This window comes from Mustela erminea, chromosome 7, assembly GCF_009829155.1.
Source record: "Mustela erminea isolate mMusErm1 chromosome 7, mMusErm1.Pri, whole genome shotgun sequence".
Lineage (NCBI taxonomy): Eukaryota > Metazoa > Chordata > Mammalia > Carnivora > Mustelidae > Mustela > Mustela erminea.
Genome location: NC_045620.1, coordinates 96,024,254 through 96,168,432, shown reverse-complemented (window position 1 = coordinate 96,168,432; position 144,179 = coordinate 96,024,254).

Here is a 144,179-nt window from a genome sequence, read left to right as displayed (position 1 = left end):
TCTCTGCCTTCCCCCACCTCACTTTCCCCAATTATTAACTTTTACATTAATATGGTACATCTGTTATAATTGATGAGTTACCATTGATACATTATTATTAACTAGCCTCATTATTTTTAATGACTATATACAACCAATCTTCAAATGCTTTTTTGAAATAACATTACCATCTTACAGATACCCTCACTTATGAGCTAAGTAATTTTTATATTGGTATGCTATGCTTCTTAAATATCACTCTTTGAAATAGGAAACTGAATTTTTGATAGATAATATAGATTACTGAAGGTTACACAGCTGGTAGGTAAGAAATAAGCAGGAGAAATCAAAGGGCAAAAGGATGAAAGTGAGTCTGGCTCTAGAGAAGAATTGGTAAAGAAAGTGCTTCTCTCATGGCATGGAGCTCCTTAAACATAAGCACCAGTTTGCCTCTGTTTGCCTTCCTGTTCCTTAAAGGAGTGAGTGTTGGAGCTTATTCAGAGGATGGTGTCCAAGTCTCTTGCCCAGGGTAATATGTCTAATTGTACTAGCTGTGCCATTAATGACCATGCCTTAATAAAAACTCCAATGTCTATATGTGTGTGTGTTTTTTTTCAAAAGATTTTATTTATTTATTTTAGAGAAAGAGGTGGGTGGATGGGCAGAGGGACAAGGAGCGAAGAGAATCTCAAGCAGACTCCCTGCTGAGTGTGGAGCCCAGCTTGGGGCTCTATCTCCGGATCCTGAGATCATGACCTGAGCTGAAATCAAAAGTCAGTTGCTTAACTGACTGAGCCACCCAGGTACCCCTAAAGTTCTTGTATATATTTGTTATTTGGTCAGTATAACCTGTTCAATATGAATGCATACTTCATACATACTGTATAGGTCCAGGGAACAATAAGATTCATCCATTGTGACTTCAGGCATATAAATTCTGGGAATCAACATGCTAGCAAAGCCTCACATCATGGATTTATTTATAATTCAGTAAGCAATTTAATCATGGCTTTGGCACCAAAATCAAAGGCAATAGGTCTTATTTAGTCCTCACAACATGTTAAAGAAGGCAGAGAGCAGGTCTTCTGTTCCTATTTATGGAGAAAGGCACTGAAGCTGAGAGCGTAAGTGGCTAGTCCAAAGTCAAATATTTGATCTGTCAATGATGTCCTTTTTTCCTTCTCTCCTTCTTTTATTACTATTACTATTATTATTATTATTTGGGCAATTTGATGCCTTGGTCAGGGCACACTTCACAACAATGTATCTGGTAGGTAGAAATCAATATACATCCACACATGCAACATCCAGTTCCTGTCCAAAAGGAGTTTTCATTCGTGGAGATAAGACCCACATTTATGAAACAATTTATAGTGGAAATCGTGAAAATGGTGTTTAACAAGAGTAATGTATAAGCTGAAGGGACAGGGGCATCAGACAGGGCTGGAGTATTCAGAGAAGTCTTCATTCTGACAATGGAGCTCAAACTGAACTTGAAAGACAGACAGCATTCAGATAGAGGAAAGAGAATAGAGAATTCTAGGAAACAAATTCTCAGTGTATCTTTAGAAGTGTCCCAATAAACTCTTTGAACCGCTTGCTAATTGAGGCCACTACTGAACACTTAGCACTTCTGTCAGGGCGTTTTACAACCTTTTCTTATATTGTTTTAATTAATTAATTATTTAAATTTTATTTTATTTTATTTTTTCTGTGTTCCAAGATTCATCGTTTATGCACTACACCCAGTTCTCCATGCGGTATGGGCTCTCCTTAATACCCACCACCAGGCTCACCCATCTGCCACTCCCTCCCCTCCAAAACCCTCAGTTTGTTCCTCAGAGTTCACAGTTTCTAATGCTTCTAGGACCTGATGGATTCCCTGGGGGAATTCTACCAAACATTCAAAGAAGAAATAATACCTATTCCCCTGAAGCTGCTTCAAAAAATAGAAACAGAAGGAAAACTTCCAGACTCTTTCTATGAAGCCAGTATTACCTTGATCCCCAAACCAGGCAAAGACCCATCAAAAAGGAAAACTTCAGTCCAATATCCTTGATGAATATGGATATCAAGATTCTCAACAAGATCCTAGCTAATGGGATCCAAGAGTACATTAAAAAATTATCCACCATGACCAGGTGGAATTTATCCGTGGGATGCAAGTGTGGTTCAACACTTGCAAATCAATCAATGTGATAGAACAAATCAATAAGAAAAGAGAGAAGAGCCACATGGTCCCCTCAATTGATGCAGAAAAAGCATTTGACAAAATACAGCATCTGTTACTGATTAAAACGCTTCAAAGTATAGGGATAGAGGAAACATTCCTCAACTTCATAAAAATCTATCTATGAAAAACCCACAGCAAATGCCATTCTTATATTGTTTTAACTGTTTTAATCAACTATAGAAAAGCTCCAAAGTTTTGAAGAAGAAATTGTAGTTCCCTTTTATTCCCTTATTTATAATCTAACAAAGGCTTTGCTTCCAATTGTGGTGATCTTTTTATTCACAGTATTCAGGACTGAGATGACAAGTACCCTCTTTAGCATGAAATGCAAATGATTTATCTTATTTAGAAGTTTAGTACCAAGCTTTATTCTAATTTTCCCCAAACAACAAACTACAGTTGAAAATATTTTTCAAACTACTAGTTAATATCCCTCAAGTTCTCTTCCAGATTCTCATGCTGTCCAACATAGTGTTTTATGTTTGTTTGTTTGTTAATAATTGTGAGTATAAAGATCATGGAATATTTACAGTGTAAGCTTTGTAGTGATGGAAAGAAAATATGTGTAGAGAAATGTGATTTTGGCCACAGGGTTCCATATTGGGGCATCATCAAAGGCTCCTATTAGAACTAGTTTACCAGTATTCCATGAGATCATCAAGAGTGTGTTGTCTTAGAAATATGGGGAGACAATCCCATAAGCATTCATATTTTAGGGGTAAACTAGTTCAGTTTTTTAGGTTATTTGTGAATGAAGTGCTGAGGTGAGGTGAAGAGGAAGAGAACTGCTTAAAAATTTCCCTGGGCATGAAGTATGGGATTTTCCCTATTCTGTAAACTTCTCTTCATTTCTTACTTCTATAAACCTGTGCTCTCACAGGACTATGAAACATATCCTTAACTATTTTTTTTTTTTTTTGGAAACATATCCTCAACTATTAATCCAGGTGGTTGCTGACAAGGGTTAATCCCCTCCAGAATTAAGTGAATTTTATGTTACCTTGAAGTACACAAAACCCATGTTTTGAATGAATGATTATATAATGATTGAAATTACATGTGGTGGGGTTGACATTTTGGAATATGGGGTTTTGTCAGTACCCTCATCAAATCAAATGATTTACATTTTGTTTGGATGGACACATAACTTGCTGATATCTATAGTCAATCATACTGCAGCAATGTTAACATGTTAAAGTCACAACAAATAGTAACCTTATGTTTGGAAAAGATTAAAGTAAAGCTTTAGAGTGAGATTTTGAAATAGCTTAGACTTTAGATTTGAAAAAAGATGCAAAATCACTGCTTAGGAAAGGAAATCCTATCTTGGAAACTTCCTCCTCTATTGGTAAAAAATCAAACAAACAAACAAATAAATAAATAAATAGAGGAAAGGCAAAAAGAGGGAGACCAGGAGATACATATCCTTGCTCTTAATGTGAAGGAAAATGACTAAGAAACTGGAGCACAGGGAATGTCAGTGTGTAGAAGATAGTGTCTTAATGAAATAGGAAGTAGTCCTGGGAAGAGTCCTAAAAGAATTCAGGAGAGTTGTTTATTGAAGTGCCTCATTAATAGCTGCCTGTAGCTTTTAGTGATTTACTTGCAATATTTATCTAATTTCAGTGATGAGACACTTATAATTCTTGCAGATAAAACAAGATTGAGGTTTGAGAACATTTACGAAAGACAGGCAAGCAAATCTTAGTTCAAGATGTATTTCCAAGGAGTCGTAAATGTAACTCCCCAATTATAATAGTGAAAGATCATATTTCCTTGAAGATCTGGAGATTTTGCCTACAAAAGGGAAGAATGGATAGACTTATAAAGTTATTGTTGGTGAGGACCTTATTTGATTCTCCACAGGAAACAGAAACACTTTTAACATAGTTCTTCTAGATACTAGGCTTATGTTCAAATATAACAGAATCACAAGACAATCTCCTGAGAAGGATTTCTTCAATAAGGAGCCAACCAACTTCTTCTTTCCTAAATAGTATTCCTTAAGATGCTAATTAAGTTTAAATGACATAAGGATGAAAATTTCCAGATACTATGGAACATACCAAAAGTATGTTCCTGAACATGTTAATTAGGTGTTTAATGAAATAAGCATCTCATGGTCAAATCAGTTTTGCAAAGTGAGGATTGAAACTAAGTTGCATGACTTATCTAATGTTGTGTAACAAACTTCCCCCAAATTTAGTGGCATTAAACAACAGATTTATATTTGCTCACAATACAAATGAGCCAATAGTTAGGGCTGGGCCAGCCAAACAGTTCTTCTACTGGTCTTGTCTATTATCACTAATGTGGTATAGTCATCTGTAGCCTGACTGAGACTGGATGATTTCATTCACATGTTTGGTGCTTGGTGCTGGCTAGCAGCTGAGACTCTCTCCACACCATCTCTTACCCTTAAGGGGACCCCAGCTTCTGTGGCAAGAGGGCCTAAGAGGGAAAGCTAAAGATCTTGTGGGTTCTGGCTCAAATGTTGCACAAAATCATTTATTTCTACTGTATCTTATTAGCAAAAGCAAGTTATAAGATCTGCCAAGACTCCGGGTCCTGCTCTTGATGAAACCATCTGTAGAGAATTTGTGACCATTTTTAGGCAACTATATATTTAAAACAATTTTCTGTACTACATAATTCCACAGAATTATAAAAACTCATTATATCCATGGGGAATATAGCATATACTGCTGTGAGTGTGTATATGTGCATGTGAAAACTCACTGACACAATAATACACTTGGGGAAACTCTACTTTGGTCCATTAGTCTTCCTTTTTTGATCCTCTGGCCCACTTTTCATATTTCTTAAGTATAAGACATTTTTGAGGTTCATTTTCAATTCTGCTACCAGTTCCTAGAAGCTGGGTCCCGTTAATAGTCATGATTATAGTATTAGATTGTAACTCAAGAATGGAAGAAAACTAGTCAATTGACTTCAGTTTTGTTATATGCTGAATGGAAGATTGAGAGAAGGAATAATCTTTCAAGAATATCTCTAAAGACAGCAAACCAAATGTTTTAACCATATTAGCTGTTTTCCTAAATTTTACTTAATTAAAATTTAGTTGTATTCATTGTCAATTTTATGGGCTCTCAAAAGACATAGGCCTGAGTGCAAATATTGGCTCTGATACTTTTGAGCTGAAAGATTTAAGACAAATTAACAGTTTTTTACCACAGGTTTCCTTGTGTGTAAAACGTAATTAATAAAATCTATTCTGAAGTGTTATGTTTCAGTGATATATGCTCAAAGAACTACTGGACTAAAGTAACCACTCATAAATGGAAGCTACTATTATTACAAATAATGCTCATTTAATGCTGTAAGTGTGACCCTAATCTTTAACTTCCATTTCATGCCATTCTTCTGGAGTAGGTGACCCATACCCACTTCCTCCAATCCCCTTAGCATTCAACAACTCTTCTTAGCTCACTTTTTGTGTTCTCAACCTTGTTTTGAAAATTGCTTCAAGTTCACAATATGTCAAAGATCCAAGCCATAATGCTAAACTCAGGGTATAGAGGAAAAATGTAAATTTCAGAATTTCAAGTCATGTATACTGTAACCTTAATGGAAGAGTATAGGAGAGATTCTCAGAGCCAGACAGAGAAGCCAGGTTAGGGAGTAGGAATAATCCAATGACAGCAGACAGAATTGATTAATTCTGGGTCAGAGAACCCCTCACTTGTGATGACAGTCTCCAAGATCAAGACCAAAATACCCAAAACATGAGGCTGGGAGTTAGTGTAGAAAGAAAAAAGATGGAGCAGAGTGATGGTGGATCAAAATAGGTTCATGATAAACGGTATCCTAAATACTACATTTTGTAAACAAAGCTCTTCACACACAGCTTGGCAAATTCTTATTAGACTGGGAACATATCTTTAAGGCAGAAAAACTGAGATGGGCACAGCCCTTTATTTGACTCTTCTGCTGGTTAAGGCAATGCTATAGCTTTTTGATTTATCTTAGAGGAGAGCTGTGTCTTAGTCTGGGATGAGCCTGGTTTATGCCTTAGACCCAGAATCTTCCTATCTCATGATGGGCTGAGTTGAGAAATGTCTGTTCTGCTCTTGTTATTATTTTGGAGGGAGGTACCATGTGGAGGGTGAGATCATGACAGGTTACATGTAGGATAGACAAGTGAAATATTGTGTGTATGTGTGTTGGAGCATAGGGGAATGTGCATATAGTATGTACATATATGTATGTGAAGTTGTGTGTAGTAGAAGAAAAATGACCAGAGAAGATCAATGAGTTCGTATCTTAGTTTTTGGGATTAACCAAAAACCTACCCTCTAGAATGTGTTAGTAGGTAGCCTTATTTTGCCACCTACCGGAACCATCTCCCACAAGGATGTCACTTATAATTCCTGGCTATAAAATGGTATCAAATTAAAATAATCATGTAGCTTTTTAATGAAAAATTTGAGCACTTACAGTACAGTACAGAATTGTTTTTCAAAGTTGGCATTTTATCTCTAGTAATATAATTTCCTTATATAGGGCAATGTTTCCAATGTGGCTATACATCAGGGTTTCTATTAGTTTTACCCTCTTGACTATCCTCTTGAGGCTGAAGACTGCTACAGGATAAATAGATGGGTGCAGCATTGAACTGAAGACACTGACTAGTCTAAGTGCAGGATATATGAGATCGTACAATTCAAGAGAAGGTCCTGGAAATAAACAGAGGCTTTGCAGATCAGAGTAGCTACCCAGCTGAAACTATGGTGGTAAGGGGAAGTCAGAGAAATGGAACGTGAGGCTGGTGAAGTATAAACAACAAGGGGAAGTGTACTGAGGTATGGGTAGAGTACAGATTCTAGAGAAAGCATTCAGGCACTAAGTTATGACAATGAGTGTCTCCTCTTTCTGGAATGTCAGAAAGAAAGGCTGGTATGTGACATTTCCTCCAGGCTGAGGATTTTCCCTCAATCATATCTTTTCTGCAACATTAACGCGAAGATTTCACAGGAATATAACAGATTTAAAATAAATGAGAACATGATCAAGGTTATTATGCAATGGACCAACACCTTTACTTCATTGTCAGCATGGTTTAGTGAGTAACCAGCACCTGGTATTGTTGATATCCAGCTGCTCTAGAGACTATGTGGTATAGGATTCCTTTGAGGAAAGTATATGACTAGCATGGTAGAAAAGCTATAAAGACCCAAGAATTTACATCTTTCTAGAATAAGGCAATCCACAGCTATTTAGCCTTTTTTCTCATCCCCATGTCCTGAGTGTGGGGTTGGTTTTTAGACATTGGAAATTGTACTTTTGAGTCATGATGAGTTGCTCATACTTTGTGTATTATGGTCTGACATGGGTGCTTTGTTTTAACAAAGTAAGTTGGCTTGGGTCATAGCCTTTTGTCTTGTGAGTTTGAGTGTTATTCTGTACTCCAAGCCACTGTTGCTGTTCAAACGGAGAGTTTCAGATGGCATGATTCTTTTCGACTAGAAATTGGTAACTAAAGACTTTGGACTTTGTGCAGTATCAATGACCTTGCAATGCCCTTGTCAGTTCTAGTCTGCATTCATCTTGATATATACAGCATTTTGATCTTTACTGCCATTCTTCCTTTGGTCTCTCTTCTCCTTAAATTCTATGACTTTGTCCTTGATCTTATTTTGCAAAGATGATACCAACTGTGATGAGTATGCTTCCTCTTTTAACTGTAAGTATTTTCTGAGGTGTAATCTTCTGTTCCTGTCTTTCTACCTACTGGCCCCCTCAGGCAGGTGACCCACCCATGATGCTTATATTAGTTTTTTAGTGCTGTGTAAGAAATTACCACAAACTAAGCAGCTTAAAACAACCCACATTTATTATCATGTTTCCCTAAGTCAAGATTCTGGGCACAGCACAGATGGGTCACCTGCCTAGGGTCTCACAAAGTTAAGATCAAATTGTCAGTGAGGGCTGTGTTCTCATCTGACACATGGCATTCTCTTCCAGGTTCCATTCTGTCTTGGGTTGTTGACAGATTTCCTTTTCTTGGGGATACAGGACTCATGGTAATTTGGAGCCAGAAGGAAATCTTCTAAGATTAGAGAGTCTCTAATCCATAGGCTTTTAAAAGGGGGCTCAACTGATTAAGGCAAGCCCACCTAGGATAATCAAGGGGATTATCTTAGAATTCTGTGTACCACAATACTGAAAGTACTCTCTCTCTCTCTCTTTCTCTCTCTCCCTGCTGATTATTCCAAAATTGTCATCTCTACCGAGGTAGAGGACATTTTCTAACACTAGATCCTAGTTGATTCTCTCAATTTTCTGTAGATGTCTAGATGCATAAAATCTGTATTTTTTTTAAAAGCTAACAATAACATATCCCAAACCTTAAAGTCATAGGAATGAAAGAATTCAAGAACTTCCTGCAAGTTCAAGGCTGTTAAAATTGGTTTGCTGAATATAAATAATAATATTCACTTGATTTTGGGGGACAGAAAAAGAGTATACTTGATGGCCTGGAAAAAGGTAGAAAAGACTTTGATCATCCCCCTCTCCATATATCCATGTCTTGACTATGGATCCAAAATTATGACAAAGTACTTGATGACTATCCTTAAACATCTGAATTATGCTTTAAATGTTGCCAACACACATTGCGGCCCTTTGTCTAAATTTATTCAGAAAAACAGAACAAGAGACTTTTAATGACACATTATATCCTGAAAGCAATGGTGCATAAATAGAATTCTTTAGAAAGAGGATGTAAAAGCAAGAATCCCCGTAGCAGTGCAGATTGGCAGTGGTGGCTCTGATTTAGTACTAGCAAACCAGGAATGTGGTAGAAGAAGATCCCGTCTTAAGCTGGCAAGATAAATGCATGCTGGATATTGGGAAATGGGACTAAATAATGTCTATAGCCCTGTCTTAATGTTGTAGATCTTGGAAGAGGGTCTACATAGCCAAAGTCTAGCATTGTATTTCTCCTTAAATTTGAGGAGGAAAGGGACAACCCTATATCACAGGCGTTATAACAGATCCATCATCCTAGAGACTTTAATAAACAATTTTCTTAGAAAACACTGTTGCATAGGAACCATAATATTTAGAAGATTGTTTGGCTTCATCACATGGAAGTGAGAAGACATGTTATATGTATATATATATATAAACATATATATGTATACATATATATATGAGATATACATAATGTATATATGATGACTTTGGAAGCTATATAAATTTACATTACTGTTTCAATATCCTTTAACCACTGAGTATCTCATTCAGCTTCCTTTTCTTTTTTCTTTGCTTTTAAGATTTTATTTATTTATTTATTTATTTGACAGAGAGAGCAAGTGAGCACAAGCAGGGAGAGCAGTGGTAGGAGAGGGAGAAGCAGGCTCCCCACTGAGCTGAGGGCCCTCATGTGGGGTTCCACACCAGGACCCTGAGATTATGACCTGAGCTGAAGGCAGACACTTAACCCACTGAGCCACCTAGGTCCCCCTTAGCAACCTTGTCATCACTCCTATTTTTGCTTTTTATCTAGAAGTCATTTTGTTTTCGTTCATTCTCTTTTTATAGTCATCTTTATCAACAGAACAACAAAGTCAACAACCTAGAGTTTATGAAATTCTCCACTTGCATAGTTTTCAAAGTATACTTTTAAAAATACATACATGTTTTTATTTCCCCCAGGGTGTTGTACCAGTACCCTAAATGCAGTATGTATAAAATAAAATGACCTTTATCGCTCAAATCATCTCAGCACACCAATTTCTCTATCATTGTAAAGAGTACCACTCTTTTCCCAGTCTCTTTAAAACTCACAAGATTAGAATCTCAGAATCTTCTTTGATTAACTCTTATATCACCCACTTGACTTCTTTCCTAATTATTATTAAGTCATTACAAAAATAATTATTTCTATGCCCATATTTTTTGGATACTTCATGGATAACTACTTGTGTCTTTCATACTCTTTGTGATATCGCATCATTATAATAATCATAGGTCTATGTAAAATTCTCTTTTTTGAAATTTACTTTTCTTTTCATTTCCACACCATACTCTTGTTTTCCTACTCTACCTACTCCAAATGGCTTGATATATGTTTTTTAATATGCACGTATCCTTATAAAATATACAGTGCTATATATATACGGTTTTCTTTTTTGATTCAATACTATTTTTAAGACTTATGGATGGACAGGAATGATAGTTTTTTGCTTCTTATTGCAGTAAAAATAATATAGATCTACCTTATCATCCTTATTCCCTTACAATAGGCACTAATACTTCTTCCACCACCTGAAAGTAAACAAATATCTTTTCAAAAATCTCTATACAGACCTAGTTCATTATAAGGAGTCACATACACACACAGCACCATGCAGTGCGGATATACTATGAAGTTCATTTGGCAACACTCACAAGTGTAGAACTAGAAAGTAGACAATCCCTTGGGCTCTCAATGCCCCACATCTTAGGTCTTGCTCAGGTAGTCTTTATGTAACATGGCCACTGTTCCAGAGAGAGGCCCACCTCTGTAATATTCTATGTATTTAGGGAGTAGAGGGTAAGCAACATCTATGAGTAGTGTCTAGTGAGTAGTGATGAGTAACATCTACGAGATTGAGCATATATTCAAATCTTGCTAGCTAGGTAGAATTCTCCATCTATGAACTTCTTGTTTGAGTTCCCAGCTTCTTACTGATTTGCAGGAGTTTTTGGTATATTCTAGATTAGCCTGTTCAACAGAATTTCTGTGATAATGGAAATGTTCTATTTTTGCACTGTTGAATACAGTAGCTACTAGCCTCATGTGGCTAGGAAGCACTTAAGATGTGTTTAGTGCAACTAAGGGAATATAATGCTATTTAACTGATTTAGATTCAAAATTTTAAATAGCCATATGTGGTTAGTAACTATGTATTAGACAGTATAGTTATAGATAACACATTTTTGTCAGCTTTAGAAACTGGAAATATCTTCTTCCAGTCTGCATATTTCTATTAATTTTGTCTATAGTTGTGATGTTAGTAGAAACATAAAATTTTACCTTCCAGTTTTGTTCTTGTTATGAAGACATTTCTCACTCTTATATCCAATATTTTTTCTGTTAATTTCATAATTTCACTTTTATATTTAGATATTTTTACATATGTTCTGTCAGGCAGTTAAAAAACCTATCTACTAAATAATCTGCCTATTATCTATGGATTTGTGATGTCAACATTACCATATCCCATTTCTCTTCTATTGTTCTTTTTTGGATTTTTTATCTCTTCTATTGTTCTTTTTGTCTGTTCTTAGATAAATAGCACTTGGTTTCTGTTATTATAACTTTATAATATGTCTTAAAATGTATCAGCATTGGTTTTCTTTTGCTATTTTTAGACCTTATATTTTTCCATATGAGTTTTAGAATAATAATTTCAAATTTCACACACTATCCAGGTAGAATATTAATTACAATTCCATTTGAGTTATAATTTGATTGAGGAGTAGACTGAGAACTTTAAAAGATTGTCATCTCATCATTTAACATGGTATAGTACTCCATTTATTCATATCTTCTTTTTATATTTCTTACCAGCTTTTTGTTGTAATGATCTCATGCATTAAGTTAATTACTATTTATATATATTTTTTCTATGATAGCTATTGCAGCAGAGAACACTATGTTTATGAGTTAAGTCTGTATTGACAAACTTGGAGAACAATTATGCTATGTCTGATGGTATGTCTAATTCTTCTCTGCAAATAATTATATCATTTTGTCTCTTTCCTATACTCAAATTTCTCTTGTTGTCTTTGTCTTTCCTTCTTTGTTTTTTGTTTTATGATATTTTGTTTTTAAAGATATATTTAATTTTATTTTAAAGAGAGAGAAAGAAAGTACAAGCTAAGGGAGGGAGAAAGAGAGAAACTTGAGTGGACACAGGGTCTGCTGACTGTGGAGCCCAACACAGGGTCAGTCTCACGACCATGAGGTCATGACCTCAGTCAAAACCAAGAGCTAGATGCTCAATCAACTGAATCATCCAAGTGTCCCTGGTTTAATGATCCCAACTTTTTGTACTATGATAAATGCTAGCAATGATAGTCCACATAGTGAGAATCATTACCTTTTTCCTGATTTTAAGGGATGTGCATTATTTCTCTTCTAAATGTGATGTTTGCTCTAGATTTTATATATAATTATCTACCAAGTTAAGGAATTAGCATTTTCTAGAAATCTCAAAAATAAAAAAAACATAAATGGGTATTGAACTTCATAAAATTATTTTCTTGAGATAATCATGTGATTTTTCTTTTTTATTCATTAATGTGGTAAGTTTGATAAATGTGCTGATGTCAAACCATCCTTATATTTCTGGAAGACACCCTACATGATTAATATTGTCAGCCTGATCCTCTAAAATGTAAAAAGTGAGCAAATATTAAAGGGCTAACAATTTATTTAGAAGATGTCAGTTCAGGACTGTGGGTGGTGTTGGTGAAAAGGAAACTGAGGTCAGGGGAGACACAGTGCATTAAATTGTGAAGCATTATAGCACTGGCTACTGCCTTGTGATGAACTCTGAGTAAGAAAGACTAGTAGGGTTCTCAGTTGGCCTTTTAATTTAACATATATATCTTCTTTGGCAGTGCTACAAAGAGAAATCCCATCTCTGAGAGGTCCCATTAGAGAAAAAAGAGGAAGAATTTACCTGCTCAGCTCCTTCTGATTTCCCATTTCTCATTGGTTAAGTTTTACTCCATGGAGTTCTAATGTCCTGACACTTTTTGGTACCATCTGGGCTTTAGCGTCTGCTTGAGAAGGTAGATCTTGTAACCCAGAGTGTGGGGTTTACATCCATATCTGAAAGTGGAATAGTGTCCCATCCTTTACCTTAGAACAATAGCATAGGATGATGTGAGACCATGAAACCTCTAAAAATTTCCCTGAGAAGGCAGTACTCTGAGTATTTCTGTTTTTCTCCTACTCCCTGAGACACATGTGTCTTGTAGGAAACCTAACATACATATCAGTTACTACTCACTTGGTTCATAATTGCATTGCATCATCAGTATAGTAAACCCAGAAATGTTCTTTGGAATATCAAAGCAATCAAGGTCCCTAAGAACTATATTACGACTGAGGTCAGATAAGTTAATGTAACTCTGAGGCAAAAAGGAGAGATTTAAAGAGGCAGATTTAATGGGTGTGTGATACGAACCATCAGACCCACATCTTTTAAATTTTTTACAAAGACACTAAACTCTGTAATTCCTCCAGGAAGAAGCAGAATGTAGAAAAAGCATGTTTTATGGTAAGTGGTTCATAGAACTGTAGCTGCTATTGGGAGTCAAGGTAATTGTTAGGAAAAGGCAGAGAGACAAATCACAGCTCACCCATATCCTATTGTGACAATTTTTCAATGTCGCAGGCTGCTTGTTTCCCAAATCATCTATACAATTACAGCAAGTGCAGCTCAGCTTCACTCCTGCCTGCCTCTTTTCCCTTATCCTTATTTCCATTACATATCACAGAGAATTATAAAGTATATCTTTCTATAGTTAATTTGGATTAACGGCAGGGATTTAGAGTCAAGAGAAATTCAAGTTGAAGCATTCTGGTTCTTCAGTTAGCTCGTGAGGCATTGCATATGCACTCATCCATCTATTTATTCATTTATTGATCCATTTGTTCCACAAATTCTTGTTGAATAAGAACATGTGGCATTCTGGACCTAAATCTCAAGAGAGATAAGGGAATGAGAAGTAGATACTTCAGCGTCAATTGCATAGAATAAACCAGGAAGACTGGAGGGTGCCCTGCAATAAAGAGGGAAAATAAAAAGATACAAAGTATGAGTCCTAGGGAATGCTCAGACTTAGGAGGAAAAGTAAAAAAAAAAAAAAATTATGATTGAAACGGAACTCATGTGGTTGATAAGGGATAGTACTTGTGAAAGATACACGTTGAAGAGCTGAGAACATTTCATCTCTTCAGAGAACATTGATAGTCTCAAAATGTGATCACTAGGCCAGCATTACAATGTCTCATCCTAGCCTTTGGAATTAGAAATCTGGAGGGAAGGTCCAGAAATATGTTTCTTAACAAGCTCTCCAGGTGATTCTGATGCACAAGGTTGAGGATTGCTTCTACAACCAACCATTTCCCTTGGCCTATAGGATCATCTGTGGGAATTCTTATTTCCTCAGGGAGACTAACTTGCTGATAAGGGATGAGATATATATATATATATATTTTTTTACCCAACTTAGTGGTTTGTTGTGAATGTACACTTTCCTTGCTAATTAAGGGGAAAACTATCAACCCAAAGTCAGAATTCACCCAGGCAGAAATTAGGTATAATATTTATTATTGTTCTTACCAATTATTGCACCATCAAAGCCTTAAGACATAAGAAGAATTCCTTAAATACCTGCTGAATTAGTTCAAATAAGAACAAATCCATTTTGAGGTTTTAACTAGAAAAGTAAAATTCAATAATTTTGTATTAGATTGGAAGATATTCAAACTTAATCTTCTGTATCCGTGATCTCCTTTTCCAGTGCATAACAATGAAAAATGAAGCCCAAATGAATGTCCCTAGAGTCTTGTGAGAAAACTCAATGATAAAAAACAAATTAGCTATACACTGAACCTACTAAAGCAGAAAAACACCTCAGATATTTTATTACATTATACAACAAAACAAAAAAATAAAGAAACACAACAAATTCTTATCTGGTTAAACCAGGAATTTGTGCATATATACAACAGTTCTAGAAAACAGAAAACAAATAAATAGTATAAGGGCATGTTGTAAATATGAAGCATAATAACTCTAGTTAAGTTAATGACTGTGATTAGGTGACCATGGCTATAGTAGGTACTATATGCTAGGCTTTGTTTTAAGACTATTACTGATGTTATCGCACTGAGACATGTTATGTAGGTGCTCCCCATTTTTACACATAGGAGATTTGATAATTAGGGAGAATAAGGGCTTACTCAAAGCCATCAGGTGGTAAGGAGTATACAGTCAAATATCCACCTAATCATACCTTAAATCGAAGCCAGTGTAATTTACTGCTGGAGCAAACTACCAAAGATCTGGAGACTTCAGAACTCCCAGTTTCTAATATTTTTATCTTTGGTATGTATACATGATATGAAATTTATGTACGAAAAGAGCAAACCCCTGACTCTATCTTATCAGACCTCTTATAAAAACACATTTCTAAGTCCTCCAGATAGCTGTGTTTGAACCCTTCCAGAAGTTACAGAATTTTCTCTCCTGATACCACTTTATTATTATTAATCACATTATTGGAGATTGATTATGGACTCTTCTCTGAACGCACTGAGAGTCTTATTAATAGGGTACCTCTGGAATGTATATTTATAGAAGCATGAAAATGCATAGATCTGAATTTTTGTAGGATGTTAAGTCATCACTGGAAAATATCTCCTTTTCTGCATGTTATCTCTGGTATTTCATGTGTAAAAGTTAATATTATATCTGCAAAGGCAGGCCTTGTAAAAGAAGACAGAGAAAGGTACACAGGGCCATAACATTCTGGTGGCCTTGGTCACCACTCTGTAATTTGGGAATTGCTTATAGTACCTGTCTTAAAGTACCTGACTTAAATAGGTTACAATGAAATAAACAGAGTGACAGTTTGTTGGGGAATAAAAACTTGGACAGTGCTGTAACACCCTTAGAACTATGTTTATCACAGAAGTAAGGGTCAATAAATGTTATTGACCATTGTCGTCATGTTCATCATGAAGATTTCTGCGAAAACACACACAGCCTTCACACAGGCCCACAGTAACCCTCACTCATTCACAGTGGCCAGTTTGATTTTATTGAAATAAGTGATAGTGTCTATCTGGACTGGGGTTTAATCCTAAGCACTTGTAAACAAAGCCCAAGGGTCTTGTTTGGCCTCTGTGTTAGACATTTGACAGACTGTGTAAGTGGCCAGTCTTTCACCAACAGGACAGGATATGTGTGCTAGGGGGTGTTACTGTGCTTTAGAAAGTGATGTCCTATGGGGTCAAAAGGGTATTAGCAATACCCTTTTATTAGTATAAGTAAAAGTGTATTGGTAAGAGTGAGGTAAGAGAACTGATATACCAATCTGTGCTTTTGCAAAGATGGTGTATTTAATCTTGGTGTGATGTATGAACTCTATCCCCATCAGGTTTATTTTCCTAAACAAATGCCATCTCAAGATATTTTTCAAAGGGCTCATTCCTTTTTCACCCTTTTATGTGGTATATTTTGATTGTTAAGTTTCTGCCACCTGGTCATCATTCAATCAATGGACATTATCTATTTTATCACTGAAATAAACTTGCTTTTTGTGTGTGTATGAGGGAAATAAAACCCTTAATTGATAAATAGGTTACAGTGAAATAAACAGAGTGACAGTTTGTTGGGGAATAAAAACTCGGGCAAGATCTCCTTGTGTCCACCCAACTCTAGCTTACAGCCTCCACCTTCCTACAGAAGGTGGACAATGAGGCCTTGGTGGGCATGCCTGGCCTCCTTGGCCCCTTGGGGGCCTCTGTCTTCCTGGCCAGGGGTTAAGGCACTATCTTAGACCCACCACAACAAGGAGGAGCAAAAGCCTTGTCTTTGGGCCCCTCCTTGGCCACATGGGCAACCTCTTTAGGGACATGGCTTTCCTTCATTTTGCCTGGAGAAGCAGCACCATTCTTGCCCTTAGAAACCAAGGATTTTGCACTCCAACTCCCAGCTTTTGTTTTCCTGTGGGCCTTGCCACCTTGGCTCCTCCTTCTGCCTTTGACCTTTGACTTCCTACTGAGCCTGGTAGCACCTGGGTGGTTCAGTGGGTTAAGCATCTGCCTTAGCTCAGGTCATGACCTCAGAGTCCTGGGGTAGAGCCCTGCTATCGGCTGCCTGCTCAGCTAACAGGTTGCTTTTCCTTCTCCCTCTGCCTCTCCCCCTGCTTGTGCTCTTTCTCTTTCCCTGTCAGATAAATAAATAAAATCTTAAAAAAACCTCTAAGAGTTTACTTTTAGAAGGGTATCTTCATTTTATACCCCTGATGCAGAATACAAGGTAACCAGCTGTGTTGCCAGGAGTAGTTCCTATGCCAAAGTTTCCTTTGAAGACAGTGCTTGCCAGAGAGAAATGAAAACAAAAACAAAAACAAACATGTCTGGACTCTGGCCCTGAGTGCAGGTATCATGCATAGAAAGGTTTATATCTTCACCTGAACTCCCCATTGATGAGTGAATGTGATTGCTCAACTCCCATGTTAATCATGAGTGCAAGGCTGTGTGCCCGTGTCCAAACACCACAATGGAGAGTGGCACTAGAATAATAGGATTTCTGTCAGCAGTTGAACTAAATGACACAGGCCAGTGGTTCCTCTTTGTTAGAACTGAGGCCAGGAGGAGCTGAATGACCCTAATCAGGGAAGGTGGTGCCAGAGAGTCTAGGCAGTCCTGCAGGACTGGACAGAAACCAGAGAACTAAAGGGAAAAAGCATGACATGGGAGGTGATCCTGCAGGGAGCAGGGCTTTTGGGTCATTTAAACCTATTTCTAATATAAAAAACCAATCCTATGACTGGGTGCTAGGACAGAGATTAGGCATAGGCTGAGTTCCAGCAGCAAAGGAAAACCACAAGGTGTGTCCATGCTCTTGGTCATCACTTCTAGCTCACCGAGATTGTTCTATGTGCCAATGCTTTACATAAACTACCAAACTGAATCCATTTAATACCACCCAGAGGTAATATTTATTATCATCCCCATTCTATAGATGAGGAAATTGAGGTTTAGAGGAATTGAATATTTCATAAAAAGTTACCCCACAAATAAAAGGCAAATTAAGGATTTGAAGCCAAGTCTTTTTGCTATCATAAGTGATATTCTCAAGAACTCAGGTGAGGAGAACCTGGGTGGCACAGTCGTTAAGCCTCTGCCTTTGGCTCAGGATATGATCCTAGGGTCTTGGGATCGAGCCCCGCATCGGGCTCTTTTCTTGGTGGGAAACCTGCTTCTCCCTCTCCCACTCCCTCTGCTTGTGTTCCTGATCTCTCTATTTCTCTCTCTGTAAAATAAATAAATAAAATCTTAAAACAACAACAACGAAACAACCACCCAAAAAACTCCAGGTGAGCCTCCAAGTACTCTCAGGTCAGGGCAGGATGGCAGAGCTCTGTGAATGGCCAGAAGAAGAACCCTCCCAAGCTGGAGGCAATAATATTCACATAGCTGTTGGCCTCAGTGACTTAGAAAATAGTGAAAAAGTTTGCAACAACTCTTATGTGGGGCTGGTGTCAGGTCATCATAAGAAGCAAGGACTGCTAAGTTGCACTGGGGAGTCCTTGAGGCATAGTCTCATGCCCCACTGCCTCCTGTAAGATAGGGACACAACCTCACTCATCATCCTTCCTTAGAGCATTCTGGGTCATATTGTGAAGAAGCAGCACAACTAGGATCACTAAACTTGAGCCAGAGACTCACTAGCAGCTTACAGATCTCCATCACATCACAGTGTCTTCAAAAGCAAATAAAAATATCTCAATATAATGTGGAGATGCTTATACAATTGGGCAACAAAACAAACATTTGTCTTGGTGGTTTATGGGGAGACAACAAAGGATAGTGCTCATGTGCTGGAATCAGATTGTTGGGGACTGAAATCCTGGCTCTACTACTCTACAACCCTTGGCAAGTCATTACTCAAAGACTAAGTTTCCTCATCTGTGAAACAGATATTAATAGTACCCACTTCATTGGTCTCTTAAATATCTTTAGAGTTGAATGAAAAAATCCACTGCAAAAATTCACCAACTGTTAGCAGAGAGGATAATCGTGATACTTGGTAGAGATTTTTATAGCACCTGGAGAAAGGCAACCAAGCCAGAAGAAGGGGAGAGCAATGGTGTGTCCTTAAATGGGGATCAGGGCCCTACTTTTTCCTGGTTTTTGCTTTTCTATGTCCCTCTCCCACTATTTTAGTCACTGGTTTCCTGTCTGGACCCTCCTTAGGGACTTAAAAATTTTTTTTTTCTATTGATGAATTAATCAGTTAATTCATTCATACATTCTTCATTTAGTCATTTAACAAAGTTGTTGAACATTAATCCTCTTGGAGGATGCAAGGTTAGTAGCATGATAGGTTCACTTCTAAAGACGCAAGTACAACTTGTGCACTAACATCTATAGTTTTGGAAGATCTGTCATATACCTTGTCAAGTTTGGATGCCATAAGAATCTGGGAAGGTCTCATTCCTATGTGCATATAAGAAAATTAAGGCTAGTTACCACATAACTATTAACAAGAATTTCTTGGGCAGGGACTTACCCTTACTCCACTGAACAATGTCCAAGTGTTTTTCAAGTAGCAGCCATATTAAGCTATGTGTGGCATGTTCTATAAGAAAACTGTAGCAATAGCATAAAAGGAGCTAGAGAGTAAAATGCTAAGTAAAATGTGTCAGGTAGAGACAGACAAATACCATATGATTTCACTCATAAGTGGAATTTAAGAAGCTAAACAAATGAGCAAAGGGGGAAAAAAAAGAGTGAGAGAGAGGCAAACCAAGGAATTAATTCATTAACTCATTAATTCATTCATAGAGTGCAAGTGGAGAGGGGCAAAGGGAGAGAGAGAGAATCTTTTTTTTTTTAAGATTTTATTTATTTATTTGATAGAGAGAGATCACAGATAGGCAGAAGGGAAGGCAGAGAGAGAGGGAGAATCAGACCCTCCTCCAAGCAGAGAGTCCAATGTGGGGCTCGATCACAGGACCCTGAGATCATGACCCGAGCCGAAGGCAGAGGCTTAACCCACTGAGCCATCCAGGTGCCCCGAGAGAGAGAATCTTAAGCAGGTTCCATGTCGTGTGGAATACAACATGGGGGCTCAATTTCATGATCCTGAGATCACAACCAGAGCTGAAATCAAGGGTTGGATGCTTAACCCATGAGCCGCCTAGGTGCCCAAGAAATTCTTAACTATAGAGAAAAAAACTGATGGTTACCAGAGGGGAGGTGGGTGGCAGGATGGGTGAAATAGATGAGGATAAAGGAAGGCACCTGTCATGATGAGTACTGGGTGATGTATGGAAGTGCTGAATCGCCATATGATGGTGATGATGTTACTAATCTAACACTGTACCCTAACTATGCTAGAATTAAAATAAAAAAAAAAAAACTTGGTATTGAGCTTAAGGTAGAAAAAAAATTCTCATCAGGATGAAATAATCCCTGAAAGCTTAATTGAGAAGGTGGGACTGAACCCATAATTTGAAGGAAGAGAAGGAAAATTTTTTTTCTCTGATCTGAAAAACATAAACTTATGAGTCTGGTACCTGAACCAAATTTAAATGACATATATAAAAACTGATGATTGTTCATTGTGCCAGAGAGATTATGTGTCCCATTCCTGATAAATAGATGAAAGTCAATATAATTATCAGCCAGCCTCTGTTTAGTTGCTTGCTTATTGCTATTTAAGCAATCAAGTTTTAAATAAAACATGGAAAGAGAAATGCCAAGTACTACCAAAAGAAATAAATCAAATTTAATTAGTTTCCAGGTACACACTTCTTATTTAGGCCCCCAGCTGGCTTTCTCTCTTGCCCCTGTCAATGTTAAGGATGGGGAATGACCAAGTTAACACTGATACTCTGAGGGCAAAGACAAACAGGTGTACTTCCCAGAGTTGTGAGAAAAAAAAAAAGTTTTGCTGATGGTTTATAAAATTAGACTTTTATGCATTTTAAGGGAGTGGGTGCAGTTTCCTATAATGCTTATTCTGAAGTAATCAGGAAAATAATTAGCTACTTTACATAATTATTATCAGTTGATGATATAATTGTGCAGTAATAGAAAGAATGACATTGATTATTACCCCAGGAATGAAAAACACATTTTTCTCTAAATTAGTTTCATTCAAAGCAGAAGAAAACACAAAACACATAGCTGAAATGGGACATAATGTTAGAAACATTTTAATTCATGTCACTCTTTGATGTTTAAAAATTTCAAACCAGCTCATTCACATTGTGTAAGTTACGATGACAGACCAAGAGCATCTTCCTCACTTTGTGTGTGCAAGATACATAAAAATATGGGAGAAAACAAATCTTCTATTGAATAAATTTACCCTTACTTCTTTATAAAACTGAAGATGACAAGAATTCACCTTCAACAAAATATATACTTACTGGGCATAAATATGTTTTTAATTCATAAAATGGGCAAAAGTCTCTTTTATCTTGTTTGTTTTTGAACATTGCTTAGTGCTGCATATTTTCCCCCAGGTTTTTTATCTGCGAAATGCAGTGGCTCATTTGCATATTTCTAGTCTCATGAAAATTTAAGGTTACAGGACCTAAGTGAGTAATATTCTATTTAACTTGACATTCAGGCTGCAAACAGTCCCTGGATCTAACAAATTTTTGGTTTATTTTCCTATCTTTTTTAGATATATGAGGGACTAAAATTTTATATTCAATTGGAAAGCTTTGTAGCAAGTCAGATAATTAAGATAAATAAGGTAGACCATAATGGTGATTTTTTAAAACAAAATATGCACTTTTGTTTATATTGTTTTGGTATTAATATGTTCTCTCAAATTGTTCTTTAAAATAGAACAATTTTAAGACACTTCTACCTATGTAATAACCTGGGGAATTTCCAAGTAAAAGTTTATTCATTTAATTCTGGGTTTCCCATGTATTTGTGCAGTGCATAACTGCAAACTATAAACAAGGTAAAATGTGGTGGTGTCCAGCCCAGCTGGAGCCAAGGCAGATTAATTATGATTAAGCAGAGCTGAATTTTTATTTTGTAGGAAACAATATTCTAATGATGAAACCCAGAAACAGGATAGTTGATGAGGTACTTATAAGTTCATGATTAGAGGTGAGGGGAGGACAGCAAAGGAAAGAGGGGAGAGGAAGAAAAAAAAAGAGGAGCCACGTTCTAGGATCCAAATGTGAGTTGGTGAGATCAGGAAATGAAGTGGTTGTCATTGCATCTTTGCAAATAGACCAGAGCCCAACAATGAGGGATGGGAGGACAGGGCTAGAAGTACCTGAGATGAAGACGCCGGACACCACCGTGCCATGAGGTTTTATACACGGTTCCACTGACATGACTGCAAGAGATGCAGTGTAAAACTCTATAACTGGGTTTGTATTTGAAACCTTGTTTTGTATTCATCCTTTTTTAAGAACTGCAAAAAATTTCAAAAAGTGATACATGCAGATAGTCAATAATGTTATCAAGTATTTCTAGTTCTATACCTTCTGAGTAAGCTCTGGATTCCTTAGGTGAGGTCACATAACTAGTCCTGACCAATAACTCATACACAGAAGAGTCCTGTATACATTCTAGGCTGGGCCATTAATTGCTGGTTCAAGACCTTGTGGAAGTCTCCCCTCCCTCTGCAACAGTGACCTGCTCTATTAACCTTGGTTCCTGAGATAGCAAGGTCACCAGTCTCCCTCCAATATGCAGCAGATATGTGATGTGACTTATAAATAAATCTTTGCTATTTTAAGCTACTGAAATCTTGGGGTTTGTTCTTAGCAGCATAACCTAGGTTATTTCCAACAGAAATATGCCCCTAATTATGTTTTTGGATTTTCCAGTTTCTAGGTTACTTCTGATTAAGTTAGAACATTATTTTGATAGCCTTATTCTCCCCTCTAAAAGAGTAAAATATTAAGTCCTGTTTCAAGTTGCAAAATCTGATGGCTTATTATCGCCTAAAATGTCCATTCCATGTGGCTCTCTGGTTACAGTAGGTTCTTATGCTCTCTCCCTCTCTCATACCTGGTTTTGGCTACTTCTACAGGTTTTCCTGTCATTAGTTCTCAAAGGTTATTCTACCAGTCTGGCTCTTTTCCAAGACCAGAACCTACCTGAAAAGTCTACTTTAATATCTAGAACTCTGCCCCTCTTGTCAGCCCAGGTTTTTAAAGTTCTGCTTTATTTGGACAGTTTCCAAACTTATTACTAGCAGTCAGTCTGATTCCTGGCTGAATGATATGCCTAGCAGAAAGCATCAGAGCCAACCAGTGCTAAAACAGGGACTGTAAGTTCAGTGCTCTCTTCAGCTTGGTGCTTTGCCCATGTAGCTGTGACCTGCATGCTTTAAAGCTAGATCCATTTTCCAAATGTTGACTTTACCATGGTGCTCAGTTCTGGCTAGATCCTGGTTGTTTTTTCTTTCATGCTGGATCCACATGGTAAATGTGACCCCTGATGACTTAGAAGCAAGTTCAGAATGGGGAAGATAATTACTGACGAGTCAACCTGGAGGTAGAGAGCTTATTAAATAGCCCAACAAAGAATGCTAATAGCAAGGTCAGGAGAGAGAAAAAGAGAAAGAAGTTCAGATTCTGAATGCTCAGAATCAAGAGGTAGGCTGGCCAAAGCCGAGGCTCAGAGGCCAGCAAGTTGATACGAGACAGGTAGAGCAACTTGGGACACTGGGCCAGGAACTTAGAAAAGATCTTAGCTCTCCAGATCTCAAGGGAACTTGGGGAGAGAGATCTGCAAAATAAAAAGCACAGTGAATTATTATGAAAGGAAAAGTAGAACAGTGATGATCAATAAGGGAGCATGTGATAGTATAGCAACTGCATTTTTGGCTCTAGCATCTTCTTTAGACCAATATTTCTTAAAGTGATGACCTTATATCAGTTACCTCACTGGGGGAAAGGGGCTGACAAAATGAATAAATGGATCTACTAAATAATTATACCTAGGTAATTCAGATGAACACAAGAAGATTCTATTTCCCACTAAGAAGGACATGACACCTTTGTCCAGGAGTCTAAAACTGAATTGGGCAGAGAGAAGTACAATAAATTATTAAATAAGTACATATATGAAATAGAGTTTAAAATATAGGCAAAGAAAAAAATAATTTCTGGAAGCATTCTTTATCTTGAAGCTTTTAGGTTTCAACATGCCAGGAGAGGAAAAAGGTCAAATGTGACAAAAAGATAAATAAGGCAATTTTTGATTAAAAAAAAAGAAAAAAAAGATTGTGGCCATTGCTGTTATGAACATTGGATAAAGAGGATACGGTTCATATATACAATGGAATAGTATGCCTCCATCAGAAAGGATGAATATCCAACTTTTGTATCAACATGGATGGGACTGGATGAGATTATGCTGAGTGACATAAGTCAACCAGAGAAAGTCATTTATCATATGGTTTCACTTAACTTGTGAAGCATAAGGAATACCATGGAGGCCATTAGGAGAAGGAGAGGAAAAGTGAATTGGGAGAAATTAGAGGGGGAGACGAAGCACGAGAGGTTCTGAACTCTGAGAAACCGAGGGTTTTGGAAAGGGGGAGGGAATGGGTGAGCCTGGTGGTGGGTATTATGGAGGGCACATATTGCATGGAGCACTGGGTGTGGTGCATAAATAATGAGTCTTGGAACACTGAAAAAATAAAATTAAAAAGAAGAAAACTTAAAAAAGAAGAGAGAATTTTATGTGAACACAAAGGAAGGGATACTTATTTCAAATTAAGAGACTAGGTGCACCTGGGTGGCTTAGTGGGTTCAAGTCTCTGCCTTTGGCTCAGGTCATGATCCCAGGGTCCTGGGATCAAGCTCCGAGCTGGGCTCTCTGCTCAACAGGGAGCTTGCTTCCTCTTTTCTCTCTCTGTCTGCCTTGCTGCCTCCTTGTGATCTGTGTCTGTCAAATAAATAAATAAAATCTTAAAAAACAAAACAAAACAAAACAAAACCAGGGGTGCCTGGGTGGCTCAGTGTGCTAAAGCCTCTGCTTTCAGCTCAGGTCATGATCCCAGGGTCCTTGGATCGAGGCCCACATCGGGCTCTCTGCTCAGCAGTGTGCCTACTTCCCCTCCTCTCTCTCTTCCTGCCTCTCTGCCTACTTATGATCTCTGTCTGTCAAATAAATAAATAAACTCTTTAAAAAAAAACAAAATAAGAGGCTATATTAAATTTTATTTAAAAGGATCTTTAAGGTGAGCTTTTTAGAAGAGGATACTGTGGGAAGGAAAGGTATTCTGAGGGGGGAAAGAATATAATTAAAGGCACAAAAGTGGTAAAAAGTTACACAGAGTAACCTCCTAAGCCTTTGGCTTCCAAATGTTTCACAGTTATGCCGTGCTTGCTATTAACAGGTAGCTTATGTTAAAAGTTTCCTGGATCCCAGACGTGAGGATTTTGGATTAATGGTTAAAGTTGGTCCCAGGGAATTATACTTTTGAAAACTCATCATATCCATCAGGAATCTTTGTTGCAAGGGATAGAATCTACTCCAGAGGCATTAAGAAGAAATTTATTTGAGAAAAACCTCTGTAAATAAACATTATTCATAGCAGCCTGAAAGCGAAAACAATCCAAATGTCCAACAACTGTTAGATGAATAAACAGAAAGCCATGCAATGGAATACCACTTACTGAAAAGACCCAGAGTAGTGATACATGATACAACATGGATAACTTCAAACATTAGTGAGCAAACATTAGTGGAAAAGAGCCAGATGCCAACAACCACATATTACATGATTGCATTTACAAAAATGTAAATCTATATAATCCAGAAAGAAAGGAAATTAATAGTTGTCTATGGCTGAGTGTTAGAATCAGGATTCACTACAAACAGACATAAGGGATTTGGAGGGAAATACTCAAAAATTGGATTATGGTGACTGATGCACACACATCTCTGTTAAACTTACCTCCAAATCACTGAACTGTATACTGAAAATAGCAAATATTATGACATGCATATTTTACCTCAAAAAACTGTTTTAAAACTACCCTGATACTCATAGCACTGCAGCTCAGAGGGAGCCTGCCCAAGCCCCCCAAACTATATAGCACAGAAATGCCACCAGTACCATGTTGCCCTAGACATTCTAACTGACTAGCACCAGGCCTCTCACCAATACCTGGGGTGTTCCAGACAGGCCTCTCCGAAACCCTAATGCAGAGCTGAGGGTGGGTGTGGCACTCAGCAGCACCAAGGTGGCCGCGGGGGAGCCTGGGAACATGAGTGTCTGATATTGGCTACTTCCGTACAGGAAAGGAGCATCTATATCCCAGCAAAGCTCATCTGCAGAAAATCTGTAATCATAGCAAGGATCCTTGGAAGTGAGGCAACCGAACTCCTCATGAGATTCTGATAGACAGCCAGCTTTAGGGATCAATATACCATACGGTAAGTTCCTCTGGGGCTGTATTTTCTGATTTTTTTTTTTTTACCCAAGGAGCCGATGTGGCTGGAACATAGCTAGAAGAGGAGGGCATTAGGGAAAAGGTAGAATGCCTGTAGGGGCAACTCCAAAGTGAGAGGGCAAGCTTCATAAGTGGCGAAGTTTTCAACAAGTAGGATGCCTCTGGTGTCTCTTCATAGTACCTTCTTAACATGTATGAAAGAATAGCACATTCTTCCAGAGGACACACTCCCCAAACCCAACACACTAGAGGCTCAAGTTCTCGGAACACGTCCATCATTGAAGACTATAAGTCAGAAAGATTGAAATGTGACAAATTTCAGAAAGGAAAATGACAAAATCACAGCAAAACAAAAAAAAAAACAAAACAAAAAAACCAAAAAACAAAAACCACATTGTAAATAGGTAACAGAAATTCCATACATGTGCAAATAAATGGTATTTTATATAACCATCCATACCTTTATGTAATGAACAGTTAACCATGAGTACCCAAGACTCAAGAAATGTGATCATCTTTGTAGGTTTAGCACCGTCATTCTTTTTAATAACAATGGCTTTCTCTTGTGACTTCTATGTGACACTGAACCACATTTATGACAGAAAACTATATTCACATCAACTATTTTGGTCTTCTTTTTAAAAGGTAATGAGATTAGACATCATGGAGATGGGGACTTGAGTTCTGCTGGACTTGAGACTGGGTAGAATTTTGATGAGGAAAAGTGGAGAAGAAAGGAATCTGAACAATGGAGTTCATTCACGTAAATGCACTAGGAGGGTGCAGAGCAAGTGAAGAAATAGCAAATAGCCTTGCAGTCACATCTTCTCTCCCTTTTAAAGTTATCAAAGTCATTTTTTTTAAAGATGTCTTGAGTATCTAACACCCTAAGTGCCTCTGAATGCACCATTGTTTATATTTATTCCACTTATTGTATATCAGAGCTACTCCGACACCTACATTTCTTATAATCTTTATTTCAAAGCATTTGACATCCTAGTTGGTATTGAATACTTGAAATAACATGCATTATTCTAGAATGCAGTGAAAGAGAGAGAGAAGAAATATGCATCCGAATTACCAGAGAAAGTATATAATATGCTTTCCTCGTACAGCCTGGAAATGAAAACCAAATTTTCCTGACTATGAATGTGAAAGTCCTAGAAGATTCAGTAGTTACTTTTAAGACTGAGAAAAGAGATGTTTAAGCTGGAAATGATGAAAGGCTTTTTAATTAAAGCTGCATGAAAGATGGCTCTGCAATTTACTCTATTTTCATCATACACTCCTTCCTAACTTCAGTAAATCCTGGGGAGGTTGCGAAGCCAAGTGCTCCACTCCTTGTGCCAATCTTGGTTGCTAAATGTTTCCCATTCATTGTAATGCATCATCTGTAAGAGTCGTCCAAGTTCTCTATGTCCTTTCTACTCTTTGGACTGCAATGATTGTGAATGGGCCTGAATAATAGTGCCTAGTTTCACTCTCCCTCTCTGTCCTACTTTCAAAGATAACAGTTGCTTGTTACCATCATAAACAAGGATGGCATGCAAACACAAGAGAGCTTTTCGATATGCCATTTATTTCACCCAGAAGGGCAGAAACCCTCCGTGCACCCCATTGCAGCAAAACACTGATGGTATTGGATTGACAAGAAATTGCTTTTGAAGTCACACAGAATTCAGGAGATGGTTCCCGACCCCAGATTGGGTATGATGCTGTTATGGCTGCAGAAATACAGTTAGTTATGCTGCATATTAAAGTCTATGGCAGCACTTATGGCTTGGTATCAAAACAGCAGAGGGAATGGATATGTTAATTATCTTGATCTCAGTAATCATTCCATAATGTGTGTGTATAAAAAATATATATACATATACATAAACATATATATTTCAAATCATCACATTGTATATTTAAATAAATAAAACCATATTTGTTAATTATTCCTTAACAAGGTGAAAAAAAAAGATAGCAGGGGGCAAATAGCTCAGGAATGTTTCTTTTTGTAATCATTTGTTTATGTACCATGTTATGTGATGGAAAATTAGGAAGTAAAAATATACTCCTACACACATGTCTTATTGCCTTCCATCTCTTACACCAAACCCCCCTTAGAACATGCATATTCTGGTTTCTGAATAGAAGTTCATGCTCCGTCCTTCTCATCCTTTATCCCTACAATAATTCTCCCTACATTTAAATTCTATTCATTCTTTAAGGTCCATCCTAAAACCCAACCTCTCCAGTCAATTTTGTTCCTTACTTCCACAGATCTTATAGAGTGTACAGATACCATCAATTTGGCATTGCATGTGCTTTATCTTAGCTATATCATTATCTAACGATTTTAGATGAATTATCCTTATCTCCTAAGCATTAATGAATATGCGGTTCAGGAAGGAACTCTGTCTTCTACTGCTTTTATTCCCATAGCTAGACTTACCAAAGGAGATTCACAGTATTTGTTGATACTCTGGTATCTCACTTTTCAAAAGAGAAAAACTCATCATATTAGAGTTAGGAAGTTAAGTGCAATTTCTCATTTAATGTGTTATTTTTCTTTTCATCTCTATGACATCTGAGACAGGTGGTCCCTCCAGACTCTGCTTGAACATTTCCAATGAAAAGAAGTTTATTAAATTTCAAGACAGTTCATTTCATTTTTGGACAGCTTTAAATGCTATAAGATTCTTTCTAATTGTGGCCCAAGGTCCTCTTTAGTAACTTTTATTCATTGGCCTAATTCTGCTTTGAGAAATGAATGTAAGTTCCATCGTCCTTTTCATAACATTCTTACATAGTTGAAAGCAAACAAGCATGCATCACTAGGAGTTTAATCAAAAAGAAACCACCAGCACAAGAAGAAGCAATTCTCTCTGCTACTGGCAACTCGAACTCATCACTTCCACTAAAGGGAAACATCAGCTCAAACCTAAAGATGCTTGCCGAGCAGCTTATTATGACCTAGAGGGCTTCAAACCCTGGATGGTCCCCTGTTTAGAGACACAGAAAAGCCACATACTTACTGGAGCCTCAAAACATAAAGGAACCTTAGTATTTTTCAACTGAAGTTTGAACTTCTTTTACAGAGTGTCTCTGATGTAGTTTTTTTTTTTCTGCTTGACTTAGAAATCTTTACATAAGCATAAGCAGCAACAGTGTTGATTTAACAATCAGGTAATGCAACGAAGTCATGGTATTAAATGGTTAAATGCAGCCCAGGTTCATGTGATCAACTGAATCAAATCTATGAAGAAGCAAAGACATCAATAAAGACTGTAAAAATTAAAATAAGACTTATATCAGAGGTAAAATGTTTGTATTCACCCATTCCAGCTTCTTCCATTAGTAATTGAAGAAACTGAAATCCATGTACCTAATCATGGGTTATATAAACTAATAAGCAAAACTAAGCCAACAGACCAAATCTCCCAGATGTCATGCCAGTGTTCTTTCAACACATCTCAACATGTCCTTAGTCAATGAAAACATTTAGGCTGTGTGAAACTCAAACTTACCCTGTTGGTGAGCACTCTTTTGAGTTCTATGTCTTTGGGTTTCTTGGAAAAGTTCTTCAACATCCTCCTGAAAAGAAATAAAGCAAAATATCAATCCTTTATTTCATTGATAATATCAATTTGTCCTTGAAAAATTCTACAAAAGCCAAATAAAATCATTTATCATGATCAACTATCTCCCATGCTTGTATTTCCCAAATTCTAGAATTTTAAATTCTTGTAATTTCCCAAATTACTAGTGTCCCCCAATTTGGCCTGATACCTGTGCCAGCCTCTGTATGGTGTATTTGATATAATCTGAATTCACAGGGGTTTTAGAGACTGAACTCCCTTATCTTATAGTTCAGGTATACTGAGTTCTAGTTCAGACTCTTCTACTATCTCATCACTCAATGATGCAATTTATACAACAGAGTGAATTCTTTCATAATATTAAAAACTACCTTCTAATTTACCTGTTTTATATACTAGATAATTCTTACTGTGGATAACCAACTCCACATCTCTGAAGCCATGTCTAATTGCAATTATCCAAGTGTGATAAGCCTTTAAAATCTTGCTTTTCCTATAGTTGCTTGCTTAATTGAAGGGAAGGAAAAATAAAAACCCCGATGGAAGGGTAATCAAAGCTTGAAATATGCATTTAAACTGCTTAGGGTAACTGAATTCACAAACTAATTACTGGTTCATCATCTGGCCTGTGCTGTATGATTCCGGATTGGAAGGAGCTGCCACATATGATTGTATCTCTTTGTGCCCAAGTTGGTGTGACAGGCAAATGTGTGCCAAGACCATAGCATTTTCCGTTTTCATAAAGTAGAAGAGGCACAGGCATACAGGGCAGAGTAATGCTTCTGCCTTCAGGGTAATAATGGTGAAACCTCTTGTCCCTGAACAACCTGAGACAACTTGCTCGTTTTCAGTCATGACAAACAGAAATGAACATAAATTTCTCAGCCTTACTGCAATTTTATTCTCTGCAATACCCGTTTCTCTAAACGAGATTCTCAGGCACAAGTGCCTAGGAGGGACTTTATAATGGTCTCACTCTATATCATTTTACAACAAAATTTCTGTCCAGTTCTGAGATTATGAGAAGTTGTTTAGTAATTTCCCTGTGGAAAGAACAAAGTGATGTAATAAAATTGTAGCAGTACGTATTATCAACAACATTAACGGAACTGTACCAATTGTGAAAATAAAGGACACTCAGGTGCCAGGGGATCTATGAAACTGGAGATTCTGAGGACCAGTATAGATAAATTATGGGGCTGAGCTCATGTTTTCTTTGGATGCTGAGTTGGGAATGGGATTGAAGAAAGCTATCTGCTTCCTTTCTCAGATCCATCTTTTTCCTCCTTCCCTGCCTTTTCTCATCTTCAGTCTCCAGAAATATAAGAGGCAAAAAGGCAAAAAGTTAAAAAAAAAAAAAAAAAGATTGAAATCTAGGATGACGAATCCTGTGACAGGACAAACACTTTCTGTAAATCAAACACTTGAGTATTTCTATATGTGTGATTCAGCCATTCCACTGCAAGGTGTTAGCTCAAGCAAATTATTTATAGAAGTATCTTAATCACAATGGTATTATTTAATTCAATTCAACAAATATGTTAGGAAAACCCACTCTATGTCTGTTAGTAACTGGTTAGGTATTGAAATTTCTTTTAAGTCAGCTAAGTAGACGTAGGTATATAGAAACCAGGAATAGGTATTTACACAGTCTTATGGGTTATAAAAGAGGCCCTTTTGGTGCTATGGGTACTTAGAGAGTGGGCACCTCGCAAAAACCAAGGGGATGAGTGTATAGTAGATTTAGTGATACTGTGATTTATAATGAGAAATACATATTTAGTCTTCATTCCCTTTTCTGTTTCAGTGCTCTTATAATCTCTGGAATTTCCTAAGTGATGAGAGCCATAAAAATACCTTTTGCTATGTTAATGAGGTAACTTTTGGAAAGCACCTCAGGATGAAAGAGTGTTGCCAGAGGATCCAATCTAGCAGATATAAAGAAGTTCTGAGGAGCTGTACAAAATGAAAGACTTTTAACGGCAGAAGGGAGTGGTGTTACAAAACAAAATTCAACTGAGTAAATTTAAAGATCTAATTGGCTTTCTTCAATGATTCATGAATTAGGCAGCATCTAATCTAGCAAATAAAAGGGAGCCCTGAGAAGCTGTATAAAATGGAAGATTTTTAAAGGCTGCAAGTGGGTAACACAAGAAAGTCATAAGATTTTTTCAGGCAAGGTGACCTCCCTTTGGGGGAAGGGTGGAGGTCTATCATACAGATTACTTCACTGGTGTTGATCAGATAATTCCAGAAGGACTGATTAAAGGTCATAGTCTACCTGGGAGTAGGCAAAACTGTCATTCAGTCTTTTTTTGCTGTCTTTTGGGCCTGTTCTGTTCTAACTGTGGGAATAAGGAGGTTATACTAGGCAAAAAAGGGGGTTCGGTTATTGCAAAGTTACTTCCTTTTAGGGGATGGCAGCAGTTCACCAGGCAGACACCTAACTAGTGCTTATTGGGAGATTCCTGATTGACTGGTTTAAGATTTCACTTCTGAGAGCATCAAAACTGTAATAAGTTAAGGCTGGTGACATGGGGCTTAGCATAAGTGATTCTATTTTGAGCAGTTGTCATGTTTTGTTTATTTTTTAAACAATCCTTTTATAAGTTGATGATTTAGATAGCAAAATGTTTCTCTAAGTTCTATGAGCTGCTCTAGCAAATTAATAAAACTGGAGGAAGGTTGTTGGAATCTCATATCTATAGCAGAGGTCAGAAGCACAAGTGAAGACCTAGACTTGTAACTGCTGTCTGAATCGGGGGCTGGGCAGATATGGGAGACTGAACCCTTAACTTCTGGGATCCTGGTAGATAATGTTGGAAATGAGGTGAATTATAGGACACCCAGCTAGTGTGGGAGAACTGCTGGTATGGAATTGCCCCCATATGCATGGACACATTGAAATTGGGTCCAGAAATCTTAGCCTTCCTGAAAATTTCCAGATATGTTTTAACTCAAATAACTAACTAGTAGATAGTTATATGTTCATATAACAGAATATTACGCACCCATGATTCATGTAGTCATCTGTTAATTCCCATGGAGACATAATATATTGTTATGTGAGAAAAAACAAACAAACAAACAAACAAACAAAAAACAAGCCAGTATAAGGCATATGCAGTGGGATCCATTTTTGTACAACATAGAACATATTCATATATAGTTAAATAGTTATATAGGCAAAAATTCCTGGTTAACAACAGCCATCTTGGCACTCATTTTTCACTTTTTGCCTATCTGTACTTAAATAAATGTAAAACTAATCTGTATTACTTCTGTAATTAAAAGGAAAGAAAAGGATGCTTATGAATGAGACAGCTAGCATAGTAAATCAAGTGGAACAGATGCTGGGACATTGAGACATGTGGCATCTGGTCATCCCAAATACTCTGCTGCAGTGGGCAATGATGCTTCATCAGCTCCACAATGCAAGTCAAAGTCAGTATTAGAATTGAATCCAGGTATGCCTGACTCTAAAGCTTGAGCTTTACCTGAGCTATGCTTGAGTCTTTCTAAAAATGATACTATGCTGTTATCTACAGCTGTCCTGATTGCTGATTCAGATGAGAATGAAATAGTAAAGAGAATTCAAAATGAGTCCCAGCAGCAAACAATTTACAAGCTATGAAAACTGCAGGGAATATGCATGTTGGATGGTCCAAAAATGAGTAACTCTATTATGCTGGGAATCGTCACCTCATTATAAATGTCTCCATTCTAATCGCCATCCCTCGTTCCCTCTTAATAATTCAAGCATTAAAAATTTTTATTGGATTGCAAATTGGCACACAGGTCATGAGTCTGACTTCACAACTGTTATATTCAGAATTGGAATGGAAATAATCTTTTTCTGCTCCTAGTCAAGACACTCATTTGTACTACCCAAATATGCCTAATGGGAAGGAGAGACGTACTTGATGGGAGGAAAAAAAAAAATCTTATGAAGTTAACATTTGTAGTGCAATCAAATTAAATTTCCATTGGATTTCAGTTTAAAATGGCGCTTGGCTAGTTGCCACTGATGCATCATCTCCCATATTTCTACTAAAATAACAATGAAGACATAGAAAAAGACAGAAATATACATCGTCTCCAGAAACTAAAACTTAAAAAGAGCTTATTGCCAGAATCAGATGTAAACCAAAAATGAAAGACCAAAGAAGCATGATGGGGAAACATTAGTCTAACGATGCTTATACCTAGGAAATTGAGTAAACCCCTCCCCCTAGATAGAAATATGGAAATACTTTATTCCTTCTTACACCGTCAATCTGTAAATCAGAGTGTTCCAGTTTATAACAAAGTAAAAATGCAGCCACCCTTTTATTGTATGCATGTGCTTATTTTTATAGCAGTCGAAATACTGAATCAGTGCCTCTTTGCACTCCTTCTATATTCCTTCAGAAATGTTAATTCCAGAAAACAAGAGGGCCAGAAACAGGAAAATATATGCAGTTCTATGCATTGGGTCTCCACACAAGATTTTATTTGAATAAGTAGTCTTCCCACCATGTCTGTTGCTGCTGTTGCTCCTGGTAATGATTATCAATAACCAGGGATCTGACAAGTGGAGAAAGCAGCGCAACCTATTGTAAGCATTAGATAGTCCCCATTGAAGTCTGCAAAATAAGATGAAGAACACGACTGAATAAGATAAACTCTGAGGGTCTGTTTTGCTTTTAGATTCAGCCAGAAGACATTCCTAACAGCTTGCTGTGGCTGGTTGCTTCTGAGGATGCTCATTCTGGACTTCAAGGGCACACTTGTGCTGGCACTGAGCTTTAATCTGTGTGGCCTCAGGGAAGCTATTCAACTTCTCTGAGTCTCAGCTTCCCCATCTGTAAGATGGAGAGTATTGTACTCTTTCAGCAGGTTAGTATAAGAATTAAATACGATAATAGCTGTGATCGGACTCTATAAAGCAAATTTAAGAGCTTGCTATTATTATGTGCCTTCTTTTCTTCTATGCACATAGTTTGCTTTGCAGAACAGCCGTGCATTGATGATTGTTCCCTCCTTTTGTTGCCCTTCTGAAGCCCACCGCCCAGTGCTTACTGAGTCTTGAGACATGCAAACTGAGGTTAACAGTTGCCAGGTATGTTCTGGTATGTTTGGTAAGTTCTATGATTTTGGTATTCTCCTTCTACAGATGGGGCATGTTTTTCCTTTTCAGGTGTGAATCACCTGTTTTAATAGCATTCTACATGTTTCAGTAGGAATATTTACCATGATGTGTAAGGTCTTTGACTGCTTTAAAGATGTTTTATTTATTTATTTAAGTTTGTGCTTTGCACAGATCCAAATGCAGAAGTAGGCCTAATAAATAAATCTGATAAAAATTTCTCCGATGACAAAGGTGCAGTCCTTAGGCAGAGGTACCATAAAAGTCTCAAGCCCATATTTGGTTTTGATATGTGATAGATAAAAAGGAAAACGTAAGTACTCTATAATGAAGTATTTGCTATTCTAATTCAAAGTGCTAACCATTATAACAATTTATTGCAAAACATTTTCATATTGCTATATATTTTGCCAAGGATTACACTATCGTTTTTATTCATGTTATTATATTTTATTAGGTTCCTATACTGTGCTGCTGTCCATTTACAAGGAACTACATTTCCCTGTTATATAAACTGAGGAGTCATTTGTCTTTGAAGAATCTGTGTAAGTGGGAAGTGCACGTTAAAGTTCTAGCTTCCTCTCTTTTCTCCTCAAATGTCCTTCAGTAAGATGGCACACCTTCTATGGGCCTCTGCCAATTTAGCAGTCAGCTGTCTCATAGACTTCGGCGAGAATCAACACCACACAATATATCCCTTTATTTGGGGTGAAATAACTGTTTTGTTGTTCTCTGGTGTTTTGCTTTTGAGCCTCTTCATGTTCTAAGGTGGTTGTGATTGATAAAATTGAATCTAAAATGTGGTTCCCTCTTCACCACTTCCTTTTTCCTTACCTTTCTTATAATTTTCTATCATTAGTCTTGATTCCTTTTCCCTAACTCAGAATTCTTGTCATCACTTAACCATAGAAAAGACGGAATTGGGTGCCCAAATCTCTAAATTGTTCTGAGTGATGGAGGTTTGGTTATATTGTACCCATGGTATGTGACTGCCTCAGGCACAGAGAGAAACGGACACATTTCCTGCAGACCATTCAAAGGGGCTTCATTTTTGTAATTACTGGAGGCTAATACGTGTAGGTTTCTCTAATATTATCAGGGACAATTTTTGTCAATTATTTAATTACTTCCTTACTGGGCAGTGGCACTGAGGAGTAGAAATAGCACTCTAGAGGGACTTCTTGGCTCTCATCAGCTGGGGCAGAATGCTATTTTGTCCAGATGTGGGTTCTCACTAGTTCTCACTCGCTTCCAGTTACCTCCACCGGACACCATAATTTGGGAAAATAAAAGCTGCCCAGTACATGGTTCTTATTCCTGCCCCTGCCAGATCCCACCCACATAGAACCCGATGCAATTGTCCAGACATGGGCCAGGCATCAGTGGTTTTAAAAGCTTTCCTTGTGATTCAAAGGATAGAGAACATCTGATTTAGAATTTTCAGAAACCATCAACAAATTCTGCTTTCCTTCCTCTTTTTAATTTTTTCCTCTTCTAGACCTACTTGGCAGGTTATGCCAGGGACTAAATATATATAACACCTATACGTGTCATCTGGCCCACCCTCCTCATGCCTCAGCATCAGAGTCACCTGGGAATGCCGGAGAGAGGCACAGATTTCTGGGCCTCATCCCAGACTACAGAATCAGAATAATCAGAGGTGTTACAGGGTGACCAGCTGTCCCAGTTTAACCAGGACTGAGGAGAAATTATTCTAGGAACATCAGTGTTAAAACAGGGAAGTCTTGGGCAAACTGGGGAATAGGTTACTCCAAGAAGACCTGGTATTTTTATTCATGTTCCTCATGTGATGATTAGGCACATATAGTTGAAGAGTACTATCCTCATCCTTTTTAGAGTAACTCATATTCTCAATGCAGAAATTTGTCTCCAGCAATGATATCAAGTAGGAGCTTCTCCTGTCTTCTAGGGAAGGAGACTGGCTGGCCCTATCCTTGGTGTCACGTTTTGTGAGAACGAGTCTCTTGCCCTTTGGTCCTGGCTTCTGTATCTCATCCCGACTTTCCATATGTAGGTTCCATGCTGTGGACCTTTTCCCTTTGTCCACTGCTGCCAATGGCTTCTGCCTCCTTACACCTTCCCACTCAAGTTTTGTCCCTATGGTGCCTGTGCCTGTTCATTGCCATCTGTTCCTCACTTTCTCCTGCCTGGAGAAGTTCCATGATACGTGGTTTCTGAGAGAAGTTCTCCTTCCGTGGACTCTTTCATTCCAGAGCCACCGTGTGAAACCCCCACAGGCCTTTCACCAGTATTTTCTGTAGCCCGGCTCCCTCCCCTCCTCTCCAGCCTTGCCAAAATGATGCAAGAACACATTCTGCTCTCGGGCCCCTAGTGGGAGTGTGGATTTTCCAAATAGGCAGAGTGGCAGGGAAGCTTCTCTGAGTGGCAAGGGCAGGGCACAGAAAAGCTGATCAGCTTGGAGCATGACCTGGGCCCTGCTGAGCCCTGAATGAGCCATTTATCCAGTGTAACATCTGGAGCAATGGAGTTGGAGGCACTCAGGGAAGTGCTTATTTATTTAGGGAGGAGATAAAGCTGTGACTGCAGCCTTCCCTCCAGTCACTCAAAAGGGAGGAGGAAAAGGCGAGGGTTAGCATCTGGACTCTGTAAATTATAAAACCATGGCTCTATTTTTGAAGGTGCTGAGAGAAAGCTTCCCAACGTTTCATAAATGAGACTATAACCTAGAGGTTCAAGAGTCTGCAAAACCCTGAAATTATGCAGTGTTTTGTTGGTTTGTGTATATATAAATTTTCTTAAATCTGTAATTTTAATTATAATATTAGTGGGTTCTGTGACTCAAAAGGGGGGAAAAAAAAGAAAAGAAAAAGAAAGGTTAAGAACATTGCTTTAAAAAAGAATATAGAGTTTTGGAATCCTGAGTATTAAATTTGAATTCATGTCATTTTTATTTCCATTTCTCCTTGGTCTCATAAGCCTTAGTGCAGAGCCTGGGGCATAGAAAATACTCACAAAGTACTTGTCAAGCGACTTTCTATCACTACCACGTAGATACCAGAAACAGAAAATGCAAAGGGACAATATGTGGAGATTCACGCAGGAATTCTGGCTGGAAATTCAAAAGATTTAGGATCTGGTCATTGCTCTACTGTTTATTTCCTCTGTGACTTGGAGCAAAGACTTCATTCCTCTGGGCTTTGAATTCTCCTTGAGGTTTGGATTATATAATCTCTGAACAACTGTTCCTTTTTGAAAGTCAAGTAGTCTTTCCTTGAACAGAGCAGAGTTGGAATTATTCTACAATTTTAGCAACCCCCCCCCCAAAAAAAAACAAGACAGCCTAATTCTTTCTTTCTTTTTGGGTGGAGAATTTGGACTTTCAGGATTACAAGAAGAAAAAAAAAATCTTTGTTTTCCCTAACCCTGAAGTCAAAATCCTGTTCTCCTTCACATTAGATAAGGTATCGATCCAACTGCATGACAATAAAATTAAGCATCTCCTCTGTGTGAGGAATTGGGCTAAGCAATAGTAAAACACAAGGATCTTTTTCTTAAGTATCTTACAACCTTATAGATAAGATTCAGACATATTAACTGAGGTGAAGACAATTAATCGCTAAACTACAAGGTAGCCATTATAATTGTAATAACACTGAAGACTGAAGTGATTCCAGACGCTTCGTCGGGGAGGTAGGACTTCGGTTGTGTCTTGAATGTTGGGCAGCATTTAAATAAGTGGCAAAGGGAAAGCCCTCCTCTCATTTCTCCGAATGAGAAAATATAAGCAAAGAATGGAGGTGGGGATTAGACAGTATTAGAAGAAAAGTAGATCCGCCTTGCTGACAAAACAGAGGTTATTTTGGGGGAGATGTGAGCATATTTCAGTTTGGCAAACCTTGAAGGTCTGAACAGAAGTTTAGGGCATTATACCTCTGTGGAGAGGCTACTTTGAATTGTTGAACAGGTGAGTGGTCACTGCCAAGAGTGGCCGTGGAGGAACATTAGTGTACCCAGCAGGCCAGAGACTGGGGTGCTGCTGAAGTATGTGGGTGTGCCTTGATGAAAGCCGATAGCAGAAGTGGAGGACAGGGCGCCCGAGTGGCTCAGTCAGTTTGGCTCAGGTCATGATCTTGGATTCCCTGAGATTGAGTCCTACATCCTTGAGCAGGAAGTCTGCTTCTCCCTCTGCCCCTTGCCCTGGTCTCATGCTCTCTTTCTCTCAAATAAATAAATAAAAACTTAAAAAAAAAAAAAAAAGAAAGTGGAGGAGAGAGAAGAATGCATTGTGGAATCTGCAGTAGCAGCAGCAGCAGCAGACGGTGCTCAAGGACTGTAGGGAAAGCTCAGAGTGTGTTGCTGAGGAATCATGAAGGGAACACACCGTTCTTGGCTGATAATCTGATTTGAGGTTGGAATCCTTGTTCTCCCCCTGGAAAATCCTGAATTTAAAACTCCTTGTGGTTCCTGACTTTTATCCATTAACAGGGCTTATGCTATCGACCAGAGGAATGTCTGATGGAGACTGAGCCATATTCTTCCTTCTCAACTCTCTTATCCGAATAAATAAGTACTTAACAAGGTGCCCCAGTGGTTGGGGAGAATTCTGTGGCTGGGTTAGGGGTCAGCCTGGGTCTGTTACTGGCTGGCCATTCTCTGTGTTTAAACTTTAATAGGTAGGGTTAGAGGTCGTTCTTAACTAAGATCAGGGAAGACTCTGGCAGGAAAAGATTTTCCTTTTCAAGTGCAGCATCACCCAGCCCTTCTAGGGAAAAATCAAAATCAAAAACAAAACTGAAATATTTTGCCCTTAGATAATGAGAACCCTATCTAAAAATGTTCTAACTTGCTTATATCCTGTGACATGAGTGACTGGATATAAATCCTTTCTCATTGTTGCTGCTATTAATGCTCGATGGTGAATTTTTTTCTATGTTAACTACTCTACCTTAAGTGCCCAGCAGAGCCACATTCTATTTCAGGGTGGAGGGAAAAGTCTAGAATTTAATTCTTGGCAGCTTTGTGTATAAGCTGCCTCGCTGTCCAATAAGCCTGTGGAGTGAAGGAGATGTCTAAGGTATCTTCTCCTTTCCAAGTTCAAGGGGACTGTAGAGGTATAGAAAAAGAACCAGCATATCTACAAGAATATGGAGCCCATTCCAAAAGAGTAAATCAGCAAATGTGAAAAGGAGAGGAAACCCTGACAGTTTCCAGCTATGGAGATGCTAAGAGGTGTGATGCTGGGATGATGTCCTGGACCGGATGAGATGATACTGCCTAGAGGCTTTGTTGCAGAAGGGAATTCTGAGTAGTGTGGGAGGACCATAAAACTTACTGTAGAAAAGTGTGAAGAAATAGAATTCCAGGATTAGAAAAAAACAGCTCTGAGCAGAAAGTAAGAGAAAAACACTAGGACAGATAAATGGAGGTGCTAGCTGCTCTAGGCAAAGGCCATAGAAAGATATGCCAAAAGGAGTCTTTCATTAAATATAGAAAGTATGCTTCTTAGATTTGTATTAATTCTTTCTCTCGACTTAAAACAAAGTGAATGATGAAGAGTACTAGCTTCATCAATCAAAATACACAGGAAGTGAAGTTATGTGGACCAGATTTTGTCTGTCTTAGTCAAACCCTATAGGGGGTACCTTCATGGCTTAGTCTCTTAAGTGTCTGACTCAGGATCCTGGGATCAAGGCCTGCATTGGGTACTGTGTTCAATGGGGCATCTGCTTGTCTCCCTCTCTCTCTGCTTTCTCTGTCTCTCTCTCTCTCTCAAATAAATAAATAAATCTTTTTTTTTTAAATTCTATAATTAATAGCCATTTTCATCCCTTATTGAGCATGTACTCTCTGTCAGGATTATTGCATTTTGTCTTCATCATAACTCTGTAAGGTAAACACTAGTATTTTCCCCAGAACTTAGGAACTACTCTGTAGTTTCTAGTACAGAACTACTTTGAAGATGGTAAGTTATAATAATAGTATAATTGAGGTAATTCATGTAAGTGGCTGAACCTCTTTTTTAATATTGCCCCATCGCCCATAACTTTCAGTTGCTAGAGTGTATGCCAGCTTAGTCTTTCTTTGTCCTTAAGGCTCAACTCTCTCTTACCTAGATTAGGGGAACAGTGTTCATGAGTTTACTCTGTTTTCCTTTGCCTTTTCTGGTAGATTCTCAACAAAGCAGTTAGGAAAGTCAGATCCTGGCAATCTTCCACCAGAGTTCTGCAGTGGTCTAAAAAGCCTCACACAATCTCCTCCCCAATTAGCTTTCAAGGTCATCTCCCATAGTTCTACCCCTTGCTTACTTGGCCCTGGCCACATAGACTTTCCCTGCAGACTCTTGACAATGGGACACATTGTCACTGTAGGGCCATTGCACTTGCTCTGTCCTTGCCAGGAATGCTTTCTCTCTATTTGCTTATTCTTTTCTCTCACTTCCTTTAAGTCCTTTGGCTTAAATGTCTCAGAGACCTTCCCAGACCATCCTTATTTATTTATTTTATATACTTTGCTTTTTGTAAAAATTGAAGGACAAATTTGGTCACAATCAGAGATTAGCAGGCCTCATGTAGATGGTTAAAACCATCTTTCTCTTTCTTGGTTAACCATCTCCTCATTGCAAGTAATGTCCATGAGTTCTTTAGAACCATTTCAATTGGCTTTGAGGAGCTCTGTCATGCCACTATGTAACAGGCATGACCACACGCACTGCTGGGTGGTGTCTCACTGGATATCATCATCATCAAACAGATCTTCAAAATCATTTAAAAACTCTGCACGAACTGAACTGCCTTCTCGTTGACTGCCAAGTCCATCAGGAGCCCCGTGTGCCTGCTGCCTCACCCAGGTCCATGTAGAGAGCCCAGAGCTCTCAGGGAACATCTTGTCCACCTGCTTCATGTTACCTGTGATTCGTCCAGAGTCCCCAGCTCACTTTGGCCACCCTGACATCACTTCCCCAGATCATCCTTTGAAACCTGTATTTCCTGCTTGACCAACATTCCTCATCCCTCTTCTCATAGCGTCTATATCTAATGTATGAAATATTTTATACAAGCTGGAAAATAGCTGCTGTTTATCTTCCCTTTCTGGAATACCAAGACAGAATAACCCAGCACATATTTGATGCCCCCAAGTTGTGTGTAATATTGAATGAACCGTTTTTTTAACAGCTTTGATCTCTAATGTCTCTCCCATGACACCAAAATCTTGTCTCTGTACTCAGGGATGGAATATTGCTTTCAGTTTTACTTCTGAAACCCTCTACAAATTAGACAAACCAGAGTCATCTGGTCTGTGACCAAAATGAACAAGGGTTACAAACCCTTCTCCTGCTTCCATCTTTTTCATCCCCTTGTCATTCTCTGGGTGCTGGCAGAGAAAAGCCCAACAAAAGGGCATAATTAGAAAAAGACAACCCACACCAAACAGGCCTCACAAACACAGGAATGTAGGTCATTGTTCCTAATATAAGGAAGAAGATCTCTGTTTCTAGCTAGGTTATGTTCTACTTGCATGAAAACACTGTGATTAATTGAATTAACGTAATTCTGAATATTTAGGGAAAATGTGTGCCTTTTAGGCTTTTAGTAATCTGCCATTTTTTTTTTCCTGTGGATGGAATATCTTGTGCCTACTCAGCTAACTATCTGTTTGATGACATGTTTGAGTGATGTCCTTACTCAGCCCTACATGCAACACATACTTCTGACTACCTACTAAATATGAGCTAAATATGCCCTTGGCTTCAGGAAGATTACAAGACTTCTATTGAGAGCACAGACTACGTTCTAAGCTTTGATTAAAGCTACTGAATATATAACAGAAGTTTCCTCTTCCACCTAGTGCTATGGCTGAACTGAATATTAACCCTCACTGTGTAACCTTGGAAAAACCTTTTGAATGTGCAGCAATCATAATCCATCATAGTTGCCAGTGACCCGGGACAAATCAAGGTGTGAATTACAGTGGCCATTACTGAAAAATTTCAGAGGACCCAGAACACATTACTGCCTTGAGCTCTCTTGGTAGGAGAGAGAGGGTTGAAAGCAAAACAGTTGTGACTGAAAGAACCACAAAAGGAGGCATCTTATTTTGCTCATCTCCTCTCCAATCACCAAAAGAACTGGGATCATCTTCTCACTTTCTGAGCTCTTATTTGCAGATTGCAAACATTTACTCAAATATTTTACACATACCAAGAAATGTTGCATTATAAATCTTACACAAGATTCAAGATGCTGGGATGGTTCAGTAGAGCAAGGCTAAAACAATGTACTTTGGAAACAAGCAAACAAATACAAAATTTAAATGAAAGTTAAGAAATAGTTTCTGTCTACTCCTCTTCTACCTAAACTATTGCCATTCACCCCATTTTTTCAAATAGTTTAATTATTAGTTTATATGTGAAATCAACTTTTGACATAAAACTGAGGTTAATGGAAGATAGAGCTACAAAATCTCAGAGGTTTAGCTGAGCTTCAATGATGTGAAGGATCTTTGAAATCTTGAAACTTTTGCCTCTAGATTTTGTTCTACCTAAAGCAGCGGAGAATTCTGCACACTCTCTCCAAAAGACAATCCAAATTCCCACCAAGGTACTGAGTTTGTTTAATGCTTTGCTTCTACAAAGGCTGAAGAAAATATTTCACTCGAAGAGCTTCCTAAACTAGCAGGCTAGTTAGCAAAAGATAAATTGTTTATTTTATACTAGTAGGTTTTTCACAAACTCTATAAATTACACAGTGGTAGATCTCCTGCATACAAGACTGGTCCTAGTCATGACAGACTTGTCATGAACTTAAAGACTTGTCAGAACTTAAAGCAAATGTAAGTTACTGTTCATCAAAATACATAAGTCATTCCATAAATGTAAGGGAACAAAATTATGAACCATCACAAATACTTGTTGTGGTGATGGTTCTGTCTTGCTAGAGGATGAGTTGGGCTGTTCCTATTTACTCTCCTTTATTAACAATCAACTTAGCTCATCTGCCAACTCTGAAAACTGCTTGCCGGTAGTTTCTGCTCCCCCCGCCACCCCCAAGACCTTACACTGTGAAAGACTTTAATATCCATGATTTGCTGTGTCAGAATGATGCCCCATGCATGTTCAAGTTACCTTCAGATTGAATGCTTTCTCTACGGCTGAAAGTCACATTAGGAAGTGAAGCTCTGATCTGAGACCTTCACCAGCCAGGAGTCAGCTATTTTCAATGACTTTCTCAGTAACATTCAATCCTTTTGACCTGCCTCTCTGCGTTTCATTTGCATTCTAGCCTGGCCCAAGGAGAATGATTGCCTGTCCTGGATTGCTTCTTGCACGGTGTTGATTTAGTGGTAACACTGTACTGTATAATTCATCTGCTCTTCGGTCCCATAATGACTTGGCTTATACAGTGCACACACTGAATATCTATCTAGGAACCTTGGCCCTAGGGCATAAAGGGCAGCAAAGGAGAGTCCTTCCTCCAGAGATGGTCCCTAACCTATGGTAAACAGGGAATCTTCAGTGATGGCTGGTTATAAACAAGGTAAAAAGGTTCAGTTTTTCATATGGCATGATCTTGTGTGCGTTGGGGGAGGGGAGTAGGGGATTAAATTAAACGTAATGAATACCTACAATTTGATAGATACTGGGACAAGTATTTTACACATGTTCATTTATTTCTCAAACCAACTGATGAGGAAACTGAGGCTCAGAGGGTTTAAGTAACATTCCTAAGATCACACAGCTAGAAATTGATAGAAAGGTTAAAATTTAAATCTGTCTGATGCCAAATACTGTATTATTTTCTTATTTGACCTTAACTATTCCTCCTGTTTTTCCTTGACACACATTTTTTTTTCTGCTCACATTTCAAGGCCGTGCCTAAGGACCTGTGAAATGTAAACTTACCATGTACTTAGAAAAACAATTGGGAATATTTGATAAACACTGGTGATTACTATAGCTCCTCCGAGTCATGAAAATCTCACTGAGATTCTAAATAAGTCTAGAATGCCACAGATGAATTCACCTGCTGCCAGTTGCAATTCCCTGTTCCACTTTTACTAACATTTGACGACATTAGATTTATCAAAAATGGTTAGATAGTACCTAGTATTAAAAACCGTAACTATGGTTTCCAGTATTTGTGGGTACATTTGGGAGGAGATGTTGGATAAGTGAAAGTGTTTGCCAGGACTAAACCAAGGGTTCTAGCAAGGGAAAGAACGCTGGTCTGGCTGGACCACAGATGGCCTGGTATTGTCACTGCTTAGTATGAGAGGCTTGAGCAAACTCAAAATGTGACATATGTTAACCACCACGCTGTCATTCTATAAGCATTTTTTTTTAAATTATTCTTAAAGATTTTTTGGCTAGCCAGGGAACCCTTTGAGTATGACCAACTAACTTCTTTCCTAACTCCATGTAACATGATCACTAATAGACAAAAGCAGGATGTAGTCATCCTACAAAAGCCTGGAAAGACGATGAAAGGGATCAAAGAACCATAATCCATGTATCCATCTACATTCCCCATTCCTGTCTCTGATATTATCACCTTGTTCTCTGTCTAACAAGAGACCTCCAACTGGACTTCATTCTGATAAAATGTCACTTCTCTATCCAATTAGATTTATCCTTAAATTAAGGATACTTTTAACTATATATTCTTTTTGTTTGCTTGTGTAAATCTTCAACATGTGTATGTATCATCTATTAAAAACAGCCAATTAAGCAAATAAAACTTAGAGGGAAATATTTCTTAAAATGTCAAGGTACTCATTCTGCTATATATCTCAACATAAGAACAAGGAACAAGAGAAGCTATTTTTAAAAAAATTTTAATTAATTAAATTTTATTTTTTAGCAAGATCATCCCAAGGAAGGTGTAGTATCTATGTTGTTCCCTCTTCTCTGGAAAAGTAAAAAGGATCTTGTGGTTTCCTCAGGTCTGCATATACCCATGGCTGTGCATTATTTTCAGTTATATTTAATGCCTTTCTCTGAGATTGATAACACATATTCTGATAGCTAAACATTTATACCCTTATATAGCATCTTTTTTTAAAAAATATATATTTTATTTATTTATCTGACAGACAGAGGTCACAAGTAGGCAGAGAGGCAGGCAGAGAGAGAGGAAGGGAAGCAGGCTCCCTGCCGAGCAGAGAGCCCGACGTGGGGCTCGATCCCAGGACCCTGGGATATGACCCGAGCCGAAGGCAGAGGCTCTAACCCACTGAGACACCCAGGCGCCCCCTATATAGCATCCTTTGATCTTCAAAGCTTGACATTTACTCTCCTTATTTTCAAAGCAACTTTGGGAAGAAGGTGGGCCTTATGATCATATGACTTGTGGGTCTACTGATAACTAACCAAGGAAAGATATTGCTTAGGGTCAGACAGCTGGTCAGAATCAGGAATAGTTTTAGGTGTATACGTTTATTTTCCCTATACAGTTCCCTTTGAGTTTTTATATATTCATTTAAAAATATGTACCCATACTGTTAATTAGTACTATAATTGAACAGGTCCTAATAGTTTACTCCCTTATTAATAACTTCTATTTACTAGTAATTTTTTCTCTTACGCTGGGGAGTTTCTTTTTTTCCCCTCTTAGCTGCTCAACAAACTACCATGATCATTAAAATTAAGTCCTCTTTCTCTCTCTGGCACTCAAGCTTCCTCATACTTTAATCTCATCTCATGTTCTTGGTTTTCCCTGTTACTAGTGCTCTTCAGGCGTGACACTCTCACCTAAGGATTGACTGTTACCAGAATGTGCTCCATGATTTGGTGCCTCTGAGCATCTGGCTGTGTTTTTCTCTCAACCAGAAACACTCTGCTTCTACATTACTATCTGTTGAAATTATCATCCTTGAAAACACACCCCTTGAGCTATCTCTTCCATTAATCTGTTACAGACTAGAAACACATATGGCCTTTTCCTTTAATGAACACTTCACACCAAAGCTAGCAGGATGGAACCTTTTGTTCTGAGGGCAAAGAAAGCTCTTGGCAGTGTGCCCCTAGTTATAATAGCAGCTTAATAATATTTGTTCAGCTAGAACTACTATAATAATATTTGTTCAATATTACAACAATATTGTTTCTCAAAAGCATTGGTTCCAAGGTCCTTAATACTCTTAAACATTTTTGAGGAGCCCAAAGAACTTTTGTTTATGTAGACTGTATCTGTTAATATTGGATAGATTAGACATTAAACTGAAAAAAATTTACATCACAACATCACAAGAGTATTCAAGCACACATTCATTACCCATCAGAATGATGATATCAAAATATGTTATTCAGACACTGGATAAGTTCATTATATGCTTGGGAAAGGGGAATGTAAAAGGAAAATAATTCCTTAATAGAAGTATGAAAATATTTTCACCAAGGAAGTTTAGAGGATACACAAAGGTCCTTGTACCACTCTTGGGTACCACTAAACTATAACTACAGAAAGAAACTTGAGCTAAGAGTCAAGAGTTCTGGGTTTAAGTTCTCTTCTTCCACAAACATATATTTATCTGGGCTTGAGCCACCTTCTGAAAATGAGGGAATAGAGGGTAGGTGAAGGTGAAACCTCTCCTACTTCTACATTCCGTCTCCTAATCCTATACAGATGAATATTATGATGCTCTCAGGTAATGTCTCATAAAGGGATTCTTCTTTAAGTTAACATTAACCTTTTTGCTAACCATCAAGTTGGTTGGCTATAAATGTTGTTGCCATGCCTAGAAAATCAAGAGATATGTTTATGGCATGATAATATGTGGGTGCCAGGAAGGCAGGCAGCAGAAGGAATCTCAGCAGCACTTAGAAACAAGGTTTCTCTTACCAGAGGTGTCATGCTGAGGCCCTGTGGTAAATTCTAACAGAACTGGGTCATGTGACATATGAAGATAGCTGGGGAGGATTAAGACTTCAAAAAATCATAAAGTCCATGGAAGTTCATTAGAATAAAATTCTAGACTGTTTAGTTTTCCCACAGATGTCATAACATCCTCTCTTTGAAACTTCATACTTGGCCTTCTGTGTAAGCCCCTGCCTCAATCCACATGAGGCTTCTCTTTGTTAACCCCCTTTCCTCTGCATCAAAAATTACCTGTTTTATGTCCTCAGGCCATATTCAAAAGCTGAAAGTTAACCAGTTCAGGAAAATAAATGGTCAGGTATTATTGGGCTTTAATAATTTATCATATTATATCTCATAGGTATAACCATGGTCCTTAGTAGACATCAAGTTGTATTTATAAAATGGACTCGCCTGAATCTGTCACACTGGAAGCTCAGTGGGAAAGGCAGTTTGGGTCATGGGGCTTTCAGCAATAGAGATCACACTAACCAGAAGTCTCTGAGTAATAGAATAGAAAGCATATGGAAAACTTGGGCTCTGTTCCTAACTCTGTCAATAAATAGCTGATTGACCTTGAATAAACTGTTTAAGCATTCTGAGCTTCTGTTTACTCATCTGTAAAATGAAGTTATTTATAGCTATAAACCTAGGATATTTAGCCTTAAATTTGCTGCTGCTTTGATTTCAGGAAAAGAATACTTTGGTCATTGGTCTTCAAAGCTTTCTGTTTAGCTGTTCTACCAACCTTATGTGGCATGTCTTCCTTTGGCCTTTTATTATTCTTTTAAGAGAAAATTTTCAGCAAAGTGCTTATTTCTTTCCAGATACAAAGAAACAGCTTTTTGAAATAATGTCTTACTCAAGGTTGGAATATTTGATATAGAATCAATAATCTCAGAGATTTTCCTTTAATAAGAAGAAAAGTATCTTTTGTCCTCATCAACTTTAGTTCTATCTCTCTCTGAGTAGTAGGACTCCAAGATAATGAGACCCAATGGAAGGGTAAATAATAAGAGGGTCTTAAACTGACATCAAGAGAAAGGTTAGGATCCATGATTGCAGGAAAGAAAAAATCATATCTGGGCAGGCAATTCTAAGAGGTTTCAAATCTTCTTTTTCCCTTTTAAGGGATATTTTTGCTGGGTTATACAATTCCAATTTTATAGTGCTTATTTTTTTCCAGCTTCCATTATTCAGAAATTAGCTGTCAATCTTATTGTTCATTTGAAGACACTGTATATTTTTGTTCGGGTTTTCCCCACCCGCCACCCCTGCCAGCAGCTACTGAGAGTATACTGACAAATAAATCTGTAAGATATTTGAAGCATACATTATACTTTATTTAGTATTTATGTTACATTATAAAAGTATTTCCCTTTTCTAATTACTTTTCACATCCATCACCTCATAAATTTACATATTTGCCTTTTTTCCCTGAGAACACTGAAATTCTATTCTATTAGCAAATTTCAATTACACAATGCAGTGTTATCAACTATAGTTACCATGTTATGCATTAGATCCTCAGACCTTATTTATCTTATAGCCGAAAGTATCTATCTTCTTACCAATCTATTTCTATTTGGGATTTAATAATCCTTATCCCCTGGCAACCACTTTTCTATTCTCTGTTTCTATGTATTTCACTTTTTAAAAAGTATTATTATTCCACATATAAGTATACCATATGTATTTGTTTTACTCTGTTTGGCTTATTTGACTTAGGTCCATCAATGTTGTCACAAATGGCAGGTGTACCTTCTTTCTCATGCTAATATTATCCTATTTTATCTACATAACATCTTCTTTACCCATTCATCCACTGATGAACACTAAGGGGTTCCCACATTTTGACTATTGTGAATAATGCTGCAATGAACATGGAAGTGCAGTTATCTTTTTATACCTGGTTGCTTTCAATATTGTACTTTTGTCTTTAGTATTTAGCTGCTTTGATACGATGTGGCCAGGCATAATTTTTTTTTTTTAATTTTTATCTTGCTTAGGGTATGTAAGAATTTTTGAATCTTCAGCTTGATGTTTTACAATTTGAGAGAAATTCTTAGTCATTACCTCCTCACTTATAGCTCTTGTGCATTGTCTCTCTTTTTACTCTGGGGCTCTAATCACATTTATGTTAGACTGCTTCACTTTGTTCCATGTGTCTTTACGTTCATTTCCACTTTTTCCATAGTTTTTCTCTCTAATTCAGCCTCGGGATTTTCTACTGTCCTATCTTCCAACTCACTAAATGTATTTTCAGCTGTGCTCAACTGCTTTTATATGGATCTACTGAGTTCTTAGTTTCAGTTATTGTATTCTTCAGTTATAGAATTTCTATTTGATTCTTTTAAAATAGTGTCTACCTTGTCATCTAACTTCTCGAACATTTAATCACAGTTATGTTCAAATCTCTGACATCTTTTATCTAGGACTCCCATGTGTCAGTTCTATTGCTGGTTTTTAACTTCTGGTCTCATTTATTGGTGTGCTTGCTAATTTTTTATTGTCTGCTAGTCCTCTGTAGGAAGTAGTTCTCTTCATAGTGCTATCTTCTTATAAAAGGGATTCACATTTTCCTCTATTAGACAAGTACAATAGAGCCTGTTCAACTTAGTCAAGAAATTGGAAGAAAAGGTAGAAGCTTTCTGACTGCACAAATGCCCATTTTGTCATAGTTTACCCAGATTTTGGTGCTTTCCTGATTCATGCCAAGTTTGTCTAATCTTCTTCCTCTGACTTTCAAGACCTATTACTGACTACTATACTCAATCTACAGAATTTTAATTATTCTTCAGCTTATACATAACTTTTGTCTTTAACCAGCTTATATTCTTTTTCACAATCAGAATAGTTTGTTTCTTACCTCCAGCACATTGCACAATGTTTTTCAAAGTTTAGAGTAAATCAGAATCACCTGAGGGAATTCACTGGTCCTAATCCCAGAGATTCTGAATCAAATCATGGGTTGAAACCGAGGAAGGTGCCTTTTAACAAACACCACAGATGTTTGAAACCCACGGAACTACAGAACTTCATGAAATACTTCTCAATACTGTTAATATAAGAGATGTCTAATAAATACTTAAGAGAATAATGACTTTACACTCACTTTTGAAATGTTCTTCCTAATCTCATTCCCCATTGATGATGCAATGCCTTATGTATTACTTATACTTCACCCTTGCCTGCATTCCACCCACTGTGCAATCAGAATATGCAAAGTAGGTTATACCATCAATATGCATGATATATTAAAAACGTGGACAAGATGAGTCAGTTACAAGGTATTTCCATTTTGCATATCATAACTTTTATCTTAATATTGCACTGACATTCAGTAGATCTTTGATGAGTAATTTGACTCTGGAATTACATTTTTTGCTGTTGATCTACTAAAAGAGCTAATAAGCCATACATCATGAGTAGTGGTAGGGGTATGGTCAGTGACTGCCTTATATTTAACCATGACCAAAGTAAGGAGAGACTGAAGTAGGGTAAGACATCAAGAAGGGCAGAGATTCTCTTATAATAGACCTAGTATAAGACCTGTGTGATCTGGAGAAGATAGGGGCAAATGGAAAGAATTATCAGAGTAATTCATGCTAAAGTATTTTTGCCTCAGTTATTTATCTCAATATTTAAATGAAAGTATTGGTCTGAAATTCTCCTTTTAGGAAGGGCCTTTGCCTGGTTTGGGGATCAGGGTAATGCTGGCTTCATAGAAAGAGTCTGGAAGTTTTCCTTCTGCTTCAATCTTTTGAAACAGCTTCAGGAGAATAGGTGTTATTTCTTCTTTGAAAGTTTGGTAGAATTCCCCAGGGAATCCATCAGCTCCTGGGCTCTTGTTTTTTGGGAGGTTTTTGATCACTGCTTCAATCTTGTTACTAGATATCAGTCTATTCAGGTTGTTGATTTCTTCCTGGTTCAATTTTGGGAGTTTATAGTTTTCCAGGAATGCATCCATTTCATCAAGATTGCTAAGCTTATACTTTGGGAGCCTCTGTAATGCATGTAACTAACTTCATGCCCCAATACCTTTAGGTGGAATCACAGACACATAGTTATGGGTTTCAGCTCAGGCCATGGTATTTGAAATGCTGAGAGAATTGGTGAGAGAACTGCATGACTCAAGCTCCCCTGCATTGTTGTCTTTAGATCTAGGTAGCTCCCTGAATATCCCTGGATCTAGTGGATAACTCTTCCTTCTCTGTAAGATTAGATGTAAGAGAGTTCTGTGATGGATTCTACCCTGTTATTTTGCTCTGTGTGAAGTATAGAGCCAGGTGCTAAAATCAGGTAACTGTGATCTCAAAGCAACATAGCCACTCCATACTCTGAGCCATTGACCAGATTATTCACCCATTCTCAGATTCAGTTCCTTCATTTGAAAAATGGATCAATACCTACTATATAGAATGACAATGAAGAATACATGAGATATTTCACTTAGCATAATACCATCTAGGTCATGAGAATAAAAGGCACAGCATAGGATATAAACAATGCTATTGTAATGCAGTGTATGGGGACAGATGGTAGCTACATCTGTGGTGAGCACAGCACAATGTATAGATTTACCAAATCACTGTCTATGTTGTACACCTGAAACTAATGTAACATTGTGTGTCAATAATACTGAAATAAAAAGAAAGAAAATAAAAGCAAAAAGAAAGCAACATCTTTTTTTTTTTTTTTTTTTTTAAAAGAGTAAATGAGGGTCGCCTGGGTGGCTTAGTGAGTTGAGCCTCTGCCTTCAACTCAGGTCATGATCTCAGGGTCCTGGGATCATGTCCTGCATAGGGCTCTCTGCTCAGAGGGGAGTCTATTTCCCTCTCTCTCTCTGCCTGCCTCTCTGCTTACTTGTGATTTCTGTCTGTCAAATAAATAAATAAAATCTTTTTTTTAAAAAAGAATAAATGAGATAATACAGTAAAGCAATAAGTTTTAAAAATGAAGCACTCATTAATAGAATATCTATCTTTATGAGTCCAAAGTGAGTAGTTTTGCATTTTTGTTCATTGGTTCTACCAATGGATTTCATGCCCTGTTGCCTTGTGATATTTTATCCCTTCTGAAAGTATCTTGACTAACATAACATAATAATAATAATAAAAAGTAACTTGAGTATATCCTGAGCCAGCCATGCTTTCCTCCTTACCTTTTTTTCCTGATCTATACACACAAGTCCTTAAAGTGACCATTTTTCTATGCCTGGATCCTAGCTTAAATGGGCGGTGGCAAGTACCCTATCCAAAATGATGGCCCCATCAAACAGGTGGTTGTCATTATGAACAGGATACTTGCACACCTTCTCATAACAGATATTTACATGCATTAAACTCACTAGCTTATTTAATCCTCACCTAAAATATACATAAGCTATCTATATATCTATACAACTGCATATATACATAGCTAGATAGCTGAGAAACTCTCAGGTCACACAACTTCATGAAACACATATAGTTTACAAGAGACTGAGCAAATATCTAGCCTGGTTCCATCTATCAAATAGAACATTGATTTTTGCCTTTTCTTTTTTTTTCTTTTTTTTTTTTTTAACATTAAGCTCAGTCAAGCTTAATCTAGAAAGGTTGAATTCTGAACCAGGTTTTAAATAAGAACTGATGGGAAGACTAAGAGGAAAAGCTTTCCTGGGTAGAAGCATTCTGGGAGTATTTAGAGTTAACCCATAACAACCACATTCAGTAGGATCCTATGGTGTTTCATTATTGCTTCAATGTGCTTTTGTATAATTTAAGATGTATTGTGCCAAACTTTTCTAGAGGGGGAAAAATCATAAAAGTCAAGCTGAGACTTCACAGTTATTTAGAGATTGTAATATCCCTGAATTTAAGGCATGTGAAGGGAAAATGCCAACTGTTGGAGCAATAATTGCCACTAGGAAAAAAATCCATTTATCTTACATGAGCATCAAATGATTCTTGCACTGAAATAAAAAATAAATCCCAGAAACATTATTCCCTTGCCTTCTGACCTTTGTGCCAGCCACTGGAGATAATAAGTGTAGCGACATCTGGGAGGCCCTAGTCAAAGAGCTATGCACATTGGGTTCTTTTGGCATTTTTCTAGACAAGGACTTCCCCTTTAGGGCAATGTACCTGTTGAAAAATAAGTGGGAGGCAGCTGAGTTTTGCAAGTAGCATCCCAGGACTGGCTTCTTGCAATAAGAAATGAAGAAAGGGAATGAGAGGCAAGATGGCAGAGGAGTAGCAGACTGAAATGACATCAGATCCCAGGACTTCAGGTAGGTAGGTATCAAACCATTCCAAACACCTACAAACTCAAAAGGAGAAAGAAGAGAAGAAGAGTAGCAATTCTAGGAACAGAAAATCTACCACATTATGAAAAGAAGATAGACTGTGGGGGAAGGGGCCAGCTCCCAGAAAGTGGCGGAATAGTGGAGCACAAAATCAGAATCTTTAGAAGTCTGCTCCACTGAGGGACATTGCTCCAGAGCCATTGTAGGTCTCAGGTCCCATGGGGGTCACAGAAAGATTAGGAATGTCTGAGTGTGGCAGAGCTGCCAGGTATCAGAGCGGGGAAGCTGACTACAGAGATAGAGCTGAAGAGTGAGCTTTCAGATTAGGGTCACCTTAAATAGTAATCTAAGGCATGGTCAGACCACTGCTCTTCGAGCAGGGACCCCACAAGTGGCAGAGCCGTGGAGACTCACCTTTCTCCTCCAGGTGGAGCAGTATGGCAGGAATCTGCTGGGTTTGGAGACTCCAAATGGAGCCATGCACCAGAGATAGATGCTTGGTCACAGGCCAGGTGAGCTCAGAGTGTGGCCAGAGACCAGGGAGACAGGAGTGATTGACTGCTTATCTCTGAGGGCACACTGAGGAGTGGGTCCCCAAACTCATGGCTACTCCAGGTCAGAGATTGGGAGCCTGCTATTTTCATTCCCATCCTCCAGAGCCCTGTGGAAAACACTCAGGGAGCAAAAGCTACAAGACCAAACCTGAGCAGATTACTTAGCCTAGTCCCTGGCAAGGGTGGTGCAATTCTGCCTCGGGAAAAGATATTTGAGAATCACTACAATAAGCCCCTCCTGCAGAAGATCAGCAAGAACATCCAGCCAAGACCAAGCTCATTGATCAAGGATAACAGTGGAACTCCTGAGCTAGAGGAAAGCAATGCATAGAATTCAAGGGTTTTTCTGCATGATCCTTTAGTCTTGCAAAGTTAGATTATTTTTAATTTTATTTTTCTATTTTCTATTTTTTAACTTTTCCTCTTTTAACGTTTTTAAACTAGTTTATCTTAATAATACTTTTCTTAAAAAAATCTTTTTATTTATTTATTTTTTTTTTCTTGTAAATTTATTTTTTTATTTTTTTATTTTTTTTTTATTTCCAGCATAACAGTATTCATTATTTTTGCACCACACCCCGTGCTCCATGCAATCCGTGCCCTCTATAATACCCACCACCTGGTACCCCAACCTCCCACCCCCCGTCCCTTCAAAACCCTCAGATTGTTTTTCAGAGTCCATAGTCTCTCATGGTTCACCTCCCCTTCCAATTTCCCCCAACTCCCTTCTCCACTCTAAGTCCCCATGTCCTCCATGCTATTTGTTATGCTCCACAAATAAGTGAATTCGAGTCAAAAAAATCTTTTTAAACCTTCATCGTTATAGTCATATTTTATCCCTTCCTTGTATTTAACCTTATTTTTTGCATATATATAGGATTTTTTTTTTTCTAAAAAATTTTGGGATACAATTTCTTCTAATAGATCAAGATATACCCATATTCCCTAATCTAACACATGGTTTTGTTCTAGTCTCTAGCCTTAGCACATTCCCTCTTCTTTTTCTTCTTTCTTTTTCCAACCAACATATCAATTCCTTTTTAAGAATTTTTAAAAATTTTCATCTTTACAGTCATATTCCATCCCTTCATTATGTTTACCCTTATGTGTGTGTGTGTGTGTGCGTGCACACACACACATATGTAAGTTTTTCTTTCTTTAAAATTTTGGGAGGTAGTTTCTTCTAAGAGAACAAAATACACCCAAAATCAAGTGGATGGCTCTGTTCTATTCACCAGTTTAATGTGTGTATGTGGGTCAGTTGGTCAGTCTGTGTGTGTTTGTGTGTGTGTGTGTGTGTGTGTGTGTGTGTATATAATTTTTAATTTTTTAATTTTTATTTCTTTTTCCCCCATTCTTCTCACTCCAGTTTTGGATCTCTTTTGATTTGGTTAATGTACATTTTTCTGGGGGTCTTTCCCACCATTTTAGTATTTTAATCTCTCGTTCATATATTCTTATCTGGATAAAATGACAAGGCAGAAAAACTCATATCAAAAAAAAGAACAAGAGGCAGTACTAATGTCTAGGGACCTAATCAATATGGACATTGGTAATATGTCATAACTAGAGTTCAGAATGACAATTCTCAAGGTGCAGGTTGGGCTCAAAAAACGCATGGAAGATATTAGAGAAACCCTTTCTGGAGAAATAAAATCCCTTTCTGGAGATAAAAAAGAACTAAAATCTAACCAAGTTGAAATTAAAAAAGCTATTAATGAGATGTAAAAAAAAATGGAGGCTCTTACTGCTAGGATAAATGAGGCAGAAGAAAATTAGTGATATAGAAGACCAAATGATGGAGAATAAAGAATCTGAGTGAAAGAGAGACAAATAACTACTGGACCATGAGGGGAGAATTCGAGAGATAAGTGACACCATAAAATGAAACAATTAGAATAATTGGGATTCAAGAAGAAAAAGAAAGAGAGAGAGGAGGCAGAAGGTATATTGGAGAGAATTATAGTAGAGAATTTCTCTAATATGGCAAAGGGAACAAGCATCAAAATCCAGGAGGCACATGGAAACCCCCTCAAAATCAATAAAAATAGGTCCACACCCCATCATCTAATAGTAAAACTTACAAGTATTAGTGACAAAGAGAAAATCCTGAAAGCAGCTTGGGACAAGAAGTCTGTAAAGTACAATGGTAGAAATATTAGATTGGCAGCAGACCACAGAGACCTGACATGCCAGAAAGAACTGGCATGATATACTCAGAGCACTAAATGAGAAAAATATGTAGCCAAGAATACTATATCCAGCTAGGCTATCATTGAAAATAGAAGGAGCAATAACAAGCTTCCAGGACAAACAAAAATTAAAAGAATTTGTAAACACCAAACCAGCCCTACAGGAAATATTGAAAGGGGTCCTCAAAGCACAGAGAGAGCCTAAAAGTAGTAGATCAGAAAGGAATATACAGTATACAGTATACAATATACAGTAACAGTCACCTTACAGGCAATACAATGGCACTAAATTGACATCTTTCAGTAGTTACCCTGAATGTAAATGGGCTAAATAACCCCAATCAAAAGACACAGAGTATCAGAATGGATAAAAGCCAAACCCATCAATATGCTATCTATAAGAAACTCATTTTAGACTGAAAGACACCTGCAGATTTTAAAAAGAGGGGGTGGAAAACAATTTACCATGCTTATGGTCTTCAAAAGAAAGCTGGGGTGGTGACCCTTATACCAGATAAATTAGATTTTAAGACAAAGACTATAATAACAGATGAGGAAGGACACTATATCATACTTAAAGAATCTGTCCAACAAGAAGATCTAACAATTTTAAATATCTATGTCCCTATATCTATGCAGCCAAATATATAAACCAATTCATAACAAAATCAAAGAAATACATCGACAGTAGTACAATAATAGTAGGGGACTTTAGCAACCCCCTCACTGAAGTAGATAATTCAAGCTAATATCAACAAGGAAATAAAGGCCTTAAATGACACACTGGAGCAGATGGACATCACAGATATATTTAGAACATTCTATTCCAAAGCAACAGAATACACATTCTTCTCTAGTGCACATGGAACATTCTCCAGAATAGATCACATCCTGGGTCACAAATCAGGTCTTAACTGGTACCCAAGGATTGGGATCATTCTCTTCATATTTTCAGATGACAATGCTCTGAAGCCAGAACTCAATCACAAGAGGAAAGTTGGAAAGAACACAAATGCATGGAGGCTAAAAAGTATCTTGCTAAAGAATGAATGGGTCAACCAGGAAATTAAAGAAGAATTTAAAAAATTCATGGAAACAAATGAAAATGAAAGCACGACTGTTCATAATCTGTGGGACACAAAAAGACAGTCCTGAGAGGAAAGTATATAATGATACAAGTCTTTCTATTTCCTTTACAAGAAATAAGAAAGATCTCAAGTACACAACCTAACCCTACACCTAAAGGAGCTGGAGAAAGAACAGCAAAGAATGCCTGAACCCAGCAGGAGAGAAATCAAAGATCACAGGATAAATCAATAAAACAGAAACAAAATGAACAGTAGAGCAAATCAACAAAACTAGCAGCTGGTTCTTTGAGAGAAATTATAACATTGATCAACCTGTGGCCAGGATTCTCAAAAGAGAAGTGAAATGATCCTAATTAATAAAATCATGAATGAAAGAGGAGAGATCACAACCAACACCAAAGAAGTACAAACAGTTATAAGAACACACTATGTGCAAATATATGCCAGCAAATTTGACAATCTGGAAGAAATGAATGCATTCTTAGAGATGTATAAACTACCAAAATTGAACCAGGAAGAAATAGAAAACCTGAACAGATCCATAACCAGTAAGGAGATTGAAGCAGTCATCAAAAATCTCCCAACAAACAAGAGCCCAGGGCCAGATGGCTTCCCAAGGGAATTCTACCAAACATTTAAAGAAGAATTAATACCTATTCTCCTGAAACTGTTCCAAAAAATAGAAATGGAAGGGAAACTTCCAAACTTATTTTTTGAAGCCAGCATTACCTTGATCCCAAAACCACACAAAGACCCCACCAAAACGGAGAATTACAGACTAATAACCTGGATGAACACAGATGTGAAAATTCTCACCAAAATACTTGCCAATAGGATCCAACAGTACATTAAAAGGATTACTCACCACGACCAAGTGGGATTTATTCCTAGGCTGCAAGGTTGGTTCAACATCCACAAATCAATCAATGTGATGCAATACATTAATGAAAGAAAGAAAAAGAACCATATGATACTCTCAACAGGTCCTGAAAAAGCATTTGACAGAGTATAGCATCCTTTCTTGATCAAAACTCTTCAAAGTGTAGGGATGGAGAGTACATACCTCAATATCATCAACACCATCTATGAAAAACCCACAGTAAATATCATTCTCAATGGGGAAAAGTTGAGATCTTTTCTGCTAAGGACAGGAACACAGCAGGGATATCCACTATCCCACTGTTATTCAACATAGTACTAGAAGTCCTAGCTTCAGCAATCAGACAACAAAAAGAAATAAAAGGCATCAGAATCAGCAAAGGAGAAGTCAAACTCTCACTCTTTGCAGATGACATGATACCTTATGTGGAAAGCCCAAAAGACTCCACTCCAAAACTGCTAGAACTCGTACAGGAATTCAGTAAAGTGTTAGAATATAAAATCAATGAACAGAAATCAGTTTCATTTCTTTTTTTTTAAGATTTTATTTATTTATTTGACACACAGAGAGAGAAATCACAGTAGGCAGAGAGGCAGGAAGAAAGAGTTGGGGAGCAGCAGAGAGCTTGATGCAGGACTTGCTCTCAGGATGCTGAGATCATGACCTGAGCCAAGGGCACAGGCTTAACCCACTGAGCTACCCAGGCACCCCAATTAGTTGCATTTCTATACACCAACAACAAGACAGGAGAAAGAGAAATTAAGGAGTCAATCCCATTTACAATTGTACCCCAAACTATAAAATACCTAGGAATAAACCTAACCAAAGAAGCAAAGAATCTGTACTCAGAAAACTATAATGTACCCATGAAAGTATCTGAGGAAGACAAAAAGAAATGGAAAAATATTCCATGCATGGATTGGAAGAAAAAATATTGTGATAATGTCTATGCTACCTAAAGCAATCTATACATTTAATTCAATCCCTATCAAAATACCATCAACTTTTTTCAAAGAAATGGAACAAATAATCCTAAAATTTATATGGAACCAGAACAGACCCAGAATAGCCAGAGGAATGTTTAAAAAGAAGGTCAACATTGGTGGCATCATAATTCCAGACTTCAAGCTCTATTACAAATTCATTATCATCAAGACAGTATGGTACTGGTACAAAAACAGACACATAGATCAATGGAACAGCATAGAGACCCCAAAAATGGACCCTCTTTGGTCAACTCATCTTTGACAAAGCAGGAAAGAATGTCCAGTGGAAAAAAGACAGCCTCTTCAACAAATGGTGCTGGGAAATTGGACAGCCACATGCAGAAGCATGAAACTGGACCATTTCCTTAAACCACACACAAAAATAGACTCAAAATGGATGAAAAACCTCAGTGTAAGACAGGAATCCATCAAAATCCTTGAGGAGAAAACAGGCAGCATCCTCTTCAACCTCAGCCGTAGCAACTTCTTCCTAAAACCTCGTCAAAAGCAAGGGAAGCAAGGGCAAAAATGAACTATTGGGACTTTAACAAGATCAAAAGCTTTTGCACATCAAAGGAAACTGTCAACAAAACCAAAAGTCAACTGACAGAATGGGAGAAGATACTTGCAAATGACATATCAGATAAAGGGCTAGTATCCAAAATCTATAAATAACTTCTCAAACTCAACATCCAAAGAAAAAAGAATCCAATCAAGAAATGGGCAGAGGACATGAACAGACATTTCGGCAAGAAAGACATCCAGATGGCCAACACACACCTGAAAATGTGCTCCACATCACTCACCATCAGGGAAATACAAATCAAAACCACAATGAGCTATCAGCTCACACCAGTCGGAATGGCTAAAATTAACAAGTCAGGAAATGACAAATGTTGGAGAGGATACGGAGAAAGGGGAACCTTACTCCAGTATTGGTGGGAATGCAAGCTGGTGCAGCCGCTCTAAAAAATAGCATGGAGGTTCTTCAAAAAGTTGAAAATAGAGCTACCCTATGACCCAGCAATCACACTACTGGGTATTTACCCTAAAGATACAAATGTAGTGATCTGAAGGGGCACATGCATATGAATGTTTATAGCAGCAATGTCCACAATAGCCAAACTATGGAAAGAACCTAGATGCCCATCAACATATGAATGGATAAAGAAGAACTGTTATGTGTATACATACACACATACACACACACACACACACACACACACACACAGTGAATACTATGCAGCCATCAAAAGAAATGAAATCTTGCCATTTGCAATAACATGGATGGAACTAGAGGGTATTATGCTGAGTGAAAAAAGTCAATCAGAGAAAGACAATTATCACATGACCTACCTGATATGAGGAATTTGAGAGGCAGAGTTGGGGGTCTGGGGGTATGGAAGAAAAAATGAAACAAGATGGGATCAGGAGGGAGATGAAGCATAAGAGACTCTTAATCTTACAAAACAAACGGAGGGTTGCTGGGGGAGGGGTTTGTGGAGAGGGTGGTTGGGTTATGGATATTGAGGAGGGTATATGATGTGGTGAGTACTTTGAAGTGTGTAAGCCTAATGATTCACATACCTGTACCCCTGGGGCAAATAATACATTTTATGCTAATAAAAATTATTAATAAAAATAATTCAAAAAGATGTAGAAAGGGTTCATAGAACCACAGGCAAGGAAGGTCACAGACTATGGAGTGCCCAGGAATCTTATTGGTCTTGGATCTAAGATCCAATCACATAAGCAGCACATTTTTTTTTTTTGATTTTTTTTTTTAAAGATTTTATTTATTTATTTGACAGACAGAGATTACAAGTAAGCAGAGAGGCAGGCAGAGAGAGAGGAGGAAGCAGGCTCCCTGCTGAGCAGAGAGCCCGATGTGGGGCTCGATCCCAGGACGCTGGGATCATGACCTGAGCTGAAGGCAGAGGCTTTAACCCACTGAGCCACCCAGGCGCCCCAGCACATTTTTTTTTAAACATGAATTTATTAATTTATGACTCTTGGGTTGTAAGACACAGAAGTCAACTCTGGTTTACTTTAACAAAAACACTCACCAGAAGGTCAAATGGTAGGTCAAGAATAAAGAAGAGCTTCAGAAAAGTAAGGTCGGAATAACAACAGGGTTTTTGGTAGCAAAAAATAATGGTTTATCCATTTAGGCCACTGCTATAGGGGTTAGGTCAATATTAATACTTTTAATTCTTGTTTCCATAATCCAAATCCTAAATAGAGTGTCCACCTGGCCTAGACTGGGTATGGTGACTGTTACCTGGACCAGGAAGAAATGGACACCTTGATTAATAGCCCTATCAAGACTACCCATAGTAGGAAATTTGTATCTGAGATGGAAATTGATAGGTTATTTCTATAAGTTGTAAGAATACAGAACACATGAAACAATCCACTTTGAATTGTATACTTCTTTTCCTGAGGGCAGAACTTAGTTTCTAGAGCCCAGTCCAGCCCACAAGGTTTCTCTGCACACTGGAAACTTTGCACACTTGAAACAAAATAGTTTACTATCTCTCCCTATGTAAATCATACTCACAGGCATTTTACACTTTTATACTTAAATTTTTTTTCTTCTTAGCAATTATGACCCTATATACCTGATTTTTCTCCATTAATCTTTCATTTAAAAATTTCCTATCATTTCCTCCTCTCTCTCTCTCTCTCTTTCTCTCTCTGCCTGCTTCTCTGCCTACTTATGATCTCTGTCTGTCAAATGAATAAATAAAATATTTTTAAAGGGGGGGGGCACCTGGGTGGCTCAGTGGGTTAAAGCCTCTGCCTTCGGCTCAGGTCATGATCTCAGGGTCCTGGGATCAAGCGCTGCATTGAGCTCTCTGCTCAGCGGGGAGCCTGCTTCCTCCTCTCTCTCTCTGTCTCTCTCTCTCTGCCTGCTTCTCTGCCTACTTATGATCTCTGTCTGTCAAATGATTAAATATTTTTTTAAATTTCCTATCATTAATTTTATTCAAATACCTAATTTTAATGATTGCTATGCCATTATGGGTTATCATAATTTATCCTACATTCATTTGCAAGAAATTTAAATTTTTAAAGAAATTTAAGCACACTATAATGAAAAACCTTGTACATAAATCTATGTGCACATTTGCAATTATTTTTCCAGGATAAATTCCTAGAATTACCAGGTCTAAATAAGTGAACACTGTTAGGATACATATTGCCAAATTTCCCTCCATAAGGGCATTTACCTCTACAGAAGAAAAAACCTGGCAGGTGTGCTTAAAATGAAGACAGAGGCAGGGGGCAAGTGCCCTGGAGAATATTTATGGACCATTGCCTGGCTTGGCACAGTGGAAACATTTGGTCTGGTTAACATACCTATCCCTAGGCACAGGGTGAATACTCAACTCCTAAGGTAGAGTGGATATATATTTTCAAGTTAATTTCTGTCCCAGGAATACCCAACATGAGATGCTCTGTGATTAGAGATGTATTTGCAATTGTTGGCACCAGAACGACTATAAATGAATCTTAATAAAGTACCCACAGCATGTCTAATTGTAAGTACTACAGCATCCTGATAAAATCTTCAAGATAACTAATTGCAAATGTACCCTTAGGTAATTAAATGAGGTGACTAAATCATTATATTTCTTTTTCCAGGATTATTTGCATTTGATGTCTTCCTTCACAGATGAAAAGTTGTGATATAGAATCAAATCAAGAAGTGGAAGAGACATAAAATAACTTGTTACAGGAGGGACATAAAATAAGTTTTCCCAGGAGGCAAATATGCAGAATGTGTACTAACTTTCTCCCATTCAAAATCCATAGAAGAAGGCACTAGTCTATCAGGTAATCTTTCCTTCTCAGCCTAAATGCAGCTTTAGAATCTTTCTCATCCCAGCCATCCAGGCAGACAACAGTGGTCAGCTGGAGGTGGAAGTTTACTGGAAATCTATTTCAATCTGATATCAAGGAAATCCAGTCTATAGAACTGGCAAAAATCTGAGTTTACCTCACTTATCTTAACACTTTCTGTCTCAGTCTGGCAATCCCATGTAGGTATTAACTAATGTTGATGTAATATGCCCTACATTGCATAATGAGCTATACACAGGCCACTCCATTTAATCTTTATGATATTGGGATACTTATTATCCCCCATTTTATGGCTGAAAAGACTGAAACTTAGAGAGGTTAAATCACTTGCCCTAAGTTTCCTGCTATTGAGTATTAACTATGTGAAGAGTCTGAGAATGTATTCTACTGGGGATGTTGTATTCAATAAATGTTTCTGATCCCTTTTATGTGGGACAGTGTTTCTAGTACATATAAGGTATTTGAAGACAGAGATTAGTTGCTGTCTTTTTTAGTGCAGAGGACTCATCTCTACAGCACACACAAACTCTGAAAAGCTATTTGAAAAAGACAATGAAAATAATGACACTCCTATTTTTACATGGATTCTCAGTATTTCTGTACATAGAGTTTATAGCTTCTCTCTTTGCTTTTTGGCAGCTTGAATTTGAATGATTATTGCATGGGAACACATCTTTAAAATCATTTGAAAAGGCAGTCCCATAGCCTATAAGATCTAAGCTTTAGGAAGCTTTGGGGGAATCATCCTTGATTTTTTCTCCATTAAAACATGTATTCCTGTTTCTCATAGTTCAATGCCCCTCTTTTTTAATGTAATATCTCTCCTAAGTTTCTGCACCTCAGGGAGATCTTAGGAGGTTTTGGATTTATCTCTTATCTTAGTCTTCCAATAAAAATGAGACCATCCTTTGTGTTTCGGAAGATAGCTTTGAAAAGCAGCTTCAGAGAGCCGGGGATTTTAGACTTATTGAAGGGTGGTGGATTTATGTAGCTTCATTTTACCAGCAGCGTCAGTCCCTGCTGAGCCTGGACCTATTTTTTTGGCTATCGGCATCTTGAGCTCAGGTTGTATCTTCATTCTTGGCAGTGTTAAGTATGGCTTCTCCTTGCACTGCCTCCTGCCAGGCTCTGTGGTGGGCAGAAAGGATAAATTCTGGATATCAACTGTTCAAGATTTTTCCTTGAAAATTTTGCCATAGGTGTGTGTGTATGTTGAGTGCCTCTGTGCATATGCTTGTCCTGTGGGCCCTTGACCATCAGGGAATCTCCTGGGGGTGGTCATGGCTCCTAAAGGTAGAGAAACAAAATGTCAAGAGGTGTCTTGGGAAGCCTGTCTAAGGACGAGTGGCAAAAGGTGGCAGTTGCTGTTCCTTTTGCTTGACCAAGTATAATGTAGTTTATTTTTTATTTTTGTTGTTTTGATCTAGTTTTGAGGCACTTCTGGAGGTTGATCAGTTCTTCTTTTTGGCCAGGTGATTAGGTCCATATCTAAACCCCTTCTCTTCTCAGGTTCTCACACTTTAGAGTCTCTATATACCTAATGCCTAATTAACCCTAGGACCAGGTAGCAAACAACTAGCAACTGTCCCTATGCCTAGAGTCAGAGAAATTATTTGAATTACCCAGTCCAGAGGGAACTGCAGTTAATCTCACCTCAATTATTATAAGCTGTACCCGACAACTCCAACTTACTGCTACCCTATTCCTGGAGTGCAATCCCCCATGTGACTCTGCCTTCTCACATTCATAACTATAAGCAACGAAAAGCTCTGCCTTCCACTCATTCAAGTGTTATTATACCATGTGCCATTACTGAAAGAATCTTTAAATCTTATAGAATAGCAACACGCTGTTTAAGATGCCCTTATTGTCAGGGATTGAGAGCATGGACTGAACGGGCTTAAACTACAAGAAAATCTTCTGACTTACATAAAAAGAAATTCAAAATAGGGTCAGGTACAAACTAATAAAGGTTTGGACTCTTATATAACTCTGCAAACTCTTCCTTTTAAAAAAAATATTGAGATATAATTGACATATTACATTCTAATTGGTTTGAGGAGTATAACATAATGATTCAATATTTGTATATATTGTGAAATGATCACCATAGTATATCTCGTTAACATCCACCACTAAAGTTACAAAAATATCTTTCTTATGATGAGAACTATCAAGATTAACTTTCTTAGCAACTTTAATTATGGGATACACAATGGTTAACTATAGTTACCATGCTGTATATTACATCCCCATGGCTTACTTATTTTATAACTGGAAGTTTGTACACTTTGACCACTTTCACTCATTTTATGTCTCTGTCCCCCTTCCAGGCTCTAGTAACCACCAATCTGTTCTCTGTATCTGTGAGGGTTTTTTTTTTTTTTTTAAAGATTCTATCCATTTACTTGACAGAGAGAAACCACAAGTACACTGAGAGGCAGGCAGAGAGAGAGAGAGAGGGAAGCAGGCTCCCTGCTGAGCAGAGAGCCCAATGCAGGACTCGATCCCAGGACCCTGAGATCATGACCTGAGCCGAAGGCAGCGGCTCAACCCACTGAGCCACCTAGGCGCCCCTTTTTTGTTTTGTTTTGTTTTGTTTTGTAAGATTCCACATTTAAGTGAGATCATATGATCTGTCCTTCTCCGGTTGATTTATTTCATGCAGCATAATGCCCTGAAGGTCCATTCATGTTGCTGCAAATGGTAAGATTTTCTTTTTTATGGCTGAATATTTTGTGTGAGTGTCTGTACACTAAATTTTCTTTATCCATTCATTCACCCATAGGCATCTAGATTTTGTCTTGCCTATTCTAAATAACGCTGCAGTGAACATGAGGTGCATATATCATTTCAAGTTAATGTTATCATTTCTTTCAGAAAAATACCCAGAAGTGGAATTTCTGGATTATATTGTGGTTTTATTTCAAAAATTTTGAGGAACATCCATATTTTGGCTGTGCCAATTTACATTCCCATTGAGTGCACAAATATTCCCTTTCCGCATGTCTTCACCAACACTTGTTTTTATCTTCCTCATGGTTACCATTCTAATAGGTATATGTATTTTTATGCCAGTACCATACTCTCTTGATTACTACAGCTTTGCAGTATAGTTTGAAATGAGGAAGTGTGATATCTCCAGCTTTGTTTTTCTTTCTCAGAATTACTTTGGCTAGTTGGGACTTCTGTGACACCATATAGATTTTAAGACTGTCTTTTCCTATTTCTATGAAAAATGCCATTGGAATTTTTACAGGGATTCCATTGAATGATGGACAATTTTGTACAGGATTGACATATTAGATAAAAGAGGCTTCAAACCAAAAACAGTAAAAAGAGACAAAGAAAAAGCATTTGACAAAATATAGTATCCTGTCATATTTAAGACCCTCAACAAATTGGGTATAGAAGGAATAGACCTCAACATATTAAAGGCCATATATGACAAACCCACAGCTAACATCATACTTAATGGTGAAAAATTGAAAGCTTTTCTTTTAAGTTCAGGAACAAGACAAGGGTACTCATTTTCAACGTTCTTATTTAACATAGTACTAGAAGTCCTAGCCAGAGCGATTAAACAAGATGACGAAATAAAAGATGTCTAAATTGGAAAGGAAGAGATAAAATCGTTGTGATTTGCAGAAGATGTGATTTTACAGAACGAATCCTAAATAATCAACTGAAAACTGTTGGAGCTGACCAACAAATTCAGTACAGATGAAGGATATACAATATACATAAATCAGTTATATTCCTTGTTTTACACCATGGGAGAAATCATGGCCAAAAAGATCTCTTTTGTTTATAAACTCCAACATCTTAGAAGAAGGTTAATAAGCTTAATAAACTGCTCTTCTTACCCTCTCCACTATGTCCAAACTTATACTGTTTTGCTCTAGTAGTACACTGAAACATCTCTGGAAATCTGGGCTTCCATAAAGCTGTCTTGTCCATGGATGATTGTCTAAAACACAGCTTTTCAGGGGTTCCCTGACCTTGACTGAGAGGGACTGGGGCCCGTTCATAGGCCACTGCAGGTGCCATTGCCCAAACTGAGGTCTGTATGTCTATTACCGAATGCATGGGTCTGAGACTCATCCTGAGTGACTTGGTGTATAATGCTGGATCCCACAGTTCCTACAAAGGCAATTTTGTCCATGGATAGATGCTAAACTATGGTTGTTGAGGGGAAGACAAAAATGAGGAACATCACATTTTACCATATGCTGATGTCACTCCTCCTTTTCATTGTCTTGAGTAACAATTATTAGCTTTTGTTAGGATGGCTGACTAATTTCCTTACCAAAGAGTCTTTGGCCACATCCTTAGTGATTTCTTCTTGCCACACTTTGTCATTTTTTTTCTCTTTTTCACACTATGGGTATGATGAGAATTTTCCAGATCTTTAAGTTCTGCTTCCTTGTTGATTAACAATCTATCATTAATCCAATCCATTAATTTCTCTTCTCAAATTTTACTATATTATACATTTTACTATAAGCAGTCAGGAGAAGCCAAACCACACCTTTAACAATTGGCTTAGAAATAAATTAGGTAATATTTGATCTCATCACTTGTTTTCAAAAACACTAGAATGCCAACAAAATTCAGGCAAGTTCTTTGCCACTTTATAACCAAGATGGCCTTTCCTTCATTGTTCAATGATGTGTTCCTTATTTTTATCTGAGACCTCATCTGAATGGCCTCCATGACTGTATTTTTACCAACATTCTATTCACAGTTGCTTAGGTATTCTCTAAGAAGACTTGAGGTTTTCTCTACGCTTTTTTCTTTTCTCCCTGAGCCCTTAGCAGAATTACCCTAAACAGCTCATTCACAGCAATTTAGACTTTTACTAGCATGTAACTCAAAAGTCTTCTATCCTCTGCTTATTACCCAGTTCCAAAGTTGCTTCCACATTTTTATATATTTCTGATAGCAGCACTTCCAATTCTCAGTGCCAATTTCCATCTTTAAGGACATGAAGAAAAACTCTAAGAAACTCTACTTCCCTTTCCCTAGGAGATTTCTCCCAAAATCATTAGATACAATGGTATTAAATACTCAATCGTAAATCAATCACTAAAAAAGGAGACCATTATTAGATTAAATTAAACAGGATTCAGAATAAGCCATCCTCCCTTGAAACTCATGGTGAAATAGAAGAGATTACATGCCTAAAAATTAAACTGTGGATCTGTTTTTTTATTTTATTTTATTTTATTTTTAAGAGGAAAGGGAGAATCAGAGAACCAGCAGTATTTGCTGTGCTTAGGAATACATCTTTATTTATTTCATCCTCTAAGCTCACCTTATTAATTACTAGCGTTATAACCTTGGGAAAGTTCCTTAGATTCTTTAAACATGAGTTTCCTCATCTATGATATGACTTTAGGAAAAAATATTCACGCAAACTCCTCACCATTAACATATAGGACAAAACAGTACGACTGATGGCTGATATTTCCTTGATCTTTAGATAACGTCTTTTCTTCCTAAATGAGAAGTTGGCTTTAGAACACAAAAAATTTTACAAAGGGTAGTGAGTAACTTACTATCCTACTGAAGGGTGGCAGATGCTGATCGCTGTCCTGTGTCCAGGACTGAGTAGAGGGAGATATGGAACAAATTTGTGGGAGGGGCACAACTAAATTCTGTCTATCTTTTACATTACTAATCTTTTTCCTTTTCATGGTAAAATATCCCAAAGTCTGTGAAGAAAGATGTTAAGGCAAAGAACATGTATTTGCAGGGAAGTAACCAGCCATGAAAACTTGAAAACTTCTCTTCCTAAACACAAGAGTAATGGCTTTCTAGTGAAGGAAAACTACAGGGAAACAGATGAGTAGAGATTGATGAGGTAGAAAGAACATTTGACCAGGAGACAGAAACCAAATTCAAGTCTACCTTTACCATTTTCATTCAATTTTATTTTGAGAAAATTCTGAGCCTATTCTAGATACAGTCTTTCCATCTGTCAAATGGCAGTAAATATGTCTGCCTTGTGAACCTCTCAAGGGGTCATAAGAATTGAATCAATCAGTGGAAATGAAAATGTTTTAGAAAATACTGCTCTTCATAGATGTGGACAAGAATGTGTTCTGTCCCTGTAAAGATATCCTGAGTTTCAACACCTACATTCTCTCTTTACTAGTCAGATCAACAACCAAGTATAAAATCTGAAAAAAAAAAATATGTGGACTGAGGGGATTTTCTAATATTAGATTTTTAGAAAACCAAAAATACAAAATCTAATACACTCTCCCATAAGTAACTGATATGAGATACATATAGGAAAAATTTTCTGCCAAATGATCCTTTTCCTAATAACAGATACATACATATATATGAAGATGGAACGTCACTGTTAAATATAGAAAAGTAACATAAAGTCAATTCAGGGTCTCAATGAAACAATGGCAAGACAGTAAAATTAACATGACAGTATCCCATAGACCATCAACTCCTTGGAGACCATTCATTCAGTGCTTGGAAACTTCCCTAGCAGATTCTTCTAGACCCTTCTTCACAATTATCTTTGTTCCTTTGAAGCCTTTTCTTTTAAGAGAGTAGTCAGGCTTGAGGATCATTTCCAGGATAGCTTCTGCCTCTAAAACAACTTTATTGAGGTTGTGATTTATTAATTGTCCCTAATTATTTTCTGTGATCAGATTTGCCCTTTCATCTCCAAATGATGCTATCACTGTAATTTTTATAAATGAAAAGACTAAAGGCACAGACTTCAAATGCTAAGTAGTGCTACAGTTGGGGATAATATGTCTGTTGGGATGTTATCTACATATGTCAAAGCCCTGTGGCTAGTTAAGAGTCTAGGACTAAAATGTGGGACTTCCTATGCAGCTACTGGTTTCAGACCTGCATGTACATAGATGTATGCTTGTGTGTGTTCAGTGTGTGTACCAGCAGAGTGGTGGGAAATACTAGATAAGGTCCAAAAACCTACATCTTATCTCTGCCCTCTGACCACATTATCTTACAAGGGTACCCAGCAGTTGCTGTCCCTTCCTGACCCTGGGCTTTTTATCTGTAACATTAAGATCATAAGACTTGCTTTTCTTACTTCACAGCGCTTTCATAAGAATTATTGTTATTATTTTTAAAGATTTTATTTATTTATTTGACAGAGATCACAGGTAGGCAGAGAGGCAGGCAGAGAGAGGGAGGAAGTAGGTTCCCTGCTGAGCAGAGAGCCCAATGCGGGGCTCGATCCCAGGACCCTGGGATCATGACCCGAGCCAAAGGTAGAGACTTAACCCACTGAGCCACCCAGGCGCCCCTCATAAGAATTATTTATAAAATAAATCATTAGAAGCGTTGTACAGACAAGTTCCCTATCAAGGACACTCATCAGGCACTCAGCCAACAGAAACCCTAGTCAACTCTCACAGAGTAGCTTATGTCATTCTTTCTTCATAAAACATTTCGAACCTTCTTGAGTGAATACATTTCTATTTTTTCCTCAACATATATGGTACCAATAATTCTCCATAACTCAGCCCTGAATAAGTCTCATATTAATTTTTTGTTTCAATGGATATACTCTAACATTCTTATAACGGAGGCCAATGCCTTACATGACATGTCATAGACTAGGTAAAGTTAGTGTTTTGGAGTCAACAAACATTAATACAGATCTTAGTTTTCCTAGGAAGTTGCTTTCCTAGAAAGTTGATCTCTTTAAACCTCAGTTATTTCTCCTGAAAAATGGGGGTAGTAATAACTAACTCAAAACTTTGGTGTGGTGATAAAATAAGACAAAATATCTAAAGACTTTAGCATAGCTTCTAGCAAATAATAAGTACTGAAAAAAAGTTACTTAATAATAATAGCTAAAACATTATAATATTATTTATAATTATGACCTTGAGGCACTCTTAAGAGTCTAGAGTGCTAATGAATTGTTACGCTGAAAATAAATTTAAAAAATTAAATTTTTTTTTAAATTTAAAAGAAAAACAAGAGTCTAGAGTGCTTTCAGAATCAGTGAAGAAAAGTTAGATTCAAATTTAACACAGTTAGTCTTTATTTTGATAGAATTTTGACTTTTTAACTATTATTACTTGCCTAGACTTAAAAAAATATATATTTATTTACTTGAGAGTGAGAGAGTGTGCACAAGCTGGGGGTGGGGAGCAGAAGGAGAGGGGTCTAAGCAGACCCCTCGCTGAGCAGGGAACCCTACACGGAGCTCAATTCCAGGACCTCTGGATCATGACCTAAGCCAAAGGCAGATGCTTAACCAACTGAGCCACCCAGGCACCTCTTGCATAGACTTTTGATACTTCACTGTCTTTATTTTTCCCAGAGAATAAAATTGATATTTGGACTGTGAACAAGCATTTCCATGTTGTTTCCTTTTCCTTCCTTCCTTCCTTCCTTCCTTCCTTCCTTCCTTCCTTCTTCCTTTTATTTTCTTTTTCTTTTCTCTCTCTTTCTTTCTTTTTTAGAATGGTGCTTTTAATCTAAAAAATGAAAACATAAGTCTGACTTTCCTTTTTGCAACAAGATTCTGGTTAGTGCTTACATACCCTCTTTGCAAAGCCTGCAGCCATCTCATATGCAGCTTGGTCTACAGGTCTTTCCAGTGGATCCCAGCATCTACAAGGCTACCTTCTACTTTGGGTGCAAGAGATTGTCAGAGCCAAAGTGGCAGGCAGAGCCTTACTTTCTGTCTGCCAGGTACTGATTCCTTTCAAGTATGGGTTTACATCATGGAAAACTATAATTTTTTTTTGCATCAAATACTTTTTATACTATGCTACAATTTTTTATAGCATCAAATACTTGGAAGAAGCTATATTGTGTTCTGTGCCTAGGACTTGGTTAGAGGTACAATAGACTCCACATCTCTATATATGCCTTCCATGAACCTGGAGACCATTTGGCACCTAGGATGAATCACTTGGAAAGGTAACACACACCATAGGGGGAACCCATCTGTCTCAAGTCCTCCAGTTTCTGAGACTGCCCTTTTCTTAAGGATTCAGGTAAAACAATTTGAAAACTAAAACTAAAGGTATATCACTAAGAAAAGTCTGATTCGTCTTCCCCAAAGATTCCTGAGTAGACTAGGAGAACTTTTCATGTTTCCTGTGCCAGGCCTTGATTGAAGCTGCCTGCCTCCCTGCTGTTTTCATCTCCTGACTATGGCCTTCATTCCTGAGGTTGACTTGTCTTGTGTCATACTAGGCAACTTTTTCTTTTTTGATTTCCTCAAAATACCAATCACAAAAATATTTATGTGCTAAGTATTCACAGAAGAATATGAGGACAGTGGAAAGTAATGCCAGTGTAGGGAAGAAAACCACATCAAGATCAATGTCAAATAACAGTTCCTTGAAATTCCCTGACACATGGAATTCCTACAAGCTGAGGCTCTTCACGCCCCCTTTCTGGTCATCTAGCCTCTGTGGCCTCTCTTCTTTGCCTTCATTTCATGTCTCTCTGCTTCTGGTTTTTCCTAGGAGTCTCCTCTCCTGTGTCTCATGAAATAAAGCGAATAACTCTCAATTCCATGCTACTTTTGTAGGTCGAACAATTTTAGTATTCTTGTGTTCAATTCTTCCCAGAAATTTCTGGGAAGAATTCAGAGGATGATGGATATTTATTATCTTCAGAGAAGTATCAAAGTGTTTATCTGAAACATGAAAAAAAATCTCATTTATTGGTAATTTATTTTACTTTCCTACTAATTACAGTCAGTTTTTTTTTTTTTTTTTTTTAGAACTCACCTTAAGTTTACAATAAATAAGAGGAGGGGAAGTGGATAAGGATAATCAGAGAACATTTAAAGGGTGGGGGAGAATGTGGCCTTAACCTGACTCCTGAGGTCTTTAGAATGGAACTGAAAAGAGAAGGAAAGAGATGTGATGATACAGCAGAGTTCTAGAATTCAATTTCTAGATCCCTGGCAGTCAGGTGTGGCCTCTGGATTGAGTTGTGGCCAACAATGTGTGAGCAGACATAATGTGCACTATTCTTAGGTATATATTTATATTCTTTTCCCTTCTGCCATTTGAATGAGTAGGATGCTGAAGGCCTGGGGGAAACAAAGCTACAGGTGGAAGAAGCCTCAGTCTCTGAAAGTTTATATGGAACAGAGCTCCTCTGCCAACATACAATAGAGTATGAATAGATCCATATTAATTTTCTCTTGATCCAGAGAAGAAATGAGAAGTATAATGGCTAAACCCCATGCCAATACTTTTACCTGGGTCTTTTTCTCTACTTGGAGGATTCCTTGTCTTTATTAAACAATGCCCTGTCCTTATCTTCAGTACTGGCCTCAGAAGTCATTTTCTCCAGAAAAATCTTTCCTGGATTTTTCAGTGACTGTTACCTCTGTGTTTTATTGGTTCAGTTTACATTAGGATTGTTCTCATATTGTATCAGGTATACTTGTTTAGTGACTTCTGCTAGACCAAGCTTGAGGTTCAAATGGACAGTCCGGGATCTTCTTTCATTCAGATAGATACCAAGAAGTAGTAGAGTTCTCTGAGAAGGGACTGGTGAACTTGTTCTGTAAAGGGCCAGATGGTAAATGTTTTAGGCTTTGCAGGCCATATAGTTCTTCATGGCTACTCCATCCTATTGTTGTAGCAGAAAAACAACTATAAACAATAAAATGAGTAGGTGTGACTTTATTCCAATAAATTTGTATTTATAAAAACAGGCAGCAGAACATCTGTGGCCTTTTGACCATAATTTGATAAATCCTGCTCTCAAGGATTCCTTAGGTTTTCATACTCTTTATCGGGTGTACATCTTCCAGTCAATAGAGGACATCTTAGTACCCATAAAAATGATACATGGATTCTTTTTATATGAGTGAGCACAGCCTAATGTAGGGAAATCAACAGGATTAATCAATGTTCCTTAATTAAAATTGAACTGAGACCTGGTAAACTTTGAAAAAGTGAGGTAGTTGCCACCTCAATGGAAGAAAAAGTCAATTCACATTGAAAACAAACTCTTAAAACATATAATTTTCTTTTTTTGCCCTACCTAAAATTATACTGTTTCCACCTTATTGACCAGATTGCATTTGAATGATAGCTCCAGGAAGAACACCGATAAAGAAAATAATGAAACCATCACTTCTAAGTGAGGGACTAATAGCCTCTACCTAACATTTATCTTTTAATTTTTTAAGCATAATAGGTATTCAATAAGTATTTTTGAATGAATAAGTAGAACCTTTTAATATGATACCCTTTATCATGCTGTACAATTTCCACTTATTATGTGAAAATTTTTTAAATTACCAAATTTATATTGATTAACATTTGTTTATTCCAATGCTTTTTCATTTGTTTTTGAATATTCTTAGGATTAATATATTAAGAAAAAATCATAGTAAAGCTCAAAATAAATGGCAAATTTTAAGTTGTTTTTTTTTTAATTAATCTTGCCTAGAATTTGAATCAAGGCAAAAGAAATGATCAACTAGCTCTATTTCCAATAAAACTTGTGAAAATACATATATACAAAGTTTCAAAAACTTTGCAATGAGAAGCCATGTAGAATTTGGGATAATAAGAGAGAGAAAGAAACCATTTCCTGAGGATTTGGTAGAAACTTATAATGGAAGGGGCCCAGTGTGCAGCCAAATCAATTCAGTTCATCACACCTTTATTGAATTACTGGTTTGTGAGTCTTTGGGTTTGATTCTGCCCATAAGTACTTATATTCTTTTAGGAGAAGAGTCTATGTAAAAAATCAAATAACCCAATTCAATCTATAAGGCTGGTTTTACCCTGGTACCAAAATCAGACACAGACATCACAAGAAAGCAAAACTACAGATCAATATATCTTATGAATATAAATGTGAAAATTCTCAGCAAAATACTAGCAAACTGAATCCAACAACACATAAAAGGAATTATATAACATGACCAAATGAGATTTATCCCAGAAATAAAACTACTTCTATTTGCAGATAATATGATCTTCTATATAGAAAATCCTAGGGGTGCCTGGGTGGCTCAGTGGGGTAAGCCTCTGCCTTTGACTCAGGTCATGATCTCAGGATCCTGGGATCAAGCCCTGCATCAGGCTTTCTGCTCAGCAGGGAGCCTGCTTCCCCCTCTCTCTGTGCCTGCCTCTCTGCCTACTTGTGATCTCTGTCTGTCAAACAAATAAATAAAATCCTTAAAAAAAAAAAAAAAGAAAATCCTAAAAAATGCACAAGAAAATTATCAGAATTAATAAATCCATCAAGTATGCAGGATACAAGATCAAAGGACAAACATTAGTTGTATTTCTACAAACTAGTAATAAAAAAATCCACAATAAAATTAAGAAAACAATTCCACTTAAAATAGCATCAAAAACAATGCTTAGGAATTACTTTAACAAAAGAAATACAAAGCTTGTATTCTGAAAACTATAAAACATTATTGAAAGAAATTAAAGAAGACTTAAATAACTGAAAAGATTGACTGTGTTTATGGATTAGAAGACCTAATATTATTAACATGGCAATTTTACTCAAACTGATCTACAGATTTAACATAATCCCAGGTTTCATTATAGTAGAAATTGATAGGAAAGTTCTAAAATTCATATAAAAATTCAAAAGAATTTTAAATGGCTAAAGTAGTCTTAAAAAGAAAGAAACTTCCCAGTTTCAAAATTTACTATGAAGACACCGTGGTATTGGCATAAGGATAGATATAGATTATTGGAATAAAAGTGGGACCCCAGAAATGAACTATTACATTTATGGTCAGCTTATTTTTGGCAAAGGGGCCAAGCCAATTCACTAGGAGAAAAACAGTCTTTTCAACAAAATGGTGCTGAGACACTTGATATTGATACACACAGGAATAAATCTGGATCCCTTCCTTACACTGAACACAATATTAACTCAAAATGGATTGTAAATAGACCTAAATGTAAAAGCTAATAGTATAAATCTCTTGTAATAAAACTTGAGGGTAAATCTTTGTGACTCTGAGTTAGGCAGAACTTTCTTAGATACAATATCAAATGCATATGTGACAAAAGAAAAAAGAGATAAACTGGACTTCATCAAAATTAATATCTTCTATATTTGAAACAATACCAAGAAAATGAAGAGAGGTGGTATAGACTTGCCTACACAGATGAGCTGGGAGCAGTGGGCGGTGCGTGTCTGGAAGAGGAGGCCAGCGCTCTGCGGCTGGAGGAGGACAGCGAGCACCCTCCTATGATTCTTTGGACGGACTGAACTTGACCTGTGAACTCTGACCCCCGAAGCAGAGAACACTGGCTTGACCGAGGACTTTGTTATGCTGCTATGAACTTTGACCTGAGTTGGGGAGCAGATGGCAGAGACTTAAAAAAAAGAAAGAAAGAAAAAAAAAAAAAGATCGTAGCTGTAGTCTCATTCCATACTGTTGAGAAATACATCGTTTTCACTGGCAAAGATGTAAAGAAATTGGTATCTTCGTTAATTGTTGGTAGGAATGTGAAATGACAAAGTCACTCTGGAGAACAGTTTGGTAGTTCTTCAAAGGGTTGAAGAGGGCGTTACCATATGACCCACACTATCCACTCCTAGGTATATGCTCAAGACAAATTAAAAAAAATGCATCCATACAAAAACTTGTACACACATATTTACAGCAGCATTATACATAATAGCCCAAAAGTAGAAAGAACTCAAAAGTCCATCAGATGACGAATAAGGCAAATGTGGTGTTATCTACACAATGGAATATTACTAGGTCATAAAAGTAAATGAATGGTATAGGTTATAATATGTATGACTCTTAAAAACACAATGCTAAGTGAAATGTCAGTGACAAAAGACCACAGATTGTAAAATTGTAAGATTCCACTTACATGAAATGTCCAAAATAAACAAATTCATAGAGCCGCAAAGTAGACTAATGTTTGCTTATGGCTGGTTGGATTGAGGAGAAATAGAGAGTGACAGCTACTGGGTACAGGATTCCATTTTGGAATGGTGAAAATGTCCTAATGTTGATATAGTGGAGGTTGCACAATTCTGTAACAATAATAAAACCACTATATCATAGACTTTAAATGGATAAATTACATGATATGTGGATTATACCACAAAAAGCTATTAAACTTTTGGGCGCCTGGGTCGCTCAGTGGGTTAAGCCTCTGCCTCTGGCTCAGGTCATGATCTCAGGGTCCTGGGATCGAGTTCCGCATAGGGCTCTCTGCTTGGCGGGGAGCCTGCTTTCTCTTCTCTCTCTCTGCCTGCCCATCTGCCTACTTGTGATCTCTCTCTGTCAAATAAATAAATAAAATTTAAAAAAAAAAGCTATTAAACTTTTATTAAAAAGTCAAGAAATAAAAGGCAGATTATAAGAATAGTAGGTCATACAGTGTTACATTAATTTCAGGTATACAATATAGTGATTTCACAAGCGTATACATTATGCTATGCTCACCACTAGTGTAGCTACCATCATACGACACTATTATGCTATTATTATAATAGTGTTCCTTTTATCCTATGCTGTTTCTTTTATCCCCATGACTTATTCATTCCATAGGTGGAAGCCTGTATCTCCTACTCTCTTTCAGACATTTTGCCCATCCACCCAACCCCTTTCCTCTGGTAACCATCACTTTATTCTCTGTATTTATGCGTCTGTTTCTACTTTGTTCATCTATTCATTCGCTTATTTATTTATTTTTAGATTCCACATATAAGTGAAATCATATGAAATTTGTATTTCCTTGTCTGACTTAATTCACTTAGCAAAATACCTTCTAGGTCCATCCATGTTGTCAAAAATGGCAGAATCTCATCCACACTGAAGTTCAGAGAAGAAAGAGAGTGGGAGGTAGAGAGAAAACAAGAAGGAGAGAAAACACTGGAGTGATAGGGTACACCTATCACTTCAGAACAGTCATGTATTAAAGGGATCCTTACTATTTTTCTGTTTCTGTTATTCATTAATGAGGCTAAAACAACAGGCCCTCATTTGTTTCCATTTACCAAAATTTGCCTTTGAGCTTAATGTGACCCTCACCTATTCAAGAACTAGTGCAAAACAGGGATTTGTCCATGAGTGATTGCTTCATAGTATGTCAAGCAGTGTTCATGCGCTTAGGTACTAGCAAGTTATCTGAAGCATCTGAGGGATACACAGTAGACCCTTGGAACTGGATCACATTTGTAGAATGTGGTATGGGCATCCCCCAGGAAAGCAACACACAAGATGAACTGATTATGCCAAGTAAAAATGGGGCCCTTGGGAAAAATTCCTATTTGGGGACAAATGCTAACCTAGAGTAGTAGAAGATACAGACTAAAAGAAGGATTTTAGTCCATGTTCCTGAGAGAAAGAACCACAGAAATTATCCTCCACCTGGAGTCATTCAGTGGGATCTCACTTCTTTGAGCCTTGCTACTATCAAATCTTTGATAAAATTCTGTATTGCACACCCCCCCAGGAGAGTTCCTTTACTTGTACAATATCAAAATTGTGAAACCACAGACTGGAGGGGTCAGTTCAAAATGTAACACCAATCCCTTAGCTCAGAAGTAATTATACATACACGTGGAGCCTGTCCAGTTTTAACCCAACTACATAACACAGAAGGGAGTTAAGGATATAAAATATAATGGCTGTTGAAGTGCTTGAGGATGGTTTATAAAAAATTAAAGTCATTGAAGTCATTTTTTCTCTAGATATCAGAATTTTGGTCCTTTAGTTCTTTGAGTGAGGTAAAAATGTGGCTAATGCTGTAAGCTAATTAACTGCTCTGTGCACAAACATTAATTACAGAGAGATAAGGTTTAATACTAGCTGTACATGGGGTGTTAAGCAGCCAGCTAGGTTTTGAGAAGAAAAGAAGAAAAAGCTCATTTCTTGAAAAGGAGAATAAAGAAATGAGAGTTATTGGATTTCAGCTAGGAAAATCCATCAGGATAAAACATACCCTTGTTTCTTTACCTTTTTGATGAGATGCCGCATGATTCATGCATCTCACTTTTGCAGGGATATTAGAACTATGACAAACACCCAGCCAAATTTCTGCATGGAGTGAAGGTCAAGAATGAGATTTAAACTGAGTGTGGAGCATCTATTTTGTCACAGGCTTTATCTACAATTCTGGACTTCAGCCTTCACTCTGGACTCCCCTTCAAATATGGACCTTTGAAACTTGCGTAAGAAATGATTTCCTTACTTTAACTGTGATTTGGCTTTTCTTTAATGCACAGTTTAACTCCCAATAGATAGCATCATTTTTGATGCACAAAGTACTCATTACATCCTTGTTAAATGAATGAATGAATGAATGAATCTTATCAACTGTTCCTGTCTCAGTCTACACCTGCTTGACTGTTGGGGGAAAACAAAGCATATATTATAAAAAAGGTCAAAAGGTAGAGTTCATGTAAGAATGAAAGCTTACACAACTTACTTCATAAGTGAGCAAAACGGAATTGACTGTGTGATATCCTTTGAAAATTCTCCAGAAGAGTGGATGGCCAAGTATATATCTCTTTCTGTTTATGAAGTTGTACATTTTGACTAAAACCTTATATCTGGTTAAAATAACACTGGCTTGGGAGATAATGTATGCATATATTATAAGTGTAAATACTTCCATGGGAAAAGGCTTACCAGTTTCATTCCCCAAGCCAAGGGTCTGAAGATTGCTTCTGCAAATAAGATAGCTGATAGACCAGGTTTGCCAGAGGAAGGGCGATGCAACACCTCTAGCAGAATTTGAGGAATGAAGATGTGAGGGTCCGCAGCAGCTGTAGGACAGCATGAGGACACCACAATCCTGAAGATGGGAGAAATAGAATGGACTGAATTGGAGTTTGGAATGTGGGAGGCAGTTGCTGATATCGTAATTACTAAGAGGCAGTTGGAACAGACTTGGTCTTCAGAGTACAGTGAGACTGAATCTTGTGTCACTGTTTCACCATCTGACTATGACTGAGAGATGATTATAAAGCATCAGCACCAAACAAGTCTTTAGAAATTATCTGAACGAATCACTTCATTTTATAGACCCAATTACGTTATTTGAACTAAGTCATACATAAGTGGTTGATGACTACAGCCCCCTGCTGCAATGCTTTTCCAGTTAGTCAACAGATGTAATTTATACTTCTTCTGCCTGCTTTATTCCCCAAATTTCACAGGAATGAAAACAGAGGCTTTCCAACAGAGGTGAAAGCTGCCTAAAGCAGAGCCATCTTGTGACTCAGTCTCAGCACTGATGGTCACTCTAAAGAAACACACAAATCTAACAAGGAAATGATGCACATTTAAGATTTTGCAGTTATTCAGAAAAAGACAATTTGTAACATTCAGCTAATCTTCCTTAAAATACTTTCTCAGGGTGCCTGGATGGTGCAGTATGTTGAACGACAGACTCTTGATTTTGACTCAGGTCATGATCTTCGGGTCATGAGCTCAAACCCCATGTCAGGCTCTATGTCTCACAGGGAGTCTTCTTCTCTTTCTTTCTCCCTTTCTCTCAGTTCCTTCCCTCTCTTTCTTTCTTTTTTTTTTTAAGATTTTATTTATTTATTTGAGAGAGAGACAGTGAGAGAGAGCATGAGCGAGGAGAAGGTCAGAGGGAGAAGCAGACTCCCCATGGAGCTGGGAGCCCGATACAGGACTTGATCCCAGGACTCCAGGATCATGACCTGAGCTGAAGGCAGTTGTCCAACCAATTGAGCCACCCAGGCACCCCTCTCCCGTCTCTTTCTCACACACATGTGCCCACACTCTCACTGTCTCAAATAAACAAATTAAAAGAAAAAAAAAGAAAGAAAAAATTTCCCAAAGTCTCATTCATCACAGTATAGCTGCCCTCAGTCTCTCTTCCACTTTCTCTAATTTCCTTCAAGCTCTTTTTTTTTTTTTTTTTTAAGATTTTATTTATTTATTTGACAGACAGAGATCATAAGTATGCAGAGAGGCAGACAGAGGGAGAGAAGGGGAAGCAGGCTCCCTGCTGAGCAGAGAGCCCGATGCGGGGCCTGATCCCAGGACCCTGGGCTCATGACCTGAGCCGAAGGCAGAGGCTTAACCCACTGAGCCACCCAGGCGCCCCCTTCAAACTCTTTTTGAACTTAAACTATGCTGGCTTTGACCAACTTGATTTCTATCTTTCTTGGTTTATTTGTCTCTTCAGAGGAACGGAAAGGTAATTCTCTCACAAAATTCCTTATATTATCCATGCTTTTTAAAATTACTCTTCTCATTCCTTATTTCCTACATGGACAACGTGACCCACTAACCACATGGGCAAGGAAAATATTTCCTTAGTAGCCTATGGATAATCTTATGTTATATTATAACTAGAATTTATGGCAGAAAGGCAAGGATAGTTTAAATACATGTAGAAAAAGCATATGATATAATTCAACATTTATTTGTGATTTTAAAATAAGAGCTCTTGGAAAACCTTGCAAGTGAATTTTCTAACCCTAAAAGGTATTTACCAAAACCTATATAACAAACATCAAGGTATCCTAGAGACATTTCCTCAAGGCTAGGAAGAAGACACCCATTTTTATCACAATTGTTAGTATAACGTTGGGCGTTTGACCAACACAGTAGGAACCTCAAAAAGTAACAAGTAGTATTCAAAAGAGAAAAACTGTTGTGATCTACATATATATAATGATTCTTTATATAAAAACCCAAGAAAACCAACAAACTATTAGATATGTTAGATAAAAGACCAACACATACAAATCAGTATTTTTCATAGTGAAGTTACGGATTAGAAAATATAGCTGAGAAAAAAGATAGTATGCACAATAATCAGTGTAGAGCACATAGGAATCAACCAATAAAAATGCACAAATTTTGTGAATAAAATTATAAAATATTATTAAAAAACACACAAAAGCTGAAATAGTGGAGAAATACACCATATCTGTGGAAATCAGGATTTTCTATTGTAAAGATGTCAACTTCCCTTAAAGTAACCCCAAAATATAATGCAACTCTGGTTGAAATCTGAGAAGATGAGGAGGTGAAATTGAACAATCTGGTTATAAAATACACATGGGAAAAGTAAAGATTATAAAAAAAAGAAAACTTCTCAAAAAGAATCAATGCCACGATATACAAAAAGTATGCAAAAGCCAAGGAAATTAAAACAATGCAGAAATGAGTCAGAGAAAAACAAAAACACCAAAAGAACAGTCTGGAAAGTCCAGAAATACACTCATCAATATAAAGTTCCCTGTTTGATAATGGTGACAACATGAAGCAGTAGGGAGAGATTGCTTGACAAATGGTGTGGAGAAGTTGTTTTCAATATGAAGAAAAACAAAACTGGATTATATTCCAAAGAGTAAAAAAAAAATAATTTCCTGAGAGATTTAAGATGAAAACATTAAGAGGAAAAACTAGAAAAGCATTTGAAAAAATACAGAATGAAAAAAAGATTTTCTTAAATAAGACACCAAAGCAAAAACCTTAAAAAAATTTTAATGGATTTGACTATATCAAAATTAGATTGCAAATAGTTATACTATGAGAGAATAAGTATTCATATATATATAATTAATAAAGGATTTATATTATTTAATATATAACTAATAAAGGATTAGCACATAAGCAAAAGAAAGTCATCTCAGTAGGAAAGTAGGCAAAACATAAATAGGCAATCCAAAAAGCCAACACCAAGAGTTGATAACGTGCATGTAAAGAGATGCCCAGTTTCATTAGTTGTCAGAGAAATGCAAATTAAACCAACAATGATACAATACTCTATACCCATCTGATTGGCAAAAAACTAAAGTCTGATAAAATCATGTTCTGGTGAGGATGTGAAAACAGGAATTATAAATAAGTAGAGCTATTCTGAAGTGATTTGAAAATATTTAATAAAATTAAATTTGTACATATCTAATATTGAATATGGAATCTAGATAAGTTCCTTACAAATGCATACAAATATAAATGAATGGGCAAGATTATTCATCACAGAATTGTTTACAGTAGACCAAACCTTAAAATAGCCCATGTGGCCATCAAAAATGTATTATCTGGAAAGTATGAAGAGTTATGCATAAGCTAAAAGAATCTTTAAGATTTTTAACTAGCTATTGACTGGTTTATATAGATAGATGGATAGATGGGTAGAAACATGGATAGATCTCAGAAAAATGTTCATGGTGAAATATTAGAATCATAACAGAACAATACCAATAATATAAATTAAATACTTAAGAGTGGGTACATACAGTAACTAAGACTGATAAAAAGAGAGAAAAATATAATATGCACAGACCAATTAAGATAGTTATAAAAATGGTTACTATCTAATCCACATCAGTACACCTCAATTTACATACATACATAAATACATGTGTAGGTATTTTTTTCTATGTCACATAAGAATATGTTAATTTTTTTCAATTAAATACATTTTAGTTTTTGTTTCAAAATTACTTCATATTTTCTTCCCTTAATGCTCTGACAATATGAATTGCACCATTTCATGCTTGCCCACACAGAGACTCCTTGGTTACTAGTGTGCTCTGCTCTCCCAGAGTTAGTATAATACCCAGCTGTAGTCTTCCCTTGTTTGCATGGTTTGTCATACTCAATAGTTTTGGATTTCTCTGGACTTCTCTGGAGATCTCACTGAGTGTTTTATTCCATATTTCAATTATATGGATATCAGATAAAACTGGTTGTTATTCATCAAAACCCATCAGTTAGCAACTCATTTCTAGCTGCTCATTTCCTGAACAATTCATGAACTCTGGTGCCACCTTAAGAGTCTGTATTTATCTTGTTTACTTATCTTCCCTGTGGCCTAAAGCTCTGACAACTTCTAACTCCGGTTAACTCAAAGCTTCTTCCTAATTTGGTTTTGCTCAATCTTTGGTGTTTATAACCACAGCAGACATTTACTGACTTCTTAAAACAGATTTTTTTTTTTTTTTTTTTTTTACTTCTTACAAGAGTGACATCTATTGAAAAAGAACAATTTGGAAGGAAGATCTTTTCCCTTTTCTATACGATGTGTTTAATCCTTTGGTTTATGAATCCACGATCAAGGCATATTCAGCTCCCTAGGATAGTTTATTTGTATCTTCCTAAATTCTCCAGGAAGTCAGGCTTCTTTCACTTAAATTTTCTTCAAATTTTCTCTTATTTGTATGCTTCCTGACTTCTCCAGGAAGCAGTAGTCGGTCACACTTTGGCAAAGCCTTGGAAATTCACTTCCTTAAAATAAGTTAAAATGCAGAAATTGCATTGAAATTTACTTTTTTTTTTTTTTTCTGTGATTCAGTCAAATTTAGAGGAACCAGATCTATTCTGGGATTGGTGTACCAATTTCCACATTCCTTCTCTGGACTAACATCTTTTGTGAATAAATGAAGTGGCCTGGGGAGCAAGGGGAAGCTAGAGAGATTGTCCAAGAGGGTCTGTGTGACAACATTGGTGGTTTCCTACGCTATATCTTGTCCACAAAGTCTTATACCACAAGACCCAATCCTGGAGTAGAACTTCTAATCTCTGTTACACCATGGTGGGTCAAAGAGCCAGAGTTGAGGATGAGACAAGGTTGATTTTCCAAACTGACTTTCAAACTCTGTACTTGGGCTATAAAATGAGAATAACAATAATAATAATTCTCATCTTACATGGCCAAAAAACAGTATGACATAGTTTCTATGACTTTAGGCACAGATTCATTTGGCCCTGGAGTGAATTCAAAGACCTGCTTTATTAATTATGTTTTCCTGAATGAGTTGATTAACTTCTCTTTATGTTTTATTCCTATTTGCAAAACAAGGATAATTTAAAAGTAACTATATTATATGTGGTTGTGAGGGTGAAATTAAGTAGCTCAAGTAAACCTGTTAACAGAGGGCCTGACACATAATTAGAGCTTACTAAATGCTGGCAAAGTTATTATTCTGGTTGTTGTGAAAATTGAAATAATAGCTATTTATGCAAGTCACTGAGCTTTATGCTTAGTGATGAATAGACAATTAATATTAGTTCCCTTTTTAGCAACAACAAAAAAAATGCAGATCTAATTTGCATTGGACTTGAAAGGGTGCTATCTCAAAAGAACATAACAAAACAAAACAACTCTCTGGTCCTAAGGAATTACATAGTCACATTTGTTAGAAGATTTTTTAGACAGCCCTCTCATCAACATACCTCAACATTCACTGAAAAGACAGCTAATATTTCCTAACAAGAGAAAGATGGTCCAAACTCTCCAAAGAAGGAACTAAAGGAATGAGATAGACACATCAGAAGCATCCTTTACCTCTCCCACATTCCTTGCAGATACTCTTCGGTCAAGCAACAGAGGAAAAAGGAGTCTGATATTTTGTTTTGTGAGTGAACAGAGCCAGTCTGGTTTGACCTTAAATACTGAGAAGAGTAAACAGCTCTATTAGGGAAAGGGGAGATGCTGTTGGCCAGCAATGCCCATGAGAAAATGAATAGGAGCAACCTGAGCCAGGGATGGAAAGCACAGTGGAATGAGAAATATGAGAGGGAGGTATTATCACAATAACTCTCTCAGATGTGGGTTAGGGTTTGATCTCATTAGGTCTTTTCAAATAAATCCCCTGTGTGTGGCAAAGCTTCTTATTTAATGAAAAAGTCCAGATCTTACTACTCTGACTCCCAAGGGAGCTAACTGAAGGTTGACCCAAGTTGTCCCCTGCTGGGACAGCTTCACAGGAATTACATTGACTATACTCAAGGCAGAACTGGGGAGATGAGCAGTGACCAGTGGAAAAATGTTGTCTATGTCAAAATATGAGCAGAGAGAAAAATAAACTTTAGATATTGCAATGGAGTTCAAAGATATTAGCAGGGAAAACAAGAACATGCAGCATTTGATCCTTATCAGGGTTCCTGTAGTCCATTCAAGGTTCTCCTGCCTCAGACTGTGGCTTGGGTCAACTATAATCATAGCTGGACACCATATTGGTGTCCTCACTGAGAGAGATAAGGACTTCAACCATAAGAGCTCTACACAGTGACCAGTCAGGAGTCAGCTCAGTCTTGAACATGTATTCTTTCATTCATAAATAGCATCTACAAGTTGTACTATGTACCAATTTCTTTGTCAGGAGTGGTAGACTTAATGATGAATGAGTTTCTGCCTTTATGAATCTTAAAATCTAGTGTAGAAGAAAGATGTGGAAAGAGATAATCCTATAAGATATACAAAACTGGAGATATGCACAATCCAGAACAGGGGATTCAACATAGTTGAGAGGGAAGAGGAAGAAGAGTAAGTAATTTCAGGGAAGATATGTTAGAATATGTAATATTTCGGCTACTATTGAAGTCAACAGAAGTTGATTAGGGGACACAGAATGACATTTTAGAAAGAAGGAAGAATAAAGTAGTCACAGAAGTCAGGAAAACTATTGCACAGGAATTGGTGTTGCCAAAGAGCTAAGTGTAAGGCAAGAAGAAGCTGAAGATGAATCTGAGAGGCAAGAAGAGTCAGATGATGAGGGACCTGAACTTAATGCCAGAGGAATGAGGAATTATTAAATCATTTTAGCAGAAGAAAGACACGGCAAGTTTTCTATGTGAGAAAAATCTTTTTAGAAACAACAAAGAACATTGATTGGCAGAGGGTATGGCTGACGGCAGAGAAATGATGAGGGCCTAAACTAGTTGCAGTTAGGAGAATTTAAAAGAAGTTATGGATCTAATTAAATTTAATAAATTTAGGAGGGAAAATCTTCAGGTTTGGTGTGATCAGTTAGAAGGAGTTTGTGATGGTACATCAACTGAGGTAGACAATATAGAAAGAATTCTTCCTATCATAACCTGATGTGGTTTTCATTCACAAACCAGTGTTCTCACAGTAAATGAATTCTACATCGTCCTCCCCCATTGGAGAAAGGAGAAAGGGATGAAATTTCCTGGATGGAGTTCCCTAGCTCCTGGATGGGTCTATGATCTATTATTAAAAATACATATTTTTAGTCAGTCAGAGAGAAAAATATCATATGATTTCACTCATTCATAGAATTTAAGAAACAAAGAGAAGAAAAAAACGAGACAAATATTAAAAAAAAAAAAGACCCCCAGACTCTTAAATATAGAGAACACACTGATGGTTGCCAGAGCTCTTATGGTTGAAGTCCTTACCTCACTCAGTGAGGACACCCACATATAGGTAGGGTGAAATAGGCGAAGGGAATTAGGATTACACTTATTGTGATGAGCACTGAATAATGTATTGAATTCTTGCATCAGTATATTGTACACCTAAAACTAATATAACCTTTTATATCAATTATACTGAAATTTTTAAAAAGCTACAAGATTCAAAAGGAAAAAAAACCACATTTTCACATCCATGCGATGGAATATTATTCAGCAACAAAAAGGAATGCACTATCAAGCTGTGAGAATTCTTGGAGAAAATTTAAGTGAAAGAAGCCAATCTTCAAAAGCCACATACTATGTAACTACAACTCTGTGGCATTCTGGAAAAGGCAAAACTATGAATACAGTGAAAAAAATCAGTGGTTGCCAGAGGTTGGGAAGAGTGAGGAAGGACTGAACAGGTGTAACAGGGGAATACTTATATGGTATAACTATTCTGTATGATACTGTAATGGTAGGAACATGCCATTATGCATTTGTCAAAACCCCAAGACTCCACAACACTGAGTCAACCTTAATATAAACTGTGGTCTTTAGCTCATAATAGTGTATAAATATCAGATCATCAGTTATAATAAATATATCACTAATATAAGAAAGATATTAATAGTGATAGTAACTGTGTGGGGGGGGGCAGGAGGTGAGAAAGCATATAATAACTCTCTGTAATTTCTGCTCAATTTTTCTGTAAGCTTAAACTTCCTCTAAAAAATCAATTAATAAAAATACATATTTCCCCTCACATCTGCTCTTTTTAATTAAAAAATTTCTTAAGAGATTTTATTTATTTGTCAGAGAGAGAGAGAGAGATCATAAGTGGGGGTCAGGGGGGCAGCAGGCAAAGGGAGAAGTAGGCTCGCTGCAGAGTAAGGAGCCCAAAGTGGGACTTGATCCCAGGACACTGGAATCACGACTTAAGCTGAAGGCACACGCTTGACCAACCAAGCTACCCAGACGTCCCCCCTACACATCTCCTTCTTAATTTATGGAAAACTCTTAGCGTAGGGTAGCTTCAGTTCAACCCCAATATGACTTAGTTCCCTAGGGTCTCCCTGGAATGTATTTATTGAGTATGAAGAAAACACAAATCATCTGTAATTTTGTTTCAGTTCTAGAAAACTTCTTCAAGATTTAAGAGCCAATAAAAACCTCAATTTGTTTGATTATTTATTATTACATCAGAAGTGTACCTTATATTGCTATTAATATGTCCATATGACCCTAGAATTCAGTTATTACTTCTTCCTTACTTATCTCATATTTGCTGCTTTGTGCATTATGATCCTCCAGATGAAAAGCAGGGGCATTTATTTAGTTTGGGATTTCTAATTTCTCCCATCACTGGTTTGGCAGTGGGCTCTGAAACAGAGCAACCTCTTAGAATCCAGAAAGGAGAATTAATCTATAAAAATTCAATTAACCTGTACAATGCTCATTGAGTCCTCTCAAAACTTAATCAGAGTTTTCTTAACTTATTAGCCGCTTCGCCTATTTTGCATCTTGTAGCCTGTGACGATGGCACTAAACAATCAGAATAATGCTGACAGGCTAAACAAACTAATAAGGTACATCCAAGGATTGAATCCTTCCTCACTTGCTAAAGACGTCCAAATAAATCTCACCTGTGAGTTGCAGCAGCAAGACTCTGAGAGCCAGTGGGCTATGAGGATAAGCCATCACACCCTGCCTGATAACACCCTGATTCACAAAGCAGCTGTGTTGCCCACTTTGCTCCTGACTCACTGTGTCCATTCAGGGAAAGCACCACCTCTTGGAATCCAGCCTAGGGCCCCATATAATAGAGCTAATCTCAAGAAAGATAAGTATTCTCAACAAAGCTACTGAAGAAGCAGTTAAAGAAGGAGATAATGAAGGACTATGGATTTTTCTAAGCTCTTAAAATGAAGATCTCTGTTGAGACATCTGTATAGAATCAGGAGCTGTTGTGTTGGATAAGTGATTCCAAGTTCAATGTCCTCTCTACTCATTCAAAACATGTTTTTAACTACCAGCTACACATCAGGCAGACTTTTGGAGAGCATATCTGTAGGAAGAATGGGTAGATTCATTCAGGAAGTGCAGAGCTTGAGATGCCTACAGTATATCTCAGTGGAGATGCCCAGCAGGCAGATGGTACTGAAGCTCTTGAGAGAGTTTGACCTGAAGATAAGTTTTGGGAACATCAGCATCTAAGGAGGATCTGGACCTTTGGATATGACAGAAGGATCTATATATATATATATATATATATAGAGAGAGAGAGAGAGAGAGAGAGAGAGAACAACGGCCTGAGGAGGGAACTGGGGGAACACTTATGTTGGGAAAATAATCAAAGAAAGAGCAGGAAGAAGACTCCTGAGGAGAAGTTGAGATGGAGCAGTCCATGTTGGGGGCAGGAATAGATATATGAATGATGTCAATTAAACCAGATTCGGGGAGGAGTAAAGAGTTTGAAGGTTGTAGTAGTATCAAGAATGATGATGACAGATTGGTTTGGGGATAATGAGGACATGAGTGACCTTTGGAGAAGGAGTTGCATGAAGTGATAGGAGCTGAAAATAGATTATAGAGATTTGGAGCTTAAGCGGGAGATAGATGAGTAACTATTTCCAGTTACTTATTTGTTTCCAGGAAGTGTGGACAATTTGTCTGAAAATTTGACTTTAAGGGGGGGAAAATGCAAAGAAAAGGGAAGATTGAAAATCAGAGAAAGAGAAATAAAGTAATGAGAAGGTGAAAGATAGATGATGACAGCAGATGATAAATAGATGGGCAGATACACAGGTAGGTAGATAGATTAAAGATAGATAGATTTTGGTAGAGGACAAATTTGTAGTGTCTCCAGTCTTCACGACTGTATGAATTTCCTCAGTAGCCTGGAAATAGGTGTAGAGAAACTGAGGGATTATACTAACTCAAGACTTGTTTGCAGGATAGGTGGAAAAGGGTTTTAAGTGTAAAGGAGAGAAAATAATAAAATAAACCATGAGGTCGAGCTGAGGATAGGAGAAAGTAAATCCAGGTGGGGAATTAAAATAATCTGGACATCATAGGTCTTGATAGGGTCAGAGGATTGGCTTTTTAGGAATTTCTTTCAGAATTCTTCTTTAAATGTAAAAGAATAGAGGGACACTAATAGCACCAATTTATGACTAAAGAAATTAATGTACTTGTAAGTTTCTGTAAGCACAGAATTGTTTGGTCCTGTGGTTTTGGAAAGAACCTCAGAATAAAGTACAGCAAAGATAGCATTGCTTTCCTTGGTGGGGTAAGCCCTGGAGAGGAATAGTCTCTTTTCTATATAGGTGTTTCCTGTTTATCATTCAACTGTCAGATGCTATAAGTCTATGAATAGAGTGTCCTTGTTTGTCTGTCTTATTGGGGTATTCTCAGGGCCTAGCACAAGGCCTGGTCCATTGTAGACACTCAGGTACACAATAAATGCATTGAATACATGCATGGACAAATGACAGTTGCAATGAGAAAAGTAAGCATGCTTAACAAGCAAAAGTCACAGTTCATATTGAACTTCTATCCCAGCAGAAAAGTTCTTTCATGACTTTTAAGTCTTTGTTTCTTGACCCATTATGTTGACGGAAGAGCTTTAAATGTTTGAAAAGGTAATAGTGCTATATAATTTAAAAGAGATCAGAGGAGAGAGCACTGTGTTTCAAGAAGTCAGATAATTCAGCATTCTCTATTCTATAACTAGATATAGACAATATGATTACTTATGTCTGCCATAGGGAATGCTCCTTAAAGTTGTGTATGTTTATATCTTTAACCCACTGTTAGATTTTATGTAATCTGAGGCTAGAATTATTTAGGTCAAAATCTTCCCCATTATCTCCTCACTATTTCCAGAAATCTATTAGTAAGTGTTTATAATTCTACTATGTTACTGTTTTTAAGTGTAGTACAAGGAAGGGCAGAAAAAAAGAGAAGTCAAAATTCCTGCCTTTGTAAACTTATGATTCTATTGGGGGAAATGAGATTCATATCCTTGAAGCATTTGGCAGAGTGTGTGATTAAACACTCAGTTAATCCAGGTAATACCTTAGGAATCTAACGGAGGATGAAAGAGATCTAAAGAAGATGTCATAAAGAATGGGTAGAATTTGGATACACAGAGAGGTGGGGATGAGGGTAGGTTCCCTTTAACATTCTCAAAGTCTATCATTTGTAGTTTCATTCCATTCCTCTGCTATTAACTAGCTACCCACATCATCATTTGCCAGTTAAAGAACTTTTTAAGAAGTCACTTTAGACAATGCACGTGCAGGGTCAGAAATATATGGGCAGTTACGGGGGAAGAAAGAGAGGGGTGTGTGTGTGTGTGTGTGTGTGTGTGTGTGTGTGTGTGTTTGTGTGTGTGTGTGTGTGTGTAGGTTGGAATCAAAAAAACAAGGAAGCCAGCCAAGTGGAGAAAAGCACCTTTTCCATTGATTGGAAGGAAGAATTTGCACTGCTTCTTTTATTGTGGCCTTTTACTTCTGGCCTAGAGCTCGCATTTAATTTGAGTTTTATTAACACATGAAATCTAATTCTTCCAATTCAGGGTGTTTAATTTTTTTAAAAAGCTTGCAAGTTGATTAAGTGGCTTTGCAGAATACGACAGGGTTTCTTCTCAGCAAGGTGTAAGTGTCAAACCCACTAGCATTTGAACTAGATTAGCTCTCTTGGCTCTTGGGCCTTGGACTGGAAGTATGTCATCAGCTTTCCTGGGTGTCTCACTTTCTAAAAACAGATACTGGGACTAATCAGTCCTCATAATTCAGTGCCAATTCCTTATTAGACATGTGTACACACACACACACACACACACACACACACATTAGCTCTGTTGTTATTTCTGTGGAGACTTTCTTTCTTTTAATCAAAAGTTACCTTCAGAAAGGATTCTGAAAATAGTCTAGTTTATTTCTCTATGAATTACTCATGTATTTTCTCAGCCAGGGGGATTTTCTCTCAATACCTATCTCATTCTGGTATATAAGACATCAGTAAGCCAGTGCAGAGATGCCTTTCCAATATTTCTTTGCTAATGGAAGCAGGTATGTGCTTCACCTTCCAATCAGATTACTTCTTCCTTTTTTTTCCCCCCCCCCCATCAGATTACTTCTTTAGCAAACTTATGATTACCTGGGTAAACATGACACTCCTGGGGTCTCTGAAGACAAATAGGGCAGAAAACTTGAGGAAGCAGCCCTTTTCCCATCACACAGACCTATATATACCTGTATACAAAAGAAATCTATATACAAGTCATATGTTTCCCTTTTCATGTGTTAGGACAAACATTTTTGGTTCCTTCAATGGTTTCTCCACATCATTTCAAGGAATTTAGTTACCTTCAGAACATAGTCAAGATTGTCTCCTTTAAATTCATTACAGGAACCAAGTAGATACTCCATATGCAACCAACCCCACTCAGCGAAATGATGGGCTCCTTTATGTGGACATTATTGTTCCAGAATATATTGTTCTAAGACTACTGGCATTTTGAAGGCTACCATAAGCCTCTATTCGGTCCTCCAAATCATATTTATACAAAGTGCTGTTCACTCATTGAATATTGTTTGCTTTTGTTTGGGATATTTGCTGGTTTTATTTTATGGTTTTTTTGTTTGTTTGCTTGTTTTTTTTTGTTTTGTTTTGTTTTTTTCAGTCTTACTTTTCTTGTCCCTATTGAAACTGGAAATGAAGCAGGGAACAGAGTTATTTACATTCCAGAGCACATTGCAATCACTGACTTGAGCAAAGTCTTCCTTTACTTTGTTTTGTCCTTACACGTCATCCCCACTCCCTTTTCTCCCTACACAAAGACTCCCACATTAATGTGTTTGCTGTAAGTGATTAAACCCATATGTCCTTGAAAAACAGTGCTATTTTGTATGCATACTTTAAATGTATATAAATGCTTTTCTGTCAGTTCTATTTTAATTTACCTGTAGCTAATGGCAATTTCTTCTATAAAGTCTTTTCCAACTTTCCATTCTCTATGCTTTTGAGCTCTTGTACAGAATCGTTGTTGTCGATACTATTTATTTGATTCATCTTATATTGGCCTGATAGTGCTTTCCCTTTGAGCCAGAGAGTAAGTTCCTGGAAGAGAGGAACTCTAGTATTTTTTTGCTTAGCACCAAAACTAGTTTTCACGTATTGCTTAATGCATTGATATTAAATAAATGAATGAAAATGCCTAAGGAAACTAAGCAACCAATTTATGTTTCTAATTTTTTTTTTCTGCAACATTTCTCCTTCTGAATCTGAAATTGGCCCACACCGTTCATGAAAACATTTATATTCTGAACCTCTTCTAGGTAAAACCCAAAATGTGACTCAATACTGCAATACCACTGATGTCAACAGTGGCCTCATGCATGCAAATAGATGTCTCAGAAAGGAGGTAAGCCCTGAGAGCTCACTCAAGAAAGACCCACCAGCTTTTGATGAGTGAGGGAATGCTGCCAAATAACCCAGGAGAAAGCTTTGGGGGATAAATCAAAGAAAAGTTGAAGTGGAGAGAAAAGTAAAGGTGACAAAGAACTAAGGCAGGTAAGTGGTAACATTTAGGTTGTTGCAGGAATCAGTCACTGCTGTGGACCTTAATATTCTACCACCTCTGTGAGAGAAAACAAAGGTTATTATACTAGGAATTCCAATGAGAAGCCAGTGTTCCACACAGTGTGATACTGACCAAACCGAGGGCATTGTCCCCACTCAGAAATGCTCCAACAGAACAAAGGGAAGGGTTATGGGAGCCAATATGTTTTTGTTAAATTCCTGTACTGAAGCCAGAGTTGCTCAGGGAATAAAAGCTCAGTTTGTTAACTCTGATCCTCAGTTCACTCCAAAATTCAGGACATTATTTTGTCTTTTCATTTCCGTCATTCATCTGTTGTGTAATTCTGAAAACATCCCATTCCATCTGGGCCTCAGTGACTCACCCTGGGAAATGGGGTACTTGTACTTACCACACCCCTGCTTCTAAAGACACACTGAGAAAATTAATTAGAAAATTTTTTAAAAGAAAGCTTCATCGTTGAGTCCCTTAGAGACAGTCTGGCATTACAGCTGATCACCTAGGTGATGGCTCAAGCCATTCAGTCTCTGCTGTTCTGTATGCACCTCTCTCGGCTCACTTCTGAAAGAAAACCAGCTCCTTAAAGCCTCGGCTGGAACTCTCTCAGCTCTCAATGACTGCAGAGTGAAATATAGCTCTCAGCGTAGAAAATGTCCTTCCAGTGCTCCAATAAATAGCATTCAGTTTTCAGCCCCAGGGAATTCAGTGTAGCCCTAGTTACTCCTCACTGCCACTGTCACCACTGCTTCCTTGGGCAGCAGAAATGATTTATGGAGGCAAATAGCCATTCCAAACTTTAATTAAGCACATAAAGAACCATCATTTTTTAAAAGGGCACCAGCCAAGAAAGATGAAAGCTGACCCTATAGAACACTAATTACTTTTCCAACATTTCATCTTATCTCCTTATTTTTCATCAAGATGAGCTGAGAAACCCAGTCAATCAACCGACTCTAGCAGGTAAGCTCCACCTACCAAAACCCCTGGTTATCTGAAGTATTGCTCCAGAGGCCTATGAACATTTCTCCTCAATCTTGTGGTTAATCAATAATCTCACTCTCTTATCTTCCTCTCTCTTTCTCTTTCCTTCTCTCTCTCTCTTTCTCTCTTCTTTGCAATACAAGATCTTGGCTGCCATGGCAATAGGAACCATGGCAATGCATAGGTAAATAGTTTTCTCTTTGAATAAGTATGTAAGGAAATAAAAATAAATACAGACGACACATGGGCTAGATCCTCCCTAGTGTTCAATTTACTGCCTTGGGAGGAAATTATCTGCAAATGGTACAGTCAGACTACTTGACAAATTTGTGACTCTTTTTGGATATTTATTTCCTTAAGAGAAAGGTTGGAAGTAAGGGCAAAAGAGGGGGCTGGTAGCCACACACCTGAGTAAAGTTTGTCAGTTTTAGGGCATAAATTGGACACACTCCATAGTGGGAAATGTTTTCCTAAACCCCTGAGGTTTCAGGGAAGAAACAGAAGAAAGAGAGGGAAAATAGGAGAAGGTGGTTGTCTGGAAATTTTGGAGTTCAAATACCAAATAAGTAATACATTACCAATTATACCTCAGCAAGAGAGACCCAGGTATAAGGCAGAAGGCCAGAGAGTACTTCATATGTAAGAAGATGAAGGGTATCCTGCATACATCAGTTATGCTTTTTTTTTTTTTCTTGCCTGGAGATCTCTTTGAGACCAACACACACTTGACAACCTCCTGGGACAGTCACACTTGTTAGAAGGCCTGTATTTTTGAAATATTTCAGCATAGACAGTGTAACACAATACACATACTAGGCAGTTTAAGATTTAACTCTCTGGCCAATTTTTACTCGAATCAAGAATTCATAGCATAAGTGTAGTTAACTGCCATCATATCAGAAAGGACCGCACTTCAGGGGCAGTTGCTTTAGTGCTTCTGCTGTCTGTACTTGATCAGTAACCAATGCGCTAGTAATCAACACACCAAATGTCAGGTTTTTAGTAGTGAAAAACGGTAGTTGTTGACCAGTCTGCTAAAAATGGCTCTGTTTGGCTTGGTTTTCAAATGACTCTATATCCATACCAACACATGAATTAGAGTAAGGCAAGCTAGGGTGCAAGAAGTTAAGGAGATGCTTTTAGGGTTAGTTAGGAGATTTTTAGGGTTCTGCAAGTACATGGTAGGCGCCTGAGTAAGTGACACCCTAAACTTGCCTTGCTTGTCTCACTCTAGTTCCCACCCGGGTCAACCATTTGTGAGTTTTTTTGTTTCTTTGTTTTTTTGTTCTTCTTTTCTTAAAGATCTACCTATCCATTTGAGAGAGAGAGAGCAGATGGGAAGGGCTGAGGGAGAGGAAGAGAGACAATCAGAAGTAGACTTCTTGCTGACTGGAGAGTGCCATGTGGGGGTCAATCCTACAACCTCAAGACCCCAACATGAGCCAAAATCAAGAGTCAGATGCCCAACTGACTGAGCCACCCAGGCACCCCTAAACATTTGTTTAGAAGCATTTCTGATTTTTGATGCTGACTCTAAGGTACCAAATCCGGTCTCTGAAAAGTTGCTGTGTCTACAATTGAATTTTTTATATAACCTGAGATCATTTGAAGGCAACAGCACTGGAATCTTACCATGCTAATGGGACAATCTATATGATCTGCTTTATGCCTGTCTATATGCTGATAGGTTTTGGGGTGAGACATCATTTTTAAATAATCAGATAGCAAGGTTGTGGGGCTCTGCCTGACTCTCTGCCTACTTGTGATCTCTGTCTATCAAATAAATAAATGAAATCTTAAAAAAAAATAACTTTAATCCTCTCCAACAACATTTGCTGCCTTCCCTTGGGCAGACAGTAGACATATCAAAATCACCATCAGCTCATTGGATATAGGGTTTACTTTATCTATCATGCCCCTATCTTCGAATTAAAAATAAGAAGGGAGGTCACTGATTAAATGTGCTATGCATGTTGACATTTTTCAATAGAAGAAAAATCGGGGGAAATTAAAACCAAACAAAGGTGGCTGGTTGATAAAGATAGATCAGTAACTCTTTTTCAAATTCTGAATCTATGACAGATACTAAACCTTGTCTGGCCTCAAAAATAATTCCACTTAGTGGAAAATAGAACTTTTGATCAATTTTTTTGTTATGGTCATAGAACACTGGGTCTTACTAAAGCCAAATCTATGACAAAGTGGGCCTTAATTATTAAAAAGGTTACACCCACTTCCTTTCACTCTTAAGGGAGATTGCACTGAGCTGTACCTCCTATATGAAAATAGTCTCTGGTCCATCCTTATCTTCTCATCTAGTTTCTCTGTAACGTCCTCTCTTTCAGTAGTGGTCAGGACCCTGAAAGGGATCAGTTTGTAGTCATTCAGGTTTCAGCCTCTGGTAGAAATTAATCACTTAGGAGTTAGGAGTTAGGTAAAGTCTGAAGCCATGGGACAGAAGAATTACCAACTTGAATATCAGCTAATTTTATTGAGTGCTTAAGAGGGTACTGTACTTCTCTGAGCATCTGACCTGTAGCATCTTATTTAATCCTTGTAACCCTCTGACATAGATATTGAACATCCCCACTTCACAGAATTAGAAATAGAGGCACAAAGAGGCTAAATAACTTGCCCCAAATTTTCACAGCCAGTAAGTAAGGCAATCAGAATTTATGCAGTCTGGTAGTGCCTGGCTGGTGCAGTCAGTTAAGTGCCCGACTCTTGCTTTTGGCTCAGGTGGTGATCTCAGTGTCTTGAGATAGAGCCCTGTGTCAGGTTCCTGTCTTCACTTAGCAGGGAGTCTGCTTGAGATCCTGTCTCCTTCTCCCTCTGCCCCGGCTTGTGGGCTCTCTCTTTTGCTCTCTCTCTCTATCTATCTATCTACAAATAAATAAATAAATAAATAAATCTTTAAAAAATTTTGGCTCTAGATTCTGGCTCTAGAGCCCCCATTCTTACATGGTGCATTGCACTTAATGCTAATGTGATTGCCTTGACAAATATGAACACCAATGAGTTCAACAGATAACTCCAGTTGTAGCTGAACTGAATTCTAACCAAATCAACCCATTAAGCCACCAACAGGTCACGTTTATTTATAGGAAACTAGACAAAGACTGTAATTCCCAGTCTTAATAATAAACACCCACAGCTTTTGTCATTTGCATCATTTAATCTATATTTACCTTATGGAAATCATGCTAGCTCACAGAAACAAAACAAAACAAAACAACCCCCAAACAACAGGAAAGAAAATAACATCCTTGCATTTCCTGGCTTTTTTAGAAATCATCTGTTCCAGCTCAGCTTTGTTAGACTGAGCTGGTAGAATCTATCACCCACCCTCTTGTATTAGGCAGACAGTAATAACAAAACGCTGAGAGGCAGAGACCCGATTTGGAAGAAAATGGGTTCCCTCTCATTTTCAGATACTAGAAGTCATCTTAGGAAAATCTGATTTGCCCCCTATTTCTGACATACGTAAAAAAATAGATCCCAATACATCAAGCTTAAGCCACGTAGTTCTTTAGACACACCCTGAAACCCTATTATAAAACAAACAAAAAAATAAAGCCATCAAGTGGTATCTTGAAATGTCAGGACAAAAGATACAATGTCTATACCAGAAAAAAAAAAAAAAAAAGATTCCCGTTTCAATTTTAGGAAATTTTTTAATTCATGTTTATCTTTTTCATATCCTTGTGAAAGTACTGACTTTCCAGAAATTAAAATTCCAGAGACATAAGAAGATGTGGTCAGTTAAAGAAGACCACGAAGTATTTGACACTCCTCCCATTAAGAGATGAAATCTATGTCTTCACATTTCGAATCTGGGCAGACCCTGTGACTGTTCTGACAAACAGAATACAGTGGAAATATTACTGGGACTATTTCCAGGTTTGAATCTAAGAAATCAGAAGCTTCTACTGTCTCTTCTTTGGAATATTAACACTTGGAGCATGCTATAGACTGAGTATTTGTGACCTCCCAAAATTCGTATGTTGAAGCCCTAAATCACAAGGTGGTGCTATTTGGAAGCGGGATCTCTTGAAGATATTAAGCTTAGATTGGTGAAATTTATTAGATTAAGGGTGGGGATAGGATTAGCACCCTCATAAGAAAAGGAAAAGAAGACCTCTGCCGCAAGGAAAGGCCATATGAGCACACAACCAGAAGGTGGTCATTTGCAAGCTAAGAAGAAGGCCTTCAAGATCCAAATTTGCCAGTACCTTGATCTTCGATGTTTCACTGTCCAGAACCGTAATAAATGAATATCTGTTTAAACCACCTAGTTTATGGTATTTTGTTAAAGCAGCCTGAGCTAAGACAGAACACTAAAACCACCATCTGACTACAACCACATGAGAGACCCCAAGTAAGGAATACCAAAAACAAGTCCAGTGAACCCATAGAACCATGAGTTATATTAATACATTTTAGTTTTAAACCCTACGTTTTGGGGTTGTTTATTATACAGAAATAGATAAACAGATGGTAAATTCAGAAGACTGAAAAGATGAAAACATAGTGTCATTTAACAACTATAGAGCATTTAAAAATGACTTAAGTTTTCTCAATTCTATTTTTCTCGTCTGAAAAACTCTAATTTTCCTTTCTCAACTGAAGCTAATCTCATAAGGATGTCTTAAGATGTTCTAAAAATTATTAATAAACTACAAAGCACCTATAAAAGACCAAAGTTATTATTACGAATATTTTATTAACAGATACCTACTATAAATTGTAGTTGTTTTCAAAGCCAGAAGTTGGACTGGAAATATTGGAAATACTAATGAAACAATTTAGAAATCAGCTAATTGTGATTTCCTGGATATAACAGTTAAGGAATTATATCAATCATCTCTTCTGTAACAACAAATGTGCTCCTGAAAATTATGCCAAAAATTGGTAAATTCAGAAATATAAAGCACAAATGTCTGGAATCACTTTATTCTGTTTATGGAAGATGTTAATACTGACATCAATAAATAAAAATTCTGACCAACCGTGTGCTATTTTCTTTGGTAGTTTCAGAAAGTTCTGCTGTCAACCACTGAACTGTGAAATGCTCAAATAAAGGCAGAGAAAAGGCAAATACAGGTGTTTTTTTGGTAATGTCAAGTAAGCAATATACTGAACAGCAAAATAGCACTAAGTGGGACTGTTTTTGCAATAATAACAGATGACTTCAGAGGAGTACTCATAGTGGATAAAGCAGTTCTTTGCTATTTTATTTGATTTCTGTGTCAGTTAGAGTTATTTATGCATAAGAAATTCTCAGTAATGCAACAGAAAAACATAATTTATTCCAAGTATATAGGTTAGCTCACAGAAATGAAGTTAGAAAAATGAAGGCTATGGAGGACAAGAATCACTGTTATCAGGGGATCTGGAAGTAGGAATGATTGGTAGTATCTTTAGATTATAACCATGGGAAGGAGCTTCTTCACTTGAGTCATCTGATGGAAATGTAAATTCCCAAGTGAGATGGTCTGATGGGTGTTTTGGGTCACAAGCCACTCCTCATCTGTGGAATACAGCACCTGACTGACAGTTCCACCAAGTCTTCTTATCATCATTGAGACATGGTGCTTCTCTTAGTTTAAATTCTCTAGAAGCATACCCTGAGATGACAGTTTATCTGCAAATGACGCTTTAAGTGATCTGGGAAAAACATACAAGAATGTGGGAAGGGAGGCGAACAAGGAGGAAGTCATCCGGGAGTGGGATCCCAGGAAAATTATGTCCAGGTTAACTTCACCCTGATCCTACGGGGGAGCTTCATGATATAAGTGGGGTCTAGTGTCATCTCAACAGGATTTCATAGTTCTGTACCCACTCTTAGTGGTTATGGGCTTTCTCTGGAGACGGGAGGTTGTAAATCCTCAGGCAGTTTTGTCGTTTTGGGCATGCAAGGCAAAGTGTGCTAGTAGACCAGATAAACCAAAGGCAGTCCTTCAGAAAAAGCTGCCAAAGGGGCATGTGGCAGAGCATGCAAAAAAAAAAAAAAAAAAAGAGTAAATGTGGCCTAAGGAATTCTGGGAGCTATACTTTTTTTTTTTTTTAAAGATTTACTTATTTATTTTAGAGAGAGGAGAGCCTGAGGCACACATGAATGGAGGGAGGGACAGAGGGAACTGGGGGAAAAGCAGAGTCCCTCTGAGCAGGGAGCCTGAGGCTCAATGGGGCTCCATCCCACAACCTGTGAGATCAGGACCTGAGCAGAAACCAAGAATCAGCTGCTCAACTGACTGAGCCACCCAGGCGCCCATGGGAGCTTATTTCTTTAAAGGAAAACTGTAGCACAGGGGAGGGAAGTTGGGTAAATGAAAACAATAAAAAGCCCATTGTAACATTCAAACCACTTAGTGAGATTAGAACCTTTATTTTCCCAGTTTTTAAACCCAGGGAAGTTAACTGTTTTGTCACTGATCTAATGGTAAGACCAGGACCCACTGGGCCAGTGATTTTTTTCATCATACTCTAAAACAACTGACTTGGCAGCATTGTATATTTCATTTGCTTTTTTTTTTCTTTTTTCTCCACTTACTTTTTGTTTATAGAAATGGCCAATGGTTTCAGCAGAGGGCATTGCACATTATGTGTGCAATATTCTCACCCACATTCCAGTTAACAGATTCTCCTAAAGAGTTTTCCAACATAGTCTTTGTGGCTCCCACACACCAGGATGAAAATAGAGTCCCAGGTAGGATTCAAGAAGCTATTTCTTAGGATGGGTACATATACCTTACCAGAAGAGGAAGATAATTATGGGTATATGAGAAGGAAAAGACATGCCATTCCTTCACCCTACTTAAAACAAGTAAGAACAAAATTTTTATCTCTTAGCAAAATAATGGCAGAAGGGAAGAAAAATTTAGGAAGAGATGACCTTCTGCATTCTACAGACCACAACTTCAAATGGCTATTTTATATGGAAAACAGAGGCATGCAAATAAGAATGCAAAATATCACTACCTCTTTCATAGTATTTCAGGGGTGGAGAAGAGCAAAAGGGGAGAATTAACCTTGACAGTTCCATGTCCTAACAAATGAGCATAAAACTCTGTTGTCATTCAAGAAAACATTCTGGGAAAGTGGGCTCACTCCATGGTGCTTCATTGCTTAAGCACCATGAGAGTGTTTAAGAAATGAAAGAAAACAGGATTTCCCTAGAAGGAAAGGTCATATTTTATTTTTCCCATAAATCCCGAACATTTGCAGGCAGGCCCGTCTGTATAACTTGTAGGGACCAGTGCAAAATGGAAATATGGGCTGTTGTTAAAGAAGGAGGAAAAATAAGTGTCCTTAAAGGTTCTACAGTATAGGGGCAACTGGGTGGTTCAGTGGGTTAAAGCCTCTTCCTTCAGCTCAGGTCATGATCCCAGTGTCCTGGGATAGAGCCCCATATGGGGCTCTCTGCTTAGCAGGGAGCCTGCTTCCTCCTCTCTCTCTGGCTGCCCCTCTGCCTACTTGTGATCTGTCAAATAAATAAATAAAGTCTTTAAAAAAAAAAAAAAGGTTCTACAGTATAAACATTTTTCTTTTTTTTCTGAGGTCTCTTAACTAGTTTTTTTTTTAATTATTTATTGTCTGGATCTTTTAGGTGCCTGCATTTCACTGTTCTCTTCTGGGAACATCTTCCACCCCATTCTAGGTGGTCTTTCCATTACTCACAACAGAAGACATGGCCTTGTTGCTGCTATTCTCTGACATACAATCTGAAGGCTTCAACCTGGACAGTCTAGCCAGTCCATGACACTCTTCCTCATTGGCATTGGATGTGGAAATGTAAGTCTAATGCAGATAGCTACACTGGAGGTAGGGGGAGTCTCTTCTTTGAGGAAACTGGGACTTTTTGTGTTTATTTTCTAAGCAGAAAAGTACGATTTCATGGTTTCACTGAACAAGCATAACCAGCCCTTAGGTTTTTCAATATGCATAGCTAGTGAAATGCATTTTTCAAAAGTAAAAGTAAAAAAGTAAAAAAAAAAAAAAAAAAAAAAAGTAAAAATAGTAACTTTTTTTACCCCCCTATCTTGTGCTTGGGCATATTGTTTTCAGACTGTGAGGCATATATAGGCCCTCTTTATGGCTGGCGTGAAAAAAATGCTTTTGCTGTCCATCTTATCCTTTCTACTTCTAGAATAGTACATTGGCCCATTGCGTCCTCCCTAATCTCTCCGCATTAACACAGAAAAGAACAAAGTTGGATTGTTTTTACTCGGTTTGGACTTGATTGCTGACTGCCAGCACTGTCTCTGGGGCTGTTGCTTAGGATCCATTTTCATCCCTCGTTATGCCAGTTCTTACAAACTTTCCCTCCCTTTGTCTCCTTTCCCCCTACAACTCAGGGTCTCGCAGCCAGAGCTAGGCGGCAGAGTAGAGGCTAGAGCTGTCGAGGCCTTGGTTCTACAACAGCCTGAACATCATCTCATGAAGAGTCCCTCGCCCTCCCACCCACTCCCAAGTATGCTGTAAAAGGGAGACCTGCATCAACAAATGAACTCTTATATACAGGGGTTTTAACAAATCAAAAGCGACAAGATCTCAGAGCAGGCCATCTTAGCCATCCCTCATGCACACCTCCCACTCCTAGTGGGCTTCAGAGTACAGTTTGAAAATCATGGATTGGGCTGAACTTTTCATTTACAGACATAGAAAATGAACATGTTGGTAACTTGCTCAAAATTGCAGAGCTTATGAGTCACAGAAGCTAGGCCTCCCAATCCAGGGGACTTCTTTCCTCAAAAGGTTGCTTTTGAGGATAGCTTTGTGTAGATAAAGTAAACTGAATCCATGAAAGCTCAAAAACACCATTCTGTAGTTACTTCATGGTGATGGTTTCAATCCTCTATTCCCTGCCTCCCCCCATTCTTAAAAGGCATCATTAGAGAAAAGTTCAAGTTTTGGGGGCCAGACAATGCATAGTTTTAAATCCTATATCTGCCTATAGCTGTCTTGCATTGGGCATCTTGGAGGCTCAATATCTTATGTGTAAAATGGGGATGACAACATCTGTATGATAGGGCTTTTATAAAGATTAAATAGTAATTAGGCATTGAGCTTAGAGAAGGAAAATGTAGGGACCCCCCCATCTCCCTGTCAAAGCCCCTAGTGAGGGGATTCCCAGACACCCAGGTACTTCAGGCTGCACTGCTATCCTCCCTACCCCTAGGCTATGTCCTGACCTCCTCACATGATTACCACAAATAACACTGTCCCTTGGTGAAGGACTCACCGTAGCTGGTATTAGGGGCATGGGCTTTTAATAAGCAAACACAATGTGACAGAGATCCAATCAACTGTGTAGATTTAAAAAGGCAAGCCAGAGCAGCCTACATACTCAACAAGATAAGAATGATAAACAGCTTTTAATAAAAAAAAAAAAAAAGAATATTCTACTGCATACAATTTCCTTTAAACTGTCTCACATCTCTCTGGGTGGCTGCTGCTGCTGTTGTTACAATCTTGTAGCAAGCAGATATGGAAGGGTATATTCAGTTTAAAGTATCATCCAAAGAACTGAATATTGAGACAAAATGACCCTACACCTCATCTTTTCAGCAGACAGCTCCTTTGTGATTTTTCTGGTCTGAGAGCCAGAGACCCACTCATCAATGCAAAAAACAGGATGGATGGGTGCAATTCTAGCTGTGCAAAATAGCAAATATGAAGTGTGTGTGTGTGTGTTTGCACATGTGCATTTGTCTGAATGTGTAGGCTCAGAGAATAAGTATATGAATGTGGCTTATAATGACTACAATGAAAAAAGTAAAAACAGGCAAAAATTCTGATCCTACATACATGGTATACCCTTTCCTTGATAGGGAAATATAGGTGGGCTATGCCAGTTTTTATTTTAATCAAAGTGATCATGAGGGCATAAATTCCAAACTAGGGGGGAAATAGTACAAGATTATCTTAAGAAAAACCACAAAAAGAGAATTAAAGAAAAAATAAGTAAAAGTTATCAATACACAATAATATATGTTACAACTAAAATAAACAAAAGATTCAGAATGAATGTAGATATTCAGGTAACTCAAATGCAAACAAAATGAAAGTAAGGGTAGCAATATTGATATCAGACAAAATAGAATTCACACAAAAATATTACATTGGACAAAACACAAAGAGCGACTATATGTACATATACATGTATATATATATACATGCATATTCATTCCAGTGTATACACAATGGAATATTACTCAGCCATAAAAAGATGAAATCTTGCCCTTTGCAATTACATGGATAGAGCTAGAGAACATAATGCTAAGCAAAATAAGTCAGTCAAAGAAAGACAAATACCATATGATCTTTCTCATATGTGGAATTTAACCAAAAAACCCAAATGAGCAAAGGATAAAAAGAGAAAGAGATAAATGAAGAAACTGACTCTCAACTATAGAGAACAAATTGATGGTTACAGAGAGGAAGTGGGTGGGGGGATGGGTAAAACAGGTGAGGATTAAGGAGTGCATTTGTCCTGATGAGCACAGGGTGATGTATGGAACTGTCGAATCACTGTATCATATACCTGAAACTATATAACACTATATGCTAACTAACTGGAATTAAAATAAAAACCTAAAAACATAAAGTGCAGACTACATGCTAAAACAAACAAACAAACAAAAAACACCAACCAACGAACCAACAAACAAAAAAACCAGTATTTGGACCAAAGGAACTCAAACAAGAGTAGATACTATATAATTCCACTGTTATTTATAATAAGCAGCCTATGGTGAACTGGTGGTCTTTGGGTGGTTGAGCAGAATTGATTGGAAACTGTCAAAAAGAGACTTTTTGTGGTAATTATGTTTCTCTATAACCTGTGTATAAAATTTTTAAATTATATCGAGCTGAATATTTAAGATATGTGCATTTCATTATATATAAAATATACCTAAATAATAAAAGAAAAAAATATTATATTGGACAAAAGGATTTGCCTTGTACTATTGATGGGTATAATTTATAATAAATCCATACTATTCATTTTACTTTTATGTACCCAATGAAATGGGATTGAAATATATAAAACAAAATCTATTAGAAAAATAAAGAAAATTCACCAAAATCATAACATTAGAAGGATATTTTAGCACAACTCTTTTAACCTTAAATAGATGAAGTAGATTAAGGAGATGAAATAAACAAACAGGTAAATATGTAAGTGAGGATGCAGGGGACTTTTTTGAAAAAAATAATTAATTAACAAAATAAACAATTTGAACAGAAATCCTTTCAATGGCTAGATTGTGTTCCTTGATCTGCTCTGGATTTACTTCTTCAACCAATCTCTTTGTATTTGTAAGCTTGCACATTCTCACATCAGCATATTTGTACATTTTTGTTCTCTCTTCCTAGAATACTATTCCCAGATAATTTGAGTAGCTCCCTCTCCCAACTTTAGGTCTTTGCGCTGCCTGACCTCCTGCTTTACCCTTTCTATACTGTGACCTAGCTCTCCCTGTCATGTTTCCAGCCCTACTTTCTCTGTTTTTTTTGTCTTTGGCATTGTTCACTATCTAACATATTGTGCATTTTCCTTATTATCTTTTTTATTGTCTTCCCCCATACTCCAAATATAAATTCTCTGAAGGCAGGGATTTTTATCTAATTTGTTCACTTTTGGACCCCCTATAATAATGTCTGATACATAGCATGAACTCAACAAACACTTGTTGAGTGATTAAAATTTAATTTTTATATGGTCTCAGATTGCTGAATGAGCATATACTGGGCACTATGTAACACCTTGATATAATTCAAATATTATGAAGTATATAGCCACCTTTTAAATAATAACATAACAGAATAATAATATTAGAGAACCTAATAACTTTAGAAAGTTTTCCCTACAAAAGTTATCTTCCCTAAAGAAGATACTTCTTTCCTTAAATTCCGAGGGAACCTACAGTGGATTCATGATCCTCCTGAAACAGACCCTAAGAAAAGGAGTTTGTTTAGGTGGTGTAGGAAGTGCCAGCAGTGGAGGGACAATGATACAGGAAAGCAAAAGCATCCAAGGAAGGATGAATTGTTCACCTGGCTGTTTCCCACAAGGGAAACTCTGGAAAACCTTATCCCACACAAGAAACAAGGAAGCTTGGATATTTATACACCAACTCCCATCATTCATTGATAGAGAGGTGTTGCTGAGGATGTTAATTTGTCTAGTGTTCCCAGGCAGTTGTGGACAGTTCTAGAAATGCAGACACTGGCAGTTTGAAAGCCCACCAAAATGACAGAGTCAGAGGAATAATGCTGGGGACTTGTCAGCTAATGTTATATAACCCAGCACCATCCTGACATCCCAAATATGGGAACATTCAGAAACTCTACCCCTCAGTGATTCATAATAAGCAGCAATAATTCATAGTAAGTAGCAGTAGCTTTGAAGCTTCTCCAAGAGACTTGCAGAGCAGGGATCTTAACACATGGGAGATGGAAAAAGATCAGAGAAAATAAGGCAGACACTGCAATGCTAATGGTGATATGCTTACATGCATGATACCTACTTGGGACTCTTGGAAACATTGTTAGAAACTTGGAGAATATGGAGAACCTGTTACCATAGAAGGTGTCTGATAGACTTTAGTGAGTGACATTAAAAAAAAAAAAAGATCAAGTACACAGAGAAATATAATCTCAGTGTGAGTTCAGATGTGGATGATTCAATGAAAGAGAATATAGTTCAGAAACAGAGTCAAGTGTTGTTATGACTTTGTTAAATTAACATTTGTTAAGTGGAGCACAGGATACCAGATGGCAAGCTGCTGTTCAAAAAAAAAAAAAAAGCACAAGAGAAATTGAAATAGAGAAGTTTATTAGTCATAGATCCTGGAATAAGTGTGCAGCACAGATCCAGGGGCTGTATGAGGAGGTTAAGGCAGGGTGCAGGCAGAGGAAGAAAGATAGGACCTTAGTCTCCTGTCTTTGTTAGGATGTATGAGTAGAGTGCTTTGGGCTTCTTGGAATAAGGTTATATTGGTCAATTCAAACAAAAAAAGGTGGGATTTTGTTAAGCTCCACAGGGGTCTTTCCTAAGGCATACACAAGTGGAAAGCCTTGCGAGGCTGAAAAGACTATTAATCAAAAATGCTGTTGGGGAAGTTACATGAGGAATTTAACATTTGCTTGTGACTCTATGGGCTGTTGTTTAGGTCATGCACTTGCATAAAGGACTAGTATTAGTTTAGGATCCTGCAGTCTGCCAGACAAAATGGATACTGAGGCAGCAGTACCATGGAGTATCTTAGTTAAAATCTCAACAAGTTTGCATGAGAATTTTGTGACATCTCTAACCATTGCCTAAACAAAGGAGTGCTCAAAAAATTGTTTCTGGAAAATGACCTAATTTGGGGAAGTCAGGGGGTGATCCTTAGCTTATAATAAAGTCAAGAGAAATAAAATTCTTAGATATAAAAAATTAAACTGTGAAATTAATATAGACAAAAAATTATATATCTTTAAATATGAAAGAAATGATTTTCTATTTGGAAAACATTTAAAAAAGAGTCAATATATTTGACTCAATATACAAAATTCCATGTTACAAAAAATCAATAAGATATTAAAATATAATTTGAAGTTTAATGATAAAAATACATTATAATATATTTGATAGACTAATACCAGTATCCTTAATATATAAAAAGCTGTTACATGTCATAAAAAATAAAATGAACATTACCATGTCTAATAAACTTACTGAGTCTTAATAGTAACTAAATCAAACAGAACCAAAGCAAGTATTTCATAACTTTTTAGGATGTGTAATTTATCAATTTTTTCTTTTATGGATTGTGCTTTTGGTATCAAGAACTCCTTGCCTAGCTCTAAATCTCAAAGATTTTCTTCTGTTATTTTCTAAGTTTTATAGTTTTATATTTTACATTATATCTGTGATCATTTTGACTTAATTTTTATATAAGGAATGAGGTTTAAGTAAAGATTCATTATTTTCTTTTGTCCATTTTCTATTAGGTTGTTGAATTGTAGATAGTCTTTACTCATTCTGGATACAAGTCCTTTGTCAGATTGTATTGTGAATATGTTTCCTAGTCTATTCTCCTAACAGTATCATTTTATAAAAGTAAATTTTAATTTTGATAAAGTCTGACATATCATGATGAAGACTGTGAAGAGTATGGTTAGATCTTTACTGTTTCAGATAAGAAAACTGCCTCCTCTAAGGGCATGAAGATACACTCCTGTGCAGTTTTTGAAAATCTTTGTCATCTTATCTTTTACATTTAGGGCTAAGGTCTATCTTGATTTGTTTTTGTGTATGAAGTATGGGAGGAATTGAAGGTTTGTTTATTTGTTTGTTTCTCCCACACTAATATCCAGTTGTTATAGCACTATTTGTTAAGTCTACTTTCCTATTGAATTGACTTGGTAGTTCAGTTCAGATTGATTGAAAATCAATCAATCAATCTATCTATCTATCTATTTCCTGAGTCTATCCTGTTCCATTGATCTATTTGTTTGTCTTTATGCCAAAACCACAGTCTTTGTTAATGTAGCTTTTATATTACATCTTGAAATTAGGTAATGATAGATCTTCAACTTACTTTTTCTTTGTCAAGATTATTTTGGTTATTGCACATCATTCGCATTTCCATACAAATTTTAGAATAAGATTACAATACTTTCAAAAAAGTCTTGCTAAGATTTCAATTGAGATTTCATTGAATCTGTAGATGAATTTAGAAAAATAGGTATTTTAACAATATTTTTCTAATCCATGAACATGGTATATTTTTTCATTGATTTAGATTGTTTTAAATTTCTCTCTGCAATGTTTTGATCTTGGGAAAGGCAAGGCTGGCATTTTCAGAAAATTACCAAAAAATTCTGTTTTAGCAGCCAAATAAGCTTTATCCTTAACAGAGTAGTAAATTGCTTCCTTTAAGTGATTTGAGCAAGTAAGAATACCAATCCTGCAACAAGATTATTCTATCAGGAAAACTTATTAAAGTCCTTTTAAAAGGACCTAGTGCATGTTAGGTATTATTACCATGAGTTATTGAAACTCAGTATGAATTCATTTTATACCAAGACCCTGACAGAATGGTTTCAGGCCAATTTTGATGGAAGTAAAAGAAAGTGATAGCATAGAACATAGTTTGAGCTGATTAGGGCTCCTTGGAGGAACCTTTTATAACTAGGAGGAGCAGAAAAGCCTATCTGCTATTTGCCTGGGATGCAGATGGAGTCAATGAGTGGTGGAGAGACTGAAATGCAGCCTGAACTACTGTGCAACTTTGCCCCTAGACATCTCTGTTAACTTCCTGAAATGGAGGAAACTTCAAGGCCTGCCCAATTTGCCCTGGGGACATTGCCTCCTTCACTCTTAGCAAAAAAGGTAGAGAGGGGAGTACTTCAAAGAGCCACTCTCCCTGCCCAGATATCTGAAACCTCCTCCACCCACTGTTGTGATATTCTCTAGTTAGACTGCCGAAGATCAAAAGCTGTCTCCAGCTGCCTGCCTCTCCACACACACATACTGAAAAGCTAATCACATTAGCCACTTCATAAGGAATAAATTATTTCCTCTCCACTTTGATTTATCCTCTTCTCTCCCTGTGTTATGGCTAGTAAATGGCTCTCTCTATATCATTCTATCCAGGAATTTCCTTTTTTCCTTATCTGTTATGTCACTAAAGCTCTTTTTCTGTGGTTTGGACCACTTCCTTGAGACTAGCAGCTTCATGATCTAGATATGCTCCCATAACCCATATTTAAACCACTCCTCTCATGGCTCCATTAGCATGCCTTCATAATTCAAGAAGTCTAAGTGTCAAAAATAACTTGAAGAGCAATTTATTCCTTACAAGAATATATTTACCATTCACGGATGCTGAGTATCTTGTTTTTGAAAGTATAGATTCCAAGCCTTTACCTTCAAAACTCTAATTCTGTATGTATGTGGAAGTATATATGTATGTGAGGTCTGCTTTTTACCAGTTATATGCTACATGACATTGCTACAGGTGGTCTGAGTACCATGCTTGGAAAATCTCAGGGTAAAGAGCAAAGCATAAATGAGTCACATAAGGATGAAATGGTAGAACATAGGAAGGAAATGACACATGTTAGAATTTTACTAGAAGGTAAAGACCCTGCAGGTTTGTCCCTTCTCACCTGGTCACTGGGAGCATTACTGATGGCTAAGGCTGAGGTCTGCAGTGGATGAACATGATGTTACTTCTCCTTCAGTTTGGTTAGACTCAATAATTCTTCCTTGCTGACCTCGGCCCACTTCTGCCAAGGCACCACAAATGCTATCTCTCAGCCATAACCTCCATCTAGCTCCTGGTTTAGGCTGTTACTGTTTTATATATAGCCTTTGCTGTGGTTTTTCTGCATATTTCTCAGATGCTAAGGGTCTCAGTTGGTCTCCCCCTGGAAGTATCCAGAAGCTATGGATCACTTTATGCTGCATAAGAGCTGAAGGAACCTCAGGAGCATTGTTTTCGTTTTGTTTTGTTTTTTGTCCTGAGCAACCCAGCAGGCATTTCTAACATACTGCATGGGTGGTGCCATAATCAAGATGCAGTCCTTCTGAGGCAGCTAGATATCCTTCCATTCTTCACATAAGGAAGTGAGGAACATGCCCCACACAATGGGGTTCAAATTTGTCTTGTTGGATACCCATTTCCAATACGGGTAACTGTATTCTATGTCTGGCAAAAGTCACTGTTGCAAGGAGTTGGCCCATTAGGGCCTTGGAATTTTTAGCTCTGTATCTCTAGAGATAGCAGAAATAAGAAGTTCAGTTTCTCCCTCTCTCTCCACAGCTCTCCCTCTTTTCTGAGAGTTACTCAGTCAAAACCTATTTCTATAATGTGAAAATAGTTTCTTTTCAGTAGGAAAAAAAAATGATGCGAACATGCAAAATTAGGCCAAGATTAGAGATAAGTAAAGATGATCAAGTGACCAGACTGCCAGGAATGTTAAAGCACAGACTTCTTCCATTATTCATTTGCTCCTCCAGAACTTTATTCAGTCTTGTCCCTGAGTCTTCAAGGTAATTTTCTGGTTATTATATGATTTACGTATCTGATTTAAAAGAATATATATTACATATATATATTATAGATAGATAGATAGATAGATATGATAATATATCTCTCAATAGATAGATAGAGATACAGATACAGATGTAGATATAGATATATTGGACAAGCTAAATTCCTGCAGCAGCTACAATAGTTGTCCCAAGGTTATAACTGACATTTATTATATTGCTCTTCTACAATCCATTCTAGAATTCCCTTATCCCACTTACTCAACCAGTATTTCAACTAGTTTTTTTGCTTGTCCATGATAACCCAGACTTTTATCCCTGAAAGCTTTGAGGCCTCTGTTAGGCTATCATTATTATAATTTCCCATTTGCAGTTATCATTAGATAAGGAAACACAATTCCAGGTGTTCCAGACATGCTCTTTCTTGCCCCTTTTTTGTGTCATTTCAATTCACTCTTACTTCATTGGGTGGTGGGAAACATGATAACACTTTGGAGCACCTGATATTTATGCATTTGTGTGCCATTGACTTATTATAAGATAGTCTTTTGATTAGGACTTTATTTATTGCTTTTTTTCATATACCTCCCCCGATAGAAACTTCAGCTTAGATCCTATATATAATACCCCTTGAAAAATCTGGATATTTCACTTTTCCTAGTATAGAGTTACACTTATGAATAGTTGGGAGTCCCTTTGGGAAACTATTGAAAGAACTGTTGCTATATTATATTATATTATATTATATTATATTATATTATATTATATTATATTATATTGGATTATATTGGATTGCATTGCATTGTATTGTATTGTTTTGTATTATATTGTATTTGGAGCTATTACAGGGTTATTTCTCAAGGAGACCCAGAAACCCCTTCAACTAACAGTTTCTAAGTTTGAGAACTGGCTGAGGTCTGGAAACTAGGTGAGAAATTGTGATTTTTCCAATAAGGTAGCTAACGTTCACCTCCTACTCACTAGGTATTGGTCATGTTTTGATTAAATGGTTCCATCAAGACTCTAGATGACTATCTGTTGTAGTTCTTTGCTGAATGATAGAGTATTTTCTAGGCATGGAAGCTAAAACTTGAACCAAGCTATTGGTCTATAAAAGAGAAGGTCTATCTCTAGGAAGGCAAGCATTATCTTTTGAGGCACCTAATTCAATGAAGTATTTTCATAGTCTGTAGGCAAGGAAGGCCGCTATGCTCCATCAAGGGGGAATGGAATTCTGCTGTTGCAAAAGAATCTGGAGGTTCAAGATTCTCAAGCACATCTATTCTGATATTCTCATTCCAGATCTCAGGTCTCACCCCCTTCCATTAGAACCTTTACTTAAGCATAGGAGACTTGCTGGGACCATGAAATTTCCTTTGTAAATCTGTAACCCAGCAACAGGCTGATATTCTGTACAGTCTACTCTTGGTTTATAGGAGATGAGGAGCTCTTGGAATCATATGATGAATCCTTACTGTTTGTTTTTTTTTTTTAAGATTTTATTTATTTATTTGAAGACAGTGAGAGAGAGCATGAGTGAGGAGAAGGTCAAGGGAGAAGCAGACTCCCTGTGGAGCTGGGAGCCCGATGCGGGACTCCATCCCAGGAATCCGGGATCATGACTTGAGCCGAAGGCAGTTGTCCAACCAACTGAGCCACCCAGGCATCCCTAATCCTTACTGTTTTTATGCAATGCCCCTATTTGTCTCACCTAACCTGGATTTTCTTCCCTTGAGGTACTAATGACATTTAACATCAACCAAGAACCCTGTCTTTGTATCTCCCCAATACTGGAGATATTAGGTAAACCAATGCATCCTCTACCACCCAGTTCACCATAGGTAAGATTCTTAGTAATTTGACATGACAGCATGCCAATGGTTACCAGTACTTTCACTTACCACCAGAAATGGATCATTGCTACCAACTGTCCTGAAAATGATCTATTTTCAAAATGCTATTCTGAAAATCTTTTCCTGGAACCACATTAGTACCAATTTCTTTAGTTTGGTTATTCCAAACAGTGACTTCTAAGAGAAATACTTGAACCAACTCTTTTACTTGTGATACAATCTCAGGAAATACCAGTAGTAGAGTGAGGAAATGAGATGGAAAAGGAAAATAGGTATCAAGAAGGATTTGTTATCAGACACATTACCACCAGGGGTAGTTGAAGCTTGAGTCCAATGGGACCAAAACAGAAATGTATCTCTGAGTTATCTCCATTCAAGAAGTTGTTCAAATATTTATTACCCAAATCCAGAAACTCATTGCTTGAGAGGTGTTTCTAAGGAGCATTAATTCTTTAGCATTTCGGTCCTGCTGTAGGGTAGTCAAAGCAAACCTTAGGTGCCAGAGAAGTAAATAAATGAAGGTGCTGACAGTTAGAAGTCAGGTTGACACACACCAAATGAGTGAGGGTGAGGTGGTAAAGGTGGGGCACCAAGAGAAGTTACTACAGAGATAGTTGGCAAATTTCATGTTTGGTAGCCCTAAGTGATTTTCAGATGCTTTTTAAAAAATATACAAACCAAAAAACAAAATTATATGTTCTCATTAACTGCACTTCCACCCGTTGCACTTTCATTATTTTTCTGCAAGGATTATCTAAGGGAGTGCTAAAGTCCAGATTGACTATCTTAAATATCTCCCTGACTTACAATTCCAGTTATTGTATAAAAACCAAAAATTGAATTCATTATGATTTCTGAAATCATACGCTCTCACTACCTTTATGTAGTCACACTTAATGTGAACATTTAAAATTATTTAATCATAGGGGCACCTGGGTAGCTCAGTCGGTTAAGCGTCTGCCTGTGGCTCAGGTCATGATCCTGGGGTCCTGGGATCAAACCCAGCATCTGGCTCCCTGCTCAGCGGGAAGCCTGCTTCTCCGCCTCCCTCTGCCTGCAGTTCCCCCTACTTGTGTGCTTTTTTTTTTTTTTTCCTCTCTCTCTCGCTGTGTCAAATAAATAAATAAAAATCTTAATTTTTTAAAAAATTATATAATCATGTATGTTCAGCCAAACCCTCAGCATCAGAAAATATCTGTCTGCTTCAAGACTTTTTGACTTTTTTGTGTTTATGCCATTCTTCTCCTAATGGACAGCAGCATTTAGTACAAGATAGAAAAGAGAAAGTGTCCCGAGATCTAGGCTTGTCTTAATCTTAACAAGACATGTATCGCAATGCCCTCATTTTCAGGATGACTCTAAGGCCCTTCCTAGGTGTGACAGTCTCTGACTTAATGATTTCTGGACAGTGCTAGGCAGAGAATTTCTATCCTCCAACAGTCCAGGCAGGTTGTCTTGGCACCAGATAGGATTGCTTTCTAGTTCCCTCCTTGACTATCTCATTCCAGCTCAGCTCTGGGGTGAAAATATATTATGCTTCACTAATTACTGAAGCTGCCTGACTCAGATTTATGAAATAGTCTGGCTTTCTTCCATATGTTGTGTGTTTTCTGTTGCTAATATCTGTGGTGACTGGTGAGTTTGTCTCCAGCCGGCAATTTGGAGCAGAGAAGATTGAAGTAGTTGTGGGTAAATTGGGATTGTGATTCTTTCTTAGAAAAATTCCCTAAAGTTCAATAATGTTATGCTTGAAGCATTTTAGTATGGATGAAAGCACAAGTTTTCTTTCTTCTATTATTGTATCCTTTAAAAAGCTAATGAAAAATGTAGCGTGAGGGCCAAGTAGCCCCAGAGCAGATGGGCCAAAGGACTGGGGACAAAGCTGCTTCATTTTATGCAAAAGAGGATCTTTCATAATGGGACCCAGTATCTGATGTAAAGCTATTAGGAATTTCTCTCCATAGCTTAACAGTATCAAATTTAAGTTGACAGAATTAGCTTCAAGCAGGTTTCTGATAACTATCTTCTCTTTACAACTGTATTACTATACAAGTGATCATAGAAAACAATACTGCTAATTTCAAAACAAAGATAGAATGCAGTAGAATATGAAGTATGGGCTCCAGGGACCTTTGGTTCTAAAGGCTTCTGACAACATTCACCATTCTGACCCCTGAGGAGATTATAAGGTAGATTTGTTCTATATCTTAAAAGAACTGAGTAGTGATAATGAATGAATTCTGTTCAACCTGGTGATTTCACTTTAGTTATTACAATATCACTATACTTCAGTTTTATTTATTAATGATCGCTTTCATATCTGATTCTCTCTTATATTCAGAAAAAGATACAAGGTATGTATCATTATTTGCTCAATAATTTTGGAAATTTAACTTCTTTTTCATTTAGCCTCATTCTAAACAATAATAACCAGAAAGTCATAGGCCTGCTGAACTAATTATAATTCTCATTAAAGTAAATGCATATTTTAAAAATACTTTACATGTACCATTTACATAATCATCTGTGTTACCAGTTGTATGAAAGTAAGAGGAATAACAGAAAGTAACAGAATATTTAGTTTTTACTTCCTCTACCCTTACCCGTTTAAACACAGCTGGGCCTCACCCTATCACATTCATACCCCATAAGTCCATAAAGCCAATACTGCCTATTCCAAGTGGTATCTGTATATCCCTCATATATTTTGTATATGTTATTTTGGTCTTGAATCATATTTTCTCTGAAATCAGAATTGCTCCATTGTTATTTTCCTTTTCATTTGCCTGGAAAATCTTTAACAATAGAAATAACAACAATTACTCAGAGGCAACCTTTAACTCAGGGGTTAATTAGTTGTTAACTAATAATAGTTATTAACAACTATATTATTATTATTATTATTATTTTGAGCCTCCTCAGCTTTAGATATAACTTTCATAAGTGGTAAATGTTGAATATTTTTTTTTATCTAATCTCAGATTTCTTAGTGTTTCAATTTTTTTTAAAGTGTAGATCCTTATATTTACTGTAATAAGTTATTTATATGTTGTCTTTTTATGTATTGTTTTTAATACATCCTTTCTTTTTCATTGTTTAACTGTTTCCACGTAGCTTACAGACTGCTTTATGACTGAAGTGTATACTATATTATATTCCCAGCACCTAGAACAGTAGTATGAGCATGAGAGTGAGCCTATAAGTCTTGTCGAACAAATAAAAGGAGTAATGAACACGTTTTTTTTGTTGTGGCTTATGATTTTTTAGTTTAGATTGCCTGCTGATTTGGAAGGTATTTCATATTCTACTAGAACAGTGGTTCTCAAATCTCAAGATGCATCAAATCACCTAGAGGGGCTGGGAAAACATAGATTGTACAGCCCCACTCCAGTTTCTGATTTAGTAGGTCTCCAGTGCGACCTGAGAAGCTGCATTTTTTTTTTAAAGATTTTATTTATTTATTTGACAGAGATCACAAGTAGGCAGAGAGGCAGGCAGAGAGAGAGAGAGAGAGAGAGAGAGAGAGAGAAGCAGGCTCCCTGCTGAGCAGAGAGCCCGATGGGGGCTTAATCCCAAGACCCTGGGATCATGACCTGAGCCGAAGGCAGAGGCTTTAACCCACTGAGCCACCCAGGTGCCCCAAGAAGCTGCATTTTTAATTGGAACCCAGGTGATGCTGCAGCAGATGGCTTGGGGCCCACACTGAGAACCCCTGAGTTAAAGGTTGTCTCTGAGCTTCAAAACTTCCAAGCCTAAATTTTTTAAAATATTTTTTCATATTCAAGAATAATATAATGACTTTTGATTACTGCTTATTTATAAAGAAAACTTTTGAGAATCTAGGGTTCTCTCTTCTACTTTTCTATCTTTAAGGTTTGAGATCCACATTATTGATGCCATTTAACTTAAATTTTCAGCCCATTCTTTAGTGAGTTCCTCTTTCATACTCTAGTCTGTGTTTTTCATAATTTCACTGAAAAAAAACCAAAACAACTATATTCTAAAATCATGCTTTTCCTTGCATACTTAGATCATTCTTTCATATAGAGGGATCTTTCCACAGACCTCATGTTAGTTTTTCTCTGTTTTCCTCACCTTCAAACAACTGAGCCTCCCTCTGTTCAGTGTCAGTGATGCTGAATGAAAGTGTTTTGTTTTTTTTTTTTCTTTCTCTTTGATCACCTGAATGATTTTAAAATCCCTTTGGCTAATGCTGAATTGGAGTGACAATTATTTATATCCAGTCCTAGTCATGTTCCTGAGTTTGGAAAGCATTAGCCAAAGGCAGGAATATAGTTTACCCCTGTGGCCTCCTCCTCTTTTATTGTAAGGAGGTTCATGTATAGCTGACTAATTTTGAACAATTGTCTTTTACCAGAGGTAGTATATAAAAATTATCCAGTTGAACAGTTCCAAAGTTCTCCTGTCTCTGCTTCTACCTTTCACTAACAGATATGGACTGAATTGTGTACCCCACAAAATGCATAGATTTAAACACAGGCACCCAATGTGACTGTATTTACAGATAGGCCTTTAAGGAGATAATAAACATTAAATGAGGTCATAAAGGTGGGGTTCAATTATAATAAAATTGATGTCCTTAGAAGAAAAGGAAGAGATGCCAGAGAAAAGGCCATGTGAAGACAGTAAGAAGACACCATCTGTGAGCTAAGGAGAAAGGTCTCACCAGGCACCAACCCTGCTGACATAATGATCTTGGCCTTCAGAACTGTAGAAAATAAATGGCTGTTAATTAATCACCCAGTCTACAGTTTCTTCTTATGACACCCTGACTGATGCACACTATGGTACTATGAAGTGGGAAGTTCTTGGACCAAACACCTAGAAATGTAGAAGTGGCTTTGAAACTGGGTGATTGAGGCTAGAAGAGTTTTGGGATATACATTAGAAAAAGCCTAACTTGCCTTGAAGAGACTATTGGTTGAACTATGGAAGTTGAAGGTGAATCTAGTGCAGCCCAGAAAGAAAAGAGGACAGCAATAGAGACAGAATTTATCATCTTAGAGAATCCTTACAACACCATGAATATAATGTTGGTGTAAGTATGATTAAAGGTGAGTCTGATGAGATATCAGATGGAAATGGGGAGCATGTATTGGAAACTGAAAGAGAGGTGATTTTTGTTATAAAGTAGCAAAGAACTTTCTGAATTACATTCTAGTGTTTGATGGAAAGTAGAACTTGTGAGTGATGACCTTAGATGTTAGCAGAGGAGATTTCTAAGCAGTGTTGGAAGAAGTAAGGAGACTTACTGCTTATATAAAAAATGTGAGAAAAAGAGATAAATTGAAAGAATTGTTAAGCAAAATGAAGCCAGAAGTTGAAGATTTGGAAAATTCTTAGCCTATTCATATTGCAAACAAGTGATAAAGACTACCCTGTCTACAGGTTGGGACAACAGAAAAATCTGGTTTTGAGTATGTGTTATCCTTCAAGAAAAGAGAAGAGTTACCCAGAAATTGATTTAGGTCATCAGGACTGCCACTTCCACCATAGGCCCAGGGAGCAAGAATATTTACTCTTTGGGTTCAAGAGTGGACTCACTTCACTGGCTTGCTATCAGCTGGCCAGGATGAGACCACCTAGTGTCCCAGGGAAAAGGCTTTCTTCAGCACTCAGTCTAGAAGGCTAGGCTTCCACCTAGGGTCATGAGGGTGATGTTGCCAGCTCAATGAACCCCAAGGGCAAAACACTGAGCTAAATAGGGTCATGCTTGAGCCTTAAGATGGAATGGTATCTGCCTTGCTAGATTTTAGATTTGTTTAGGACCCATTTTAGATTTGTTTAGGACCCATCACTTTTTCTGATTTCTTCCTTTAGGAATGGCAATGTCTATCCTATGCCTGTCCCACCATTGTATTTTTGAAGCACATTATATCTTGTTTGGTTTTATAGGTTCACAGCTGGAGAGGAGTGTTGCCTCAGAATAAATCATACCTCGAATCTCACCTATACCTGATTTAGATGAGTTTTGGACTTGTAATTGATGCTGAAATGAGTTAAGACTTTTGGAGCTATTGGGAAAGAGTGATTGTATTTTGCTTGAGATAAGAACATGAAGTTTGCAGGGTCAGAAGGCAGAGTACTGGGGACTGAGTTGTGCATGCAAATCTCCCAAATTAATAATTTGAAATCTTAATACATCATGTGACCATATTTGGAAATAGGGCTTTTAAAAGGATAATTAAAGTTAAATGACATCAAAAGGATGGGATCCTGGGGCACCTGGGCGGCTCAGTGGGTTAAGCCACTGCCTTCAGCTCGGGTCATGATTTCAGGGTCCTGGGATCAAGTCCCGCATCGGGCTCTCTGCTCAGCAGGGAGCCTGCTTCCCCCCTGCCTCTCTGCCTACTTGTGATCTCTCTCTCTATCAAATAAATAAATAAAATCTTTAAAAAAAAAAAAAAGATGGGATCCTGATCCAATAAGATTGGTGTCCATATAACGAAAAAAAAGCACCAAAACTTTCTTCAAGTATATGCACAGAAAAGAAGCGATGTGATCTTTGATGAAGCTGTACTCATCTTCTTTGACTCTAACCACTCAAGGCACTAGGAATTCCTTTGGATTAGACACTGGAATGTGAAACCCCGAAGACCACTTTTCTAGGCTTGTATAGAGGCAATGAATGCAATGTTATAAAGTTCCTTCATTATCCTGTGACTCTGGAATCATCTTAGATAACTTTAAAATATCTCATCATAGTTCTAGCCCTTATTGCTATTTAGCAAATTCTCAGCCCAACAGGCACAAGTGACTAAGAAAAGAAAAAAAAAATTGAGTAACCGAAGGCAGAGAAAAATCCTAGTTTTCCTCAGATAGTTCTGAGGTAATTTTAGACTGATAACCAGTAGAGACAGAAGAATTTGCTTCGCCTGAAGTCATTGCCCACTCCTTTTACAAATGCCTCATGTGTGTGGCCTTGCTCAGACAACTGACAGCTTTGCTTCATAATGCAGAGGGAAAAAGCAAGGAGGAGGAGGCCTCTGAGTGGGAGGGAGACTGTGGGAGAACATTTCCTTTAGCTGAGAGGAATGAATGAAGGTGGGTGATGCTTTCCTCAGCTGCCAGATCCATCACCAGTTGCACTCAGAAGAACTTCCATGCAACACCCACGACCAACAGGCCAGCTTCAGGGAGAAGAGAGGCTCTGGGAATGGCTTGTCTAGTTTTCTGGTTTATTCTGGGGGAAATTTAAATTAATAAGGAGAAATGACTATGGAGAAAATTCACCAGGAAAACTGGCAAATAAACTTCTAGGTGTCATCTCTTCCTGTCTATCTTTACTTCCTCATTTTGCGAAATAGAATGAATCCTAATTTGATCATTTTCTGCCTCAAGCCTGATCAAATAAAGGTTTTTAATCAGAGCTCTATCTGGAGCCTACCTGCATAGGTTGGGGCCCAGACCATTTCCTGTTTAAAGTGCCCCATCTGTTCCCAGAGCATTTTGATGCTTTCATACGTTCCCCATGTTACTTCTCAGTCTATCACCACAGTCCTGACTGCACCTGTCCTTACTATGTCGCCCTGACAATGACTGGGGTGGGAGATGCTGCTGGCAAACAACCTCCTCACAGCCTTATCCCCATGCTCTGTATTCTCTGCCTCATACCCTGCCCCCGCCCCCCAAATTCATTCTTGTCTTACACCCATTTCCTCCAGGCCCCTGGGCATTCTAGTAATAAAAGGATCTCCAGCTGTGTATGCCTTGAAAGTTACTGGCTAATGAGATTTTTACTTTTTTAAGGTAAACATGATCCTGCCAGCACCAGAGCTGACTCACCTCAGACCCTTTTCCCGGCCATCTCAGAACTTATTCCTTCTACTGATTCATGGCTGAGGTGGCATCTGTCCCTAGTTGACACAAGCACTGTAAAATCTTGAGCTTTCTTTCTATAGCTCAGCTCAGTCTACTGTTTGGACATTGAGAAGGTAAATGTACACAAGGAGGAGCTGGGGAAGTAAAGCAGGCTCATATTCCCCTCTGCTCTCCACAGGAATCTAAACAATGGAGAGAATAAGCACAAAGAGCATATGCCCCATGGAAGTCAACATAATAGTCATACACACTGGCCAGGCAAGTGACAATAACTAACAAAACACAGGGCTCCCTGGTGTGTTGCCGACTTTCTAGAAGTAGGGATCGGATCATTCTTTCCCACCTCTCAAACTTAAGATTTATCTATTTATGTAGCTGGAAGTCTGTGGAACCCTGAGTTGCCCAGCAAGCTGTTAGGGTCATAGGCCTGCCTTTTTACACCTCTAATCGACAGAATAGAGAGAACAAAACATCAAAATACAGCCCCAGTTTTCTCATAACTGCCTAGGAAAACTGAAACTTCTTGATTATCTGAAATTCTAACCAATCAGATTAATTAGTTTTCTTGAGTAGAGGAATCGGACTGGGCTTGAAAAGAACTGTCTGAGCTTCCCCCTTGTGGGGAGGAGGTGCAAAAGTCCCTCTTCTATGGAAACTAGAGGACGTGGAGGAGAAACAGAGGCCTGCTTTCAACAGTGGTTTGCAGTGCTTTACTCTCACATTTTTCTTCAAGCCTCCTGCATGGCCACTGCTTAACACCCTCCACTGAGCAATCTATTCTTTCTCTTTGGGACAGCATTTTAAGACTTTATCAAGGATGTTCTAGAGATAAAGTTTTCACACATAGAAAATGGTCCCAATCATTGGGATTTCCAGTCTTATCTGTATAGAGTCAGTGGATGACATTTGGATAGAAGGATCAGTAATAACAGCACTTTACATATTTCGGGTCCAGGGCTCTAAGATTTTTAAAGTGCTTTCCCATCATCATTCCATTTCACCCTCCAAGAACTGTTAATTATATAAAACAGGTAGTTCTGTTCCATAGGTTCAGAGAACTTGAGGAGAATTACCCAAAGTCATGTGGCTAAGAAATGAACAAACCAAGAATAGAATCCAAATACTCCAATTGCTTCAAGAGAACAGTTCTATAATATACCCTCTTCCTCTTGAAAGGATTTGTTTTGGCACCGTTATGGGTTAAGCTCCCCTCGTCCCCCCCAAAAAGAGATACACTGAAGCTCTAACTCCAGTTCCTCAATTCCTCAGATTGTGATCTTATTTGGAAATACTGTCATTACAGATATAATCTGTCAAGCAAGGTTATACTTCAGTAGGGTGGGTCCCTAGCCCGCAAGGACTGGTGGTGTCCTTATAAGGCAGCCATGGTGACGATAGGGACACATAGTGAAAGATACATGATGATGAGGGCAGAGGTTGGGGTCATGCAGCTCCAAGCCAAGGAATGGCAGATTGCTAAGAAACCACCCAAGCCTTGAAGAGGCAAAGAAAGATTTCACTACAAGTTTAAGTAGGAGCATGGCTCCATCCACACCTTGGTTTTGGACATCTAGACCTGTAGGAAAATAAATTCACATTATTTTAAATAAACCAGTTGTGGTACTTTATCACAGCAGCCCTTGGGGACCAATATAGACATCATATAAGATCCTCCCTATGACAGTTCAGAATAATTGAATCACTTCCCATTCCTTTTCTTCTCACTTGTCCTTTTAATCTTCTAAAATCTCTTTTTACCTTTTGATACAGTCTCTCTTTGATGTATTCTTGGAGGGCTGTGGTTCTACCTATTTTTCATATCCTGTTTAAATTTCATTTTCCCCATGAAGGTTTCTCTGGTTATTTCTCCTTCGGCCTGATATGGCTTGTCATTTGTACCACTATAAAGGCACTAATGACAATCATGACGGGACGTGTATTCAAACACTATTTGTGTTTCCCTACTTTCTCAAAACACACCAACAAGCAAACAAGCAAGCAAGCAAACAAAATGTAGGCTCTCCTTGTAGTATTTACTGTTGGAGATCTGTATCTTCCAGCATGGAGTAGAGTGCCTGGTACTGAATAGACAGAATGAAGTAAAATCTAGATGAATTTTGTTAAGAATCAGAAACTTCAGTATGCTATTTTTATGTCCATATATCTATGTGTCATATTGATTATTTTTAAATTTTTATTATGGTAGTTTTCAAACATATACATAAGAGGGGAGTAAAGTGAATACCCATATAGGAGTTGCTAAAACAATCAATCCTTAATTTATGGCCAGTATGTCATCTTTGGACCCTCTTGCTACCAATTATTCCATCTTAAATGTCAGTTTATGCCTCTAGGAAATAATATGTTTTCCATAAAGATATAAATACAGTATCATCACTATGCTAAATAAATGGAAAATAATTTCTCATATCATCAACTTTTTGGACAATATTTAAAATGTTGCCTATTTTATGAGAGTGTTATTTTTCATAATTTATGTGTTTTCATATGAATGATATACTAAAAATTATAGTGATAATTGTAAAGAATAATGCCATAATCAATAAATAGCTTTGGAGTACACACTGTGCCAAGCACTATGGGCTAAGCATTATACCTCATTTAATCTTCAAATGGTTTTTATTTTAATTAAGCATTATTATTGTCATCCCAGTTTTACAAATGAGGAAACTGGGGTTTAGAGAGGCTGACTTCTTGTTCAAGGTTGAAGAGGTGGGCTGGGCTGTGAGAGAGTATTTCTAGGATCCAGTTTGCTGACTCTGGGTATGTGCTCCTTCTAGAATACTATATAACAGAGTCAGCTCAGCTACTCCCCATGGGAACTGTGACAGAGACATTTTCTTGAGCAAATATTGAATGGGATCTATAACAATCCATTACAATATCACCTTCAGATCAAACATGTCATAACATGTACATCAAAATATGGCACTCATAGGCAATTAAATAGTGATTCATAATTTTTAGTCTCTGATGCTGGTATAATAATCTGGTTTAATCATAGAATTTCACTGTATTTTCATTTATTCATTCATTCATTCATTCATTCCATAGTCTTTTGTGACAGTCTGCTGTGAGTTAGGCACTAGGGATACAACCCTTGACTTGGAGGAGTGACTGAATTAATTATACATTTACTTAAAACTTGTAAATATCTTGCCCATGAAGATAAAGAAATGTCCATATTTGTTTTTACAGTGGGAAAGTGAGGTGGCTAGAAAGAGCCTCACTTAATTCCCTCAGGATCCTGGAGCTTCCAGATAAATCACCACAGCACCTGACTTTTATTACTGGCCTCATTTGACTCCTCTTCACAACACCAACTTACAGTACTGAGTGCTAATGTGGCCGTTGTTGGTTTAGGCATTTTACATGTATTTAATTATTTAATATTCAGAAAAATCCTGTAAAATAACTGTTAAGTATTATCTCCATTTTTACAATTTATAGTACTTGGGTAGAGACAATTTAAAGTAACAGAATTTTGGGCTTAGTAGTTTGTCTCCAGAGCCTTCCTTCTTAGATGGAAAATTTATTCGCTCTTGACTTTGAGCAGTGTTAGTACCAAACTCAGTACAGTATGGAAGTGAAGCTAAGTAACAATCCTCATTCAATTACGTGGACATTATAAACTGTCAAAATCCCATGATATTTATGAAAGTCTGACTTTAAGCAAGAGAGGAGAATTTAAATTTATTTGCATATAAGATGTTCACAATAGTTAAGACGACTTTACAGATCCCACATTGTACTAAGTTGTCCCAACTTCTTCCTGGAACTTTTGTCTTCCAGGATTAGCTTTCCTACCTCACTCCTTTTACTAAAGTCCCACTCTCTTCAATACCTAGCTCTCTTGTTTCTTTCCTGACTACCAACTCAGTTGTAATCTTACCCTGTCTCTGTGCCATATCCCAATATTTACACGTCTCAATCATAACTCTGCAGTGCTGATATTTCCTTGTTTGTTTCTCTTTTGCTCATTATTTGAGAGATAAAGGGAGAACCAATGCCTTATTTTTATCATCACAGATGCACCAATAATGTGTCATCTATAATGACCTTCCACCCACTAAATTTAAAGTTGGCAGCTCTGAGCTGGATCCTAGTATGCAGTCAGTTCTAAAGTATGGCAAGCATTTGCTGTTAGAAAAGAATTAGCGAAGCCCTGAATAAAAGTCAGCTATAGTCAGAATGACAATGCTTAGCTGACTCTAATGCGCTGACTACAGGAAAAAACTGGGTCCTGCAGTGAAATGCAACCTGTATGAAAAATGAATTTTCTACTTAAAATTATTAGGCATTTTAAAGTTTCAGGCATATTTCATGCCATCTAATACAGGGGTTCCTAAAACTGGTTATACATGAAATCACTTGGGAAGTTAATTTATCATATAAATTCCAATGTCTTTCTCTTTGGTCCTAGTAAAGCCTTTGGAGATGCAAGAGATATTATGCTTCAGCCAAATCATGGACTGATATTTTGGAGTCACTGGTCTGATGTGTCTTCCTTGCCCCAACCCTACCTGCTTTCCTTCTAGGCTGGTAACTCTTTCTAATAATTGTAAAACCTCAAAGAATTTTCTCCCCATTTATGGGCCCTAGTCACTTTAATAAAAGTAGGACATCTTAATACAGATAAATAACTTTGTCATTAGAGCTATACAAATTTGTCATGCCTGTGCATGGATGTGCTCACTGGTCTTTTTGCTGCAGACATTTCTACTGTGGACATTCCTCCTTCCTCTAGGACATTAACATACATGTATTAGAATTAGTCTAAGTGCAGCTCACTTTCTGCCTTACAGAGAGTAATAGGCTCACACAGTCTCTAGTTTAGAAGGTGCTACAGTGGTCCTAAAATCAACCTTTAGAGGTTTTTCATTGGCATTTATAATAAATAGTCATCCAGCAACTGCTCGATCTTGTTTACTGAAGTCTGGAGTAGACTGTTCCAATCCAGGTCACCTCTCAATTTTAATATAGAAACTTCCTCTTCCAAGCCAAGAGCTCTTCTCTGAAACTTTCATCTTTGTCCTAGCGAGTCCAACAAAGGAACCACAGACTACAGATGTGCTCTTTCCTCTACAGGAGAGCCCAATCAAGCATTGATGGCAGCTAACCAACTGTCAAACCCAGTCATGAACTATATGATAAACACTCACAGTCTTCTTTTCTTCCAGGAAAAACAGGAGCAAAGTGATCAGAGATATTATCTCTGTATATGAAAGTCACTAATAAATGCAGATATCACCTTTGCCTTAAGAGAGTTTGGACACATGAATGTAAACAAAGTTAATATCTGCAGCATAAAGGAAATATAGTGACTCCTTCCCTGTTCTCCCTCTCTTCCTCTCTGTCAGAATGAGCGCCCTGGGTAACCAATGTCCACCATCAGGTTTAAAATTACTTGACATTGTGGAGCTGATTTGGGGTTCATGGCAGTGTGCCAGCACAATGATACAAGTCAAGCTGTTTGAAAGCTCACCAAATTACAGTATTAACCTTGGAAGATAGATACAGGCCGATATGCAAATCTTATTTTGATCATTAACATGCACTAGTGAGAGAAAACAAACATCAGCCTTTCCCTGGACATCTATTTCTTGTTTGCCCATGCTAATTAGCAGAATTTGCATAAATACATAAAAATCCAGTGTTTTTCTTAATGTATTCAGAGTTCATTTCTCATTAGCTTCAATAAATATTCCCACACTGCACATAGATTGACTCTCGACCTCTGACCAGGCCAAACCCAGAAGCACACTGTCTCTCTGGCTTCTGGATATGCTGAAGTAGAGAATCGATAGGCCAGAGGAGAAACCATATAAACCATTTGACCAACCACCTTAGTTTGCAGACTGAGAACCGAGATAGGTGCATTAAGTAAACTGCTCCCAAGTCACAGTCCTAGAATCTGCACCTCCAGAATAATTGAATGAGAAATGTGCTTCCATGACAATGGCACTAAGGAATGGCATTATAATATGCATTTTCCTAAAGTTACTCGACCTGCCTTACTTTCTCTTGGCTTCAATCAGTGTGACCAGGGCTGTGGTCATCTCAAGCTCTAAGGGGTAGGTGAACCACTTTAAGAATGACTCATGTTAGCAAGACCATTGAGATCTTGATTTTCATCATTTTTGCCACATAGGTTACTGCATAAGGTTGACTCATATGATGGTAGCTGGCTTCCCCCAGAATGAGAAATTTAAAAGAGCAATAGAGGACCCTAAGTTTTTTTATAACCTAGTCTCCAAAGTGATAGTCTATCACTATGTTATACACAATTTGTTAGGAGTTGCTCAACCTAGCCTATAGTCAAAGGTAAGGGATAACACGTGGGGGTTGGTATCAGGAGGTAGGGATCTGTGGGGCTCTCTTAGAAGCTGCCAACCAAGGGTGCCTGGATGGCTCAGTGGGTTAAAGCCTCTGCCTTTGGCTCAGGTCATGATCCCAGGACCCTGGGATCCATCCCCATGTCAGACTCTCTGCTCAGCAGGAACCCTGCTTCCTTCTCCTTCTCTCTCTTTGTCTCTGCCTACTTGAGATCTCTGTCTGTCAAATAAATAATAAATAAATAAAATCTTACAAAAAAAAAAAAAAAAAAGAAAAGAAGCTGCCTACCATAATAGTCCTCTGAACACTGCCCCCTACCCCAAACTCTTCCTAATCCATCATGTATTTGTTTGCTCCCAGGCAGGCAGAAGAAACAGCAGGCTTTTTTGAGCATAAGCTGGAACTGGTTGCTGCATGCCTCGCAGTTGCAGGTACAATGAAATTTTGTAAAATCTCAACACTTCTCTGGGCATCTGGGACCTGGGTGGCTTTGAAGAAGAGCAGAACTGAGCTGAGCTGTTGGTTTGTTGTGACAAAACAGATGGCAGTTAAGTAGAGGTTGTAGGAATTGTCCGAGTTTAACTATTGCTGCATAGACATACTACTTGGATATCAGAGTACATACTTTTCACCCCTAATTCAGCCCACTGTCATTAGGAAAATGAGCCCGTGGTGGTTGTTTTTATTTTCAGAAAACTTGAGATTCAATATCTCTACAGGTTTGGACCTGAAGCCAAAAATTCAAATGACTCCAGGGCCAGGTGTGTGTGAATTGGGCCTGGCAAAAGACAAAATGGAATGGCAGGGATTGTGGGGATGTGGAAAGGCAGGCTTCGCTAAGGCATCCTGTGGTACTGTGACTTTTAGTAAGAAAAATATTCTAGATCTTTGTCATTTCAGGCTCAGAGCTGCTAAAACCCTTGGGATTTTCTAAGTGATAAGAACAAAAAGGTGTAAGCAGCCTTTTGTTATTTATAATAAGTACCTTTACATCCGAGTTTATGCTAATGAGGTGATTTTTGGAAAGACCCTCAGGGTAGAGGTTGGTTGCCAGGGAAATCGAAGAGGATTGGAGAGTGGGAAATTCCCGGTCCACTCCCTGACCCCAGGGAGAAAAGAGACCCTGGAGATTTCCATCACCATTGGCCAATGATTTAATCAACTGTGCCATGTAATGATGCCTCCATAAAAACTGAAGAGGACAGGGTTCAGAGAGTTTCTGAGGTGATGAATCTGTAGCAGTGCTGGGACAATAGTCCTTTTGGAGCAGGCAGGGAGCTCTTCACCCCTTCCCACACACCTGCCCCCATGCATCTCTTTCATCTGGTTGTTACTGAGTTATATCCTTTTTATATCTGGGGCACCTGGCTGGTTCAGTTGGTTAAGTGCCTGACTCTTGATTTAGGCTCAGGTCATGATCTCAGGGTCCTGGGATCAATCCTACACAGGTTCTGTGCTCAGCAGGGAGTCTGCTTAAGGATTTCTCTCCCTCTCCCTCTGCCCTCACCACCCTACCCCCTTGCAGGAAGGAGCAAGCACTGCCAAGGGCATGTGCTCTCTCTGTCAAATAAATAAACTCTTAAAAACACACACACACACACATACACAAACCTGGTAATCTCATAAGTAAATGTATTACTGAGTTCTGAGACCCACTCTAATTAACTGAACCTGAGGAGGGAGTTATGGCAACCTTCCATTTGTAGATTGTTCTGAAGCACAGATAACAGCCTTAACTTGTGATCTATGTCTGGAGTGGGGGAGAGCAGAGTCTTGAACCCTCAACCTTTGGAATCAGATGCTATCTCCACATAGTTAGTGTTAGAACTGAGTTAAATTGTAGGACACCCAGCTGGTGTCCCAGAATTGCTTTCTGGTGTTGTAAAACAGATGTTAGACATCTGAATTTAATTCAAAACAAAACACCGTGCTTGCCAAATATGTGACAGTGAGGTGAATTCTGCCTAAAGATTGTTAAAATGTGAGCCTGCAGGCCTGGAGGTAGAGTGGAATTCAAAAACCAGATAGCAACTAGATATCCAAGCGACCCTTCAACACAGCTTACAGACAGGACCAATCTAAAGCAGATCTGGAGAAGATGGACACATGGCTCAAGGGTACAGGGATTTGTGGCTAGAATTCAGGCCTCTAACTCTGAGTCTAAATCATTTTGCACCAATGAAGCTTTAAATATCCATATTATTTCTGATCCTGGCACCTCTGATTATAAATCCCTCTGCAAGCAAACCTCAGTAATAACAGACCAGGGACAAGATGTTTTTGAGTCTACAGGGGACCAGGTGATTTCCCAGGTATGAGTATCAGGATAGCAGAGACCCAGACCAATAGGCAGTCTAGGTCTTCACCGTGTACTGGAGAATGTATTGGGGACCAATAGGAAGACAGAGCCTAGGAAGGGGCTTGCTTTTTGAAGGTTTCCTCTGCCAGAAAATAGGAGTGCCTAAATAGGCTATAAACAGCAAATCATTTCCCTACTAAAGTGACTTAGATGGCCTCAGGGCTGAGACTTACTTAATCTACATTATAAAGTGCCAATATAGAGGGTAAAAGAGACAATGATGGGAAGTTTCTGGCAGTAGTAGGCAGCTTTTCTAGCCACAAGGGCTGATACCAGTGCTGTCAGTGGGATGTCGCCTGCTCAGGAGGAATTTAATCATTAGTTTGGTAAAATAGTGCACAGCAGTAATAGCAGTAACAAATGCAGCTGATATGAAATAGTTAGGCACCCACCAGCAGTTCCCATATTACATAAATGCTAATTTCCAGCCAAAAGATCAGGGATGGGGACAAGGAAATAACCCTGTAAGAGAAGGGATGGAGAAATTAGTGAGTGGGGTATCAGGGACACAAACCAACAGGCAGAAGGTGAATGTGAGCTCCTTGTCCTAGAAAAAGGCACTGGAGATCTAAGTCGAAAAGCAGTCACGAACTATGAAAGAGGAAGATCTACAGTTCTGTAAAGATAAAGACCTACGCAACAGGATTGTATAGACTGTATAACTCTGAGGTCTTCTACAAGCTAGTGTTCCAACTCATTCAGGTAGGTTTTAGTTGGTTGCTGTGCAAGATCAAAGCACTGGGTGCCCAGAAGAGGGGTTTGGGAAAGGATTAAGGACTGGTGAAGTTTGAGGATGAGGCTGAGGAAGAAGGCTCAGTCAGGAATACCTAATTCCATTTTGGAAGCTCTAAAGGAATACCCGGGGAAAGTTGGTAATCCTTCTGTAGATTTGAGTTACAGTATTACTGAGTCATGAAATTAGGTAATTTGATTAATGGCCAGGTGATGTGATGTATTATGATGTCAAAGGAGAACTTCCTTGGCTCCGAGGAAAACTTGCTCTAAATTTATCACCCCAAAACTAAGACTAGTGCCAGGGACAAAAATTTCAAATACTGTTGGATTCTTAATATGTTGGGAAAATAGAAGAGGTGGTAGAAAATGAATACTAACCTTAAAAATAGAGGAATCAAAACTCAGATTTGCTTTTAAAAAACTTGCAAGGATAGCTAATGTTCATAGTTATAAACGGACTATGTGGTAGGCATTTTGCTGTCATTATTTCTATTTGGTTCCCAAGTAAAACTATTATTGCCATTTTATAGATATAGAAACTAAATACTATAAAGATTAGGTAACTTTCTCATGGCTCATACCGAGTTAGTAGAAGAGATGGGACTTCAAATTAGGTCTGACTTCAAAGTCTAGGAAATTAATAGAGCCACATTGGAGCAGGGGTCTAATTAGTTCCCTGTATTGTCTACAGAAGTTCCAACCTGAGGCATGTCAAGGGGACTCTCTGTTGGAGAACTGGTTAAGAAATTGTAGACAGCCAGGTGCTGAAATCACTGGAAACAATTTAAGAGGGGAAGAAAAGGAAAAGCCTTGGGATTAAGTGTCTCCTTCACATAAACACATTCTTGCTTTATTTCTACAAATCAGGCATTGGAACCCAGCTTCTTGAATCAATTCATCATTATCTATCACTTCCAGGGGTCACGGGGGATAAAAAGAAGCCCAGGGCTGAATCACACCTGGAGGGCCATGGGACTGCAATGGTCCAGGCTAGTGGAGTCTGGCGGTTGGAAAGTAGAAAGGCCAGTCAGGAGATGTAGATGATATGAGAGATATCCAGTAATCGACAAGAGACGATAACATCACAGCTAGCAACAGACTTTGGGCTCCAGGTCTGACACAAGGTGGGGCTGGAGTTTCAGTCCTTTATGTTTTAGACACAGGGGTAGGCATTCACATCTTCTATATGATAATAACTATTATTTACTGAGCATGTACTAAAAATCATTTTGTCAGGCCCTTTCCATGCATTATCTCATTTAGCACTTGCAACAAGCCTAAGAAGTCATTGCAATTCTTCCAAGTTTGTAGATAAGAGTAACTACTTATTAAGCACTGATCCTGAGTCAGAATCACTAACCCGTACCTTCTAGATGCAGTCACATGTGCCTACTGAACTTGTGAACGGTGGCTGGTACAAATTTAAATGTGCTATACGTATAAAATATATTAAGACGCATGAGAAAAAGAATGTAAAATGTCTCAATGTTTATACTAATTACTTGTTAATATTTTGGATATATCCCAAAGGATAATATTTTGAATTTGTTAGGTTATATAAAATAATTTCATCTGTTTCTTCTTACTTTTTAAAATATAATTATTAGAAAACTTAAAATTTCATATGAGGGTCACATATGTGCCTCACCTTGTATTACTAATGCACAGCACTAGACAAGATATCATCTTATAATGCCTCAAAAACCTAAAAAACCCTATGAAGTAAATTCATAATTAGAATTCACCATGAAAAAAAGCAAGCCTCAGAGAGATTAGTATTCTAAAGTTAAAGGGCTTAGTAATAAATACAGGCTTCTGACCCCCACCTGGAGATTGCCCTGCATTATTTTCCTATTGCTGCTGTAACAAATGAACACAAATTCAGTGGCTTAAGACAACAAAAACTTATTCTCTTACAATTCTAGAAGCCAGAAGTCTGAAATAAGTGTCACTGATTTAAAGTCAAGGTGCTGTCAGGAAACTGCTGGGGAGAATTTCTTTCCTTTCCTTTTCCAAACTCTAGAGCTGCATTTATTACATTCCTGGGCTCAATATCCCCTCTTTTATCTTCAAAACCAGTCCCCTAGCATTTTCTTTCTTTTTTTAAAATTTCTTTTCAGCGTAACAGTATACATTGTTTTTACACCACACCCAGTGCTCCATGTAATACGTGCCCTCCCTAACACCCACCACCTTATTCCCCCAACCTCCCAACCCCCACCCCTTCAAGACCCTCAGGTTGTTTTTCAGAGTCCATAGTCTCTCATAGTTCACCTCCCCTTCCAATTTCCCTCAACTCCCTTCTCCTCTGCTTCGCCCCATGTCCTCCATGTTATTTGTTATGCTCCACAAATAAGTGAAACCATATGATAATTGACTCTCCCTGCTTGACTTATTTCACTTAGCATAATCTCTTCCAGTCCCGTCCATGTTGCTACAAAAGTTGGGTATTCATCCTTTCTGATAGAGGCATAATACTCCATAGTGTATATGGACCACATCTTCCTTATCCATTTGTCCGTTGAAGGGCATCTTGGTTCTTTCCACAGTTTGGCGACCGTGGCCATTGCTGCTATAAACATTGGAGTACAGATGGCCCTTCTTTTCGCTACATCTGTATCTTTGGAGTAAATACCATTTTCAAATTATCTCTGATTCTTTTGCATTGCCTTCTGTGTCCAAGTCTCTCTCTCTCTGTCTTTTTCTCATAAGGCACTTGTGATTACATTTAAGTCTCCCCTAAATAATCCAGGGTAATCTCTCCGTTTCAACAGTTTTAATTTCACTACCAAAGCAAAGTCCCTTGGCCACAAAAAAGATACCTAGTGATTGGTACTGATAGTAACCAATGTTGTCTTGTGTTGTACTTCTAGAGTGCACCGTAGAGCACTTCCTATTCATCTTTTCTAAGATCTTATAGATACTGAAAACAAGAGAGATAAATAAGTAAGTAAATAAAACAAAACCCTGATTTTATAATAAGGGTGAAATATATAAATAAAAAATTATAATGCCTCCAAATTAGCACCTTGAGGAAGGTACTCCCACAGTCATAGTTGGACAAGAGCTACCAGCAACTTAAATATGGTACTTTTTAAACTCAAAATGTATTCTCATGTTTAACTCATATGAAATTTGCAAACTCCTATGAGGTTAGCATCTTTAAATATAAAATTATTTCAAGTTAAACGTTAAAAAGTTAAAATAGAGAAAGAAACCAGGGATCTTAAGTCAGGTGTATGAGGATCTAGTTTAAGCCAGTAAGGATGATCATAACTGGAGTCTTATGACACTTGGTCCACAAATCCACCCAATTCAACAAGTGCTTTCTGAAAGCTCTCTGGGCCCAATATAAGGTGCTGAGCATTGCTAGAACATGGACTAGCCCCACTGTTAGCATACCCAGAATCTCAGTAGAAAATGCAGATATGTCTCACCTATGCTGCCCCTGACATGTGTTTCTGCAGAAATGTCCAAGGATAACTGGCCCCCAGGATGGTGTAGTCTCAGACCCTCAACCACAGACTCTTCCCTCTTTTCTTTCAGATCTCTAGCTGTTATGCATCCTCAGCTTCTGTCTCCAGCTGGAGCTTGAGCAAATAGAAATTAGGAAGTTATGGTGTCAAAGAAATCGAAAAAATTTCCTTCCGTCTTAGATCTTAAGGTCAATTGTGATTTCTTCTTTCTCTATGAAAGGAAGAGAATGATTACTCTGGAATTGCACTTGGTATGGCTGCTCAGCTTTATGAGATCAAACCAACAGAGTGTTTATATGTAAACCTGCTTGTAACACAATTAACACACGAAACCATAATTTTGATGTTTATCGCATCGTCTTTCTGTCTCATCCCTTTTGTTGTTTTTCACTCCAGTCAGTCCTTGAACAAAAGGGCCTCTAGGTCCCATTGCTGATACTATAAATGTTAGTAGAGGGAAGGAAGACACTGACAGCTAATTCTTGAGGATTTGTATGACAGTTTGGCAGATGGTAGAAAAAAAACCCCAAATACATCATATATAGACAGTGCCTCACATGGAGACTCAGCTGTAAATTATAGAAAATGAAAAGGACTCAGGACAAAAAGCAAATTAAATTAACACCAATGGGATAAAAAAACCATTTTTCCTAGCAATAAAAATGGACAGTATATCCTGGTCTGGATCTTCCTAGGATCCAAGATAGAACCATAGGATATAAGGGCCAGAAGAGACTTCAGAGATCACCTTGTCCAAATCCTCAAAGAAGGATGGAAAATGAGGCCCAGCAATAGTAAAAGACTTACCGAAGAAGGTGTAACCCTAGGATTGGGACACTGAACTTATATCTCCCAACCATGGGTTCTTTCTACAATGTCTAAGAAATCAGTTTGGAAAAAATCATATTAGCTCCATAAAGCAATAATCAAAATATTCAGCATAATGATGGGTTTTAGGAGACAGCTTGGATTATGGAATAGGCACCAGGCTTCAAGAAACAGACTAGGGTTGGTGGCCTAACCTGAACTCTGAAATGCCTTGAAGTTTGTCACGACTAAGTTCCTGAGCTCTGGAATAAGATCTCTGCCACCCTAACTGTGCAGAGAATGGTATCAAGACGACAGTCCATACTTGGAGAAACCCCCTTAGTAGAGACATTTGGGAATGAGACCAACCAACCCAGCAGTATCCACCTCACATGAAAAAGCTGTTTGGTGATTTTGTCTAATCATTGATCATTTCCATGGTAGTTCCAGTGACATAAATAAAAGGAATTGAAAAAATAAGCCAAACAGAATTCCATTTCCAGTGATGGAAATAGTTTGAATTGACAGCAAATGCATTACCTCAAAGGTAACGTTGATCCTTAAATGTTCCCCAGAACAAACAGACCTTCCTGGAAGTGTTTGGGTCAGGCCCATCCTTGGGAAGGCACAGAACTTAAAGACTCATAAATAGATAATAATATATGCTTGTGTGTAATATACCTGGTTAGGAGAAGAAACTCTAAATAGTTTGTATACTGATTTCTTTATAAATTGTTGTCTCTAACGTCTGTCATTGCTAATTATGTATCCATTTATTCAATATTTATTACATGACTGCAACATGATGGACTCTGCTATAATTGCAAGAGACAGCAGTGAACAAAGTCAATGAAATTCCTGCTATTGCGAAACTTCGATTTTAAAGATCTTCAGTCTGTTGTTAGAATTGACAGGTTGATAAAAAATTAATTAAAAAAAAAAAGAATTGACAGGTTGTTCCACTTTGCAAGAGCCCTGTGAATGGCATGACTGTCTTTCAACATATTTGCTATTCTAGGACTTCTTCCTTTGCTCCTATCTGGGTAGCTGCACAAACATCCTTAAAATGAATTTACACAAACTGGGGCCTGTGCCTGAATCAAACTAGCCAAACAAAATCAGAGCCAAAAATCATAGCAAAAACAAAATAAAAGCCAAGTGAGTTATTTGTGTCAGTCTGTATGTGATTAGCATCCAAGGAGGATCTTACAGAGTTGGATCAAATGCTGCACTAAAATAAATTGTTCACGGTCTGCACACAATGAAAGCTTCTCCTGAACACCACAGAGATGAGACTGATGAAGCCCAGGAGCGATGGTGTTAAACTGAAGATGGGGCTCCCAACTGAAGTTCTCAGGAAGAGTTTAAATGGGAAAGCATGTAGCTTGCATTGAAACAATCCACCTACGGACAATATGCAAGCAAAACAGTCTCCAAAGTCCACACAGAAAATGAGGCCCAGAGCCGATGAGTAATTCCCCACTGTGAAGAAGGGCAAAGATGAAAGCAGCTGACCTAAGAGTGGGCGTAAGGTCAGCAATCAAGGTATTCCCAGGGGGTGCCAGGGTAAAAACCTAAACCTTCCCTTGCACTATTAGACCCTGCCATCTGATCTTATCCACTGCCTAAAATCTCACAAACAAGTGAAGGAGCTAACATGGAAAGAAAAAATAAAGGAGAGGGAGAGGAGAAGTAATAGCAAACTGACAAAGGGGGAACATAGGAACATAAGGGGCAAAGAACAAATTTAACGATTTCCAGAATGTGTCCTCCCATATGGAAGTTTCTTTCCTGCCTCATGTGCTGTTCCTATATGCTGTTCCCTGTTCCCTTGTCTTATTATTTGCACCTCTTCCTTTTCCCTTGTTAATCTTAATTTTGGGATTTCAGTTTAAAGGTTGCTTCCTTGGGAAGGCACTCCCTTAATCTCATTAAGATCCTGGTTAAAAGCATCTATAGTACTCTGTATTTCTCCTTCAAACAACTAATTATAGATTTAATTACATGTTCAGTGTTTTTTTTCTTTTCGTTCTTGAATGTGATTTTCGGGAAGAACCTTACCTGTACTTTTATGAGCATTCCCCTGATGCCTTAGCACATAGAATGGGCTCAACAAACTTTGTTGCTTAAAACAGGTACATGAAGAGCAGGACTTTAAGATAAGACAGTCAGAAGGGAGAAACACATAGATCCTGCAATTCCTCACTTTGGAGAAGGCTAGCATCTTTCTGTAATATTAGGATAATGTATCTTTAATATTCTTTGACTTTCACTATCTCAAATTATGACCACCATAGTAAAACATAGAAATATTTTATTACAGTTGAGATGATTCTCATTCAAAAGTTTAGGTCAAAGAATCTATAGATTCAATGCAATCTCTATCAATATACCAACAGCATCTTTTGTAGAACCAGAACAACTACTTCTAAAATGAGTATGGAACCACAAAAGACCTTGAATAGCCAAAGCAATCATGAGAAATAACAAAGCTGGAGGTATCACAATCCCAGATTTCAAGACATACTGCAAAGCTGAAATGATCAAAACAGTATGGTTCTAGCCCCCAAACAGACGTATAGATCGATGGTACAGAATTGAAAGTCCAGAAATAAACTCTTCTTTAGAGGGTCAATTAATCTACAACAAAGAAAAAAAAAAAAGAATATACAATGAGGAAAAGATAGTATTTTCAATAAATAGTTCTGGGAAAACTGAACAGCTACATGCAAAAGAATGAAGCCAGACGACTTTTTCACACCATATAAAAAAATAAATGCAAAATGGATTAAAGACCTAAATATAAGGCCTAAAACCATAAAATTCCTAGAAGAAAACATAGGCAGCAATCTCTTTGACATCAGGCTTAGCAACACTTTTTCTAGATAGGTCTCTTCTGGCAAGGGAAATAAAGCAAAACTATTGAGACCACACAAAATAAAAGGCTTTTGCAAAGCAAAGGAAACCTTCAACAAAATGAAAGGCAATCTACTGAATGGGAGAAGGTATTAGCAAATGATATATCCATTAAGGGGTTAATATGCAAAATATATAAAGAATTTATACAACTCAACACTGAAAAAACAAATAATCTTTTAAGAACAAGCAGAGGACCTGAATAGACATTTTTCCAAAGAAAACACACAGATGGCCAACAGACATGTGAAAAGGTGCTCAACCTCTCTAATCATTAGGGAAATGCAATTCAAAACCACAGTGAGAGATCACCCCACGCTTGTCAGAAGGGCTAGAATCAAACTGATAAGAAATCACAAGCATCAGTGAGGATGTGGGAAAAAAGGAACCCTCGTGCATTGTTAGTGGGAATGGAAATTGGTACATTGTGGAAAATAATACAGAGGTTCTCAAAAAATTAAAGACAGAAATATTTCTTCTTTTTTCTTTTAAAGATTTTATTTATTTATTTGACAGAGATCACAAGTAGGCAGAGAGGAAGGCAGAGAGGTAGGGGGAAGCAGGCTCCCCGCTGAGCAGAGAACCCAATGCAGGACTCGATCCCAGGACCCGGGGTCATGACCTCAGTCGAAAGCAGAGGCCTTAACCCACTGAGCCACCCAGGCACCGCCAGAAATATCGTTCAATCCAGTAATTCCACTACTGGGTATTTACCCAAAGAAAATACACACTCACTCAGAAAGATATATGCACCTCTGTGTTTATTGCAGCATTATTCCCAATAGCCAAGATATGGAAGCAACCCAAGTATCCATCAGACAGACACACAGACACACATAGACACAGACACACAGACACACATAGACACACACACACACACACACACACACACACACACACATGACTGGAATAGTACTAAAGTCATCGAAGTAATGAAATCTCGTCCCCTGCGACAGCATGGATGGACCTAGAGAGTATTACCCTAAATGAAATAAGTCAGTTGGAGAAAAACAATAGCATAAGATTTCACTTACATATAAAATCTAAAAAACAAAACAAAGAAATAAACAAAAAACAGACTCTTAAATACTGAGAACAAACTCGTGGTTGTCAAAGGGGAGGTAAGTGGGAAGATGGGTGAAATAATAAAGTAGATAAAGAGGTACAAACTTCCAGTTATAAAATAAAGAAGTCATGGAGATTGAAAGCACAGCATAGGGAGTATAGCCAATAATATTGTAATAACCTTATATGGTGACAGATGGTGACTACATTTACTGTGGAGAGCACTGAGTAATATATAGAACTGTTGGATCAATATGTTGTATACCTGAAACTAATATAACATTGTATGTTAATTATACTTCAATTTAAAAGAAAAATAAGCTTAAGCCATCTTACAATGATTTCCCTTAATTACAATTTTCTCTGCCTTAATGAACAGTTAATATTCTTTCACTTACAACACATCTATGGTCAGCTTCCCTGACTGGATTTAGTCTTAAAATATTTTTCTCTTCATAGCTATGCCCCTTTCTATTCTTCACATATTTCTTCTCTGGCAGTGTTCTCTTCAGATAAGGTAGAGAGTAAAAAAGGGGGCATAATATTATTTCTTAGTATCAACTTTATCATGAATATTAACATCTTGAAAACCAATTAGAACAATTCTAAAATGCTTTTGTGGTACAACTGGGGAAATTTGAATGTGGATTTGTATATTTGGTGGTTTTATTTTATTATTGTGATTATAGAGGAGAAAAACTCATTTCTAGGAATAAGTACTGAAGAATTGTGGGGAAAAAAAATGGCAGAACGATGGCAATTTTCAGAGAATACCCAGTTAGGCAAACTGCAAAGTCAAAAAACCCCCACACGACTGCCCTCACTTCATCTGAAAGTTAAAAGGGGTCTGCAAATTATCCTCAAGTTTGATAACTCACTAGAATAACTCATAGAACTTAGGATAGCTTTATACTTATGATTACAGTTTTATTTTTGAAAAAAGATACAAATTAGAACCAGACAAAAGAACAGGCACAGAGGTCATGGTCTGGGAAGTTTCCAAAAGTGAAGATTCCAATAAGTGGAAGCATCCTTAGGATGTATTACTCTCCTATCATTAGCATATGATAATATGTACAGAGTACCACCAACCAGGGAAGTTCACCCAAGCTTTAGTGAAAAGAGTTTTTATTGAGACTTTACTAGATAAGCAATTTTGATGATTCATTGTCTCTGTGGTTGAACTAGATCTCTAGCATGTTCCCTCCCCCAGGGGTAGGGTTGATCTCACATTGCCTGAAGTTGGTTGGTCAATGAAATTATCATATTTTATTGAGATATGATAAAACCTCGATTTATCCTTGCAGTCAAGATGGAGCCACGAGTTAAGAACATTAAATAAATAGAGTAGCTTGATAATTGGTTGAAACATGATATCCAAAGAGAGGCTGTTAATAAACTCAGGTCCACAGGTGACAAAGTTTCTGGTGGATTGACACAGAATTCTGTCCTTTGATCAATCAACCAATTTGTAGTACGTTACCAACAACAATAATAAAAGCTCAGAAAATTGGGTTAGCCTGATGTAAGCTACTCTTCATTAACTGATGGGTCTTATAATAATACCTTGTTTCTTTTACCATTTCTGTTTGGTATTCTGTTTTAGACTACATCATTTGTCTGGACCAGGAGTCCTAAAGTCTTTTAGAGTATTGAGGGTCTCCTTTTCATTCTCCTCACTGAGTCTATTGATTGAATATTACACCTTCCTTAATTTAGTACTACTCTCCCTAATGGGGGGCACAAAAGGACAGTGTATTTGAGGATTTCCCTTTTTTTTTTTTAAGATTTTATTTATTTATTTGACAGACAGAGATCACAAGTAGGCAGAGAGGCAGGCAGAGATAGAGGAAGGGAAACAGGCTCCCCTCTGAGCAGAGAGCCCAACGTGGGGCTCAATCCCAGGACGCTGGGATCACGATCTGAGCCGAAGGCAGAGGCTCTAACCCGCTAAACCACCCAGGCGCCTTGAGGATTTCCCTTTCTAACTGTAGTGTGCCAATACTACTCCAGCTGTTTCAATTAACAAAGCATTCTTCTTCTTCTTTCGGTCCAACTATTAAAAAGTATTCTTTTTTCTTATATTTTTCTATAAGCTTCAGCTTCTTGGCATCGACCATGTTATTCTCCCAGCAGTACGGTACAGAGAGAAAAGATTCTGCACAGGATGACTTTTCTGTGTTGATTCTGACATTCTCAACTGTAAAATTGGGTTAACAATATCTGTCCTGCCTAAGTCACATGTTTTTGTAAAGACCAAACAGGGTAATGGTTGCAATAGTCAAACCTAATCTTAGAACCCTAGACTCACGGTAAGTCAAATTACTACTGCACAAACATTCTTTCTTATGCCTACCTATTTCAATTCTTCAATAGGTATTTTCTCACCAAGATTTTATATTAGCAATCATTAAAAAATAATATTGTGTATTAGATCAGATGTATTTTTGTATCCACAGTTCATGCAAATTATCTCACATAATTCTTACTAATATCCTGAATATCAGTTAGAACAGAAATTAATTTCCCCAATGTGTAGGTAAGGAAACACATGTTTCAGTAATCTGAAGGTTGACCAAGTCTGCACACACATCAAATTATAGAATAAAATTTAAATCCAGGTCTAGCTGCCTCCCAGTCTTTCCCCTCTCCAAACTCCAGCCCTATTATATACATTGTACCATGATGTTTACTATGGCGAAATGAAAACATTTATTTATGCTGTTTGGGAACTGCTACAGATCCAAAGGAGTTTCCTTTCATCCTCTACTAAAAGCTTGCACTTAAGGTCAGTGGGAAATCCATCAGATTAATAAGTTTACTCTAAGGTCTGAAGGTCTCAAGAGACTGCCGAATGTGTTAAATCTCTCACGTATATTTTCATTTTAACAGAGAGTTCCTCAGCAATTCCAGGCAATGTGCCAACCAGGTGGTGGAGGCTTGGCTTGACATTTTTTAGCAGAGAGTTTGTAGCAGAGTCCCTCAGATCACTCCATCTGAGCCACTGTTTGTTTTTGCAATTAATAAAATAAAGGCCATGGCAGTACTTTGACATACAAATCCATGTTTCTTTAGAGCCTGTTGCTAGAAATGAAGTTACTTGTATCTCAAAAAAAATTCCTATGAGCTCTGCCACCAAAATCATGATATGAGAAACTCCTACCCCATATTTCATATTCAATGTCCTTTTCAGGCATGACTTTTGGTTACATTTCAGATTTCTAATAAGGCAAGTTATATTTGATTATTTATTTTATATTAAAATATTCAAAATTATGAATGGACTATTCTTTTAAAGAGGAGAAATCAAGAGAAGCATATATTAATTGAGCTACATTGGAAGATATAAAAAAAAATCCATCAGCAAATTCAGGCTTCTAAATACAATGCCTGTTAGGCTCACTGTATAGGCTTCCATATTTAATACCTGAAAAGTAGGAATACAGAGTAATTAGGAAAAATTGGTAAATGTGATTAAAGAGAGTAATAAAAATAACTGATATTTATGGAGCCAGGTACTGTGCAAAGTCCTTAACATGCATTTTCTCGTGTAATCCTCTCAACAACTCAAATAAAGTGGGCTCTACCATCATCTTGGTTTTAGAGAAGAGGAAGCTGAGGTATGTAGAGTCTAACTTTTTCAAAAGACAGACCATAATCTCAGGTGTATCTGATGGACTGTGAAATTTATTTTCTCTTGTGCTATGTTATATGTGCTCCCGGCAAAAAAAAAAAAAAAAAAAAAAAAAAAAAAATAGCATGAAAGCTGATGGAGAGAAGTTTCAAGCCCATTTTAAAAAGAGGGAAGATAAAATAGCATTCATTTCAGAATGCTGTCTCCTTATGTATAAGGAGCTATCCATGGTGCTTGCAAGTCCAAAATAACAGAAAACATATGTAAGACTTTGGCATTCATTTGACCTGTCACATAGGGCAAGTCCTCTACATATCACTAGTACATTGTGATACGGGTTTGAATTTTGCAATGTAAAATAAAAAATCATTTGATTGATAATAGGCAGCAAGAACAATGACCAGACAACTAAATCTTGGCAGGGGCTATAACGGTGGTGTTATACATACCAACCTAACTGAACACTGCGAAAGTCTGCGCATGGGAAGTTGCAGGGCATTTCCATCTCTTTTCCATACTGCTTGCT